This window comes from Anastrepha obliqua, chromosome 5 (genome assembly GCF_027943255.1).
Source record: "Anastrepha obliqua isolate idAnaObli1 chromosome 5, idAnaObli1_1.0, whole genome shotgun sequence".
Classification (NCBI taxonomy): Eukaryota; Metazoa; Arthropoda; class Insecta; order Diptera; family Tephritidae; genus Anastrepha; species Anastrepha obliqua.
Window position 1 is genome coordinate 15,539,860 of NC_072896.1, and position 123,973 is coordinate 15,663,832.

Sequence of the window (123,973 nt, forward strand, 5' to 3'; positions counted from 1 at the left end):
AAATCGGAAGTCGGAGCAGGGGTTTTTTCTATGTCAGCTAATTTGACTATTTCCATAGTTACCGAATACTGCTAGCGTTTATCAGGCAGAAGTCTTTGCGATCCTGCAGGCATGAAAAATGCTTTGGGAACGCAGGAGCGAGGGAGATATTAACATTTTTTTCCGATAAGCCGCGATCAAAGCTCTGACGACGCCATGGTACAGATCCAAACAAGTCCACTCCTGTAAGGAGGAGATCAAATATCTTAGGTGGGCAGATAACATTTCTCTGATCTGATGGTGCAGATCCAAACTAGTCGACTCCTGTGTAAGGAGGAGATCAAATCGCTTGGGTGTGCAGGTAACATCTCTCTGATCAGGGTTCCAGGACATAATTAGGAACAAAGAGAGAAATGAAATTGCTAATGAGCTTGCCAAGAAGGAGTCGACTGAATCCCAGACATCTCCTACCCGGTCATTGGCATCAACCTGACTGTTGCTTAAGGGGAATTCCACAACTTACTTCTGAGGAAAGCGCAGGAGAGATGGAACTCCATTTCTTCATGTGCTATTTCGAAAACCCTTTGGCCCCAGTGCATTGGACGGGGAACTTACAAAGTCTTGGGGACTCCATGTGCTATATCGAAAACCCTTTAGTACCAGTACAATAGACGGAGAACTCAGAAAATCCTGGGAACACCACGACGTTCAATTTCCAAACTTTCCGGTCTCTGGACGATCGGCACACACGCAGAAAAACAAAGTTTATCATATAACCCCCATTTCAAAAGCTGTGGGGACCTTTTCGAGAAGGGGACTGTTGAACACTTTCTTTGCAAAAGTGCGGGTTTGGTAGCTAAACGACTAAGGTCGCTGAGTGCTCCTTTCTTCGACAGCCTGGGGCTGTGTGCCAACCTAAATCCCATCAATCTGCTCTATTATATCAGCAGCCCTGCAAATGGGGATGGAGACGTCAATACATAGCCTCTCCCTCTTAAATGTCAACCTCTCCTTCACGTGGTACCTGTTTAAAACGAACGAGGCCCTGACGACCGAGTAAAGGCGGGATAACCTTTCTACAAGCGAGGGGGAAATCCCTACGCCATGCCAGCCTGAAGGCAGTCGGGCAGCCCCGCATCCAGGATCAGATGTAGAAGGCCAATCCTCTCCTCATCTTAAAATAACGGATTACAGAAACCAACATAAACAAAAAAACTAACAACAAGACCAAAAAACTGATGACAACCTTCAGCTTGAAAAAAGGATCACGAATAGGAACATAAAGCGGGCGCTCACTGCCAGAGCCAAGTAAACTGTCGCAATTATGTAAAGAGTTTCAGCGTTATCAACTCCTAGTGTTTGGATTGTGCGAAATCAGATGGTCAGACTCGGGTGAACTCATAACTACAACTGGACAAAAACGCCTGTTCTCAGGCAACCACACCAGCCAAAGAAGAGAGAGTGGGGTCGGATTTCTCCTCTCCAAGTCAGTAGCCGCGGCGCTTATAGAATGGAAAGCGCACTCTGACAGAAACATCTCGATCAGACTGCGGACAAGAGCAAGAAAGATGACTATTATACAGTGTTATGCTCCGACAAATATCACAGAACTGACAGCTAAAGTGGCGTTTTACAGTAGCCTTACGAGAGGACGATGGGACGGCATGGCTTGACTTCTTATACCCAGAATACCTCCAGCAGCAGGGCGGCAAAGATCATCACGATCGAGTCCTGATCGAGATACTGATTATTTTATACTGGAAAAATTACTCGGATTAAACAGTCTAAAGGCTGGTGAAAGTGGTATTCTATCATGTCAGTACAGAAAGCTGACACCTCACCGAAACGGTGATAGGTTAATGCTACAGTCGCCTCTGTCTCGTTGAAACCCTGGCAGGTCTTCAATTCTACGCCACCATTAAGTTGGTGGTACAGTTTCAGTTGAGACAACTCCTGACTGGTATCTGACTTTGACAAGCACGCATTAGGCATTTGAAATCCTCTCATCTGTAGCCAAAAAAAATTGCTTTCTTGTTTTGTTACCATTATAATTTTTCATTGTCATCATCTCAGTTTATTTGTACTTAATTGTAAACTGTCTAATTATTTATTTATTGATTTTCAAATTATTTAATCCATCCTCCTACTTCGTGTAAAAAAAACTTTCCGAATCCAACTCAGTCTATGAAAAAAAAAGTAAAATCCAACACTTTCCATTGAATGCTCTTTTTCATGGGGGACTATTAATTCTTTTCCACTTAAAAAAAATAGTTCACTTCGCGAAAATTGACATTTTACCCAGCCCATAACCCTCCATTCGTCAGCCATTCAATCGTTCACACAAATTTTGCTCGCGCAACCTTCCGTATTTTCACGCTCATTCAGCCTTCCACATCCGCTCATCATTCATAAATTTGAAACGCGAATTTTCTTTAACACCTTTTTGTCGAGTATTATGGCATAAAATAGTCAGTGTGACGGGTACTCCGTTAAGGGCATATACAATATTTTGAATTTAGTGAAGAGCTGTAGTGATGTGTGAACGCCGGGGGTAGGACATGGAGCAATCTTCTAACAAAAGGTTTAGTAGTTTTAAGCTAAAGCTTCGTCGATGACAACATCCGATGAGGCATCCTTTGGAGTAGGTTAGGTTGAAGCGGTTGTCCTGTGGGACACACTCAGGCTCATAGCCCATTGTGATGCCGCGTGGGGAGTTTGTCCCTATCTCTCCTAAAACCAGTGTGTGCTTTTCGAAAATTTTAAAATATCTCTGATTTCTGTAGAACTGAGATCACTGAGTTCACACAGAATAGTAATCCTGCGTCTGGATAGAGCAGGACAGTGACACAGTAGGTGCGAGATTGTCTCCTCCTCGTCCTCATCTAGACAACTTCTGCAGAAGTCATGTGTTTGCACACCCATCCTTTGGGTGTGTCTACCTATTAGGCAGTGTCCCGTTATGACTGAGATTAATGTGCTAAGACTGTGTTTATTTTGGCTTAGCAGAGATTCTGTACGTTTAGCATTTAGAGTAGGCCACAGTTGACGGGCAATTTTGCAGGTGGCGCCATCTTTCGTTTGCTTTCCTTACGATTTCTTCAAGGATGAGTAGCTTACATATTTGTAAGGGTATCCCTATGTCATTATCTATGTACTCATCGGTAAATTTGGTGCCTAGTCTCGCTAGTTCAACGGCTCTGCAGTTACCCTCAATGTCGCGATGGCCAGGAACCCATGTTACCTTTAGGTGAATAACTCAGCCATCTCGTTAAGAAATGTGCGGCATTTCATGGCTACCTTTGGAGTATTTGAAAGAAATATTCTGCGAAGATTTCTGGGCCTTTGCACGTTAGCAATGGCGAGTATCGTATGGGATGAAGCAATGAGCTGGGGGAAAAAGAAGTTTAACACATAATAAGTTTAAAAATCTCGCTGAGAAAAACGACAGCAATTTGCTAAAGTGCCAAAAGATCCAAAGTCACGAGTTTGTTATTTATGAGATTAGTTATTCTATAAAGAAAATAAAAATAGAAGCATCCAGACATTCCAATTAACAGCCCGTTTTTATTTTTGTTTTTCAATAAAAGACGCCCTTAATAGGACACCCTATATACAATTCATATGCACAGGGGCATATGCACTCACTACATTCACTTTCAAAAAATGATTCTGCTGAATGGTGATATTTTTAATTTTTTTTATACAGGGTGCCCGTCTAGCGTTCAATCATCGCTCTTGTTTTTGAATAACTTTCTTACTAAATAAAAACAAGTTGCGAAAATTATTTATAGATCTTCCGATAGGGTGATTAATTTTGCATCCCCTTGTATTGGTTGCTGAGCTCTTCTGCAAATATTCAGCGGCCTGTTTCGCTTCAAGGCTCAGAGTGAGCTCACAATAGAAGACTGTTACACATGAACCCGTTTACTGATGGACAGCGGACATGGCGGAATTGCGTAGCGAGTGCAACAGAGCAAGGCGAGTTTATCAGCGTTTTAGGGGCACGCACTGTTTCCAAGAGAACCAGCTTTAGTAAAAGCAAAACAGGAAGGCCCTGAAAAAGGCAGTTAAAGGGAATAAACGACAATGTTTCCTTGAACTATGTGACGAAGTCGATAGCAACCCTTGGGGAGTCGGGTATAGGCTAGTCATGAAAAAACCGAAAGTTTTCCAGCCACTCCCAACAACGTGCCCGGCGACACTGCGTAACGTAGTTGAAATATTGTTCCCCCTACAAGATGCTCTCCGAGCCTACGAATTGGAAAGGTGTTGCGAGGGGAACCAAAATATGCAGTTGACAGACAAAGACGAGCTCCTGTTGATCACTAAACGGATCAAAAACAATAAAGCTCCTGGCCCAGACGGAGTCCCCAACGAGGCACTAAAATTGGCAATTCGAAGTCATACCGACATTTTTGTAGATCTCTACAACACATGCCTAAATGAAGGCACATTTCCAATTCAGTGGAAGTTACAGAAACTGGTGCTGATTCTCGACACCGCAGGCAAAATTCTAGAACGGTTGATTGCTAATCGTCTTGAGGCCGTCATTGCTGATACAGGCGGTCTATCATCCTCGCAATTCGGGTTCCGCAAGGCTCGCTCAACCACAGATGCTGTAGCTGCGGTTAAAACCATTGCGCAGAAGGTAATCGAAGGACTCGGTGGTTACTCGTATACGGTAACAAGGAGTACTGCCTGCATGGTAAAAGAATGGCCGCGCAAGAACGGTCTAACTCTTGCGGATCATAAGACGGAAGCAGGGCTCATTAGCAGCAGAAAGAAGGTGGAGTCAGCAAATATAATGGTGGGCAAAAATACCATAGGATCGAAGCCGTTCATTAAATACCTGGGCGTAATAATCGACCATAGGTTGAACTTCAGAGATCACCTATTATACGCGACCAGCAAAGCGGCAGAGGCAGTAACAGCACTGACGCGCATAATGATGAACATTAGAGGCCCTAGGTAAAACCGCAGGAGACTACTTAAGACCGTAGTCTCATCGATTTTGCTGTATGCAGCTCCAGCATGGGCGGAAGCAACTAATTGCAGCTCATATGTGATCGACTGAGTGCCCTCAGAGTGTGCTGCGCGTTTCGAACGGTATCCGAAAACGCCACTGTGGTTATTGCAGGACCACTCCCAATAAATTTAATGGCAAAAGAGTACGCTGCAGTTTACCAAAACAAAGCTACTTCAGAATGGCACACAATACGCAAGGAAGCAAGAGAGCGTAGCTTACGTTCATGGCAGGGAAATTGGAGTTCGTCCCTGAACGGACGTTGGACGTGCCGTCTGATTCCCTTAATAGCCTAATGGGTTAACCGTAAGCATGGACAGTTAGACTATTATCTGACCCAAATACTGACGGGACATGGGAGTTTTAAATCCTATCTATATAGGTTTAAGCACGAAGACGACCCGTACTCTTCTCATTGTGCACCAGCTGTAGAAGCCGCCGAGCATGTTTAGTTTGTCTGTCCGCGATTTGTGTTCGAAAGAGAAGAGTTAAGCACTAGGATGGGGAAGCCAATTACGGCTGATAAGTGGATATTATGATAGAGTCCGAAGAACATTGGTCCGCTGTATGTAATATGGCAAAAATTTTAATCTCCAAACTGCGTCGCGCTAAACAACAGCGCAGATCTTCATGAATAGGCAATAGGCAGCTCCCCTTCCCGTCAAGTGATACTTGACGGTTGACGTCGCTGAACAACAGCACACATTTTCAAGACTTGGCATTAGGCCGCTCCCCCTCCCGCGAAGTCATGCCTAACGGTTGTCCCGCGGTGGGAGGGAAACGGAGCTGGGGTGGGTTTTTAGTGGGTGAGTCGAAAGGCAAGTCCCACACTTTTCGGTTTTCAATGATTTGTGCCACCTCAACAAAAAAAAAAAAAACAAGTGGACATTCAACCATCTTACACGCCTATACGCATATACTCAGTGATTGTGATTATCACCCTTCCATTCTCTGCTTCGAAAGGAATATCTCAATGAAAATCCCACTAGACTGGAATGGCTTGAAGAAGATCCATCACCCAGCAGTTGAGATCTGCACGGATGGATCTAAAATGGATACCTGTGTAGGATCAGGGTATATTGCGAAAGATTTTTATCAGTAAATCCTTCAAACTACCGCATCACTGTAGTGTTTTTCAATCAGAAATAAACGCTATTCATGACGCCTTAAGATGGTTAGGGATAAACAGAATATCATCAACGGATATCTGCATTCTATCAGACAGCCAAGCTGCCCTACGAGCCCTGGATGCATTCCAAACAACATCAAGGAGTGTCTTACGTTGTCGCCAATCTCTAAATGAGATGGCCAAACAATATCGTATAATCTTATGCTGGGTTGCAGGCCACAGAGATATACCAGGAAACTGTAGGGCTGATCAACTTGCAAGAGAAGGTACCTGCATGCTAAGCATAAATAAATTTATGGGGGCCCCTCTCGCAACTTGCCAGCTTCTTGTTATGGACATACTAGTCAATTCTGTAAATCAAAAATGAATTAGTGTCAATGCCTGTAAAATTGCTAGGCAAACGTGGCCAAGGCTAAATCTACGTCTGTCCAAGAATATTTTAAAATTGCCTAGACTTCAAATTAGGAACTTAGTAGGGGCTCTCACAGGACACTGTGTAATAGGAAATCAAGCAAGGAGATTTGGTGTTTACATACATGATTTCTGTCGTAGCTGTAGGAATGAGGAGGAGTTGAAAACAATTCAACACCTTTTTTGCGCATGCTCGGCTCTAACCAGAAGCAGGACCCGATATTTAAGAGCCTACTCCTTAATGAATATGGATGCTCTATACACTTTAGGTATCATCAACCTTTTACGCTTTGCCCAAAACTCAGGATGATTCAATCTGGAACAGAAAATGTAGCCCAGCCCCTGCGGCTCACCACGGCCCATTTCGTGGTCTAAGTGACGTCACTGTTGCCATGTGCTATGCAGCTGCCAAACTTACCTACCAGCTACTTTCATTTCATCGCTTCTCTTCTAGAGAATTCCACTACTCTACAAGCGAAAGATTTTTAAATGGAAGCAGCTTTTTTTTAGCCTCTTAGCTCACAAGCGACATGCTTGAACCGGTGCTTCCAACTATCGTAAAGAGTTTGTAGTCATTAAACTTGGCACAAAATTCCATTCAAACGACTTTCACGGCCTGCGTTACAGTAGCTCTTTCTATCAACCTAATTTTTCAGTACAATTCCGCGTGTCTTGGTACTCAGCTCTCCAATGGCAATATCGATTTCATGTTCCCACTGTCGCTATCAGCTGTGAATAGTTGGCGTAGTATTTATTCTTAACGACGACTTACAAAAAATAGCTTAATGAAGTCAAATCGTAGCTTTTAGGCGGAAAGTCTGCAATAGCATTTCGACTGATTATTCGAGGTTTGATTTTCGATATTCAATTTTCATATTTTCCAACTTTTTACCAGCGACAAGAGACTCTTATTGAAAATGTCTAACCATGAACTAAATTTCTGGCACATCAGTAAAGTAAACTTAGCTGTTAAAGTCAAAAAAATTAAAATTTTGCATTGCAAACACTAAATGTACCACCCTGTAGCTGCTTATGCCATACATAGTTTCGTCAACGGCAGCAAAGTGCGCGCCTCCAATGAAAGGACATCTCGTTTATTGCTGATTACTACGAGTAACTACAGCAGATTGTGGGCGCAAAGGGGAGCTAGTTTGCTGTGGGCGAGAGAATCAACTTAGCTGACGTCAACATCAGCGCCATTTTTGACTTGAAATGAAAAGTGTGTGTGTGTGTGTGTGTTTTTTTTCTTTATAAACACGTCGTCAGCCATAACGCCAACATTCATTACACACGGCTGAGGTTATCATTCACGATTTTCGCTTTTGATAAACGCAAGTGACATACGTTTTTATGAAATCATTTCGGGTTACTACTTACGAGTGGAAAAAACCGAATGAAAAAAAAAAATAAAAATCAGTTGCACCTTTAGGTGGGCACTCGTGCGTGCAAGGGCGTATGTGGTGGGTGTTTAATGGGAAATTTAGTGGAATAAAAAATTCTTAGCCCGTTTATTGCTTACGTACAATTTTCTTCCTGTTTTTTCATGAGGAAAAACCCAAAATTAATCAATGTGTGTTTGCTTCTATTTTTGCATGTCACATACCACTCAAAACTGGTGTAGCTCAATGATCTCGGAAGTTGCCATGACGGTTTTCATTTAGCTTTCATTGTAAGCAAACATTTCAAAATAACCTTTTTTCACAGGAAAACGAAGATTACATAACGAAAGATAACTTTTATCTGAAGATATCTATCGAATCTCGAATATCCTTTCGCCTTTACTCCACCCAGGTATGCCCGATTGAAACAGTGAACGACCTAAACTCCACTAGAAAATCAAAAAAGGGTAGGGATAACACCGAGCAAAGTTCTGTGATATATATATATATATATATATTTACTGGTCAAAGGCAAAACAAGAATACTTTTGAGGTGAATGTGCAAACCATAGAACTAAGCTTGGACCAGTATGCAGGCATTGAAGGACACATCTTCAGCATAAGAAATTATAGAAGTTGGTGTACGACTATTAAAAGATATCGAATCCATGGGGAGAGGACGACATGTGTATCTCATATAAGGAGCAAATCACGTCTTTGTTGAAATAATTTTGTGGAGATGCTCTACTTCACAGGAGCATAAACTGTGCAAAAAAGGGGGAGGAAGTATGCAATGGCTGCCGAAACACGGGTGTTCAAAAGATTGATTTTCTTGCGGAAGTCTTTTCCGTGAATTGTGAGTCAAATAGTTGTTAGTCTGAGAGATAGAAAAAAAATTTGCATAAGATTTGTTACGATGAAAAATTGAAAACGAAATTGGAAGCATTTTTTACGGTAAGCAATTTATTTTTTAATTTAAAAAAAGAAAGCTAAAAAAAAATAAATAAAATAAATAAAAACAAAATAAAATAAATAAAAAAATAAATAATACATAAAAAATTTTTTTTTAATATTACATTTTTTTTCCCTTTAATGTTTTGTCAAAGATTTGTTATGATGAAAAATTAAAAAAGAAATTGTATACATTTTTGGGATAAACAATTGGTTTTTTAATTTAAAAAAAGAATATTAAAACAAAAAATTGAAAAAATACAAAAACAAATAAAAACATTAATAAAAAATTTGTATAAAAAAAAATTAAAAATTTGTTCATTTAAATATTTTTTGTAATTAATTTTTTTAATTTTAAATTTTTTTAATATTAAAAGTTAAAGTTAAAAAAATTATAATCTTTTAATATAAAAAAAATTAAAAAATAAAAAAAGTTTAATAACATTTTTTTTATATAATTATTTTAATTTTGATTTTTTTAAATTTATATTAAAAAACCTTAAAATTAAAAAAAAAATTTTAGATGAAATAAAAAATACATTTCGATCTTGAATGCACTTTTCCGCCCTGACGGGGTGCAATTCCGTTCCCCAGACAGTGGTCCTACGTTACCGCAACGAACCGCATTTATACCCGCCGAAGGATTCTCACTTTAGCAGCCTTCCACAAATAAATATATTTACAACACACAACTTGGTTTTTTGCAGCAACTATATAATAATAAACTATAACCCGCCATTCAAGGTAAAAGGACCTGCATAAAAAGTCTCTATCACTAAATATTTGCTCACCACTGTATTCTTCTGTATATCAGATATCTTAACCAAATTCCCATGAAGTTTTTAGGTTGGTACACTTGAGGGGTTTTGCCTCAAAGATAGCTGATCACAATGAATACATAGACTATGAAGTAGTGGCAGGTATTCCAGTCGAAAAATGGAAGAGCCCCGGTACTTGAAAGGCTATGAACCTTCAAGGTGCTACCAAGGAGCTTCGGCGAAACTATTATAGCTAACTATATACAAACTGGGACCCTTGTTATAGGAATATCAGCAAGGAGTTGCAGGTGCTTCTTAAACTCCCCAGAACGAACGACTTTCTTGCCGATCATTCCAGACCACTAAAACACATATCGAATTTAAGCGTAACACATTTCATCCAATCTAGGAAGCATGGAATAGCAGAGCAATTGCTTTTAATGTGTCGCTGTGAAGCTCTTAGTAGGCCAAGATTTCGGTTTCGCCTTTTGGGATCACTGTGAGGGATGTCTCCCACTTAAATGGCTTATCAATAGCGCATGCAATGAAGAATGATGTGTGATGATGAATATCTATTATGTCAGAAAAGCACTATGAGATGCAGGGAATAATATTTGTTTCCCTTTGTTGCACTGTGATGGGCAAACGGGGGTCCAGTACAATCTCGAAAAAGGCAAACAGAATAACTCCACAGCGATGAGTACTCTCCCTTCTTCTATGGAACCTAGTGATAAATCAGATTCAAACTCAAACTCATCAAACTCGGGAATAGCGGACCGAAACTGATGGCATATGCTGACGACTTGGCTGTTATCATCCCAGGTAAGTGTTCACAAATGATGAGTGAAATACTCATAAGGACGCTTAGAGAGATCGGAAGAGGTCGGACTGGAAGTAAATCCAGGTACGACAGACGTAGTACTATTCACAGGGAAATACAAGATTCCTAAGTGCTCACCGAGACTTGAAGGAGTAGAGTTAACACCAAAGACATCGACTAGATACCTAGGCTTTGTTTCGGATAGCAAACTCTCATGGAGTTTAGATGTGGAAGAAAGAGTAAAGAAAGCCTCTAATGCCTTATACTCATGCAGAGGAAAGCTCGGTAAGACTTGGGGCTTATCTCCTCGACTCACATATTGGATATACATGGCGGTCATTTGACGAATAATGCTCTATGGTTCATTAGTATGGTGGACGGTGTGCGATAAAGTGACTCGCGTCGAAGGATTGGAAAGCGCGCAAAGGATAATATGTAAACGACGCTATTACACAACTCCAACAGCGGCAATAGAAAAAATTCTCAACTGGCATCCAATCAAAGTAGTAATAAGAAACTCAGGCAAAAGATCTGCACTAAGACTAAAGATGTCAGCACAATTCTCAAAGAGGCTTTCTGGTCACAGCAACATTCTCTGAGTTCAAACGGATGGTCAGACTACGTAATTAAAAAAAAATAAATAAATAAATAATTGGCGCGTACACTTCTGTTAGGTGTTTGGCCGCGTAATTTGGCAGACTACGTAATTCCACAAGTTAAATTTAGCAAAAAGGCAAGCAGAAAGGCTTAGAATCTACTTACCATTCATACAATTTCCTTACAGATGCGTCCAAAATGGCAGAGGGAGTAGAAGCGTTTCAAGTTTCAAGCCGACTCCGAACGGCAGATATTTTTATGAGGAGCTTTTTCATGGCAGAAACACACTCGGAGGTTTGCCATTGCCTGCCGAGGGGCGACCGCTATTAGAAAAATGTTTTTTTTTATTAATTTTGGTTTCACCGAGATTCGAACCAACGTTCTCTCTGTGAATTCCGAATGGTAATCACCCACCAACCCATTCGGCTACGGCGGCCGCCTGATTACTGTAGTATATTTCAAGCTAAAATCTATGCCGCAACAAAAGCAGCTGAAAGGGCTCTGGAGCTAGCAGCTACTAGATCAATTATGGCTCCTTGAACTAACTCGAAATGTGTTCAACAATACAGATCCAAAATAGGTGAACTCTGCGAAAACGGCTGGTCACTATTTACTGGATACCAGGACAAACAAGAATAGAAGAAAATGAGAGAGCATGTATTTGCTTGCCGAAAGTGAGCACGGCGGGATATATATAGGTATATCACTCTTCTTTCTGAAAACGGAACTAAATGAGGAAATAGCTCTGGATACGCAGACGATATGAGAACACTCAACCTTGTACAAAACTGCTAGAATTATGTTAAGAACTTGGAGTACGATAACTACAAACTTTATTTTATGACTCTCTAGAAAAGACTGCAAAATATTGACGGGACACTATCTAACCCCACATCACGCAAGCAAAATGGAATAAGTCCAGATTGATGCGTCTAACACACACAACGAGGCGAATGCTAGGGGTGCATCTACTTTGGCGCTGTCCTGCTCTTTATAGATCTCGACAAATGTGCCTAACATCAACATATTTTTCATCCTTGAAGGATATTGCTGAGAAAAGCCTGAACGACTTGCTAAAACTCGCGAAGACGTACATTAAAAATTTTGTAAAATAATAATTCGACTCCAAATACATAGCATTGGTAACACAATGGACCCCAGAGGTCTAAGTGAGATCTTTTTACAGATCAGCCAGAACTACCTAATCTAACCTGCAATGTGTTGTTCGAAACAAAAGTGTGTGCATGTCAGTTATTTGTTAATGAAACTGCTAAATATTTAAAATAATTCAAAATATAAATGAATTATTTTATCTCTTATTACTTTCATAATTAATCTACATGGTTGCTAGGTCCCTAACTAAAGGGGAGCTGTCTAATTTTTTTTCTTGCGAAAGACCCAAATATTTTTTTATTTAAGCCACCTTAATCCACACATCCAACATCCTTATAAACTTAAGTTTCAAAGCTTTGACCGAAAACAAAATGAGACTCGTCTCGATCTCAATGACCACAACTGTATGCTTCCCTCTATCCCTTCTCTGTTTACCCAACATTAGTGAAGCATGTCGCATGCAGTAAAGTCTTGGTCACCAAACAAAAAGGAAACATAATGGAAGCAAAGTTCGGCACATTAAGTTAACCTGCGGCAGACAATATCCACAGGGAGTGGTACTAAACAATTTAATCAGCATTAAAGTTGACGCACGAACGGCAGAAGGCGCAAATGAAACATATTTGGGCGCCTGCATTTAAGGAGAAATTCGCCTTAATTTAATAAAGTTTATGCACATGCAAGGAAAAGTTGGAAATGGGGTGTGTGGGAGTCAGTTTGTAGGGGCAACTCCAAGTGAAAGTAAATATTGAATAAATTCAATGATGTACAAACATTCCTACGATGATTTAGTGCACCCTCCTCATACAAAAAAAACAGTACTAAACACCCTTATTGCCCAACGATTACTTAACAAATTTACCTCTACAATTTGAATGATTTGACGAGACATTTCATAAGAAATACTCCACAAATTTTTTCCAGAAATATACTACTCATATAAATGCAAGATGAGCACTGAGGGAGTGGCCAGGTTAATAGACATGAAACGCCTTTAAAGGTAAGGAAATACAGCAATTAAATTTTTGTAGTCCATTAGAAAGTAATTTGATGGTCTCTGAAGGGAGCAATTTTAATTACAAGTCACTCCCAGTGGTCTGCAAATTGTCACGAATGTGCCTAACAGATATGGTAAGTCCACTCAATATTTAATTTTAAATATAAAAATTGTTCCTCCTACATTCAAATACTCAAATTGCGATCAGAGTCGAGGCAAATAATTTAAATGAAGAGTTCGAGATACAGCTATGAATGTGAAAAACTCTTTGTGCGAATGATCATTTTTTACAGGCGGCTAATACTCAAGGCGGCCGCCGTAGCCGAATGGGTTGCTGCGTGACTACCATTCGGAATTCACAGAGAGAACGTAGGTTCAAATCTCGTGAAAGGCCAAAATGAAGAAAAACATTTTGAGCGGTCGCCCCTCGGTAGGCAATAGCAAGCCTCCGAGTGTATTTCTGCCTTGAAAAAGCTTTTCATGAAAATAATAAAAAATATCTGCCGTTCGGAGTCGGCTGGAAACTGTAGATCCCTCCATTTGTGGAACAACTTCAAGACGCATGCCACAAATAGGAGGAGCTCCTCGGTCAAACACCCAAAAAGGGTGTACGCGCGAATTATATTAATATATCAAGTCTAATAACTCCTCAGGTATAGTTAAGAAGTGAGCGCTAAGCTGCCTGAAATGTAGCTTCATTAAAGCAGGAACCTGAAGAGTTGGAGCTAAGATGATTCTACCTTCTCTTCCTTCTCATACAGTTGCCGAAAAGGGAACTTGAAGTAGTGTTGGCTATCTATGTATGAATACCCAAAAATTAATATCAAATTAGGACTCCCACCACTCTCAAGGGATATGGCTTTACTTTAAATTAAGTTGCTCAGCAAGCAATTCCTGCTGAGTTGCTACCAGAGGAATCCATACAGCCACTTACTGAAGGTTGAGCCACCTCAAAGGCGAGTCAGAAGATATCTTTTCAACTATACCTATGAGTTCCATGATCAAACACAAATACATATTTGAATCAATAAGGAGATCCAAAATTACGGGATAAATACAGAAAGTAATATGCAAACTGGGACCCTTATTATAGGAATATCAGCAAGGAGTTCTAGGAATTTCTTTAACTCTCCAGACACACATACAACTACTTGATCAGACATTTTACAGGCAGACATTAGCATTTATCGTAAGTCTCTTATCACCTTCCTAAACTCCAGACCCTCGAATGTCTTCATCACAGTCCCACCAATACCCATCGCAAGTGAAGAGCTTCCTATCTCGTGAGACCTACATTACTTTGGCACAATTACATTCTGGATATTTTAACAGGTTAAACTCCTTTCGGTCCAAAATCGACCCCGACATACTCAATATACGAGTATATCTAGCATATGTGTACCAACCACATTTTCACATGCGTCCTTAAACCTACTCACCTAACAACCTTCTTTTTTTGGACCCAACTGGTCGAAACAGCATGGCGACCGTACTGGCAGGACTTTGCTCACTTAAAAATTCCCCTCAAACGTTTCTAACCGAGACGAGGCCAGTAGGATCTCGCGACCTTACAAGTTAGTGTTCTAGTCCAGAACTCACTGAACTGAATAGAGGCTCATCTACACAAGAGCAGACTAGGGGTATTCTAGGTTGCTTCTAACCTCTCTGCACTTAAAGAAAATGTAAGAAAAGAAACTGCACGAGGTTCCGGCTGGTTTTAATTCATCGAATGGCAGTCACTGGGTGGGGTAAGGTCATTAGCTTTACAACTAGGCTATAGTGCAAATAATAATTTTTTATTTTCTTTACTAAAAGTATTTCAATAAAAAAGGGATGATACATTTTTACGCTCTAAAAACAAATGAAATGTAAATTTATTTAATTTGCATTCTTAATTTCTAACAGTTACATTCTTCCTGTTCCTATCTCCAAATAAACTAAAGAAAGACAGACCAAATGTAATGCAGAGGTGGCGATTGTCCCCTTGCATGTATTTTGTTAGCTCAATTGTAATGCTACGATGATAATGATCCACTCCCTAGGGCATGCAAATATTGAATATTTGTATCGAAAGCATTGAGATTAGATGGAGGTCGGACTACTGGTGTATACCAAGTGATTGACGGTTCATTAGTCCAAGACCGGTCCCTAGTAGTAGTGGGTAGTTATTGTATAATTTGCAAAGTATGAAGCACCTTAATTATGTATATAATATTATATGGAGAAAAAGAGAAAGACACCTGCACGCAAAAATATTTAATCTGTGGCCACTTAAAATCAAGATTCATATTTTTTTTAAAACTTTTAATTAAAATTAATTAAAAATTTACTAAAATTAAATAGCATAAATTTTGTGTTTTTATGAATTTAACCTTTCGAAATTAAAAAAACAACCAAACGTGCATGCATATGTTATATACCTACATACATACATTTCCCTTTCTAATTAGCTTAGTAAAAAAATTGTCGGATTTTTTTTTTTATCTATGGTCGGATTGAAACAAATCTTTCCATTAAAATTTCGGTTGAGGTTCCCATGAAATTCAATTATTTTTATTAACATAAATAATTCTATATCCTCTGTCATCAGTATCACAACTTCCGCTAGAAGCTACAAAAAAAATATCTACAGTGGCGATCAAAATAATAGCAGTGTAACATATTGCCAAGTTTTGACTATTTATTTAAAATTTTTGTTTTTATAAAAACATAAATAGTTCATACTACAACAAAAACCAACCATACTATAATAAAAAAAAAAATTAGCAAATTTGTATGAGCAATTTTATTGCCGCCGTCGACTGCCGTAGCCGAATGAGTTGGTGCGTGACTACCTTTCGGAATTCGGAGTACATTGATTCGAGTCTCGGTGATACACCAAAGTGAAGAAAAAAAATTTTTTTTATTAAAGAAGTCGTCCCTCAGTTGAAAATGACAAGCTGCAAAGTGCATTTCTGCCATGAAAAAGCTCCTCATTAAAAAAATAACAAAAAAAATCTGTCTGCCATTCAGAGTCGGCTTGAAGCTGCAGGTCCCTCCATTTGTAGAACAACATCAACCTGACTTTTGGTCGTCAATAAGCAAAATTGCCATATTTGAGCTGAAGAGCAAACCGAAGGTATTCCAGAACAGCCATTGCATCCTTTAAAAATAACCGTTTGTTGCATTCTGTCACTATCGCGCCATGATAAACGACTTTTTGACGCTGGAAATTGAAGCCCTGGATCTCCACAATATTTAGTTCATTGGTTCCAACAAGACGGCGGACGGTGCTACTTGCCATACAGTCCGTGAAACAATGGATTTACTACGGCATCGTTTTGGTAAGCAATTTATCTCTCATCTCGAACCAGTGGATTAGCCGCCAAGATCGTGCGATGTCAAACCTTTGGACTTTTATTTGTGGGGGTATGCAAAGTCTAAATGCTTTGTGGATAAACCAGCTTCGACTGAGGAATTGGAAGCCAACATTACTAAAGTTATTCGCGAGATACCCAAAATGGGTATTTACGGATGACCAAATTATGGCGCAGTTGCGGCCAACATTTGAAAATGATTATTTAAATTGATCGGGTAGGAAAAGCAGAAATTCCTTCATATGCCTGTAAACATTACAAGAATGAACGGTACGAGGGCGCAGAAGAAAATCGTAGAAGCCAGAGTGTTCAACACTAGAGCAAGAGGAAGGCCGAGAACAAGATGGACCGACGAACTAGAGGACGACATCAAGAAACTTAGGATAACGAACTGGAAAAAAGTCGCAAGCTTTCGAGACGTATGGAGGTCAAACGTGCAGCAGGCCAAAGCTCACAAAGAGCTGTAGAGCCAAAAGATGATGATGATGATGAAACCTATGCTTGGAAGAAGATGGGATCCCCAACCTAAGCCGGTTATACGACTCATTTTAACGTGTGGCTCGGTAGTTTAGTGGAAAGCTCTAGAGAGAGATTACAATACCAAATTATTCGGTAGAATACAAAGACCAGCCTGTGCAATAACGGTCGGTGCAATAAGATCATGTCCTAGAGAGGCTCTCGAAGCACTGACACACGTTATTCCAATAGACCTACATATTAAGAAGACGGCAACCATGAGTGCATTTAGGTTAACGGGTTAGGGGTAGTCAGAGGCCCGAAAAACATAGCATAAAAACATCATAAAAGCACAGCATAAAAACATAGCATAAAAACATCATGTTTTAACTTGACTTCACCAAAATTTCAAAAAAAAAATTAATAATTGCAAAAGTTATCGCTGTTTGTGTGAAGCCCGTTTCTCTAGAAGTCCCTTGCGGTGAACATCACAAGTCCTTGCAGATTCATCTAAAACCAATCGGACAAGAAAAATTAGTTTTATTAATAGATAATCTTGTGCCTGATCGAAGCTTTTTTTTCAAAATGAACAAAATGGCGGCCTCAGAAAATTTTTTCCAGATTTTAGAGAAAAAAACCAACAGTTAATTGTTAAAAAAAATCGAAATTTTTGAAAAAAAAAATCCTTCGATCAGGCACAAGTTTTTTATGTTTTTCAAAAGCTGTATAAATTTTATTGAAATCTACGTAGCGGTTTTTAAGTTACAGTGTTCACCAGTTTGAAAAAAATAGTTTTGAGAAAAACGCATTTAAAGTTTTGCTATCGGCTCCGGAGCGGCCGAGCGCCCTTTGTTAATTGTTGAATAACTTGAAAAGTATTTGTCGGATTCACTTCAAATTTTTACACAATATTTTTAAATCATTATACTTTAAGAAAATGCAAAAAAAAAATCAATTTTTTGAAAATTCTGACTACCCCTAACCCCTTAAAGGAAGCGGGTCGCTGGAAAGAAAAAAACTTATGGTCACGCAAGTCTATTATTGCGACAAATTCAGTTAACCTCGAAGAGGACTGATTTAATCGTTCCAACGTTAACTTTTAACTGCAGTTTTGCCACTCTCTTTCCATCTAAGGAGGAATAGAATAAGGGATTTTCACTAAACAACTTCCACACTACAGTCTATACAGAGGGTTCTAAAATGGATTGTGGTCTTCGAGCAGGTATATAATCTCATAGACTTGGAATTGAAAAATCTGTGCGTTTCCCTAATACCAGCAGTGTCTTCCAGGCGGATATACTGGCAATTGGGGAATCATAGATTTGTCTTTTAAGGACAATATCTCTATTCTTTCGGATAGGTAAGCTGCAATCCAGGCACTGGGTTCGGCTACTACAACCTCTAAAGTAGTGGAACAAAGTGGGAATAGCCTCACCACTTTGAGTGAAAACCATAAAGTTACCTTAATCTGGGTCCCGGGACATCGGAACATTGAAAGTATCGAAAAAGTAGATGAACCTGCAAGAGGGGGATCTGCCATGACTAACGTTCTTGCAGAATCGGTATTCACACCATTAGGTGCAGTCAAGAGTACAATTTTCCTAAAAAAGCTCCGAAGCGTGGTTTGTAGATGGAAAGACAAGACGAAATGCAAAATTAGCAGAACTTTATGGCCTACCTACAATCTGTAGCAATCGTCGACATTTAGAAACATGAAACGATAGGACGCCTGTAGACTAACGGCTTTTGGTCTATCGGAGAACAAAGCGACATTTAGAAACATGAAACGACGGGACGCCTGTAGACTAAAAGCTTTTGATGTATCGGAGAACAAGGCGCCAAAATGCGCATCCCTCACAACACATACTGCCACAGTTGTAAACAACCTGAAAAAAAGAAAACAATCTTCCATTTCCTCTGCGAATCCCCTGCCCTATGGAAGGAAAGCATGTTAACCATGGGCAAACCGCTGTTCAAAAATCTCGACCAACTGTCTGGCTTACACGTCAACAACCTATTAAGGGTTTAAGAACCACAGACTGGATATAGTCTTGCTGTAAATAACCGTTAAACAAGTTGGTAACGAGGATGTGGCAACAAATTGCTGCGGAAGCGCTAGTTGTTAACTGGATGAATCGCCACTTTAACTAACCAATCTAAATTGATCACCCTTTGCATGTGCACTGCTCGCAACGAAAAGATTAAACTTGCACAGAATTATACCAGACTTGAATTGACTATAAAACTGTATATCAAGAATATTTTAAGAATTCTGACCAAAAAATTTAAAATTTTCAGAAACGTTTTTCGATTTTTCTTTTTTTTTGATTTTGTTCAAAGTTTGAAACTTTTTAAAATAATTTCTGTTATGGTCTATAAGATATTTTTATGAAAAGAAATTAATAAACAGTCGAACCTTCGTAATGTGTCACGCTGCTATTATTTTGACTGCCACTATAGGTACAAGTATATGCATACAACTCATTTAAATTGATAACTGTTTGATAAGCTTACACTCTAATGCCACTTTGATAGATATGTAAATGGCGAGGTGTCAAACAAGCCAAATGCACCTATCACTTTTCAAACACCAAAGAAATGTAGCTAGTCTCTGCTAAGTAATCGCGGCTCTGAACCACAAAGTTAGCGCTGAGCACTCCCTGCTATCACCACCACATACATACACACACGCATTCGCCGCCGGTACACGCAGTCACTAATAACTTCCGTTCTAAAAGAAGAAATTTCATTCGAAAATCGTTCCATGCGCCCCCGGTATGATCAGACGCTCCATTGCATTGCATGCTAAGCTTAAAATTATGCAAATGACTTTGAAAAGAAAAATTTCCCGCTTGTCTGCGTGTGTACAGTTTAGGTAACGCAATGTTCATTGAAAGTTATGCGCCGAAGAGTATTTAATATTCTTTCATTCTGTTATTAATCACTGCTGCTGCTTGTTTTGAAGCCACGAGCCGACCTTCACCATGAATGCCAACCATTCCCGTCAAGGTTCCTGTACTTGGTAAGGTTTTCCAACTGTGAAAGCTGCCTTTTTCAATTTTCAATTTCTTGTTTTTTTTTCTCTTTTTTCCTTTTTATATTAACTTTGCTTTTAGAAATGCATTTTTCATTGACTGCATAGTGATTGGCATTCGTGGCATATCAACCGTTTTTTTTTGTGTGTTTGGGCAAGAAGCCCCGTAACAACGGACAAAAATAGTTTGGGCGCGCGATGCACCCAAATGCAAGAACCAAGCAATGGGCAGCAAAGTGCCGGTGCGTCTGTTGGACTGACAAGTGAGTTAGTGCATAAATAGGTGTTTGATTGTCTGCATAGCAAACGACGCGAACGGGCGTACATATATATTGTGTAGGAGGGAATGAATGGTGTGCATACAGAGTGTGTCAAAAGAGAGTTTATATTTAAAGATGATAGAAATTACTTTATAAAAACTTTATAAAATAATAATTAAAATGCAAAGAATAAAATTATTTAATTAGTTGAGAAAAAAATATATATTTTTTAGAATACTAGCTGTACCCGGCTCCCGTTGCCACGCCAACAACTAAAATAAATTCAAGAAAAAAACTTTAAAGATAAATCAGTACACAAATCAAACAATCAAAAAGACAAAGTACCTTTTTCAGACAAAAAAATTGTTCAGTATTGTGTGGCTGTCACAGTTGTAAACAACCGGAGAAAAAGGAAACAATCTTCCATTTCCTCTGTGAATGCCCTTCCATATGGAAGGACAGAATGTTAACCCTGGACAAACCGCTATTCGAGAGTCTCGAACAACTGTCTGGCTTAGACGTCGACAACCTAATAAGGTTTTTAAACCGCACAGACGGGATATAGTCATACTGTAAATAACTGTTGAACAAGTTGGTAATGAGGATGTGGCAACAAAATGGTGGAGAGGCGCTAGTTGCATTTTGGAAGAATCACCACTTGAACCAACCAACCAACCAACCATTGTGTGGCTTGTTATGACTTAATTTCAGTAATAGATTTCAGACTTAAAGCTCCATGGGATGATGATATAAATTTTCCTTTTACCACCCCGTTTCCTGCGCGCATACAGCGATTCGATTTGTTTGCTGCCATTTTGAAACTTAAATATTAATTAAGACATGAGCAAACGGGTCAAAGGGAAGACAGAAATTTGTCAGATTTTTAAAAATACTTTCGGTAGAAGTGTAGAGGGGTGAGGCTTGGTGGAAAATGGTTTATAAATAAATCTTGGCATTTAGTAGCATCGATTGCGTTTTATGAATTCATCCGGTTTCAATTTCGTACCACTTTTTTCAGAATAAATGGCCTTTTCTCGCTAAAAACGTGCCCATTGATGTCTTTCAAGTCGTGAATCGTAAGTGGCTTAACAATAGAGATTAGTTGATTGATATATTGCCACAAAATGTAGTGCAAAGGCGCAAGTCACATCCATTTCCACGACAGTTGGTTTTACGTAAACGAAATAACCCAAATTTATATCCGACCAAAGACTGTCACTTCAGCAGGACTGAATAAAAATTTATAGTGAGTTTTTTTATGGAGCCACACCAACAACAATGTGACCTAGGTGGTCAATTAATGTATTCAACTCTTGAGATATTTCGTGCACCAAAAATGCGTGAAGGTGACACATTGCACTCCTTTGTCTCTTTTAGTCCTATTCAGTCTCTTTTCAATCTTTATAGATGAGAGAACTCAAAATTAGTTTAACTCAAATAAAAGCGAGAATTTCCTCCACGATAATCGGGGGGAAATCAGCAGCAATCTAAAAAAATGTATGAGAAATAGTTATGCTGTTACAATATCTGACAACTAATTTACATTAATCAACTTATAAAGTCACCTCTTTTCCATTAAGCACCTTTTTTCGAAATGTGTCAATTTTTCAACGTTTGCGATTACAAGTCTCTGCCAAGGTTGATAGATCACCAGGTTTGACTTTCAGCTATGGTGAGAAAAAAAATTGAGCAAGTCACTTCGGCTTCCTAGGTGTTCAGTGGGATTGCGTAAATTAGCCACCGTTGATCGTCATCTTCTAATTCCAAAGCCCTTTATTCCTTTCCTTCTCCTTTCCCCTGTATGGTATCCCAACAGAATAATTTTAAATATTTGTCGAAGTGGACCCCTCGCATGGGCAGCCATTTATCCTAACCTAACCCAACTTCGGTGCCCACGTCACGTCGGGAGCTGAATTATGCCCGCTCATTTCACACGTATTCACACACTCGTGCAATTAGTCGTTGTTCAGAAGGCAACGAAGCAATATGAACGAAGGCTGTGTTGATTTTTTTCGTATATCACCAACACACGCTCAGTTTTCTCGCTGTCATGACCTCGGTTACGTCCGTGGTGAAAAGATTTTAAAGGTGAGCTCTTTAGCAGACCGTTATTCGGATCTGAAAGAAATTTGACAGAATCAACTAATGGGCTGACGCCACTTCGGATTGTGTTAGTTATACACGAAAAAAATCAACCAATGACATTTCGTTACCGTCTGAACAACGACTAAACGGACGAGCGTGTGAAATGAGCGGGCAGAATTCGGCTGCCGTCTCTAAGCGACATTGCAGCCAACTCATAATTTTTTTTTTCACCAAAGTTAAAGTGCAAACCTGGTAAATCTATCATCCTTGGGTTACGCCAATACGCCAATCAGCTGATTCTTTCAAATTCGCTGAAAGCCGGTGAACGGTCTGATATTGGCCCCACCTTCTACATTTTTTTCACCATGAATCTCTGCATTCTAATTAGACCAAGCTTCGTCAAAGTAATGTATTTACCAGAGCAACTGGTTTACAGGCATTCTTATGGAAAGCTCCATAAACCTAAAAAACACACCCCTTATATTGTAGAACGAGCTGAAATGAGTCTGGTAGCCGTTTAGCTTGTATTTTTCTAATTTTTATTTTCTCAAAGTGAAGCAGCTTATGTTGTTGAAAGTGAGTAGCGTATATAGGGTGGGCCATGTAAAATTTGCTTTTTGAATCGGCTATAAAAAAAAAAAACTATATTAATTAAAATTTTTTCAAACTTTTTTTTAATTTTGAAGATTGAACATTGTCATTAATGAATAAAAAATAATATCGTTCAAATGACTGCCACGACTGGCTTTACAGTAAGCCATTCGACCAACCCTATTTTTAAGCACATTTTCGATTCTTTGGGCTCCAATTTCATGAATGGCAACTTCGATTTCGTGTTTTAAAGCATCAATCGGCCCTGGATGGTTCACATAGCATTTGTTCTTAACGGCTCTCCACAGAAAATAGTCCAACGGGCTTAAATCACAGCTCGAAGCGGCCAATTGATATCGGAATTTCGGCTGATTATTCGGTTTTCAAAAACGGTAGCCAAAAGTTCGAGTGTAACTTTGGCAGTGTGACAAGTTGCACCGTCCTGTTGAAACCAAATGTCGTCCTCTTCAATTTTTGGAAACAAAAACTCGTTGAGCATGTCACGGTAACGCTCGCCATTTACTGTATCCGCGGCTCCTCGCTCATTTTCGAAAAAAATTGGCCCGATGATGCCGCCAGACCAAAATCCGCACCAAACAGTGACTCGTTGTGGATGCATTTGCTTCTCTACAGTAACGTGTGGATTTTCTGAGCCCCAAATCCGACAATTTTGCTTATTGACGTAGCCACCGATTTTCACGTCAGAGCTTCATCAGAAAAGAAGAAGACGACTCACCACGTTGGAAATAGGTTTTCAATATTTCCCTATTTTGTTCAAGCGTAAAGCGTCCCATTTCGTAAATGTCAAACCTTTAAGTAAATTATGAACATATTTGACATGTCATTTGTGTTACCATTCTCAAAAAATAGGTGGTTCAAAAAGCAAACGCTATATGTCCCACCCGTTCGAAGAAGTAGTGGTATATCGTAATGGGATATCCTCGAAAGAAGCCCACTAGGTTATCTTCCCTTAAGATCACAACCTGGTAGATCTGTGTAAAGTTTAATGATAAGGCAGTCGAGAAGTTGTTGAAGAAATCAGAACTTTGTGGGGGAAAATTTTAAAGTTGATCGGTCGTTCATTAATTTACTTTTGAATTTTATTTTACCCAACCAAACAGACATTACTCCTTGAACTGTGCATCATGCGTTAGAAATTATCGATAGCCTAAAATTTTAGGTTGGGGAATAAGTTCGTAGCGTTTTTACTGAAGACTTTTTTTTAACAAAAAACTATAATTATGTCAATACGTAAATAAATTTTAAATTCGCCGTCGCTGTTTACAGCCTCTTCCCACCACTCGACCAATTTGTTGATATCGTTCAACCAAAAATCGCCTGGTCTGGGGTCAAAGAAGTTGTTAAGCCAGCTTTTAAGGGCCTCTTTGTTATCAAAGATAACACCCTTCATATGGTTTGACAGTGAGCAGAAAAGATGGTAATCGGTCGGTGCAAAGTCGGCAGAATACGTCGTATGCCGAAGGTCCTCCTATTCGAGCTCTTGGAGCCCGTCTTTGACGACTTGTCTAACATGGGGCATAGCGTTGTCGTGAAGGAATATGGTGGCCATGTCGATCATGTCATTTCAGTCGAATATCCTCATTCACGCGATGCAACTGGGCAATGTAGAGCTCCTTGTTGACCGTGACATTATTTTCGAGCATTTTCTAGTGCGCCATGCCCTCTCAGTCCCACCATACACATATCATCTGCTTTGGATGAAGATCGGGCTTGACTCTCAGCTGTGGCGTATCTCCTGGACCCGACCACGTTTTTCTTTGCTTCATATTAATAAAGAGGCAGCATTTTTTTATCACACGTGACGACTCGGTACAAAAAGCACTGTATATGATCGCGTGTTGCTCGATGGCGGGCGAGATGCTGAGAAGCAATTTGAGGGCGACTTTCTTTGTTTTTTTTTTTTTTGTTGAGCTCGTGAGGCGCACAATCTCCCAATTTTTCAGTTAATTCCATTGAATGAAGGTGATTGAGAACCGTTTTATGATCGCAGTTAATTTTTTCCGCCAATTCACGACTCGTTTGGGGACCGTTCCTCTTCCAAAGTGATTTGAGACGTTCTTCATCGAATTTAGAAGACCTTCCGCTGCGGGACGTGTCCTCGCCCCAGAGTCGCCATTTTTTGAGCTTTACAAACCATTTCGGTGCTGCAGACTCGCCTATGACACCTTCTCCATATACGTCGCAAATATCTTTCGTTGAACTCGTGAAGCGCCCAGGCTCTTAATTGTTCTGTAAATCCCATTGAATGAAGGTGATTGAGAATAGTTTTAGGATCGCCGTTCATTTTTACCGTCAATTCATGACTGGTTTCGCGACCGTGCTCCTTCAAAAGAGATTTAAAACTTTCTTCATCGAATTCAAAAGGCATTCCGCTGCGGGACTTGCCATCGATGACAAAGTCGCATTTTCTGAACAGGTCGCAAATGTCCCGGGCTGCTTCGATAGCTTTTTGACCTCCATGAAAAGCAAAGAAGAGTAGGTGTCGAAAATGTTGAGCTTTTTCTCCTGGGTGTTCCATTTCTAAGCCTCAAAACTAATAAAAAATTAACTAACTCAAAAATACAATTAAAATAGTTTTGTGGAGCAGAAAGAGTTCTACCGCATGAATACTAAGCCTTTGCCAAACAACAAACAAATTTTTGAAAAATAAAAGAAAATATAAAAACGCTATGAACTTATTCCCCAAATATTTCTACTGGCTTCACTTTTTTATTAGTTGTTGACGACGAGTTGGTCGCCAAAACCTTAATTTATCACTAGTCGGTGCGAACTCATATTAGTTATAGGCAAATCTCGCCCATATTAAGTACTCCCTCCAATGTCCCCTGAATTTGTTAAGCTTATGAATTGAGCCAATCAAATAAGAGCTTACTTTTGGAACACCCTGTATTCTCATACATACTATAAGTAGACATCATCATTGTAGTAGTTATAATAGTTAAATTTCGTCAATTGGGCGCCAATGATGATGTAAAGCTTGCAGATGAGTGAAGTTTAGCAGCGACGGATCATCACTCATAACAATTTTTGACAAGTGCGGAGGTGTCATACATATAAACGTCTTTTTTATAATTTTTATTACCACATACTACTGCTTTTTATTACTTTTTATGATTATTACTTTTTTTAATATACAAATGTACTTGATAATGTTTACATATCAACGCTGGCTTTTGTGTTCTGAGATTTGCATAATAAACCATCTACGTTTGATTGGTGGACATCAAAAAAGGCATGAAATGTATGCATTTATTTATTTAATTTTTTATTACTATTTGTCTTTTTTTAATGTTCAATAAAATGTGTGAATAAAATACTTCTGTTTACATTTTTTTCGCTTCTTTTTTTTGGTTTTTAATGAATTTGGAATTCATTACAAAAGTTTACCGTTTGCTTATTTGCCGCGAATTCGAGCATTTCCGCTTGAAATCAACGCCATACAAATACGATATTTATTTTTATTATCATTCAATGCCTCAATGCGGCTATTGATATCTGCTATTTTGGGTAAATTGACTGTTGACAGTTTTATTTTGCAATTTGCGGAGTTAAAAAATGAGACATACGGCATTTCAATAATTTGTTGTCGTAACTTGATTTCAATATCCGCAAATAGCAGCAAAAAAAGCAAAAATAGGCAGATACAAATGTATATTTTATTTATAGTGGGTTTGGGAAGAAGTTCATAGTGTTCTTATATTTTCTTTTATTTTCCAACGATTTGTTTGCTGTTTGGCAAAGGGGAAGTATTCATTCGGTAGAACTCTTTCTGCTCTACAAAACTATGTTAATTGTATTTTTGAGTTATTTATTTTTTTATTAGTTTTGAGGCTTAGAAATGGAATACCCAGGAGAAAAAGCTCAACATTTTCGACACCTGCTCTTCTTTGCTTTTCATCGAGGTCAAAAAGCTGCCGAAGCAGCCCGGGACGTTTGCGACCTGTTCAGAGATTGCGACTTTGACATCGATGGCACGTCCCGCAGCGGAAGGCCTTCTGAGTTCGATGAAAAAAGTCTTAAATTACTTTTGTACGCCAAACCAGTCATGAATTGGCGGTAAAAGCAATCAGCTTCATTCAATAGGACTTACACAAAAACTGTGAGCCTGGCCGCTTCACGAGCTCAACGAAAGATATTTGTGCAGTATATGGAGAAGCTGTCACAGGCGAGTCTGCAGCACGGAATTGGTTTACAAAGTTCAAAAATGGTGACTCCGACGTCGATGACACGTCCCACAGCGGATGGCCTTCTGCATTCGAATTTTACATCCAAAAAGATCATGATATGTGTTTGGTGGGCCTGGGAGGGCATGGCGCACTCGGAAATGCTCGAAAAGAACGCCACAGTCAACAAGAAGTTCTACAGTGCCCAGCTATATCGCGTGAATGAGGCTATTCGACTGAAAAAACTTGAACGACTAGGTCAAACCCTACTCCTTTACGACAACGCCAGGCCCCTTGATGGGCAAGGCCACAAAGCCGCACTCCAAGAGCTCGAATGCGAGGTCTTTCAGCATCCGCCGTATTCTCCAGACCTTGCACCGACCGATTACCATCTTTTTGCGCTCCATATCAAACCATATGAAGGGCATTACCCTCGATAACAAAGAGGCCCTTAAAAGCTGGCTTAACAACTTCTTTGACCCCAGACCAGGCGATTTTTGGTTGAACGGCATCTACAAATTGGCCTAGGGTGGAAAAAGGTTGTAAACAGCAATCGCGAATGTATAATTGATTAATTGATTGATATAATTATTGTTTGTGGTTTAAATAAAAGCCTTCGTTAAAAACGCTGCGAACTTATTCCCCAACCCAATATTATCAGTAGCCAGATGGTGAGTCATCTAAATACATTATTTATTTTTTTTAGGTTCCTTTCACTACTATTTGGCGTATAAGGCATCAAACGAGGCAATGTAGTTGACGATTCGTTAGCAAGTCAAATATCCGTCAAGTAGGTTGCTAGCCTACTAGCCTACTGCCTAGTGATAGAATTCTAACAGCACCTCCAAGCAGGTATTTTGCTTGTTTTGGTCCGCTAGTGGTAATTATTTCCCACCTACTCTGCATATCTGCCTAGCATTCCCCTATCAGCTACCTGGGGACGTGTCCGATGGGAGGCAAGCAACTCCGCACGGTTAAGTCGCCTCTCGTAAGCATCGATATTCACTCCAGGTCGAAGCTTTTCCTTTTTTAACTTCTTTCAGTGGAAACATACCTGCATTGTTGAAAGGGTAGAGTGCAGCGTAGTCTACTTTATTTTGCATCGAAAGCGTCAGCGATTTCCAGGTCTGTATGCCACAACTTAGTCTGAAGACACCTTGAAGAAGTTCTTTACAGCTGTTGACTTAAAATCTAATTCAATATTTAACTCTTCTTTGAAATCAATTTATTTTTATTTTGCAGCTTCATACTTCGCAACTCATTCACATTTTTTTTTTGTCACTTCGTCACTAAAATCACACACACATCCTTTTGTCTGCGTTTCAGCTGTTACTGTCAATTTAAAAAATCATTTAATTTTATCTGATTTTCATTATTATGTGCATATCTTTTTTCGCTACTTGAAACGCCAACTAAGCGCACCAGCTTCCCCATGTGGACATATGTTGCGCACCGACTGCCTCAAGGATGTGAAGCGATTTCTGATACGCACATAAAACACTCTGGTCAGCTGTTTTATCCCCACATTTGTGTTCCACCTGTTTGTGCAGCTTTCGTTCGCAAGCAAACGACTCATAAAATCTTCATTCAGCCGCCTGCAGGCAACACGCGCTGCTTTCATATCCTGTTTACGTCGTCGCATTGGTATTAATATCCTTTAACCCAGCCGCTAGGGGCAAATTCGTTTAGGCTTGCTTGACTCTTTTGTATAGCATCTGTCAAGCACACACACACACACATACATGCTTACATGCACACACAAGGACATTCATTTCGTCTTTATCACCATAAATGAATGAGTTTTGGGTTACGCAGGATAACAGGTTGCCAGTAACACCGGTGCACCGCTACAATGTGCAAAATCTTTGACGTACGCTAAATTACACAAAGGCAAAGCCGATGTTGAAGTGTAAAAAAAAGACTTAAGCGCCAGCAAAAATAGTGCACACCTGTGTTCAAGTGCGGAAAGCGACAGGGTGTAGTCAATTTATTGGAGTTAATTTTGACAGTCAACGAAATACAGCAAAGCAAAGAGTAAAGAATTAAAAAATGTGTACATGGAGTGAGAATTCATAATTCAGTTACTTAACATGGCTGAGCCGCCTAAGCAGAAGAGCTTCCCATATGGAGGTGTGTGAAATGTTTTTTGGTTGTGGTCTGAAAAGTATTAATTTGTGGCCTGTTTATATTGGCGCCGGTTGCTGCATACAGGTGCATGCATGTAGCCAGCAGCGGACGGAAGGATATGAAGCGCAATCGGTTTTGGTAGACTTACGAGGTGGATCTATTACGAAGGTGGATTGATAAGTCTTTAGAATGAAAAACTAGACATTGGTTTTTTAACAAAAAATTGATTTATTTTTCAACATAATCTCTTTTAAGTCAAAAAATTTGTTCCAACGCTTTTCTAACATATTTATTCCTTCTCTAAAATAAGTTTTTTCAAAACCTTCAAAATAAGCATTTGTTTCAACTATAACTTCACTATTTGACATTTTTTCATATTTGGAAAAAGGAAAAAGTCACTGGGAGCTAAATCTGGCGAATATGGCGGATGAGGGAGCAATTCATAGCCTAACTCATTTATTTTTTCCTGCGTTTTCCAAGATGAATGTGAAGGAGCGTTATCATGATGAAAGAGAATTTTCTTCTTCTTTAAATGTGGCCGCTTTTGCTTAATATTTTGGTCCAATGTATCCAACAAAGATGAATAATATTCAGCTGTGATGGTTTTACCCTTTTCAAGATAATCTATGAAAATTATACCTTGTGCATCCCAAAAAATAGATGCTATAACTTTACCAGCTGATGCTACGACATTTGCCTTCTTCGGAGCTCTTGAGCGACGTTCTACCCATTGTTTGGACTGTTCTTTAGACTCTTTTGTATAGTGGTGAATCCACGTTTCATCCATCGTTATGAAACGACGCAAAAATTCCGATGGATTTATGTTAAACATGTCTAAACTAACTTTTGAAGTCGACATTCGGTTCATTTTTTGCAGAGGAGTTAGCAAACGCGGCACCCATCTTGCTGAAAGCTTTTTCATACCCAATTCATCATGTATTATGTTATGCATACGTTCATAACTAATGTTCACAATGTCAGCAATCTCTCTCAATTTAATTCTTCGATCTTGTGTGACAATTTTGTACACTTTTTCCACCGTTTCTGGAGTCGTTACCTCTTTTGGCCTCCCAGAGCGTGGCTCATCTTTAGTGCTTATCCGACCACGTTTAAACTCGTTTACCCAGTTGTAAACTGTTGCATTTGAGGGTGCACGTTCCTCTAATACTGTCTGCAACTCCTCAATAATTTGTTTCTGGTTTAAACTTTTCAAATGAAAGTACTTTATAACTTCACGAAGTTCACTTTTTTCCATTTTTAATAAAAATGCAATAGTGTTTTGCAAAAATAATTCTCAAAAAAGTACCGTTTGACCATATGTTATGAAATTTTGACAGCTCGCTTTTGACAGTTCACTTTTAACGATCACAATAATTAAGTAAATTAATGACCTATAGATGTCGCTGGGACTTATCAATCCACCCTCGTAATTAACGAAACTGATACTGCTCGAAAGGAGGCACACTTGCGCCAACTATTTAGCGGGAAACCTTCTCTATCGAATGCGGTACCCGTTTCTCATATTTGAGATAATTATCAATCCCGAAATTTCGGGATCGCGATACCGGGATTCAAATATCTTAAACTGAGTAGAAATGTGATAAAGAAACATTTTAGGCTAGCCGTATGGTATTCTTAACCCTTGAAACCCAAAAAATTATCCACAAACGTCTAGCAGGAAAATCCCAAGGCTGCAATCCAAGAATCTTGAGATGGATGTGCATCATGACAATTAGACCAATGGTGATATATGGAGCGGTTGCTTGGGCATCTAGAGTCACTCTCCCGATGGTGCAGGTAGCGCTAACTAAGCTTCAGCGGTCAGCATGCATGTGCGTCACGAGGGCGATGCGGACCTGCCCTACAGCTTCGATGGTGGTGATACTTGAGCTGACGCCGCTTCCTATATTTATTCAGCAATCAGCCAAGCGTATCCTGCAGAATATAACCAGGAAAGGCTTCAAGAGAGGAAAAATAATGTCATCTAAAAACAAGGAAGTGCTGAAGCTGCAGTTCCCACTTACCCAGCTACACAGAGATGATATCACTAAAGTCATCCAATTTGAAGAGGGTCAGAATTGAACTGAACGATAAGTTAAGCTGGAGTGGACATGCACTTGAAAAGAAACTCCAGAAGTGCACCCTGCACTGGCGCACAGCTGGCTCGAAGACCCCAGAAGGCATATGCGCTGGAATCTACGACCCCAGAACCAAGCGCTCTGTGTACCGATGGGTAGTTTTCCAAGCATCTTTCAAACGCAGATGTATGCCATCTGTCTATGTGCCGAGCTAAACTTAAATAGAAATTTCCGAATTGAGTGAATTGCCATTCTGAGCGATAGTCAGGCGACACTCATAGCCGAATCGTCTTGTGAGATCAAATCCTTACTGGTCCCTTAGTGTATCGTGAAACTTAATGTACTAGGAACGCGCAATCACATTCGACTAATTTGGGTCACAGGACTCCTTGTGGGTATAACTGAGAACGAAATAGCGGATGCATTGGCGAGAGAGGCTGTGGTCCCGCCTTTAATAGGGCCCAAGCCCTTCCTTGCTATGGGACAACACACCAGGAAGGAGAAGCTTAGAAGTGAAGAGCTCAAGCTAAGGGAGGTTTGCTAGCACTAAACTATGGGGCTACGTCAGGCGAAATTTTACAGGGAGGGTTCAACCAAAAGGAGTTTAAAAAACTCGTAGCCCTTCACAAGGATAGTCTGAGAATGTTCACGGGCATTCACACAGGCCACTGCAGACTGCAGTGTCATCTGCACATGATCGGGATTTGGTCTACGGACTCCTGTCGTTTCTGCAACCAATCCCAAGAGACTCCAATGCAAGTTCGCATGGAATGCAGCGCTATAGCGCGGAAAAGATTGAGACATCTTGGCCAACTACAGCCAGAAGAAAGGCACTTACGCTCAATTCAACCCAGCTCTATCCTGAGTTTAATGAGGGAGCTGGAATTGGATGAGATACTGTAATGAGTAGAGGGCACAAAAGGCCATGAGATCGAAGTGCAAGCCTCATAAAGTATCTATCTATCTCTCTAACCCTTGAAAAACCACTTGATGATAAAAGGAAGACGTCATGGAGCGTTTTATAAAAAGTTTGGCCTTTTTTTTATAAGAGAGGTTGCTTGAATGCATTCATTTTGGCATAGAAGTCATAGGCATTCATTTGTATTTCATATTCTTGTACGTACATTAGTGTGTCTTCTTTTGTATCTGAACAAGTATTTATATATTCACATAGGTATTATTAGGTTTATCAGCATTATAGCATAGTAATTTAATCACTCATACATACAATGTAAATGTGTGCACCTTTGTATATCTACATGCATATATGTATGTATGTGCACATGTATTACGTCTTAATTAATTAGTTCGAGCTTGTTAGTTACCCAATTAAGCTTGTGCTTCCTTTGACCTCCTGGCAAGCCACAAAATATTCATTTGAGTCTTCACACATTTCATCTCTACATTCGCAACCCTGCTTAATTGCTTCGTTATTTGGTTTCAGGAACAAAAATGCCGAAAGATAATTAATATCAGTAGCTAAAATGCTTGCAAGGAATGGATGTGAAGGTGAGAATGTATTAATCCAGGGCTTACGTGGTTTGTAATAGCTTTAGTAATAAAATAATAATACAATAATAGGGTGAAAGTGTATGTATATACAGACATGTATGTATGTGTGTAATAGGTATGCTAATATTAGTGGTAACTGCTGCTCACGGTATTACGGGTAGTGTGCCTTTGTATATGGATACTTTGGCAAATAACTGAGATTAGATTTTGGAGTAAACTTCCTTAGGCAGAGACTTGTATCGAATTATGAATGAATGAATGAAAATGAGATTTGCACTTCGACCTCATGGCCTTTTGTGCCCTCTAGTCATCACGGTAACTCTTCCAAACCCAGTTCTCTTAGTAAACCTATGATAAAGCTGGGTTGGGCTGAGCGTATGTGTCTTTCCTTCGGGCGCATCCTGCCGAGATATCTCATCCTTTTTGCGCTATAACATCACATTCGAGAAAAACGTGTGCTGAAGTCTCCGTGGACTGGTCGCTGAAAAAAGTCGAGCGTGAACATTTTCACTTTGCCCTTAGGAAGAGTTATGAGTTGCCTAAACCTCCTTTCATTAAGCCCCCCTAGTAAGAACATCGCCATAATTTGATGCCAGCTCACGTCTCTGAGCCTTAGCTCTTCGCTTTTAAGCTTCTCTTTGATGGTGTGTTGCTCCATAGCAGGACACGATTCGGGCCCTTTTCAATAACGAGGTCGCAGCGGCACTAGCCAATGAATCCGCTACTTCACTCCCAGCTATACCCCTATGTCCTGAGACCCATATGCTCGGCATGCAATTGTTGCTTTCCTAGCAAATTCAATTTCTTGATACTCTCAAAGACTAATGAGAACTTAACGTTAAAGCATGACAACACCTTGAGTGCCGTCTGACTGTAGCTCAGAATGACAATCGATTCAGAATCGTATTATTATCCTTCCTTCGGTATACGAGTAGGTATACACCCGCTATTTAAATATACATATATCATTCCTATGTTTATCCGGATGAGCAAGGAAACAAAATAAGATGCTTCCATTGGTGTCTGCCATGTATCAACCTCTCAATTTGCTAACTTGTACGCTCCGGGCGATAGCTTATGATTCTTGTCTCATGATGTAGTCGTGCTAGCCTCATTTTATTTAAGGATTATTTATAGTAAAAAGTCACTAGGAGTCAGGCCCAGATTGTAGAAAGGATGATAGATTTTTGTGCATTTCGTAGCTTTCCGCAGCAACACAAGCGATGTGAAAAGGGGAGTCACCTCGCACAACACTCCAGCTAATTAGCTCAGTACTAATCCTTCATTTTAGTCTCTTTAGGTAAATAATCAATTAATAAAATTCCTTCGCTATCCCGGAAAATTCTGTATATTAAGGGGTTATATACAGTTAGAAGGCCGAAAAAAGCAAATTTCACAGAATATTTTCTGAGAAAACTTTTAAATTTATTGATCGAAACATTTGTACACATATTATGCCATCTTTTAGCTGTATTTTAAGACTTGGTATTAGTAGAAATATTTATTTGGAAAGGAGCTACAGCTGATCTCCGGGAGCTCCTCTCAAAAAAATGATGAACTCGATCCTCTAATTAATCAAAGAAATAAGCAAAATAAATTTTTTTGACCAAATGGCGGTTTATCAAAAAAAAATTTACTTTTGACCAAAATTTCGGCTTAAAATTGTTCTTAAAAAAAAATATTTATCGGTGAGAAAAAATCTTCGATACGGTCCAGAAACGAATTGCAAGCTATCCGAATATGACTTGCAGGTACTTTGGCCCACTCACGGACAATGGCGTTTTTCAGCGCCTCAAGACTGGTGCATCTGTGCCCAAAGAGAATAATCCATCAGATACGCGTTTGGTGAATTTGAGACCCATTTTTTGGACGTTATGAAGTTCGGAACGTTGCTTTTTAACCATTCTTGTTTCATTCGAGCTTTGTGAGACGGTGCCAAGTCCTGTTGAAACGTCTATGGCTTCAAAGCAAGCTCCAGAATACTTTCTCGATAATATTTCGCATTTACCTTGACGCCAGGCTCGATGAAAATGATTGGCGAGCGCCCATCTGCCTGTAACCGCAGCTAAAACCATTACCGGGTGCTGCCTACTGGTGGCCAATCTATGAATCGAATTCTCGTATGAACGGTCGGTCAAAAAAACCCTGTCTTTTTGAGTTTACAAATTGCTGAATTTGAAAAATTTTCTCGTCAGAAAACACAATGTTCGGAAATTGACCGCTTTCGGCCAAGCAAAGCAAATCCTTCGCTCTCACAAGTCTGACTTGTTGCTACTTTAGTGTGAGATCATGCGCCTTTTTGGTAAGGATTGACTTTGAGATCATATTTCAGTATGCGGCAGATGATACGGTCAGATATTTTCAGTTCTTTCGCCATTTGATTGGCACTTCGTCGGGGAGTTCACTCAAGTCGCTTCTTCACTTTTTGAACCATTTCACGTGACGTTGCAGTCTTTTGAGGACCACCTCCATGACGTTTCACGATGCTACCAGTATCATTGTAACGAGTAGTGGTGCGATAAACAAAAAATTTCTTTACTTTAAAGTACTCGAGCTCACGAACAATCGCTGGTTGTGATTTTCCTACCAAATATAATGCAATCACAGTACTAGAGCCCGCGCATCAGCGCAGCGGTCTGATGTTGGATACACTTCGAGTACCGCAGGCGGTAGTTCTTCTGCTATAAATCACAACTTAATAATGTTTTGACTTTTTGAATATTTTCTTCAGTCACTATCGCCGCTGTGCGGGATCTCTTTCCAACTGCGACAGGAGACATTCATTTCCAATAAATAAGCCAACGAATAGGCTCAGATCAAAGCGTAGAATAATACTACGTATTCTTCAACTACAACCAGCCCGATTATTGTAGAGAGAGAGGCCACCTGCTAACAAAATGAGAGCGCTGCCGAATAGTTGATTATTTCCTTATAAAACTTTAATCGAGCAAGCGATGTTTTGTGTGCCCTAGTACATTTATCACGGACAGTTAATAGAGCCCACATTTTTTTCTAATTATGTATTTATCTTCACTTAGCTCGTCTATTATTGGATATGCGCCAAATCGGGCTGTAAACATGATTTTTTGAAACCTCTTGCCTGCAACGCCATCTAGCGGGTCTATAGAAACTTACAAACCTTCACGGGCATGCTCACAACAGCTCATGAATAAATGGCTTAAGAGCGCATACCAGTAATATATAAGTACACAAGTACGCTAATGTATGTACATATATATCAAAAACTGCACATTTTCGAACACTCATCTATGCATACCTATTTATGTACTACATAGTATGTATGTAAGTATGCCGCTTTGCGCACATTCCTTATATAAATTCATTTACTAACACTGCACAACTTCTTTCCTTGCCAGCAGCATCAGCCAGATAAGGTTTGTATGATATATAAATACATGTATATGTACGCAAGGCGTGTTAGGTGTTTGGTAAAGCTACGTGGATACATAAATACATAGGTATGTATGTAAGTACTTACATGTTTATGTGTTAATCGGACGTCAAGGTCACCACAGCAACTTTGGCGTATTTTTGTAAGATACAGATACAGATACACTTACAGATTGTTGTTGTTGTATACATTCATATTTCGTCTGCAATTTATATGCTCGTATATGTAAGCACCTATGTACTTAGATGTACACTTTTATGCGGCGCCATTTGTCACATAAAGCTGTTGGCCCCACGTGGCGCATCAAGGCACTGTTGCTCACCGTTGTCTAGAAAAGCCGACACGATTTTTCTTGCTCTTATTGCATTTTTGGGCAATTTCGCGCTATTGTGTGTGACCCCCACGGGGATGACATATTGTTTTTTTCTGAGTAGACGCCCGTGAAGAGGAAACTCTCTTGTGTACCGACATAGCAGTATGCATGGCTTGCACCTCACAGCTTACTATTTAAACACTTCTCCACTATTTACCACTCGTCCCGCAGAACTGCCAAAGAGGTATTATCATATTTCACGGGGTTGGTAGGCTGAAGGCTCCTTATTATTGTTGACACCTGCGAAACTCTGCGCCTCATAGGTCGTTATGAATCTGTGTTACATGCCCGCAGAATCTCTTCCAGATAATAACTGATTTCAGTATTGGCCTCTGGTGACGGTCAAGCATTGTTTGACAAGAACTTTATATGTGTGCGTGTCGGGTGCTTGACGCTAATATCTAAAATTTTTGATTTTTACCGACAACAAGTATGTGTGACACGGCCACCCGACTGCACTAACACATACAAAGCGCAGTCAAGCATGCTGTATCGTCACCAGAGGCCATATGAAATCCACGATATTTTCTCCGCTTAAAGTTTTATGCTGAAAACAGTGAACGACGTAAACGCAGTCCCCAGTCAGCTGTTACGATCAAACTAATGAGAACTCCATGTAAATGAAAAATTCCTCTCTTCCGTATCGTAGTATCGTAGATTTTTTTTCACGATATTTGAAAATTCCCGTAAAACCGTGTCAGCTGATTGCTCTCTCACCACACATTGTTGCTAAACAGCACATTTCGAAATCATTTACAAAATGAACTTAGAAAAATTATAATTTTTATTAAAATAACTTAAAAACACTGTTGAATAATGTTAATTATAGATAAATGAACTATTTGCATTTGTTGGTTTTTGGCTTTGGTTTATTAAACAATGAAAAATTGAAACTGATAGCGCGGATATGTGAAAAAGTGTGTAAGCAAAAATATCAATGGCAACATTGTGTGCATACAACCAAACACATACACACACAAACCGATGTATTGTGTAAATATGTAATTAAAAGAACGCAGTTGTTCTCACGCGTTGAGTTTTTGTACTCGTTAAGGGCTGCGGTAAGGGACTGCGTACGTCGTTCACTGTTCTCAGCATTAGAAGTATCGGTAGCGATTCCTTTACGCATCGTTCCGTCGTCGAGTTCGGATAGCCTAATAAATAAATAGCCTAATAAATAATAACCTCTGCTTTTCTTTAGCCAGAATATCAACTGGAATTAGTCCTGCATTAAAGAACGGTGAGTCGTTAGAAATTGTGAGGAAACCGGAGAGGATCCGCGTAGCGCTTAGACGATAGATGGCTATTAGTTTTTTGCGTAGCAATTCATCATCAGCCCAGATCGGTGCCGCGTACAAAAGGACTGAGCTGACAATCCTGCTATATATCAGGTCAGTCCATAAGTTCGTGCGTATTTTACCCATAATTTCACTTTTGTACGATTTTTGCATAAAAAAAATTATTCGCGGAATATAACGGAACTATTTATATTTTCTATAATATATTGTGCATTCAACAAGTGATTTTAGTCGCGGACAGAAGCACGAGTTGTTAAAAAATAAAGTGGAATCTTAGAATCTGCAGAAATAAACACTGTTCACGGAGAGAATACCGTGAGTGTAAGAACTACGCAAAAGTGGTTTTCAAAATTCCGAAGTGGCAACTGCGACGTGGAGGACGCCCTCCTGGTCCTCCTGAAATGTTTAACCCCGACGCCTTGCTCGAACTCGTGGAAGCTGACATTCGATATGATAGCTCAGAGGTTAAATTCATTGCATAGTTCACAGTTCACAGCCATCTGGTTCAGTTGGGAAAGATTTCAAAGCTGGGAAAATGGGTTCCGCACAGACTTTCCGTTGCCAACCTTCAGCAGAGAGTGAATGTGTGTTCTCAGCTGCTGCAACGGCTTGGAAATGAAAGTTTTTTGAACTATATCGTTACTGGTGATGAAAAATGGGTCTTTTATAATAATCCTGTTCGCAAACGCCAATGGTTAGATAAAGATGAAACACCAGAACCGACCCCTAGAGATGGCCTTCACACCAAGAAGACTCTCCTGTCTATTTGGTGGGATATGGCCGGTATTGTTTATTATGAACTTCTAGAACCAAACTAGACGATAACTGCTGATTATTATTTCCATCAGCTACAAACCTGAATGAGGCCCTTAAAAAAAAATCGACCGTCTTTAGTGAATAGACGCAAAGTTTTGTTTCACCACGACAACGCCAGACCTCATATCGCAAGGCAAACATTAGGCAAGCTGAACGAGCTCGGATGGGAGCTAATGCCGCATTCACCATACTCTACGGATATTGCACCTTGTGATTATCACCTTTTACGTGGACTTCAATCCCATATGAGTAACAAGAACTACTCCTCAAAAGAAGCTATAAAAAGGGATATCGAAGCGTATTTTGGCTCCAAGAATAAAAAATTTTTAGAGCAGGGAATTAAAAATTTGCCTAAACGTTGGGAAGACATTGTCAATAATGAAGGAAAATATATCATTGATTAATAAATACTTTAAAGATATTTTTTAATAATTTTAAAAGCACTTTTAAAAAACGCACGAACCTATGGATTGACCTGATAGTATTCTTTTGCTATGTTAAGGGCTACCGTTTGGCATTATACATACGCGCCAGAAAAGACTGCACAAACGATGCCTTCTTCACAGCGTATTCTAGTTGCGTTTTAAAGTTAAGACGACTATCAATCATCAGCCCTTGAATTGATAGTTACAGCCCCAACTTTTACCTTCATGGATTCTAATAGCCTCCTGCTGCTTATTAAAACCACATCAGTTTTGCGCTCAGCTAATTCCAGGCTCATGGACGTCAACAAAGCCTTGAACCTACTTAATGATCTGGTGATCCTCTCAATTTCCTGGATGTGCTTTGCCACTATTACCACCGTTTTGTCGTTTCTTAATCCTAGTTTACGGTTCGAAAAATAACTTCCAATTCTAGTAATATAACTAGGAGTCCCTACTTTAATGATGGATTTTAGTAAATGCTGCAAGGTCCCTGTGTTAAAAATTTGTTCAACGTCCATAGGTACCACAGCGTAGTATTCTTTTTTCCCCGACACGCCATCACTTACCCTCAATAAAGTTGTTAGCCCCACATGGTGTATCAAGGCACCGTTGCTTGGAAAAGTCGGCACAATTTTTCTTGCTTTTATTGAATTTTCTGGGCAATTTCGCACTACTGCATGTGGCCCCCACGGTTATCACTTATTTGTCACAAACTAGAGAGTTCAGTAGCTTCACTACACATTAAACTTCTTACTTATTCACAACATTTGAATTTAATACTTAATTTAACGAAAAATTACGTGTTTTCCGTTGGCAAATCACATGACGCTTAAATTTTCAATGCACAGTAAATTAACTGTCAAACGCGTCAACTACTACGAACAGTTTGAGTGGCGCTGTGAAATACAATGTGCACATAACGCAAACGTCGCAAAGCAGACGAAAAATCTCACCAAAGACACAAACCTTAAATGATGTTTATTTGTTTTTTATTGCGGAAAAGTGTGGCGAAGCAAGCAAAATACTTAGGCATATTTGTCTGCGTTTCAGTACTATTCTTGGCGATAATAATTTTGGCGTTAACGTAGTACTATCCGAGCATTCATCAGCAAGGTAGAAGCAGTAGAGCAGCTAATTCGATTTTTTTTTTGTCATTTAAACTGTTCCCTATTCTGTTCTCAGATTTTGTTTACCTTATTCTTTATTGTTGGCTAAAGCGGCGTACCTTGAGAGTGCGTACGCATACAAAGACCTTGCCTCTACACAACGAGCACTAAATGAGCTATACCTGCCCCTTCCTGGTTTAGAAATTACAACAAAATACACGCTACTAGTAAATTTGACATTTCAAGTTTGGCGTTCTAGAGGTTTTAAGCAACGACAAAATACACGCCTGCTACCTGCTAGATGCACCTTGGCACACTACCTTAATTTTTTTGTACTTTCTAAATTTCTACCTAGGATTACGCCACTTCTTTGTGCTCAAAACGAAAAATGGAAAACGAAAATTGAAGAAGAATATTTTTAACATTTTCACCACACTTTTAGGAAAGTCTAGAGGTGTTGGAAGCATCTACATCTAGAACTCGCTTTTACTAAAATTTGATTGGTCACTAGAACAATTGTAAATAAATAGGGTTTGGCGCGGTCGCAAGTGTAATCGCTAAGACTACTGTTCTAGGCTTGATGATGGAAAGGCAGAAGCTAGTAGGTGAGCAAGGTAGGGGAAATATTTTCTTAGTAGGGATTATTCTAGTATTTTAGTGCAACCCAGGTCATCATTAAAATAACGTATGTCTGAAATATTATTTTAATGTTTCATGAATTTCATAACAAATAATTCAAATTTATTTTTTTTTCCTTGCACACTCCTCTCGGGAGTATAGGGCCTCGACAAGAGTCAGTCTTATGTTGGTTTCGTTAATCTATTGTGATTTCTTACAGGGTAGGTGATTAGTCTGCCGCTACCAGTCCTAAAGTCCCACGTAGTGGTAGTGCCCACCTGTCGTTGCTTAGGAACAACGCTCCTAACATAACTGTTTAGAGCGCCATCTGTGTTTGACATTTTTCTGGCAGAAGGATCGCACAGAGAGTTGAGGACTTTGCTAATGTGGTGTGTCAGCGCTATTACCGCGATTGCCCGCTTCCTATTGCTGGCGCCACTGATGCAACGTGTAACTATGTTTTTTTTTTTTTTTGTTCTTACTTGTTTTTTAGCAGCCACAGCGGGAGTAAGAATGGAAAGCATAAGGTTTTCGAATTAAATTTTTTGAAGTGAAAACTTCTTTAGAATCGTTGGGAGTGATTTGAGACTCGATGAAACGAAAAAGCGACACTCTTGGCTACGAAGCGTTATATTTTGATATACATATATGTATGTGTGTGGCTGCGTACTGCTGAGCCACGCTAGTATAGTGAGTATTGTAGTATGTATACTACACTGCCTATTACTTGCTTTGGTGTTTAGTTCAAGCGTCATACGTATGTATGTTTGTATGTATGCTAGTACGTATGTGATCGCGCCTGCGTATTACGGAGCCACGGTGAGCGAGAAGGCATTATGTATATATACCTATACTACACTACCTAATACTTGCTTAGACCAAGCGTCCTACGAATGTTTGTGTGTATGTTAGTACGTCTGTGTAATATACGCGTCACGACGCTCATAATAGCAACCGTGTGTGCTGTATTGCGTCCGTATTTTTATATTCGTAAATATTTTCATTTTTAAATATTTACCGCAATTGCAGGCGGTGTTGCAATATACCACAATCAAAATGACGGTGCTCGTATTGTAACTCCACAGATAGATCTGAATGCACAGCAACTAGAATCACTGTCTGTTCAGCTCTCTAAAGTGGGAGAAATACAGTTTTAATTGTGGCAATTTATATTTCACCGAATCAATCAATAAATAGCATCACGGAATTCATTCACGAAAATTTAATAAAGTATACACCGCCGTAGCCGAATGGGTTGGTGCGTGATCACCATTCGGAATTCACTGAGAGGTCGTTGGTTCGAATCTCGGTGAAAGCAAAATTAATAAAAAAAATTTTCTAATAGCGGTCGCCCCTCGGCAGGCAATGGCAAACCTCCGAGTGTATTTCTGCAATGAAAAAGCTCCTTATAAAAATATCTGCCGTTCGGAGTCGGCTTGAAACTGTAGGTCCCTCCATTTGTGGAACAACACCAAGACGCACACCACAAATAGGAGGAGGAGCTCGGCCAAACACCTAACAGAAGTGTACGCGCCAATTATTTATTTATTTATTTATACACCAGAAGTATCGCGGATACTTAGAAAAGATTACAATAAAGTTCCAATGATTTTAAGTAGCGATTTTAACGTAAATTTTGCATTGGACACAGCGGTTCCTTTAATTGACGTTCTCAATACAACATTCAATTTAAAAATGTGTAACAATCGCACTGAATCGACAACACGATCAAAAACAACAATTGACGCGGTATTTCAAAGACATGTTGACAACATCGAAACCAAAGCATTTGTATCATATTTTAGCTATCATAAGCCACTCGTATCATTTGTTGAAATTGAAAACATTGAGGATGAATAATAATAAAATGAAGAAAATAAAATATGAACTTTATAGAAATATTATAATGAACCTATAATTATCCCGCTCCTAATGCTGCTTTCGTCTCATTCTCTCTCAATTTGTTTTACGGAAGGTTTCACTTCTATCGTGTCTAACCGTTAGACTGGTTTTTTTTTCCTTCTTCACTCCTCTCGGGAGCATAGGACCTCGACAAGGCTCAGTTTTGCGTTGTTTTCGTTAATCCATTGTGATTTCTGCCATGGTAGGGGATTAGCCTGCCGCTACCAGTCCTAAAGTCCCAAGTAGTGCTAGTGCCCACCTGTCGTTGCTTAGGAACAACGCCTTCTAATATAACTGTTTAGAGCGCCATCTGTGTTTCACATTTTTCTGGCAGAAGAATCGCACAGATGGTTGAGGACTTCGCTAAATTTGGTGTGTCTGCGCTATTACCGCGATTGCCCGTTTCCTATTGCTGGCGCCACTGATGTAATGTGTAACTGTGTTTTTCTTTGTTTTTTTTAGCAGCGACAATGCAAATAATGCGCTAATGGAAAGGATACGTTTTTGGGGTTGAGAAATAAGATTTTTGGTTTATTTTGTTTTAGAAGCAGGGAATGTAGGTACATTTGGGAAACTACGAGGACGTACTTTATATTCGAAATTTAATATTTCAACTCAAATTCGTTGTGGGACTAAACATTTTTTATTAATTATATTTTCCTATTGGTTTACATTTTTTCGGCCACCGTAGCCGAATGCATCGGTGCGTGACTAACATTCTGGAGTATGTAGATTCAAATCTCCGCGCATGAACATCAAATAATAGAAAAATGCTTCTCTAATAGCGGTCACCCCTCGGCAAGTAATGGAAAACCTCCGAGTGTATTTCTGCCATAAAGAACATTCTGTAACCTTGTATTTCTTTTATTATTTAAAATTATAACGTTGTGTTTCTTTTTTCGTAAAATATATCTCTCGTATTTTTAATTGTTATAAAAATTCCGGAAAACAAAACCGTTTAGTAAGCTAAGCTACACGAGCAAGAGCAACACCTGTTTTGCAGCGGCCAGCCAACGCTGTCCCCACTACAAAGGCTTTTTATAGGCAAAATCAATCCTATTAGAAAATTCAAATTTAGAGTTTGAAAAAGTGGTCATTACAATTTTAGGGCATTGCCATATAAGAAAACTTTAAATTAAATCTTAACAATTTGAAGGTATTGCCATATAGAAATAAATACGTTAATAAATTATAAAATGTAAGTATGCTACAATTCCTAATAAAAAAGCAATTTGTCGCTTGGAGTTGGAGTTCACTCTATGTGTGGAACAACATCAAGACTCACATCACCAGTAGGAGTTCGGCCAAACACCTAACAAAAGTGCACGCGCCAATTGTTTATTTATTTTTTTATAATTTCTTCATTACTTGTTTTTTTTTATTTATTTATTTATCATTTATAATTAATTTATTATTTATTTATTTTTAAAAGCAAGAATAACCAAATTCATAACTGAGTTTGTGCAAACTCAACACATAAATATATATGCGAATAACTTCCACCACTAACTGCAGCAATAGATACATTTTTCACAGCTGGCAACATTAATTTTATCAGCCAATTCTGGTATTTTGCTCATCAAACGTAAACAGAGAAGCAAACAATAAAAGCGAGTGCATGATAAAGTAGCACCACAAAAGCTGTGAAACAATAAGAAAACAACGCAAGTGGAAAACGTCATAACAGCACTGACAGTTCAACCAACGAACGTCAAACGAAATACACCAGTGAACAATTCATTATTCGCAATATTTTTGACGCATACTGATGTTCGGTCTGCGTCGTCGCGCTAGTTTATACATAAGTTGAAGAAAAAATGTGAAAGAAATTTGCTAAAGTAAAAAATTTAACACAATGTAATTACAGAAAAATAAAAAAAGTATTGAAACGTGTGCAATTTTAACGTGCGAAGAAGTACAGTGGCTAAACTTGGAATTAGAAGTGAGTTGAGCTGGCGTTTAAAATGGGGGCGTTGTGATTATGTGCATGAAAATTTTCACCTCCTTTGGTGGAGCATCCAATGGCATACCAAATTGTGTGTATTTCTTATAATATTGAGTGGCTACGGCCACTAACGCGTTGAACGCCTGTTCACCACATCAACTGCAATTTTTTCGAAGTGGTTTTTCAGGCAAAACGCTTAAAAAGTCTCGCTGGTAATTGATTTGTAAGTAAGTCGGTCGTGAAGTAGTGAAATCAGAATGCCTAGGGCTTTGCTAATACAGTAAAGGGAAGCAAGCAGTCGTCGTCGTCCTCATACCAAGTGGCGAAAGAAAAATCGATAAGCGGCTCTAAAAAAAACAAAACAAAGAAAACGCTCGTGAAAAATACGTACACCAAAGAAAATACGACGATAATCGTGCGAACGTGCGTGCAATGACAAAGTAAGACGGGAAGGTGACGCGCGCGTGTAAATGTAGATAAAAAAGGAAATACAAAATAGGAGTACATCTACATACATATTGAAAGAGTTGTAAATAAAAATAAAAATGTGGGCAAGTGCAAAGCAAAATGTGGCACAGGATGTAACGAGTTGGGATGCTGATTGTTGATTTGCACGCGGCCACAAGGGCCACCAAGTAAGGGAGGAGTATTCGCATTGACAGCATCCACCCACCAAGCGTGCAAATAGCCAAGTTTCCTGTGTCAGGATATTAGAAATGTTGTAAATAATGTAAAGAGAAAAGTTACAAGTGAAAGAAGGATAAATAAAGTGAAAACGTCAAGGCATGGAGGGATTGTGAGACGCACAAGGACAATTTGAATGATGCTCTGTGCCGTGTGTATCTATTGAATATAATGCGAATGTGATGTTTTTTGTATTTTAATTTTATATAAAATTGTTGCTGCCGCTTAGCAAGTTGTTACATGTACAAAATACACACAAATAGATCTACGTTTTCGTATTTTTATATATATGTATATACCTATAAGCATATGTATGTATGTATGTGCGTGCACCCTTTTACATTGTAATTTTACACCATTTGATTTATACATGTGCGTTCATGATTATATTAGCCATTCGAAACTGTGGGAAGTGATAAGCTGCGCAGCTGGGCCAGTGCTTTGTATACTTACTTGATTCGATACATTTTTCTCAAGTGGGGAAAACTGTTGAATTGGGGAACATCAAGTGACAGTGAACAAAGTATACATACATACATACATCCATACATGCATACATACATATGTACATATGCATGCACGCATTGGCTGTGGGTAGCATAATTTTAATTTTAAAAATGTCTGAAACTTTTAATTTTGTTCTTACAGTTCAAAGTGACTGACACCAAAAGCGCTCAGATTTTCATAGTCGCAGGCCAAATTAGGCCTATTTTTATAAAGATGCCTGTGACGTGTTGGATGTTTTCAGAGATACCCAAGATACAAACTGTGCAGGCGGTAGAAGGTATATTCTTAAAAGGTCTTGCATTTTGGTTAAGAAGACTTCCTCGTGCATGAAAAATTAAGCTAATGACATAGGCAGAAAATCAAAACTGAAATATTTAATATCTCTAAGTGCTTCGGCCGCCGTAGCCAAATGGGTTGGTGCGTGACTACCATTCGGAATTCACAGAGAGAACGTTGGTTCGAATCTCGGTGAAACACCAAAATTAATATAAGTAAAACATTTTTCTAATAACGGTCACCCCTCGGTAGGCAATGGCAAACCTCCGAGTGTATTTCTGTCATGAAAAAGCTCTGCATAAAAATATCTGTCGTTCGGAGTCGGTTTGAAACTGTAGGTGCCTCCATTTGTGGAACAACATCAAGACGCACACCACAAATAGGAGGAGGAGCTCGGCCAAACACTTAAAAAGGGTGTACGCGCCAATTATATATATATATATCAGTGCTAAGTTAGCATACAAATCGCGTGATTCTGATTTAACAGCAGAGTCCAGAAAAGTCGGAAATTAATTTTTTAATAAAGAAACATTGAAGCCTCTCAACTGAGTCGTATTCGTAATGTAAATGTATCTTCTAAGTATTGGGTTGGGGAAAAAGAAATGTCATATTTGTGATCGAAATTTGACGCTTTGTTTAACGTACTTAGAATTATCCCATTCAAGTCAAATATGCCCTGTTTTGTTCGCAAACTTGTTGCCATTTAGAAGGCAACTTCATTATGCCCCCTTTATAAAACCCCCTCCTTATTTGCAAAAAACTCAGACAACCCGTTTTCGCAAGCCTCTTTTGAGGCCAACTTGGTATCAGCAAGGGCGTTTTGCATGGACCGGAAGAGATGATATTCACTTGGTGATAGGTCCGGACTATGTGGTGGGTGCGATAGGACATCCCATCCGAGCTCCCGTAGCTTCTGGCGGGTCATCAAAGATGTGTGAGGACGAGCGTTGTTCTGGTGGAACACAACACCATTCCTATTGACCAATTCTGGCCGTTTCTGGTTATTCGCCTGCTTTAAGCGGTCAAGTTTCTCACAGTAGAGAACCGAATTAAGGGTCTAGCCATAGTTGAGCAGCTCATAGTTGATAATTCCCTTTCAATCCCACCAAACACACAGCAAAACCTTTCTGGCGGTCAATTCGGGCTTGGTCATGGTTTGGGCCGGCTCGCCGCTTCTCGACCACGATCTTTTTCGCTTCGCGTACGTGTCGTACGTGATTCACTTTTCACCGCCAGTCACCATCCGCTTCAAAAATGGGTCAAGTTCGTTCCGTTTTAGCAGAAAATCGAAAGCGTTGATTCGGTCCAAAAGATTTTTTTGCGTCAACACGTGTGGCACCCAAACATCCAGCTTTTTTTGGAATCCAATCTTCTGCAAATGGTTCAAAACGCTTTTGTGGTCTGCACCTAGTTCCTGACTAATCAAGCGAATGCTCACATGCCGGTCTCTTTGGATAATTTCAACGATTTTATCAGTCTCTACGACGATTGGCCTACCAGTACGGGCTGCATCTTCGACATCTACTACACCAGAACGAAATCGATTGAACCAACGCTGTGCTGTGCGAATCGTTACAGTATCAGGCCCATAAACTTCACAAATTTTTGCCGACGCCTTCGTTGCGTTTTTACCTCTAAGGTAGTAAAAACGTAAAGTATGACGAATTTCTTGTTTGGTGGACTCCATATTTGACGTGCTATAATTTAAGACTGAAACGTACGATCACAACACTGTTTAAGAGACACTTGTAGTACAGATTGTCGTCTTCACCGCCGTTTAGTGTGACCCGATGCAATAAGTACAACGCAAGATATGTTTAAATGTCGCGCTCAATTGACAAAATACGACATTACTTTTTCCCCAACCCAATATGTCGATATCTTATAATTAAAATCAGCGATTTAAACTGTAATCTATTCGCAGTAGAAATTACCCTTACTTCGCCTTCAATCTATGTATTTCGCTTGTCGGAATACTAATTTTAGCTATGTTTTTTATTGTTATAGCCGCATTAAATATTTCCTGTGGTATCATTCATTTACCGGACACGAATCCGGTAGTGTAAACTCGCATGCGTGTGAACTAAAAAAAGTTTCTTTTTTCGATATTTTTGTGTCTCCTAAATATCCTGCTCCCTAGTATACGGACTTCTTCTACAGTCATCACAATGAATTTCCTTAGTTAAATCACTAGCAATTAATCGCTAATAATACAGAAACACACAATTAAAGCATTAAAAGCAATTTTCTTCCGCCTCTAATGGCCACAACTAATAACATTTGACCTTGAAATAGATTTGGTTTCTTGGTTTTTGAATATCAGCAATTACTCGTTGCATGCACATACATACATACATATGTAAGTACATATATTCCTATACTATATGCCGTGTTTTATCTCTCTGGCATCAAATGGAGGTTGACTGGGCTGCAGTCAAGCGAATGATGTTAAGCCGTAAATCTAATGCAGCTATTCGCATATTAAAGAAAAGTACGTAATTAGGGAGATGGAAAATATAGATAACCACTTTTTTGCTTTCTTTGTAGACATTGTAAGCTTAAAAAAGTTGTGAATGTAATATCTACATACACAGATATGCTGCATATGAATGATACATTCCGTGGCGTGCTTCATGCAAATGTCAGCCCTCAGTATCTATAAGCTACTCACTTTCAACAACATACACATAAGCTGCTTCACTTTGAGAAAATAAAAATTAGAAAAATACAAGCTAAACCGCTAGCAGCCTCTTTTCAACTCATTCTACTATATAACGGGTGTGTTTTTTAGGTTTATGAAGCCTTAAATAAGAATGTCTGCCAAAGTACAAACCTTGCCTTGGCACAAACTGGGTCTAATTAGAATACAGAAACTCATGGTGAAAAAAATGCAGAAGGTGTGACCAATATCATACCGTTAACCGGCTCTCAGCGAATTTGAAAGAATCAGCTGATTGGCTGACGTAACCCAAGGATGATGAATTTACCAGATTTGCACTTTAACTATGGTGGAAAAAAAAGTTATGAGGGGAATGTTGACTGCAACGTCGGTTGGGGATTCGGCAGCCGAATTCTGCCCGCTCTATTCACACGCTCGTCCGATTAGTCGTTGTTCAGACGGTAACGAAATTTCATTGGTTGATTTTTTACGTGTATAACTAACAGAGCCGAATGACGGCCAGCTAAAGAGCTCACCTTTAAAATCTTTTCACCATGGACGTAACCGAGGTCATACAGGCGAAAAACTGCGCTTGTGTTGGTGATATACGAAAAAAATCAACACAGCTTTCGTTCATATTGATTCGTGGCCTTCTGAGCAACGACTAATTGCACGAGTGTGTTAATACAGTGAAATGAGCGGGCATAATTCTGCTCCCGACTTCCTGGTGACGTGGGCACCGAAGTTGGGTTAGGTTAGGATAAATGGCATCCCATGCGAGAGGCCCACTTGGACAAATATTCAAAATTTGTGAAATGTAGAAGCGGCCTTGGAATTACATGTTGACGACGAACGGTGGCTAGTTGACAGACTCTGCAGAAAGGACTTGACACAATCCTAAGTCCCACTGTATGAACACCTAGGAAGCAGAAGTTACTTGCTCAATTTCATTTATCACCATTGCTGAAAGTCCAACCTGGTGATCTATCATCCATGGCAGAGACTTGTAATCGCACAACATTGAAAAATTAATACATTTCGAATAAAAGATGCTTAATGGAAAATGGGTGACTTCATTAATGTAAAGTAGTTGTCCGATATTGTAACAACATAAACATTTCTCCTTCATTTTTTTGGAGTGCTGCTGCAGTGAAAGCCCTTGGCCGGGTCATTCCGGCAGCGTAGAACCGATTATCGTGGGGAAATTCTCGCTTTTATTTGAGTTAAACTAATTTTGAGTTCTCTCATCTATAAAGATTTGAAAGAGACTGAATAGGACTAAAAGAGACAAGAAGCAAAGCAGTGCAATGTGTCACTTTCACGCATTTTTGGTGACCGAAAGTTAAATATTATATATTTTTTGGCCATCTAGGTCATATTGTTGTTGGTGTGGCACCATAAAAAATTTCCAATACATTTTTGTTGGAGTCCTGCTGAAGTGGCAGTCCTTATATATTTATATAATTGGCATGTACACAGTTTTTGGGTGTTTGGCCGAGCTCATCCCCCTATTTGTGGTGTGCGTCTTGATGTTGTTCCACAAAATGGAGGGACCTACAGTTTTAAATATTTTTATGAGGAGCTTTTTCATGGCAGAAATACACTCGGAGGTTTGCCATTGCCTGCCGAGGGGCGACCGCTATTAGAAAAATGTTTTTCTTAATTTGGTATTTCACCGAGATTCGAACCTACGTTCCCTCTGTGAATTCCGAATGGTAGTCACGCACCAATCCATTCGGCTACGGCGGCCGCCACAGTGGCAGTCCTTGGTCGGATATAAATTTGGGTTGTTCCATTTACCTAAAACCAACTCTCGTGGAAATGGTTATGAGATTTGCGCTTTTGTACTACATTTTTTGGGAATATCTCAAGCAACTAATCTCTACTGCTAAGCCACTTACGACTCACGATTTGAAAGACATTAATTGGCACGTTTTTAGCGAGAAAAGACCATTTGTTCTGAAAAAAGTGGTACGAAATTGAAACCGGTGGACTTCATAAAACGCAATCGATGCTAGTAAATGCCAAGATTTGTTTATAAACCAATTTCCACCAAGCCTTCCCACATCTACACTTCTACCGAAAGTATTTTTAAATATCTGACAAATTTCTGTCTTCCCTTTGACTCGTTTGCTCATGTCTTAATTAATATTTAAGTTTCAAAATGTCAGCAAGCAAATGGAATCGCTGAATGCGCGCATGGAAACGGCGCGGTAATATGAAAATTGAGTTGTCACACTATGAGATGACAGCTGATTTTAAGACAGTGACGGCAGGAAATACGGTAAGAAATTTGTGAATCAGTGAAATTCATGGTTTCCACTTGACATTTCTGTTTTAACATGGCTCTTTTAACGTAATCTATAGAAGGTGTAGATGTGGGGTTTACTGGAATTTATGTTTAACTGGATTTCAGCCATTGGTTGTATCAAGGCTCTTAAACTCGCTTCCGAAATTGATTTCACTCAAAACCAACGGAGTGATTTTGATATTGATAGCGACTGTTAAAGCGAACATTTTTTGCAATCCGTAATAAATTTATTTATTAAGTTTAACTTTATACGAAAGGATTAAAAAATGTGTTCTTATCACTCTGCCCTCTATTCACGTTAAGCCTCTTTGCGCTCACGGTCCCGCTTTGCTAAACTTCTCCCGTTTTTTTATCGCTTATTTTTTCGACCAATCAGCGATCGACTCGTATTGCAGTATTGCAATTGAGCAATAGTGGAATTTACTCTGACTGCGCTGCCAGACTGTTCGCAGCAGCGACATTAAAAATTTAAATTTTCTTACATTATTTTGTTCAGGCGCACACAGATATAATTTTCATACAAAACATTTATTTTTCACTCATTTTTAGGATAGGTATGCATTTTCTACAATAAACGAAGCAAATACTCCCGCTATTTGGAAATAACTTTTAGGCTTGGCAAAAGAAAAGTACGAAATTTAAATATTTACTTCCCTACTTACAAATACAGATCTGTTACCAGGCCATCTGTTGTGAAGAAAGCCTGACAAATCAGTTATTTGAATTAAGTATATTGCAGTTGAAACACTCGACATGGAAAATCGCTATAAATTGCATAAAAGTTGAGCGCTTATAGAGCTAAGAAATAGCCCATTTTATGATTTTTTTCTGCATTTTATTAAAAAAAAATTATACACTTCTATGATAAAAAAAAACACCCATTACAAATATACATATTCACTTATGTATGAAATATGTATAGTCACTCGGAAGACATATTACACCTTTCTTTCTTCGCATACCAAGCGCACAGTCGCTTCCACTTGCCGGTCATTAGTTTGACCTAAATTTGAGTAGCAGCAAGCAGACAGCAGCCATGCGGCTTTGTTGAAGCTGCTCGTATCAGCCAGCACCGGTGATAGGCAAAGCGCGCTGGTGTTCAACAAATCATTGAAGCGATGCTGCTTAAAAAGTTATACACACACATGAATATGCATGTCCATACAGTGGCCCAAACAATTATCCGTACATTGAAGAAAAAACTTTGCATTAAAGACACACAAATTAGTTTAAGTTGATGTATGTAAATGAAGAAGATAACAGAAAAAGAAAGAAAAAAAAAATTCTAAAAAACAAAAAATATAAGCAAAGCTTCTCAGATACGTCAGCTCAACAGCTGATTCTGTCAAATTCACTGCGAGCCAAGTATTGCCATATGGCACGCGTAATCACAGGCGCATTCATTAAAGGTGGTGCCGCTAGACCAACAACAACGTTTTGTACGTAGAAATACCAAGACAAAGGAAAGTATAAATGAAAAAGTAAAAGACGAACTAGGTTCCTCAGCTGACATAAAGTTGGAGCTAGAAGCATACGACGATAGTGCGAATGGAACGGCTTTTCGTCTTTTCATTATTTGCTGACATCTGAATGTACACGGCAAAAGAAAAAAGCAAATCAGCTGGTCTACCGATTCGTCCGTTAGTAGATTCGCCTCATGATTCAATTATTAAGGGTTTGCTCACTTGTGACGTTGGATTTTTGACACTCCCTTACAAAAAGTTGTATTTAAGAAGCTGAATAAAGTGGAACAAATTAAATCTCTATTGGTAAAAATGGTAGCAAAAAAGTATATTTTTACTTAATGGAAACAAACTACGAAGGTTTAAAAAATAAATTTTAATTAATATTTGAATGTAGTAGAAGTTATTATGGGAAATTGCCTAGTCTAATATTAAAACAAGAAATTATTTCACTTAATCCAAGATTTTATTTTGTGAATTAATTATCAAATTTAAGTCCGATCGCGAAATTGCGAAGCTTTGTCAATATGAAAATATTTTGTTAAAAATAAATAAATAATTGGCATGTACAATTTTGTTAGGTGTTTGGCCGTGATCCTCGTCCTATTTGTAGCACGCGTCTTGATGTTGTTCCACAAATGGAAGGACCTACAGTTTTAAGCTTATTCCAGTAGAGGGTTTTTTATGAAGGCGCCTCATCCATCCAGGGGAAGGAAACCTTGGAAGCAAGTTCCGTCAATCCCAACTTTTTTATAATGAAGTATGCAATGTTACCGATCGCGTCGGAACTATCCAATTATTCTCCCTGTTGTAACTCTTTGGGAAATGCTAGCTCTTCGCAAAACATGAATTCCGTCTAAAACACCACATCATAAGAAATAAAGCTTTGTAAATCCTCCTTTTATCGATCTCGGATTGCGTCAATCTATCATTTCCTGACTTTAGCGGTATGCATTTCATGTCGTAGTACCATAGTCCTTTACATACCGATGAAGACTCTTTAACGAGTTGTTGCTCGTAAGCAGACCATTTTGACAATGAAATGTTTTTCTGCAAATTTTACTTTTCCTCCACTTTTACTCAAAATTTCTAGAGCTAGCAACCCAGTGTCTTGCTAAGGGAGCCGATTTGTCAAGAGAGACCGAGAAAGCTGCTTACTGACCTTTTATCATTGAATCATGGATTCGCCTTGCGTAATTTTCTATATTCTTTGAACTGTGAAGTGTGTCGAAAATTATTTTTCTTCCTAATACGAAATATTTGCACTGAAAGACTTGTGACACTGGTCAACAAAATTAAATTTTTCATTTCATGCAAGACAATCTTCTTCCATGTCTGATAGTATATGGTATGAGCGCTAGCAATTACTATCAATCTTTTATAATTAAATTTTTTACCGTAAGTAATTTCTTACTAGAAATACCAAAAATCGATATTGAATAGATCAGTTGTTTAATTTTACTTAAATATCGTCAGTGCAAAAATGAGTACTTTTATTCTCATACGAATAATTTTAATATTTATTGGACGAATTTTTTTTTCTCATACAAATAATTTTAATATTTATTGGAAGATTTTTTTTATTTAGCTTTTAAATTTTTTCTTGATATGTGGTCTTTAAGGAATGAGTAAGAAACATTTTCCGAAAATCGTTTTCTTATTACATTTTTTACAATATAAATCAGGTATTTGCATATTTTGGCAAAAAAAATTACCTATTTTTTGAAACTTTATTACATTTATACCTTCATTATAAATAAATATCTCGAAAACGTGTAAATTTATTGAATAATGAGAGTATAAAATAAAAGATAAAAATTAAACTTCCTTGAATTTCATTTATAACATTTTCTAAGAAAATACCAATTTTTTTGTAAATATTATATTATAAATATTTTGAAATATTGTAAATCTTTTATTAAAAAGTAGAGCATTAAAAATTTAATTTCTTTGAATTTGATTTATAACTCGTTTTGATCGGTTAACGGATTTACCAGATACCAGACATTTTTTTATATTTTTTTGTCATACTTTAATCAGAAACTGTTATTCGCCGATGTTTCGAAACTACTTGACAGAAAAAAAAATTATGTGGGTTTTCGAACCCGGCGACCGTTTTTACATAGGAAATTGATGGTTCTACAAAAATTAATTATTAGTTAGTTCTTAACCTGTTACAAAGATTTTTACTTTCGAACTTTAAAGTTCATGGTTCAAGCTTTTATTTAAGCTGCCTTTTAGATTTTTATAAAAACACATTTTTTTCGATGCTGGTTCAAGTAGAGCTAAAATTGCGTTTTTTAAGATTTTATTACTATTTATAGAAAAATTGCGACATGAAAATCAGTTTTTACTCTCAGTTAATCTGTGGAAAAAATTCTATCAGAAACATCTGATGCTTTTCTTGTAACAAAATCGGTGTTGAACAGTGTAATTTTACTGACAAGACTTGCCTAAAAATAAAATCTGGGCTATCTACTTGTATTCCTTTGCTGATCAGTTGTTTGAGTCACTGTGCAGACGCATAATTTCACACTTACACACATCCGACGCTTACCATAATCAAAATATTTTCAAAATAGCGGCTATGGCCGATGGTACAGAACACTTCAGACGCTTGTAAGTACTTGTTCTAAGTAGTTAAATGGTTTTTTTTTTTTTTTTTTTTTTTTACTTAAATGAGTTCTCTACTGAAATTGGCAAATTTCAACTCCAAGCAATCATTCATGCGCCGCGCCGTTGATTCTTTCGTTCATTCAAAAGTTTGTGGTTGCTGCTGCTGTTTGTGAAGAGATAAGAAAGACATTTATTTACTTTCAAATTAGTAGCTGCTTAAATTCCTCGTAAGTGTTTAAGTGCATTAGTCATACAAACAAATATATTAATTTAGTATATGCAGGCATATGTCTCAATACAAGCCCCACGTTTTACCCCTCTTTTGCCCTCTTCTTAGTTCCAGCGCTTTTATGATTCTCCGCGCAGCACAGTGACCTTTTTTGTGTTCACTTTTTGTTTCTCTCACTTGGCTGTACTTCACGTGGCATGGTATTGTTGTTGTCACAGCTTTTATCACTTTGGTTGTGTTTTTTCCCCCCTAACTTTCGCAACTTTATTGCCTCTGCTGTTTTTGCGCAATATTCTTGTGAATTGTTTACCCCACAGTTATACTGTCAGCTTCAAAGGAAAGTGTACACCAGATTTTAACAAGTTTCGATATTTTTTATAAAAAATATAGTTCATAAAACAACGAAAGTTAGAATGCAAAGATTCAACTTTATACAAAATTTAAAAAAGTTGGGTACATTTTCATCAAACTTTTAAACTTTTTAGTCTACTTAATAACGCAGCTTTATAGCCCAGTCAATTTTAGCGCAAAGTGCAAGTTTCAAGTGGAAAAATTCGCGCTCATTTTTGACAATTTATTTTTTGGTCAAGGTTATTGTGTGTTTTCTAGTCACCGATACTTTTTTTTCGATTAAACAATTGGTAGTTTTGTTGGAAATTCCCTGAATTTTTATAAATCTCGTACAAAGTTTGAAATTTTGCGTTATATGGTTTCTGTTGTAGTGTTAAGTTATATACCTATTTATAAAAAAATTAAATAAAAATAAATTTAAAATTTAATTTAAAAATAAACAAATTTCTTTTGACGCTGAGAGTAGTAAATGGAATTTGTATTAAATACAAATAAACAGACGGTGCGTGTGGCCGTGAAATTTTGTGCAAGAACACACGTTCGAAATAAATATTATATTATTGCAGGTTTCAAGTACGAAAACATAATTATTTTCAATTGTTGTTGATATAAAATAATAAATACTGCAAATATGGCTAATATGACAAAGAAGTAAATTGCGCAAAATTGGAGGTTGTAGGCGCAAAATTGGAGCCGCTATTTACTTAATATTTCATTCGTGTCTCCCATCCTTGTCTGCAATTCTCAACGGGCCTAGGAAACGAATAATTGTTTGCATTTTATAAAAATGTTTTCAGCAATCGCACTGAGAGCTCCGCAACCAGGCAAATACCTGTCCAGAGAAGCTCCATGTGTGCTAAAATCGAGCCACGACACTCTAAATGATAGAAACAATTTTCTCTCTCTCTCCAAGATGCACCAAAGGGAATTACTCTGCGAACAACACAATAGTATAGTGTTCACTTAATAATTAGACGATAACATCTCATTAGCCTTCAACTCTTTAATTTGGATCAAGTGCACCGACATTTAACCTACCCAACTTATCACTCATTATCAATTATTAGGTTTCACTCCTCTGCACTCTTCCCTACAACTTTCATCAGCTTTATGAAATGAGTAACTGATCTCTGCGCTGCTTGCTAGTCCGCGGAGGATGGGATTCTAAGATATTACCTATTGCCTTTAATAGCCGCATAGGCAGCAGACTAGCACTATCAGCAAAATGCCCTCAGCCATTAAACTCCGGTATTTTGAAGCTTCAATATTTTTTATATTAACTCTTCACTTCTCTTTACTCACAAGCCACGCTCTTAAACCTAAAGCCAATCCCCTAAACTAAAGAATAAAAAACTTAGATTCTAAATTGTTCTTATCCTTATTTCAATTTATGAGAACGAACGAACGAAAACGACAGCAATAGCATTCTTAACCCGGTAGCTTACCTCAGCTTAGCCCCATTGGAGGTGTATCAGTTATGAACCTTAAGTTGATTTCTGCGATATCATTTTCAGATATCTTTCTTCGTCAAAGTGAAGATAATGTTCAGGAACCTTTAGACTTTCTTCTCTGGTAGCCTCTTATGTTAAGTTCTGACAGTCTTATAGGTACTTTCGCCGCATCATCACAATCTTTGTCAATTGCTAATAATGTTCATTATCTTTTCCTCTAGAAAATTTTGTGAAGAATTTTATGATGACTACCATTTGGAAATTCCCGCGTTGGGAATCCATATCACCCTATGGACCTCAAAAATTATCTATAGGACAAGCTTTTTCTCGAGGCAGGTAGACAATGCTGTAATAAATTTGTGATTTCCTGCTTTGAAAGAGGCAGAAAATTAAGAGAACTCGTTGATGGATGCAGTTTAAGGGGTCAGTCTACTTTGGAGACTCGAAAAAAAGGCTATATTCGTGATTTTTTTTTTGAGAAAACTATAAATGATAGTAATATAAAATTTGTTTGATTTATTAAATAAAGTCTTAAAATTCAGAAATAAATTTTTTTTTATTCAATTTTATAGTATTTTTAGTAAAAAAATAGCAGTGAAGCGTAACGTCTCAAACATGGGTTGGTGAGGCAGCTCCATCAGAACTCAAGAACGGCTTGTCTGAAACAAAAAAATCAAAATGTTTCAGATTCAGTAAGATACTGGCTACAAAATGACCCTCGGATATTAGGTTTTAATGAAGACAAAAAAAATGGCTGATAAAAATGGAAAATTTTTGATAGAACGGTTTTTTTTTTCGCATATTTAAAAAAAATATATAGTAAAAATTTAAAATTTCAAAACCCCCGAGCGTCAATTTGGTGCAAATTATGTCTAGAATAGGTGATCCAAATTTTATGAAAATCGGTTGATTAGTTTTTGAGATACAGTGGAGCTAGATTTTGAAAACGTTGTTTTGAGAAAAACGCGTTTAAAGTTTTTAATGCACGCTATACGCGCAGGTAGACGAAATGATGTTCAGGTAAAAAAAAAATAGTTAGAGTGCTCGGATTTTCTTAAAATTTTTACACAATATTTCTGGATATATGTATATACTTTCAAATTATGCAAAAAAAAAAATTGAAAAATTTTAAAGTGACAAAGTAGACTAACCCCTTAAAATATATTATCTCATTCTTTTTTATTTATTTATTTTATTTTATTTAATTAATTTTATACATTTTTATTTTATTTTATTGTATTTTATTAATTTTATTTTTATCTTTTTTATTTCCTTTGTTTTGTCCTATTTTATTTTAGTATTTTTATTTACGTTTTTTTCTATTTATCTTTTTATACTTTATTTTATTTTTTTGTTATTTTCATTTAAGTAAATTTAATTTAATATATTTTACTTTATTTCATTTTATTTAATTCTGATTTATGTTGTTTTGTTTTATTTTTTTCTATATTATTTTGGTTGGCTTATTTAATTTTTAACAATATTTAATCTTATTTATTTTAATTTTATTTTATTTCGTCTAAATTATATTTCTTTTCATATCATTTAACTAAATTTTATTGTATCTTACTTTACTTTATTTTATGTATTTTATTTTATTTTAATTTTTGTTTTCTTTCATTCTATGTTTTCTTAGTATTTTTATTTATATTTATTTCTTATAGCTCTTTAACATTTTATGTTAATCATTTCGATTTATTTTGTTATTTCAATTTAGTTTGATTTTGTTTAATATGTTTTACTTTATTTTATTTAATTTTGGTTTATTTTCTTACTTTGGTGTTTTTATTTTAATTTTTTTATTAATTTACCACTTTTTTATTTCCCTTTATTTTATTATTTTAATATAATTTGATTTATAATAGTTTTGTTTGAGTTTAATCCATCTCGGCTATTGCCGGAGACTGCACAACCCGCATAAAATTTTCAAGGGATTGTGCTCTGGTGGAGCGTAGTCCAAGTTCTACGCCTATGCGGTTGCTATTGCTTAAATATTTAAAAATCTCCGAACTATTGCACATGTGTCCAGTATGGCCGACTTCTGCATGTCTTGTAAAAGGTGTTGGCAGCCATATTTCTTCAAATTTTTGATTAGATGCTTAGGCACTAACCCAGTGGAAGATATAATTACTGGTATTATGTTCACTTCCCTCTCTTTATACACCCTTTTTAATTCTATGGCCAAAGCTGCATACTTTGATATTTTAGTGGAGTATGAGCTTTGGATGTTGCGATTAAGGGGCACCGCTATATCGATTACTTCGATTGTTTTATTTATCTTGTCGAACAAAATAATGTCAGGTTTGTTGGCAGCTGCGGTTTGATCTGTGGAAATAAATCTGTCCCAGTACAGTTTAAAATTTGCATTTTCCAATATTGCCTTTGGTTTGTATTCAAAATACAAGACTTCTTCTTGTAAGAGACCGTGTTGTATCGCAAGTTGTTGGTGGAGGATCTTTGCTATATTGTTATATCTCATGACATATTCACGGGGGGCAAGTACGCTGCATGAAGCAATTACATGATCGATTGTTTCATAATAAATGTCGCACCTTCGGCACTTATTTTCTATTACCTCGCCATGTATCGACCTTCGGAAATTTCTGGTAGGAATAACTCGGTCCTGGAATGCGATTGCGAAACCTTCTGTCTTAGAAAATAATTTTCCTCTTTTCAACCATAAATTGGATGATTGTAGGGCTATTCATTCCATTTCAAGATAATGGGAATTAACACCGTTTATTGTTTTTGCTTTCCATGCTGCGATCATTTCTGCTGCGGACTTAACCCCCTCAGGTACTGGGAAGTTTTGCTCCATCAAACTGAGCGGGGTAAAGCCACTATCTGCCATAGTGATAACCTTAAATCGATGAGACTCGCTGATTTAGTTTATTTTCTTCTCCTTCTTAAATGGCGTGATAATCGCTTATGCGATTTTGGCCTAGTTTAACAAAGCTTAGCTTTCTCGTGCTAACCGGTGCCAGTTGGACACACCAAGTGAAGCCAAGTCCTTCTCCACTCGAAAGAGGCCTTCCTCTTCCTCTACTACCACCGCATCGAATACTTTCAGAGCCGGAGAGTTTGTATCCATTCGGACGACATGATCCAGCCAACGTAGCCGCTGGATCTTCATTCGCTGCGCTATGTCTATGTCGTGTATTTGTTTATTTTATTTTACATTATTTACTTTTGATTTATTTTATTTTATTTTGGTTGGTTTATTTAGTTTTTTATTTAATTTTTTTTACTTACATTTTTTTTAGCTCGTTTTTAATAAATTTTTTTTTAATTTTTTTAAATGATTTTTTATTTAATTTTTTTATATATATTATATTTTTTTATATATTTATTTTTTTATACATATATTTTTTTATTTTTTTTTTTATTTTTTTTTTTATTTTTTTTTTTTATTTTTATAAATTAATTTTTTTTTAATTCTTTATATTTTTTTATATATTTTATATGTTTTTTTTTAATATGTTTATTTTTCATACATTCATTAATATAGATTTCCTCTAATTTTCCTTACAAGTTCATTTACTTCCCACATCGTTCACCACTGCATTACCTTGTTTGAGTAAATGCGCTCCCTTCTCTGCCGCCCACCTACATTAGCTCACGCCGATTTCGCCACACCTGACAGCCGAAAATAAATTTATAGCTACAGTCAACGTATCGCTTTGTTATTTATTGTTATTGTGCCGTTTTGTTGTTTCTATTTGTGTGCATACATTTACAAGTGAAACTTTCGATGTTTACAATTTCCGATATTGGCTTTGTTGTTGCTGTTATACTTAAATATTTTGTGCTCAGCTATACGATTGTAGATTCTATTGTTTATTTCGATTTTGATTGTTTGCAGTGATTTTTATTATTTAATTTTCACTCTGCGGTTTCTATTATAATTTTCATAATTAGTCATAAGCGAGCCACAGAATTGGCTTTTCTGTGGTCTGAATGTTTCCCATAAATACGAGTTTGGAATGTGAGATGGGGTTTCTCTTAAAAAAGCCCAGTTAGATGTATCATTTAGTTTTATACCTAGACAGTGCCATTATGAAAATTTATCTATTTATGGTTTGTGAGATGTGTGAGATTCTCAGAAGTATGATAAGTGAAAATGCTTGTGAGGGTTAGGCTTTTCACACCCACTGAGATAGTAATATTTTAATAAAAAAATTAAATTAGTAAAGGAAAAACCATAGTGACCATATCTGAGTCATGGAAGAACCACATTTTTGCCGATTATTGTAGAAAATTGATTGATTCGTTGTCAGACGTGATTAAAGTTGTACCGAAGGCTGACTATTAAAATATAAAAAAAAATTATGCTGAGTTTCAGATACGTAAAGACAAAATCCGTATATCTTTATCTTTATAGCTATAGTTATAATAGCCACATTTAATTGGTATAATATCCATTATAAAATTATCTAAAATTGATAGCAAAACAATGCGCCAAATAAGCTTTAAAGAGCCGATGAAGCAACCTTCTACAATTCGTGTGACATCACTAGCGCAATTAATTATTTTATGGGCGCGAAATACCTACACATTTGCAATATTTTATTTACTTCAGTTGCAATTGGTCATTTGGCGGACGAGACGTGCTTAAGAAGTGAAAATATTTTTTTGCTTTATTAAATTTTTGTTATTCTATTTATTTCATGGTATACATAGGTATTTCATGCTGACTTTCCTCAAAAACACACACCAATTGGCTTGGCTTCAAATTATTTGCGAAATAATAATCTAATTCAGGGTTTTTAATCAATTTGAATAACAACCAGTTTGTTGTCTTTTGACCCAGTGGAACGAAGATTCAGTTTCACTAATATACAACGCAGTATAATAAGGCATACATACCCTGTAGGGAGAACCTAAGCTAGTGAAATAAATTTCTGATTTGGAACTAGTGCGATTTCATCAATTGCGAGCAACTTCTAGTAGTAGTATTAGGTGTTTGCGACAGCGACATCTACCCTCATAGTGTGATAGTGTCAGAATTGAGGGGTAAAGACGCAAAATCGTAACCTTTTCACATTTTTGAGTATCTGATAAAATGTAAAATGAGGATACAGGGAACGTACGGTATTTGAGAACAACTTGATAGTAAAACTAATAAGCTTTTATTTTGAACAAAATTTAATAAAACTTCACGACTTTTTGCACAACATTAACTTATTAAATATCTATAAAATCATTCAATAAAATTTCCATTTACTGCAATAATCTCTTCCATCCGAGTCCGGAAACTGTTATATGCCCGAATCAAATGCTCTTTATTCATATCGACCATAAAGATATTAATGCCTGCCTTCAGAGAAGAAATGGTGTTATGAGAATGCTTATTGATTTCACGTTCAACTATGCCCCATGCGTAGTAATTCAGAAGATTAAGGTCCCGGGAGTTAAGCGGCCGTTAGCTCTGTATTTTTAGGCGCTTTAGATTGTTTAGTTTTGTTTAGAAGGCGTTTTGATTGGATAACTCGCTGTTCCCGTGCTTGCTTCGACACAATCTGTCTTCTGCGCATCCGGAGATGTTTTTTGCGTTGCAACAGATTCTGCATCGCCGTCTGGTGCTTCGAATTCACGACGAAGCTTATGAACGAACAAGAACGGACGTTCCCACGACAGCCGTTCCATTATGCATTTCCTCAAATACCTGTGCAAAAATGAAAAAATATTTGGATACTTTCTTAGTTTAAATTTATTTTTTGCTTATAAATTAAAGTGCACTATCCTATGATCAAAAAGTACCGGGAATGTTTAACTCAAAGAAATCTCGTACGTGGGAACCGGTCCATATTTTTCTCTTATGTTGCTAGGATTGTAAGACACACTTCTGTCACTTTTTAGCGCCATCGGATCATTAGTGTCTGCCTGGCATTTGTTTACATCAGTCACCTTTTTTCAATTTGTCGCATTTTATCATGGATAATTTTGTTGAACAAAGAGTTTGTTTGAAATTTTGTGTTGTGAACGAAATTTCGTGTTCCGATGCACTGCAAATGTTGCAAAAAGCATTTGATGAATCTGCTCTATCAAGAACAAGAGCATACGAATGGTATACAGACTTTAAAAGTCGTCGTATAGTAGTGGAAGATTTGCCTCGTTCCGGACGCCCATCGACGTTAAGAAAGTGCAAGAAATCGTACTTGAAAATCGTCATACCAGCTTAAGAGAGATTTCTAGTGAACTTGGCATTTCATATGGAACGGCACAACACATTGTGGTTGGTGTTTTGGGTATAAGACGCGTTACAGCCAGGCTCGTTTCGAAGGACCTGAATTTCGTGCAAAAACGCCACCGAAAGACAGTTGCTGAGAAGATGATTTCTGAAGCCCAAAGTAATCCAACCTTCATGAAACGGATAACCACTGACGACGAGACTTGGGTCTATGAATTTGACATCGAAACCTAGCAACAGTCGTCTGAGTGGCGCTTCGAAGACGAGTCGAAACCGAAAAAATCGCTCAAAAGTGAAGGTGATGTTGATTGTTTTCTTCGATTGCCAGGGTGTAGTGCACCATGAGTACCTTCCATCGGGCCAGACAGTCAATGAACAATATTATTTATCCGTTTTGAAGCGTTCGAGAGATGCTGTACGTCGCAAACGGCCGGAAATGTGGGCAAACAATTCTTTGAGCCCAAATTGTGCTGGATTATTTGACCAAACACCAAACAAATAAGTACCGTATTCACCTGATATGGCCCCGTGTGACTTCTTTTTGTTTCCCAAGTTAAAGTTACCACTTCGTGGAAGGAGATTTCAGTCGATAGAGGAGATCAAAGAGAATGTGACGAAGGAGCTGAAGGCCATCCCTTCGTGCAGTGCTGCATGGAGGACTGGGTTAAACGTTGACACATGTGTGTTGCTTCAGACGGGTCATATTTTGAAGGAGATAAGATATATTTGCCTGAAATTTAATTCTGTTTTGTTTTATTTAAACATTTCCGGTACTTTCTGATCATAGGGTAGTTCATTGTTACTGTGTTTTTCAAGGGTGGAGTAATGCCTTCTTGTTGTTGTCTTTATTTGCTGTTCAACAGTGAGACCATGAGATCTTGGTGAATGTCGTTATTAGTGATGTACCAAGGTTCATTTACTATTAGCCGCAGTATTTTAATTTGTTGCCTTTGAATAATATTATATTTAGATTTGTATGTTTTGCTGTACCCCACTGTTGTAGTCCATTTCTCCATATTGGTTTTATTATTGTATTACATATAATAACTTTGTTGTTTATTGATAATTTCGACTTTTTGTTTAACAACCAATATAGTTGTTTCAACTTCAAGTTCATTCGTGTTTTTGTTTCTTTTTTATGTATTGCTCATTTATCTTGAAATGAAATTGAAATTTGAAAAGGTCGAACCAAGGAGCACCAGGAGATTTGGTGGCTCCTAAAACACTCAGGCATTGTATTTAAAGCTCTGGGAAGGGGGTAGATAGTCAAGGAGGGAAGGAGAAAAGTATCCGAGAAAGAGATAGGAAAGAATAGAGACAGAGATAGAGATAGTTAGTCCTGTGAGCATTTTCCAGATTCTTTGGCAAATCTGTAAATATCCTCCAGTTTCATAGAACGAATATTACTCATTCTCACGACATCGGAACCTAATACTCGTAGCCGTGCTCTAGCAAAGGCAGGACACTCACAGAGAAAGTGCTCAGTGCTATCCGCCTCCTCCAAGCATGACAGGCATACCGGGTCCTCGATGATTCCAATGGAGGTCATATGCGGACCCCATGGGTTGTGTCCTGTAATGATGCCGACCATCAACCGAATGTCTTTCCTTCTAAGTTTTAGTAGAAAGTTTGACAGTTTTCTGTTCGGACTTGTCACAAAACACTTTGCAGTTCTGCAGCGTTCTCAATCGCTCTTTATGTAGATTGCCTACATAATCGCTGATCCAATTCTTGATTCCTGCGGGACTGATTCCGATTATTGGCTCTGGCCCCTGTGGGGGCACCGCTGATCCACGGTTGGCCAATTTGTCAGCAATTTCGTTTCCTTGAACACTGGAGTGTCCCGGAATCCATATAAGTACAAGCCTGTTTTGTCTTGCGACAGAATTAAGCTTCTTCTTACATTCTTGAACAATCTTTGAACTTTGCTTCGCGTTCTCCAGGGCCTTCAATGCAGCCTGACTGTCACTGAAGACTCCAATCTGTTTCCCGCTTCATCTCCTCTCGATTATCCATTCGGCTACTTTCAGGATGGCAATTTATCTTACTTTCGTCCCCTTAAAATTGGTCTCAAGGTATCGAAAAAGGAATATAGCGGGGGCAATAGGCACTTCTTATGGCTTTGCCGTAAACAAATTCTTCACTTGCTTAGTCATGCTTAACTGCAGTCACTAGAAGCGAGCCTGTTCAGCACCAGTAGATTTCCCAGCAGGGTACGCGAGACTCTTCACTTGCACATGCATATGTGATGGCGAGTTTGTTTATGTATATTTCAGTAAATAGATACATGTGAGTTTTTATATTCATATTGTGAAATTAGCGCGATCGCTTGAAAAGCTCAACTCGACAGGCCGTTCTAGTCAGCTAAGCTCCGAATTGCTCATATCAGCAAACGTTCTGCTGCTTGCGTAAGTATGAATGTACATCTGTGTTCACAATAATAGCAGCGCGACGTATTGCAAGATTTTCACTATTTATTTATTTGCTTTAATTTGTTTGATTACTTTTTTTTCAATAGCTGAATTGTATGCTTTTGTTGCTGTATAAAAGGCACACAACTCAAAATTTCAAGCTTTGCACCAAATTTTCATAAAAACTTCTTTAATCAGAATTTTTAGACATATTTCGAGTATGCAGTTTTATAGCCCATGAAATTCTGGTATAATAAAGTGCAAGTTTGAGCTCGCTTAAAATCGCGTTGATTTTTGGAATTTTTTTTGCTGGTGGTCTTGCGCATTTGCTCCATATAAAAAAATGTCGAACATTCAAAATGCCATAACACCGTGAACAAAACAAATTATCAAAAATCATTACCCCACTTTTAACTCGCACTTTATTATAACAAATTTAAATGGGTTATAAAACTTCATAGTTAGAATTTTTCGACAAAAAGTTTGCAATTTTCATGAAAATTTGTTGAAGTTTTTAAGGGGGGATTCCCATTTCAAACGCCAAAAAATACGGGTTTTTACGAATTATTATTAGGAAAACTATCAGTTGAATCTTTTGGAAAATTTACAGCCATATTTGTTATGCATTATATAAAATCAGTTTCAATTTTTGGTCGATTTACTGGAAAATTGTGGCTTTGACAACGCTCGAGGTGAAACTTCTATGAAAATTCCTGGTCCCTGGCCGCCACGATACCTCAGTTCCAGGTTGTCTGAAAGGAAAAATTCAAATGGGATTTTACTCCTTATGAATATAGTTTCAGTATGAGCTATTGAAAAAAAAATTTTTCGAAAATTAATAGGTCTATCGATAAGTTCGTGCGGTTTTACAACAGATGGCGTAACTTGATTATTATTCCATCGATCCACATTTCCAAACATTCATTGGAGAGCTACTGTCGTAAGGCACAAACGTCAGTATAAGTTTTTTATTTGAAGCGTAAACAACAATATTTTTACCACACTTGAAAATGTCGAATTTCGTGCCAAATAATGTGTTTTTGCGGGGAATTTTTTAATATGAAGAAAAAAGCAGCCGAAAGTCATCGTATCTTGGTGGAAGTTTATGGTGAGCATGCTCTAGCTGAGCGAACGTGCCAGAAGTGGTTTGCACGCTTTAAAAGTGGTGATTTTGGCTTGGAAGACGAAGAACGCGAGGTTGCAAAAACTTTGGGAGTTGATCAATCAACCATTTCCAAACGTTTAAAAGCCATGGGAATGATCCGAAAGGTAGGCCATTGGGTGCCGTATGAATTGAAGCCAAGAGACGTTGAACGCCGTTTTATGGCATGCGAACAACTGCTTCAACGGCACAAAAGAAAGGGTTTTTTGCATCGAATTGTGACTGGCGATGAAAAGTGGGTCCATTACGACAATCCAAAACGTCGGGCAACGTATGGATACCCTGGCCATGCTTCAACATCGACGTCGGCGCAGAATATTCATGGCCTGAAGGTTATGCTGTGTATCTGGTGGGACCAGCTGGGTGTTGTGTATTATGAGCTACTGAAACCGAATGAAACGATTACGGGGGATGTCTACCGACGACAATTGATGCGTTTGAGCCGAGCACTGCGAGAAAAACGGCCGCAATACGCCGATAGACACGACAAAGTTATTTTGCAACATGACAATGCTCGGCCACATGTTGCACAAGTGGTCAAAACATACTTAGAAACGCTCAAATGGGATGTCCTACCCCACCCGCTGTATAGTCCAGACGGTTTACGCGCCATCCGATTACTATCTCTTCCGATCGATGCAACATGGCCTGGCTGACCAGCACTTCCGTAATTACGATGAAGTCAAAAAATGGATCGATTCGTGGATTGCGGCAAAACCGACCGAATTTTTCACAAAGGGAATCCGTGAATTGCCAGAAAGATGGGAAAAAGTTTATGATAGAGACAGATATTATTTCGAGATTCGTGTCAAATTTGACAGCAATCGACCGAATAATTCTCGAGATATCATGGCGGCCGTATAGAAAAATGCTGTTTTGAGAAATTGATTTAAGACTCACAGCATTTTCGTGTTAATCCGCTATTCCAGGGCCGTATAGTACTTCCTTCCTCTTCAAAAAAATGATTTCGTACCATTTGCTGACCCCGACGTAAAATTCGAGCTTCTTTCGTTCCATTAAGGCTCGGCTATCGCTCGCGCGCTTTCTCAGTATTATGGAGCGCGCCGAGTTCATTGATCACGCAAAACTTCGTCAATTTAACAAATTTTGTCACAAAATTTTGCACAGAGTTCTTTGAAAGTATAATAAACAAGAATTGGTAAAAAAAATCGATTTTTTTAAGCCGGGAATGGGAATCCCCCCTTCAAATTTTGTACGAATTTCGAAACTTGGACTTAAAACTTAGAACTCTTTTTTTGTTGTTTTTGTTGCAGTGTCAACTATATATTTAATAGAAAAAAAAAATCAAAAACAAAATAAATAAATTGTCGAATATTCGCAATATGTCGTACTGCTATTATTGTTAACATAGATATGAATAGACAAAAATTTACGATAGAATAGGCTGCAGGAAAAGCTATCGGAAAATATTACAATTTTTAACTACAGCTCCTGGAATCGATACCCCCTAAGTTGTTTCAAGCATCGATCACCCTCCGCCTGGCAATCTCACACCCTCTCTGTCTGCGAAACATGATGGAAAGAATAATGAGATGGCGCCTATCGTGGTACCGTTACTCTGCGCTCAGCGAATTTGACAATGAGTGACGTCGTATTAGCACCAGATTACCATTTTCGTAACTTTATTTGGCTTTTTTTTCTGTTATTTAGTCTCGGAGTTTTAGTTCTTTCTTCATGAAACTTTTTTAGCCTGTCCTAATTAAAAGTAATGTTTATAATTTTGTAAAATATAAATTTTTTAAAAATTATTTCAGTAATTCACTCAGTTTTATTTAGCTTTACTTTGTTTTAACATCTGGGAGCATTGCCCGCGATTGCACTTGTTTTTGGTGTTCTTCTGCTTTCGGCAGTCAAATCTCTCTCTCGCTACTGCAGTGTTGCCTAGCTTTGGATATAAAAACGCACTAAAATGCCCATTTAAAGAAAATAAAACACCAACTTTTTATTGAATCACTTAATGAACTTTGTATGCGTGACAAATTGTCTTTAAAATGTGCGCTTTTTATATAAATGTGTTATGGCACAATTGTACATATCGTCCCCTTAGTATAACAATAGCCTATGTGCTCATAGGCTATTATTTTTTTATTGAATTTTTGGATTCTCCATCGTCGATTTTATATGTGGTCAAAATTTTATCAAATTCTAGTTCCACAAAGTGGGTCAAAACGTCAGTCAAAAAATAATAAATATTTACAGACATAATGAGATTTGAGTGAGAGCTACTTTCGACAAAAAGTTTGAAATTCATTTTCTCAAAACATCAAAAAATGTATAGGCTATTTTAATACTAAGGGGACGATATGTACAATTTAATTTATGAGTTTTTTTTGGTTAAGCGAGACTCTTTTGTTAAGGGAACGACTTTTTTGCTATATTTGAGGTTATGTAACAAGACAAGGTACTCTTTTTGTAAAAATGTTATTATGGTTTCTTTAGTATTTTGGTATTTTAACTATGAATACACCTTTTGATGCCCTATGTCCCACTAAGGATTGAGGAGCGAAAGAAACGATTACACCTCTCTGGTTTTAATTCGCATTCAGTAAATTCAAACGCTCTTCAAAATGTGTAAAAAGGTTTTCAATGTTACGAAGAGTTCAGAGAAGAAGATTTAATATTCTAGCGTAACCTTAAAAGGAGCAAAAAATTAAATTTGCACTTTCAAAATATCAAATTTTATAAGAATCAACAAATTTTCATTTGCACTAAAATCTTCTCATAGTGAACTTTTTTAACCTTCTTTTGTTTAATAATACAGTTTTTTTTTTAACTTTAACAGTTTCGGTAGCTTTGAATTAAAAAAAAGAAACAAACTCCAAACCCAAAAATTTGTTTGCATTTTGGGTATAAAAGAGCACTAAATTTATTGCGAAGAGCAAATGGTTGGCAACACTGCGCAAACGGCAAACGTGACGTCACGCACTCTCTGATGGGTGCAATCTTGTTTCTATCATACTTGTCTGCGAAAGGCATCTCATAAAAAACTCGCTCTCTTTGTGGGGAAACAAGAAAATATGTATAATATCTCGAAACTTGGCCTACATAACTGTCAGGTTACTATTATAAGAAGCATTATTAATTCCTTATGGACTACCAAAACAGCCACCTTTTTTATGACTAATCGGTAAGCTGCACAAAGGGACTTACTTCAATCAGTGCAGTATTAGAGTTGCCATAGTAACCTATTTTTCTTTCAACTTGGACGGTTGGTATGTGTAAATTACTCTATAACGGTTAGTCTATGCTGCATATAGCGCAACTAGAATAGATTGTTGTGTTGCCTTGAGTTAATTTCTGATTTTGTTATATATCAGCTGGTCATGAGTATCCGAGATTCGGTCCATAAGTCCGTGAAAATTTAAGTATGGAATACTATAATATATTTACCAAAAAAAAATTTTATTTCAACATAGTCAGCCTTTAGTTCGCAATTTTGCGATGCCTTCCCATAATAAAAATTTTTGAGGTTCTCAGAATAGGCGTTTGACTTCATCATCCATCATCCACCACCCAAAATCATTGCCTCCAAGTCATATTTTTCTTTAGGTTTGCAACAGAAAATCGTCGCAGGGCGATGCAAATGGAGGGAACAACTGGATGAGGACACAATTCATTACTGAATACACGCAATTTTGCCAATGCAACTGTGAACTTGTGTGCCTGTGGTTTGGTAATCGATGCGAATCATGGTGAAAAGATTTTTAGAGGTGTGGCCAAGGCCAGACAGTTAAGCGGTTCTCAGCGAATTTGAAGGAATCAGCTGATTGTCTCACGTAATCGGGGTCATGAGGGTGGTTTGCTTATGAAAAAAATGAGATTGGTTAGTCGCTTCGTTGCCGTCTGAACATCGACTGATTCGACTGTGAATCTGTGAATACGTGTGAAATGAGCAAACAGAATTCTGCTGTCGAGTACCTGATGATGTGGTACCAAACTTTAAACTCTTAAAACTAAACGGCGTCAGTCTCAGGCTAACCCAACAGGCAAAATACCTAGGTGTTATCCTAGACCCCAAACTCAGCTGGAAGTTCAACGTAGAGTACAGGGTAAAGAAAGCGAATATAGCACTTTACACGTGTAAGATGATGTTGTTGGGTAAAAAATGGGGTCTCCAACCAAAACTATCAAATTGGTCCTATACAGCCATTGTAAGACCAATACTAACATATGCGGCACTAGTTTGGTGGCCTGCAACAGAAAAGAAATACAACAAAACTACGCTGAACAAGATAAAAAGAACAGCGCGTAGCTTAACTACAGGAGCGCTTAGCACCAGTCCTACTGAAGCGCTCAATGTACTAACTCATCTGCTACCATTAGATTTACACATTAAAACAATAGCTACTTGCAGCGCGGTAAGGCTCAGAGACATAGGAAGCTGGAGAACAAGGTCGTACGGTTACAGTAAGATCCTCCTACAGGGACCCTCGCTGCTCAAAAACAGATCACTCTACACAGTCCCCGTCCTTAACTTCAAGAAAGACTTTACGGTACGTTTTCCAGCGAGAGCCGAATGGGGCAAAGGGAAGGCGATTGGAAGATACGATATCGAAATCTATACCGATGGTTCTAAGATGAACTGTGGTGCGGGAGCTGGCTCCCATTCGGAGCTACTCAACCTATCTCAGTCAATTCGTCTTCCTGATTATGCCAGCGTGTTCCAGGCAGAACTTTTTGCGACCAGAGAAGCATACAAATCTCTAAAACTCTATAAGAAAGTTGGTGCAATAGTAGCTATCTTCTTAGACAGTCAAGCAGCTACAAAGGCTTTAGATTCCAACTACATTTCATCCAAACTGGTCTTACAGTGTAGAGAGGAGCTGGAATTGCTTAGTCATTGGCTGGAAATCACTCTGATATGGGTTCCCGGTCATAGGATAATAGATAGCGGTTGAGCTAGTAAGAAAAGGTTGGACACTAGACTTAGCGGAGGCGGTGGCAGTCTCCACCCCATTGAACACACTAAAAGCATCCATTGCTTTACACTATCTTGCTTTAGCCGAAAGAAGATGGAAGCAAATAACTACATGCATTACAACACAAAACACAATCCAAGGACGAATCACCTGTTAGGATATTCTCGGCCAAACACCTCACGCATCACTGCAACCCTTACAGCTCATTGGCACGTAGGGAAGCATGCAGCTAGACTCAACCTCCCCTTCAATCCCATCTGCAGAAGCTGTCAAGCGGAAGGGGCGAAGGAAAGTTTTTTCCACTACTTATGTGAATGTCCAGGGCTAGCTAGGGCACGACTCTGCTCCTTTGGTAAGCCTTTCCTGCAGCAAATTAATGAGATCTCAGACAACAAAAAAAAGACATCATCACACGAGACAGTGGTAGTAAAACGGTTAGCTGGTCGCTAATTAGGAGTATTTCAGTGGAAATATTCAACCACTTCAACAACAACAACAACAACCTGATGATGTGCCAGCCGAAGTTACTCTCTTAATTTTGCTATAATCTATCATCCTTGGATACTAATGATATCTATTCTATACCAGAAAACCTTAGTTAGCCGATAGAGGCGCCTTTAACCTTCTTATGCTCACCGTGCCCTCATCGTGGAAGGGATGAGCACAACGGCAAAGAAAAATTTACATTAGAAAATCCATTACTGGATTGTACGGGAGCTTAAGTGGTAGTAGTTTCTGTCATGAGTTCTAACCGGTGACTTAAATTCTGGTACCAAATAGAACAAGATCACTTAGTGTGCGACCTGATCTGTTCACCGAGACGTCCTCCTCTTGGATTGTCAAGGTCGCAAAGGTTTAACAGAACAAGAGCACTTGGTGTTCGACTCGATCTGTTCACCGAGACGTCCTCCTCTTGGATTGTCAAGGTCGCAAAGGTTCAACACCCAAGCGGCGATACAGTTTGGACTATGTCAACTCGATATGAAGTTAATTGCAATCGGTTGCTGTCCGCCAAACAAGACAGATGATTTAATTAGACCTCGAACCCTGCCAAGGCTGTTAATTTCTCGCTTCCAATTGCTACCGAAAATACTTGCATTTGTGGCACTGATCAACGCATTGCCTGAAATTTAAACTGTTGAGCTCTTGAGTGCCGAGAGTAGGACTGACGTTGGCAGGTACCCACCTAAGACACCGAATAATGTATCAAGATGTGTGCACAAACTATTTTTTTGAATGCATACTTAGATTTTGGTTTTATTTTGTAGTTCAACTGGCTTTCCAGTCGGTTTTTGCCGAAAACGTGCTCGAAGAGTCAGCAATTGCCATGTAGTATCAAATTAGCTGCATTTCCTACAGGGTTACTCTGTATGCTATCGACTTACTTACGTTACATATAAATTAATTTTACGCGCTTTATTATTATTCTAGTCAGGCTGGTTTCCTCCTCGTCGGCAGCAAAATGTGAGCAATACTTTTCCATAAATAAGCTTTTTTCCTCCAATTAATTTGTTTAGATTAGTTTAGCAAATATATCAGTATTTATATACTGGCTTGTTATTATAGTGTTGTGTTGTGTTATTTTGTGGGTGTTTTGGCGCTTCCAAAAGCGTTGGCGTGCATTTATATGTGAATAGATATTTTTGTTTATCTGTTTTACAATTTGTGTTGTTTAAAAATTTCGCGCGTGCTTTGCGGTTTTTGGTAGCTGCGTTCCTTACAATAGAAAATTACAAGTGGTTTTAAACACATTTACATACACACATACAAATGTATATATTTACAACCACATGCGGGTACTATAAATAAAAATCGCAGTAACTGCAATGCGTGAGTCATTCAAAAGTGTTAGCGATAAGTGTTTTGCCCGCAATTCGTTCGCTTGTGGAAGTCAATTAAAGCTAACAGGTTATTTCGCCGGCAAAATGAAACAGCTTTTACCAATACTGCAAATTGTATACTAAAGAATTGTGTATTATGCAGTTTCTGCATTATTACTCATACTCATTTTTGAGGAGAGTAAAACATTGAACGCGAGGCTCGAAGGCCCAAGTTGACATTCACAAAACACAATCCAAGAGATTGGCCACAACTGCGCTGTAAGTGTGGAGTCCGTGAAGACTCTTATAAAGACTACAGGGCTAATGAAAGGTTCTATTAAAATTTGAGACCTTGCATACATATGTGTACATACATATATGTATATGTACATTAGGGCGGGTTGATATAAAAATCGCTCATTGCTCTGTGAAAATCGTATTCTAGGGATCAAAGTAAGAAACTTTGCCGAAGGAGCCATACCTCTAAAACGAATTCTGATGTCCCCCAATTTGGGTTAAAATCCGATCCGAAATTATGAGCGAACTTTGAGAGCCTTGATGCTCATTAATTTACATAGCTGTAAGGTATTGTTGGTGGTAAGGTTGTTGTTTCCGATCGATCGTGAATATCTTTTAGAACTCGGAATTCGTAAAAAAACTGTTCAGTTAGGGAATCATCGTCAATCATTTTTCGAGTAGTCTATTTACGCATAAAGATAGTTTTCTACATAGTAACTTTGCATAAAGAGTAAATTTTACGGTAAATAGTCCTTATGTGAAATCGGGTATCTGAACTGTAGATATGCGAAGTAACCAACTACAGTCTGCATAGCTCGATGTGCCAAAGAAAATTTTTGAGACGTTTCGGAATGCACTGAGGTAGATTACCAAAAAAAGCACGAAATCGTCCTCAAGTGTTATTGTGCGATATGAATGAAATAAAAGCCCATAATCTTGAATCTGGACACTCTGCTGATACCATTTTGTTTTAGTAATTTGACTCGCAGTTCTTAGATTTAGTGAATCGTAGGCATGCAAGCGAAAACACGAATAGACTGGCACGAAAACGTGGCTAAAACAAATCAGTTTGTTGCTTTATTCAGTGAGTGTTAAATATGCCGCTAGTAAATACACCGCTACCTTTGGCTTCCCTAAGTCCATTTAAGCCCCTATGAATTATATGCATATGCATATGCATGTGTGTCTGTATGTACCTAATATGCATATATACAAATCAACATAACTGTGATGGGTTCCCACTCCGCTTACATCACTTCCGCTTATTGTATTATGCCGCGCCAAAAACTATCAGGGTACAGCCATGCATATGTATGTGTGTGTGTAAATAAGTATGCACGTGAATTTCATAATTCAATTTTTGTGCTGCCAGTAAGGTAAGCAACTCGCGAGGGTGCTTAGTGAAATTATGAAAAAATTCGTTTGCCTTTGGGTAGAGTTTTTAATCATACACTTCATATTCCATTATTTTATTGAAATTTGCAGTCATTCACACCGTGTCACGAACGTCTGATATGCGGTGGAGGATTTTGATTAAGTTTTAATGGGATATTTATGCAACAGTACACATATTTTTGTATGTAAATACAGACTTATGTGTGTTTATTTAAATGACATGAAACGCTTTAAATAAAAATATACACTTTTTGCACATAATTTTTAAGAATATTTGTCTGTTGGGATTTTCTTAAGGGTGCCATATGAGCAAATATAAATAAATAAATAAATACATACTTACTTAGGTGGCCATAACAACCCGTTACTGAGTTACGGACGCTCTCACTAGCTCTCTCCAGGCGCCCCTGCTCCGCGCGCGGCTTCTCCAATTCTGTGCACCAAGCGAGCATAGGGTTTCCTCCACTTGGTCTTTCCACCGGAGCAATGGTCTTCCTCTGCGTCGGCTCCCTTGGACTTCGCCCTCGAACACCTTCTTTGCTGGAGCTTCTTCATTCATACGCACGACATGCCCTAGCCAACGCAGGCGTTGGATGGCTATGCGTTGAACTACGTCAATGTCGGCGTAGAGCTCATACAGCTCGTGGTTCATTCTTGAACCGTAGTCTTCGCCAACGCGCACAGGACCGAAGATCTTACGAAGAAATTTTCTCTCGCACACCCCAAGAGCGGCTGCATCGCTTTGTGACACTACCCATGCCTCTGCGCCATAAAGCAACCCGGGTATGATGAGCGTCTTGTAAAGTGTCAGTTTGGTCATTCGAGAGAGGGCTTGACTATTCAATTGCTTACTTAGCCCATAGTAACACCTATTAGCAAGAGTGATTCTCCGTTTGATCTCGTTGTTGCTGTTAACGGCGGTGCCAAGATAAATACATTCTGGCACAACTTCGAAAGTATAGTTGTCCGCAATGACATGCGTTCCTACACGTCGTGTGTTCCGCGTTGTAGACAGCATATACTTCGTTTTACCCTCGTTCACCGCCAGACCCACTCGTGATGATTCCTTTTCGATAGCAGAAAACGCAGCGGTGACATCTCGCTTACAGCGGCCGATAATGTCAATGTCATCTGCGTACGCAAGGAGCTGGACACATTTGTAGAAAATAGTTCCATTACGATGAACACCTGCTTTTCGGAGCACCCCTTCCATCACGAAGTTGAAGAGGTTGCATGACAGTGGATCGCCTTGTCTGAAACCTCGAACGGTACTGAATGGCTCGGAGAGGTTATTTCCTACTTTGACGGAGCTGGTTGTGTTGCTCAACGTCATTCTGCAAAGCCGTATGAGCTTCGCTGGTATACCGAACACAGACATGGTGGCGTACAGGCAATCCCTTATCGGGCTATCGAACGCAGCTTTATAGTCGACAAAGAGATGATGGGTGCCGACTTGCTTTTCATGGGATTGGGCGTAATGTGAAAATCTGGTCGATGGTGGACTTACCACGTCTGAAACCGCACTGATAAGGCCCGATCAGTGTGTTGGCAAACGGCTTAAGTCTTCCACATAGGACGCTAGACAGGACCTTGTAAGCGATGGTTAGAAGACTAATGCCCCGGTAGTTGGTGCAGATCATCGGGTCACCCTTCTTCAGTACAGGACAAAGAACACTGAGATTCCAATCGTTGGGCATGCTTTCTGCTAGCCATATTTTGCAGATGAGCTGATGCATGCTCCCTAGCCGCCAGTCTTGAACAATTCAGCGGGCAAGCCGTCGGCGCCAGCCGCTTTGTTATTCTTGAGCCGCTAAGTGGCAACTCTGACTTCGTCATGACTAGATGGTGGAACGTCCAAATTATCGTCGATTGGCGGTATCGGGTCATCTTCTACTGGGGCGGAATTGTGTGCGTCATCGCCAGCAAGTAAATTGCAGAAGTGTTCCCTCCATATGCCTAGTATGGACTGTGTATCCATACCCACATGCCCGTTTTTATCTCTGCAGGCTGATGCTCCGGTCTTGAAACCTTGTGTCAGACGCTTGACTTGTTGATAGAATTTTCGAGCATCATTCTTGCCCTTCAACACCTCTAGCAGCTCACGCTCACGTTTCTCCTGTTCTCGTTTCTTGCGTCTGAAGAGGCGCCTCTCTTCCGTTCTCTTTTCCCTGTAGTTATCTCGCACGGCCCGCGTTGCAGCTGACTGCAGAGTTCTTTTGTAAGCTGCGTTCTTCGCTGTAGTAGCTTCGCGTCACTCTTCGTCGTACCATTGGTTTCGTTTAGGTGGGCGTTGGAACCCAATGGTTTTTTCAGCGGCAGCTCGCATAGAGCGGGATATATGTGCCCAAAGTAAAATAAAATAAATAAATAATAAATAGAAAAAAACATTAGGTTAGCCAGGTTGCTTGTCTAAGACAAGGCACATGGTGGCCCTAATACCTGATACCTGAATTTGATTTTTATCCCCCAACTAAGTTGCTTAAACCACTTAAATCTTTTTAAGAAGGTAACTAAGCCTCTCAGTGAGAAATTTGCCAGGTCTTCTAAGAAATAAACGCCTAGATATTTTGCACAGTTTCTTTGAAGTGCAGGAGATTCACAGAGAAGGTGCTGCGCCCACACAATTTCTTCTTAATCTCCACAACTCCTGCAGACGTCATTAAGAGATGTACGTACCCATTTTACTGGCTATGGTGCCATTAGCGCAGTGATCCGTTGTTACACCTGTGAGGACGCTGGCAGTTGATCTGTTGAATCCAAGCAGACATTGATTCGGTTTTGGTCAGAAAGCTTTGGATACTTTGCAGTTAGTAGTCAGATACCACCTTTTATTGGTTTCCGCGATTCCGTCCTCTACCACCATTAGCCTGAGCCGAATTCCCCGTTAAGAATCAGCATACCCTATTCGCTCATGCGTTTCTACTAATTCATAAATTGAAGGCAAGTGGCAACTCATTAAAACACCTTCTCTTTCAAGCCGACGTTTTTTTTTCGCATAACAATTTTCTAAAGTAGTAAAAAATCTCAATCCGCAAATTTCTTAATCAACCGCAATTTTTTAACTTCTTTGCCTCACCCAAAATGAAATAATAATAATTTTAAAGCCTGACTCAGTGTAGCTACAATCCAGCTTTTGTGGCATAATTAACGAACTGTGACACAACAACTGTTTTCTTTACTACCGTAGACTATAATCAGCGCGAAGATCGCCGCCACCCACTCGTGTGCAGGTGCAGCGGAACAATGGCTCTGGATTGAGTAACAGCTGTCGATCGGTGCGGCAGCAGAGGAACTTATGAATGTATGGCGTTATGTTGAGTAACCAAAGTCGTGTAGCGCTCTGGGTATGTACCGTTTCCCACATCTTTGTTGGATGGGTGTTGCTTGTGATTTTATTGCTTATTGCAAGCAGGAATCTGTTGATCAGTGAAGCGCAATAAGTGTGAATTTTTATTCTTCTGAATGCTTCACTGCATTTATTTTGCACATATTTTTGTGAATTCTTTGCAAGCAGTATTTTTTCGATGTGGGTATTGGAGCATTTAAAAGTAAATAATACAGAGTTAGTCTCGAACTCTTAACTCAAACTTCGTACTTTGTACTTTGAGTGTGAAAACGGATCGGTTTATGCCGTAGCAGCAACTTCAGTACCAACAAGAAAAACACTAACACTGGTTGTGAGGCAAAAAAGAAAAATAAATATGTAAACCTCGTATGCCAACATGTGTATGTATGGGTGTAAGCACATTCACGCAATGTAATTACTTTAGACTTTATTACATTACACTTGCCACAACTTTTTCTTTACAAGAACATATTTATAAACTCTTATGCATGCACATACATACATACAGGCATATATTTTAAGGGCAACTTATCATAGTAAAGCCGCGGTGGCATAAATCAATTTTCTGGCTCACGTCACAGGCACGCAGACACGTCACAGAGTAATTAAGTTGTTGTTTTTTAAGGGGAATTATTTTATGTAGTCTGCAAAATTAACATATCGAAACTGTTAAAGGAAAAAACATATTTTTGTGTAGCCATATTTTGTGGCGCAAAATTAATCATCCAATTTTGTATGTGAATAATATTTTTACTAAATAAAATATGATTTTTAGTGATGGAAATCTTAATTTTTCAATTTTCGCCTCCTTTACTTGGTTGGTTGCATACTGGAGCTGTCTAGTTCACAAGAGTCAAATATGCACGGCGCTATTCGCAAAAATTATAATTCTTCCTATAGTGATTAATTTTAATTTCAAACAATTCTTTGATAATATCCTCCGAGACAAAATACAAGAAGCGCTCTCCAACTTGGGTATCAGCGACAAACTTATTCAGTTGGTCATGGCAACACTAACTAACACCACTGGAAAAGTAGTTGTACAACAAGCAGTGTCAAAGCCTTTCGAAATCTCAATGGGCTAAAACAAGGCGACGCCATTTCCACATCTTTATTTAATCTCCTTCTTCAATATGCGATAAAAAACGAAGTGAAGTTTGGAAACCTTTTTTAGGCGCTCAGGAATAACAATCGCGTATCCGGATGATATCGCAATAGTGGCAAGGAACAAAAGATATTTCATTGAAACCTTCTGTAACATTGAATTTCGTGCAAAATCAGTAGGCCTTAGAATAAATGAAGGCAAAACTAAATATCTGAAGGTCTCCCGCAGCGAAGAAAGACGAAGTCCTGAAAACATCCAAATCGGGACATTAACCTTTGAAGGTGTTCAAAACTTCAAATATTTGGGAGTGTTAATAAAAAATGACAACAGTAGTTACGACACAGTACAAAACAGAATAATGGCAAACAAACAAAGCATATTACGCCCACAAAAAATTGCTGAAGTCCAAACTGCTCACACGTGAATGTAAATTGCGCCTCTGCCAGTCAATAATACTACCGGTGCTTTCCTACGGCTGCGAGTGCTGGACATTGACAAGCAAAGACGAAAGTAGCTTAAGAGTTTTCGAACGAAAAGTACTCCGAAGGCTGTTTGGCCTCATACGCTGCAACGATGGAACGTACCGAATACGCTACAACGATGAGTTGCTAAACTTATTCTAGGGAGACGAAGTCGTGAAATACATTAAATCCCAAAGGCTTCGATGGTTAGGGCACACTGTGGATACAAGGAACTATGCTCACACACATACACATTCTTGCAACGACGTCTTTCTCATAAAAATGCAAAAAAACATACGGCACATCGTTTTCATTAGTTTGATTACTCTAGTTTAAGTCTCACAAATCAGAGGTTGAGTTCGAATCGAACGAACTACACTCAAACATAGCATCTGCGTTTCACGAAAGTTGTCCGGTAAAAGTGAAAAAGCCGCAAAGAAATGTTCTTTGGTGGAATAGTAAACTTTCCGACCTGCGTAAAGAAACAAGAACTTTATGGAATAGAGCTAAAGTAACAGGGGATTGGTCCTCCTACTCAACAGCCCGAACCAACTACAACAAAGAATTGAGGAAATCTAAAAGGGCTACTTGGAGGGATCACTGTGAAAAGATTTGTAGTCTTCCGAATGCTATTCGTATCCAAAAAGCCCTACTAAAAGATCACTCAAACGGCATTAGTACCCGGAAAAAACCAGATGGAAGCTACACAAGGAATCCAGAGGAAACCAGTCAACTTCTGCTGGACACTCACGTCCCTGGATCACTTGTGCGAGACGAGATCTCTGTACCGGCAGAAACTACCACATCTGCGAGTGCTGAGAACTTAAAACTAGCAAACAAGCTATTCCATGAAAAGCGAGTACAATGGGCGATATCAACATTCAGTCCATACAAATCTCCTGGTCCTGATGGGATATTCCCCTGTCTTTTACAGCAGGGTGCACACCATATTATCCCTAATTTGACCAGACTATACAAAGCAAGCTTACTGCTAGGATATTTGCCTACAAAATGGGCTGAAGTTAAGGTTGTATTTATTCCAAAGGTAGGGAAAAAACCCGAACAATTGCCTAAATCATACAGACCAATTAGTCTCAGCTCATTTTTCCTTAAAACAATGGAAAAGATAGTTGATCAGTATATTAGGGAAAACAATCTAGCTAACTTCCCACTGCATCGACTTCAATTTGCCTATCAACAGGGAAAATCCACTGAGACTGCAATACACAGCCTGGTAACAGTTATTGAAAAGGCTATTGAGTCCAAACAGATAGCTCTATGTGCATTTATTGACATATCAGGAGCTTTTGATAACACCTCCTATGGAGCAATCTATAATGCCCTATATCTAAAGGAGGTACCTAAACCCATCACTAGATGGATAATATTCATGCTGAAATCTAGGACGATCAGCGCCGAACTAGGAGAAACAATCAAATATATTAAAGCCACAAGAGGTTGCCCTCAAGGTGGCGTACTTTCTCCTCTTTTGTGGACTCTAGTCATAGATGAACTTCTCCACAAACTGAATAACCTAGGATTTCACACTCAGGGTTACGCTGATGACCTAGTAGTTTATGTATTAGGCTGGCATGAGGAAACCATTTCGGATCGCATGCAGCAAGCCCTTACAATAATAAACAAATGGTGCACGGAAAAGGGCTCTCCATTAACCCATCCAAAACAACACTTGTACCGTTTACTAGGAGAAGGAACATAAATCTCAAATGTCCGATCCTTAATGGAAAAACACTTCAACTCGCGACAGAAGTGAACTATCTTGGCGTCAGTCTTGACAAAACGCTTACGTGGAATTCCCATATTGAGAGAGTTACTTCAAAAGCCACAAGGGCATTCTTTGCCTGCACAAGGCTTTTTGGTAAGACATGAGGACTAAGCCCTAGGATGACCTTCTGGACATTCACCACAGTTGAGAAACCCATAGTCATTTATGCATCCTCAGCATGGTGGCCCAAGGTCAAGCAAAGAAAAGCAGTAGATGAATTAAACAAACTGCATCGCCTGATGTGTGTTGGCATTACAGGGGCTATGAAAACATATCCTACATAGTCCCATTCTTCATAGGGATGATTTACTATCACCCAAACCAATACTCTTCAGGAACTTTCAAGTTATAATTAATGAACGCACAGATTGGAGAACTAACTCTATCACTTTCAAACCTGGCTCTCAGCTAAGGTTTACTGATGGGTCCAAATTGGAAAATGGTAGAACAGGGCCAGGAATCAATGGGCCTAAATTCAAAAAATCGATTCCGATGGGACTCTACCCAACAATATTCCAGGCAGAAATACATGCCATTGAAATATGTGTGAGAGAATGCCTTAGCAGGAAAATGAGAGGTACTCACACCGACATACTTTCAGGTAGCCAAGCGGCTCTAAAAGCCCTTCTATCAACAACTATCACCTCTAAATTGGTAATTGATTGCCTAAATCTTCTCAACACGTTAGGAAACCTTAACATATATTAGTAACACTAGGCTGGATTCCGGGACATGAAGTACATGAGGGACATGAAATGGCTGGTGACCTTGCAAAACAAGGAGCAAATATGCAACTTACTGATCCTGAGTCTTTCTGTGGACTCACAAAAAGCCACATTAATTAACTCCTGAGGAAATGGGAAGAAAGGAAATTTGCTGCACACTGGCTAAACTGTGCCGGTCAGCGTAAAGCCAAACTATTTCTGAATTCGCTCCGAACAAAAAATACAATGAGCCAGCTTAACAGTTGATTCTCTAACAATTGTATATCGAGAACTGAGTAGCGGTACCACGATATAAGCAATCTCTTATGTTCTCTTTATCGTAATCTTAACCAAAGTGTTTGATGACTATAGTCCCTGATGAATCCTACGCTTCGCAAAGAAGACCGTTGAAGATGCCGTAAGAGAATACAAACCAAGAAATTAATAAATAAAAAAATATGCAAAAGTCGTCAAGTTGGTCTGCAGCAGAATTTGGTTATTTAAAAATTGTTTCCAAAATTATGTTAAGCTCTCGAAAGCAATGTCCTCTTATATTCAGGAAAATTTCCACTTTCTGCATGTTATTTATTTACCTTCACATCCACATCCACATATTTGGCTCCATATGGTTTTTGATTATTGTTATGAAATAATATCATATTCCATGAACTTCAATTCAGTCGTTGGTATGTTTGTGGCTTTGTGGCATTGCGGTTTGCCTCAAGGGTATCAACTGTGCTGTATCCCTAACCCCCTTCCACTTTATTTCTGACAATAGAGTGGTGAAGGGCTGTGTGCGCCACCACAGCTACATTTCTCCCCAAACAATTTTGCTTTCATTATTATTTACTATTTTTTGTTATTTGCTCTTACATTTTGCCATAATCCTTTGGGTATTGTGTCCTGTAAATGCAGCGTTTTGAATGAAATGCTTATTTTCATGGAGGCATGTGGCTGTAAAACCTCAAAATTTGTATGCAAGTTTTAATCAATACTGGGTGAAGCATTGGGATTATTTTTAAAAATACTATAGAACTTTTTTTGCTATGATTTTTGCTTTATTAGTAAGCGTTCCGAAAAGAAAAAAACTTATAGTCATGCTAGTCTATTATTGCGACAAGCTCAGTTGACCTCGGTGAGGACTGACTACATCGTTCCGATTGTAACGTTCAATAGGAATTTTGCCACACTCTTTCCATCTAAGAAAGAATGGAATAAGGGATTCTCTCTAAACAACTTCGACACTACAGTCTATACGACTTAAGTCTCACAGACTTAAAATTGAGAAATCTGTGCGTCTCCCTAATAGATACCAGCAGTGTCTTCCAGGCGGAAGTACTGGGAATTGGGGAAGCCTGATTTCTCTTTTAAGGGCAATATCGCTATTCTTTCGGATAGCCAAGCTGCAATCCAGGCACTGGGTTCGGCTACTACAACCTCTAAAGTGGTGGAGCAAAGTAGGAATAGCCTCACCACCTTGAGTGAAAACCATAAAGTTACCTTAATCTGGGTCCCGGGACATAGGAACATTGAAAGTAACGAAAAAGCTGATGAACTGGCAAGAGTGGGATCTGCCATGAGTAACGTTCTTGCAGAATCGGTATTCACACCATTAGGTGCAGTCAAGAGTACAATTTCCCTATCTCCAATAGCTCCGTATCGTGGTTTGTAGATGGAGAGACAAGACGAAATGCAAAATTAGCAGAACGTTATGGCCTACCTACAACCTTAAGCAATCGTCGACATTTAGAAACATGAAACGACGGGACGCCTGGAGACTAACGGCAGTCATAACTGGCTTTTGGTCTGTGGGAGAACAATCAGCCAAAATGCGCATCCCTCACAACACATACTGTCACAGTTGTAAACAACCGGAGAAAAAGGAAACAATCTTCCATTTCCTCCGTGAATGCCCTGTCCTATGGAAGGACAGAATGTTAACCCTGGGCCAACCGCTGTTCGAGAATCTCGAAAAAACAGTCTGGCTTAGACGTCAACAACCTAATAAGGTTCTTAAACCGCGCAGACTGGATATAGTCTTGCTGTAAATAACTGTTGGTAACGAGGATGTGGGAACAAAATGGTGCGGAAGCGCTAGTTGGATTCTGGAAGAATCACCACTTTAACCAATCAACCAACCAAGCGTTCCGATTAAATTGCCGACTCAGTTGAGCCTACAACTCTTCCTTCCTGTGTCGCCAGTTGCGCTGTCTCTATCTTAAAAATTGCTTGGTCGATATTCGCTTTAAGGGTCCACAACGTAATTTCGAGACTCGCTGTATTTATTTGAGCTAATTACTCGTTGGCTCTGTTGGCCGGATTGCGGTATTCAGATATATTCGGTGACTAGAAGAGATTCAAGTAAGCAATCGTGATTAGCGATTTTGTACGGTTATAAATCCGCGAAGGGCACACCGTCTCCGTAGATTGTTCACTAGCCGCATGCTATACGACGAAGTTATTTGTTTGAACTCTAAGGTTCATAGGGAGACTTCTTGGTGCAATTGAAGTAGTATGGGAGTGCCTAGGGATACTGAAGTGTGAGGTTGCGTATAGGCAAGTTATGGACAAACTGGATAAAAAATCAGTGAATATTTACTGGAGAATATTTTGTAATCGTATAAATGTATCTCAACGTATGTTAATATAAGTGACTTCATAAAAGGGATGGGAGTGACTCGTGGTCATGTCATTTCAGCCACCAGTTTAAGCTTAGAGGCAATTAGTTCATCACAAGGGAGCCGTTACGTTCGAAAAAAGCATTCAATTGCTGAGTCTGCCCTCTCACTACTGACTCTAGTGACGCAACTAAGAACGCTCTCGCTTAGTCATGGCATGATTCAATGCTAGTCTCTGCGGTACATGTTCTGGGAATTTATTAGTTGAAAAATGTCTAATATTTGTAATAAACTAGCGAATATATCCCTGAAAGATGTTTAAACCAAGGTTCAAAACCAATTTGTATTGCGGCTCGTGAGGTTGTCAGACAAATGAAAGAATCTACTCGAATCGTTTTTTATGGAAAGCTTTTATTATGCCAGATATGGGTTCGAAGGTTGGGTTTAGGCTGGTAAGGGGCGAACACTATTGAAAAATCTAATTTTTGGAGTCTCACGTCTGTCGTGTCATCGAGCTGCTCCCTGCTTCTTACGCAGAAACACACTAGACCTCGGCGACCGTTGTGAAGAAAGAACTTTTTGTAATACTAGGGCGCTCAAACTTTGGTAATATAGAGATATGAACATCAAAATGAATGGAGGAAACTTTAATTTGAATACTTAAAATTTTTGGATATAAACTATAAGAGTTTTGAGTTGGACTTGAAAATGGCTAGCCATACAAGAACTAAATATGAATATTTTTGAACGATTTTAATATAATATAATTTATTTCAAATATAATTTCCAATTCAAAAAATTACATTCTAGTTTTAAACTCTAAAACGAATTCCTCCTACAGTAAACCACATTTTCTTACTCTCTTTCTCAGATTACATTTAGTGTCCAAAAAGCGTGCGTCAGTGTCCAATTAGCAACCACAAATAGCACCTAAGGTTTCATTCAACTTCCAAAGGGCCACACACAATCGCCCGCACAGGCGCTGTGGTGTTAGTGGTGGCTGCGGTTGCTCCGCATTCGGAGTGGAAGCCACAGTAAAACACCAAAAAATAACAAAAACAAAAACCGAAACGCTCTCGAAAGTGTACAACTCTGCTGAACCACAAACATGAATGTGATGCGTAAGTTGCGCGGTAACGCCAGCACCACTGGCTCACCCACCGCGGGAGCAGGTGCTACAGCTAATGGCAACATTACGGCGACTAGCGCGAGTGGAACACGTATGGGAGACGAGATAACCGCTGCCACCGATGCGCGCGTACAAATCAGCCTGCACACGCTGAAGCAACTCTTCAATGAGTACACACATCCCAAAGAGGCGCTCAGCGAGCACGAAAGAGATATGAAGTTATATCAAATGTTGCCGTTATTTTGCAAGGTACTTGTGGCGAGCTCTTTTGGTTTTTTTGATTTCACAATTGTTTTCTGTCATTTTCTATCTGTCTTTATACTTCTTTAGGTCTTTAGCACCTGTCCGGCAGCCGATATGAGTGAGAAGTTCTGGGATGTGGTGGCTTTTTGTCAGCAAGTCTCGCGCTTGATGGTCAGCGAAATACGAAAACGTGCCTCCAATCAAAGCACGGAGGCGGCATCGATAGCGATTGTGAAGTTTTTGGAAATCGAAACGACCGAGGATACCAGCAGCGGTTGGATGTTGTTGTCCACCTTGAATTTATTGGCCAACGGAGATGTGTCGTTGATACAGGTAATTTTTGAAGTGGGACCCAACTGCAAGATACCGCCTTACACTCGAAACATATAATGAAGGTTTATATAAGTAAATCTTTCTGTAGAGACTAATGTGAGTCAATTAAGTAATACTCTGTAAGTGTTTAGTTAAATCGCATCCCTTATAGGTCCCCAAATATGTAGTGACATTTTTATAAGTATCTGCCGTTCTTCAGAAAAAATCCATTTACGTGCTCAGGTGTTTGGCCGCCCTTCTCTTCCAATACGTTTTGTGCATTTTGAAAGGAGGAAATCGAGAAGTCTAAAATTTCATGCCGCCTCCGAACGTCAGCTAGTTTTTCCAGATAGAAATGCACTCAGAGTATTTTTAATGCTAACCGGTGGGCATTTCACGTACACAGTGTGCATTGAACCTGTTACTAATCGATTAGCTGGCAGGGAAATGCCTTACACAATATACAATTTTACACTCGTTGACTGGTAATGCCTTAGTTCATGGAGACTGTTGTCACTTCTGTGATTTCTTGGAACAGGAAGGTTATTGATGTTTTCATCTAAGGAGTGGCCTGGATATCCTGATACTAACATGGATCCCGGGATACGTGGGTATTACGGGTAACGCGACCTCTGAATCTTTAGCTACGATGGGCTCTGGGGCTAACTTCTTTGGCCCGGAGCCCGTTCTGTCACTCTCTTCTGCAGTCATCAAAACCATAGTTAGCAAACAGGTTACTCTAAACCACAAGCGAACTTGGCAGGCTGAAAGAGGCTGCAGATGAACAAAATTGATGTCCGACCGACTGTCGCAGATCCTTCTGTCATTAAGCAGGAGGGACTGTAGTCAGCTGGTTGGACTGATGACGGCCCACTTTCTATAGGCGAAGCACGTGGAAAAGGTGGGTATTTCAAATAGTGCATTCTGCCCAGCATGTGGAGAGGGGGATGAGGCGGCGGATGACTTTCTATGCGTCTACCCGGCCTTCGCTCGAATCAGTCTTGAGGTCTTTGACACTGATGTGTTAAGAAGCGACAACCTTGGGTCCTTGGCACCACAAGATCTACTCAGATTTCTTCGGAGGTCGAGTAGACTTAAAGCAAATTATAAAGGGAACCCGAGTGCAGTACAGTGGACTCAATGTGGTCTGAGTGCTGTCCAGACAAAAAACAAAAAGGTTCTTGCAACTGTTTTCTTATCAAACATCAGATGAACAATTTTAACCTATCAGATAGCCTTTTATTTTTTATAATTTTTGGCGAGCATTGAAATAGGATCTGAGAAAATGGCCGGACAGCTGTTCAGCACAAACATATAGCGCGGCGAAAGATTTAGTGTAGGAGGAAATGCGAATAGAGCTCAACTATGATTAGTCAAATCAAATCAAATGCAGAATGTGGCGATGGATAGGTCAGACGCTTAGAAAACCACCAGATAGCATCGCGAGAATGGCATTGAACTGGAACCCGCAAGGGAGCCGAGGTCGCGGTCGCCCAAAGATCACTTGGCGAAGGTCGAAATTGCGTGAACTAGCAGGTGACGACATCACATGGGACGGCCCAAAAACATCAGCCCGGAACCGTGTACGATGAAAGAGTCTGAAAACTCCAATTATGGTTCAGTTCAGGAATATACTCGGACTTTTTCGAAGTAGAGTACACATTCCATTTTTTACAATACAATACAATACTTCTGAAGTCCTTAGACGAGTATGAATTTGCGTCGTGGTAGTTCCGGTAACGTAAAACCGACGGCCGTGTGAAGTGGACAGTGTTTTTCGTCCAGTAGAAACAAAGTACATATATCTATTAAGATTGCTCGCAATTCAGCTTGACTCCTATGAAAACCTAAAATAGCTTCTTATGATTCAATGAAATATTTCGGTAATTTTCTATATCATCAGACGAAACTTCAAGGATACCAGAATCTCAAAACTATTTTCCATTTTATTCTGATCCTCATAAGATTCTATTTGATCTACATTAATAGATGCACTATTATAAAAGTTTTGAGTACAAATCATTTCCTTCCTCCCATTATGGTTTCACAGCCAACTTCTCGAACCATTTGAAGCGCATCAGTTTCGTGTGCACCAATTTCCCCATCACAAACATTTCAATCCGTCTTCGATGGCGCGGTACCCTTTCCATTTCCTCCTCCATTTCCTCATCAGCCATCCCCTCACGGGGCATCTTTGGCTCTACTCGTATGAGCATAGCATCAAAGGCGAATGTTGCATGCAACATATACATGCCGCCAGTAGCTAGTGCGGCTATGCTTTGTGCCTTGCAATAAAAGAAGAACGGATGCGTTGGCTCCTCAAAATCGGAGAGAAATATCAGATGAAAATCATTCTCCGCATGATACATCGACATCAGCGAGGCAATGAAGTGTGCAGTAGCGCCCAAAGTAGTGGTTATTGCCTCCATCATTTCGTTGCGGCCTCGTCCGCAGCAAATGTTAAAAATGCCGAAGAGTGAGTGAACTGCGAAGCAGGAAAAAGTGCCGCAATAGAAGAGATTGTGCGGGAGCGGTTCGGTTCGCACGAAGCCCAGCGCATGGAATGTGAGGCAGGCTATGCCCAGCAGCACTTCGAGCAGCTTGAAGAAGCACCAAATTTCTTGCATGTGTCGTGTTTCAAATCAATTTCTTGCAAATGCTGCTTTATTAAAAACTTTTTCGTTTTATAAACAAAAACAAATGTATTTATTTTTTTGATTTTTCTGCGCTACTTTACTTTTAGGTTATGACAGCAGCCGCAGTGCCCTCCACGCTCGTCAAATGCCTGTATTTGTTCTTCGACTTGCCAATAGTGGATGATGATCCGGCACCGGGTGTCGGCGAGTCGGCGAGCGACTTCAATGCCTTCGAGCGTCGCACACTACTGCAAAAAGTCTTCGTACAGCTGTTGGTTAAGCTTTGCTCATATCCGTATCCGGCTGAGGAGTTGGCGCGCATGGATGACTTGACGTTGCTCTTCTCGGCCATCACTTCGCCCTGCCCAACGCACAATATTGTGTGGCGTAAAAATGCAGCAGAAATATTGACGACCATCTCGCGGCACGGGCTAACCGATGCTGTCGTTAGTTATATACATTGTAAGTTATTTGAGCTGTTGTTGTTGGTGTTGTTTTTGTATGCTAATCTTATTTTTATTTTTTTTTCAGCCAAGGGATGCATGGCTTTGTGCGTGGATAATATGCAGCGTCTGAGCTTTGGCAATCCATTGGAGATTGTTGAAATGTTTGTTACCGTTTTTTGCTTCCTAAAGGATTCTAGTCAAGTGTCACAAATTTTGCTCGATGACTTCAAAGCATCACAAGGATACCTCTTCCTCAGCGACTTTTTGCTCAAGTGAGTTTGAATGATTGCATGTTAAAATCTGGCAATTTCGAAAGTGTACTTGTTGAGTAGGAGAAGTGGAATAGATTACTGTGGTGAAATTAGTTCTTAAAGCAAAACTGTAAAAAAATACAAATACCCCGCATGGACGGAGGTTAGAATGATAGATTACCAGGTGTGACCTTCAGCTGTGGTGAAAAACGAAATTGAGCGCGTAATTTCAGCTGCTATGTCACCGGGTACTCGACAGCCGAATTCTCCCCTCTCATTTCACACACTCGTTGAATTAGTCGGTGCTCAGACGGCAATGCAGTAACAGGGGTGGGAACTGCGCTGATTTCTTTCGTACATCGCGAATGCAGTCTCTGTTTTTTTCGCAAACAAACCGCCGTCATGACCTCGGTTACGTCAGTCAATCAGCTGATTCTTTCAAATTCGCTGAGAGCTGGTTAACGGTCTGATATTGGCCACAGCTTCTACATTTTTTTCACCATGGATGGAAGCACTTGCAGTAGTTTGGCAAAGTAAAACTCTTAAATATGACATAACATAACTTTTGAAGACCCCTATAAAAAAAGTTTAGGTGCATCAAATGGTTCGCTTCTGGAGTTAGTTCTATAATAAAATGCGATCGTTTTAAAGTTTTTACATGTTTTTATTGGTGTTTTGAAGTATATAAAAAAATTTTTTATAGTTAATTTTATTTTAATTTGTTTAAAATTTTTGACGTCAAAGTGGAGTCCTTAAAAAAAAGATGAGTTGGTTCGGGGAAACACACAGCCTTCCAAAGTCATCTAAAATAGAAAATTCAAAGAGAGTATTATTCTGTAGACTTTATTTTAGGTCCCGAACCTAAAATATATATAAAAATATAAAAAAAAACAAAATGGTGGACTTGTGAAAAAAGTTTTCAAAATCTAATTTTTTTTCTTGAAAAATTGTTTAAATTAAATAGTTTATTACTAAAAAATTAAATGTTTTAAAGGTCCGGGATCTAGATATGTGTGTCTAGAATAACGGGTTAAATTTTTAGCCTAATCGGTTGAATAGTTTTGAGTCAGTGATTCCCTGAAATTTCGAAAACATGGTTTCGAGAAAAACGCGTTTAAAGTTTTGACAACAGCTGCTGCTGGCGTGTCACACGCTTTCATACACACTACGGCGCGCTCCCTTATTTTAGCAATAACTTTAAAAATAATTAAAATTTCTATCTGAAATTTTTGTAGTATATTTTTAAAGATGTTTTTCTTCCGAAAAATGTAAAAAAAAATCCGATTTTTTGAACCCGTCACACCGGGCTACTACCTTAGGTCTTCACACGGAAAGCCACCACAAAGTGGACAAAAAAATGCCAAATTCCTGTGAACTGCGTGAAGTTGACTGATTTGATTCATTTTGAAGTGTAGCACTTACGGCTGCAGTATTCGATTTGAGTACTTCCACTGATGTGTATTTTCACTGATCTACGAAGAATGCTCAATATTGAATATGTAGATTTGAATTTACCTGGAAAAAATATTACGACCGTCTTAATCCTTTTAAAGCTGGAGCAATGGACTTAGAAATGTTGCTCAATCTTGTATCATACTTCTCGATAATAAAATTTAAAATTTGACTGACTATAAGAAATAAAACTATAAGAAATAAGATATTCAAAGAAAAATGCTATTTTTTAATATAGATAGTAAATGATCGGATGTTTATTTCATTATAAAGAGGAAGGTATGCCGTTAATAGCGGAAAATAACATCAGGCAAATGATCACCACGACCACGCCTACAGGACAATATCCTTTTCATGAAATTTTCCATAACCAATTCCATCTTTGAGGTCTTGAATCGACCCTGGGCTGTTGGCGTAGACCTTCTCTTTCACGTGGCCCCAAAGAAAATGTCACAAGGTGTTAAATCACAAGATCTCGGTGGCCAATTGTGATCATCTCTTAGAGAGATAACACGGTCCGGAAACTTTTCCCGTAAAAGATCAATGGCTTCAATGGTTTCGTTGCTTGTGTGGCACATAGCGCCGTCTTGTTGGAAATAAACGTTGTCCAGACCAATACCATCCAATTCCGGCCATACAAAATCGTTAATCATCTCTCGATAGCCTTTTATATATTTAATTAACACCTGTTATTGGAAAACCCTTTAGTTTGCACTGGCGAACGCAAAACCGACTGCTTGATTAATTAAAGCTTGACGTTCTTAAGCGTGCCTGTAGGCCTACCTAATGGTAATTTTAAATACACCGGTTCAAAAATATTTTTAACTCTCGGGCTTCAATATTGATCCCAAGGCAAAAAAATTTTTAAAATGTGAAACCAATTAATAGAGGCACAAATTTCGACTTAAATTGCTCACCGAACAAAAAAAAGTAATTCGGTACTCATCGAAATTTCGGGATTTATATCCCTATGAGAAAAAAAATAGTTTCTTCTTCTTCTTAATTGGCGCTATAACCGCTTACGCGATTTTGGCCGAGTTTAACAAAGCGCGCCAGTCGTTTCTTTCTCGTGCTAACCGGCGCCAGTTGGACACACCAAGTGAAGCCAAGTCCTTCACCACCTGATCTTTCCAACGCAGAGGAGGCCGCCCTCTTCCTCTGCTACCACCAGCTGGTACCGCATCGAATACTTTCAAAGCCGGAGCGTTTGTGTCCATTCGAGAAAAAAAATCGTTTGGTGTCTTCAAACCTTCAAATAGTTTTTTTTCTATAATATTTGTTTGCAACGTTTGCAATTTTGTTATAGGACTGAAAAGTAAACCGTTTCGTCAACTTTGGAGGTTTTCAAATATTTTTAGCTTTGCAAAAATGCAAAATTTGGGCACGACTAACTTTGATCCATCTATGAACAGATGAGAAGGCTGCGCTTTCAACTCTTGTGTTACACTTCGCCCGATCTCCTCTGTTGAATATCCTACTTGGAGCCGGGATAAACTCGAAGCTTCTAAGAAATTTTTAGTATCCGTGCTCGGTGCTATAACCCTGAGCTATAACCCACTCTTAACTCAATCGTGTCCCATGTCTCTAGGTAAAATTGTGAATAATACTTTCAAGGCATTCTAAGAGCTTCACTGGTTCGGCTAACAGCTCTCTTTGCGTCTTCTATAGATGGTGTAAAATTTTTGCGCAAATGGCTTAAAACTATTTTAAGGTCGCTCTTTAGCTCCTGGACGATGCTACGACTACTAAAATACCGATCAACTTTGATTATTTCTGTGATATTATCGAGATTTTCGACGACGGGTCTGTCTGTGCGAGGGGCATCTTTAACATCAAAAATGCCTGAACGGAATCGACGAAACCGAAATTGTACGTAATTCGCTCTTACAGTTTATGGTGCCTAAAACACCATTCACAATTTCAGCGGTCTGGAAAAAGCGGTTCAAAGAAAGAGAGGAAAATGTACCGAATTATCTCTTTGTTGACTGACCGAAAGATTTTCTAGTGTGAAATGTCACCTTGACAATGATCGTTAACTTTAAATAGTTTGATCAATCTTTTACGAGATATCGATCACTACAGCCATCTACCGAGAAAATAATGGATTTCTTTTTCACCAAACTAATATTTTGTTTTAAAAAGTTCTACTAGTTGGGGACATTAAATATCCCATCGGGTTAATATAAAAAAATATTCCACATATCATTAAAGTCGCCTAAAAAGAGGAAGAACAATCAATCCTATAAGAGAATCTGCCCCGACAGTCGGTTCTACGTTAACGGAACGACTCGGATTTATATCCGGCCAAGGGCTGTCACATCAGTAGCATTCCCCGTACACGCATGGGGAATGCTTATGCTGCTATAACAACAACAAAATATATTTGTCTACAGACCGTTAGTCAAAAATATTGCCTTAAACCAACAGATACAGCTACGGTCAACTAATTAGCAACGCGTCGGTACCGGTATTTGTTTTATTAATAACTAGAAACAGCCTTAATGAGTAATGAGTAATGTTAATTAAACCCAACTTGATTTTGAAGCATACTTCCAATATGTTCCGTTTTTTTGTTAGAAATAAAATCAAATTGTTCTAATCTATCGTTCACGTAATTAACAACGCTTCGGGTTTAATGTCCAAAAAGTATATTTTTATTAAGGAAGAGTTAATATTTGGTTGAAAATCCATTACTTCTAATAACTGCTTCACATCTACGCGGCATTGACTCAATTAGCTTTTTGCAGACATCATTTGGAATAGCTTCCCACTCCATCTTGACTTTTGTTACCAGATCTGCAAAATTTCCTATTTTATGTAAGCGAACTTTCCTCTTCAAGTGCTCCCAGAGATTCTCGATGGGGTTCAGGTCGGGACTACAATAAGGCCAGTCTAGCAATTTTATCATCTTTTCTTCCATCCACCGTTTTGTTGCTCGTGCGGTGTGCTTCGGATCGTTGTCCTGTTGAAAGATCCGTGTAACGGGCATGTTGTCATCACAAAATGGGAGCATTACTTCATTTAATATAGAAATATATTGATACTGGTCCATACGACCCTCAATTTTAGTAATAGGACCAACTCCACGCCATGACATAGCGCCCCATACCATTATGTTACCACCACCGTGCTTAAGCGTAGGGCGGGTGTATTTTGGGTTGTACGCTTCCGAACGGGGGCGCCGAACATAATATTTTCCATCGGATGAAAGTGTATTTATTTTCGTTTCATCAGAAAAAAACACCTTCTTCCACTCTTTTACAGACCAATAGCGGTATTCATAGCGAACTCTAACCTCTTTTTGCGATTTCGTTCCGATAGTAAAGGTTTCTTCCGAGAAATCCTTCCAAATAAACCATTTTCTCGTAAACGCCTCTTAATGGTTTCCACTGATGGAGAGCTGTTGTTTTCGCCAAAAACACTAACACGGATTTCATTTGCGGATTTTTGTGGGAATTTTTTGGATTCGCGCACTATAAGTTCATTTTCTCTAGCGGATGTTTTTCTAGGTCTTTGCTTTCGAGGAACTCTCTTCGTGGTTTTATTTTTCCTGAAATAGTGTATAGCGTTGAAAACCATCCTTTTTGATACGTTTAGGGTTTTCGCGATTTCGCCATACGATTTTCCGTCGCTGTGAAACTTGACTATGATGGCTCTCATAGTTTCGTCGCAGGATTTATTTTTACCCATGATGTTCAGAAACTAAAACGCCCTAGTGTATAAAAAATTGATTGTGTTTTTCTATTAAGTGCAGAATCTTACCGAAAAAGCGCAGTATATGATATTAAATGCGAGCAAAATCTCCCGTTGTTAATTACGTGGCCGACTATTTTTCGAAATAACTCTTACAAATGCATAAATCTAAAGAAATAACGGGAGTGAATGAAAAATTTTGACGTTAAATTCAATGCACATTTTTAATAAACAGTTAACTAAGAAAAAGTAGACGTATTAACTGTAAACATTAATCTAGCGTAGTTGAGGATAATATCTGGATATCGTTAATTAGTTGACCGGAGCTGTACATGCAACTTGCAGAAATCAGCTTGATTAGTTCAATGTGCCAGAAAAGTATGCAAAATAAGAACGATGACAAAATGAATCAGATGAAAGGTCATGTGATGGGCACTGCTGACTATTTAACCTTCTCACCCGTGTCTGGCAAGACTTCTTCGATTTGGATTTGAATTTAACATATTTCTATTATAGCTAACGACTTGAGCTTCCAGGTAGCTTCCTAAAATTTAATTTTCTATCGATTTGTCGATATAACCTTTTAAAAAGGATCCTCGAATGGGACGAAAAAAGACCAGACCCGGGTACCCAACCGAAAGTCTTAAAAAGGTGTCCAACTGAGGGTAAAAAAACAGTTCAAGGCCACATATAAATCCACCATAGTAAACTGTTTCAATTGGCTAGTCTCATGGGCATAATCTTCATCACTTTATTTTACAAACTTTTGGTCACTCTCAATATGTCCACACAGTTTTATCGACTAAACACATTTCGGAAGCTTATTAGAAAAATTTTATTCAAATTACTTCTGTGTATGCCTGTAATATATTTTACCTCATCCATCTTTTCTCTCTTCCTCATTTAGATTCGACACCACACGTACCCATTCCCTTGAAGTGCAGGCTGCCATACGCAATCTCGTACTGATGATCTCCTCGCTTTGCATGTGCGGCTTCAATGAGTTGCGTCCACCTCAGGTACAGAACACCCTCTTCAAAATGCAAAACTTTCAAATGCCACAAGCCAGCTCACGCGAGACTTGCGTACGCAACATCTACGCATTCCAAGTACTGCAAACCGTCTTCCTGAAGTCTACTTCACCGGCGCTTTGCTGCACCATACTCGACGCCATATCGCGCGTATATCACTCGGAGAATGCCAACTATTTTATACTCGATTCGGAGAATACGCTGAGCCAGTTCACTGAGCGCATTCACCTCAAAGGTCCACAGATACAGGAGAAATTCTTCGATTTACTTGAGTTCATTGTATTCCAGCTGAATTTTGTGCCCTGCAAGGAGCTGATAAGTCTCTCATTACTGCTAAAGAACAATCATGCGACAAGTTGCAGCATACTTTGCTTGAAGACACTACTCAACATACTACGTCACAATGCAGTCTTCAAAGAAGTCTACCTCGAGGTGGGCATACTCGAGGTATTCGTCACCTGCTTGAATCGCTATGCGGATCACGTGCGCAAAATAACCAAATGCGATGAGAGTGTGGTGATTGTGCCGGAGGAGGATGATCTTGAGGATCTCACCGACACGTTGGGCAAGCATGTGCTCGAAGCGCTTACCATCCTCCTCAGCGGCAATAACAACAATGCGAATGTGTTTCGCGAATGCGGCGGCGCCAAGCGCATACACGATTTGGTGAAATTCAAACACTGCCGGCCACAAGCGCTGGGCATCATACGTGAACTGATACTGTCTGCGGGCGGCGATGACGATGTGCTTTTCATACTGTCCGTGATGCATTCGGTGCCGCCGTATCAGGTGGAATTCAAAATACAAATACTCAATATGCTGTTGGGCTGTTTGAAGGACTCACATCGCACGCGCACCGTGTTTCGCAAAGTAGGCGGCTTTGTTTATCTGACTAGCGTCTTCGTCTCGCTCGATGGCAAGCTGTGCGATGAGCCGCTGGCGCACATAGAGCCGGACTCACAGGCGATCACACAGGATGATCTGATTTTGCTGCTGCAGATTGTATGCCAAACGCTAGCGACTGCGATGCGGTTCGAGCCCGCGAATGCGAAATTTTTTCACCAGGAAATTTGCACAACTTCGCTGTGCGATACGTTCCGGCTATTGGGCTGCTTCGGCAGCGCAACCGAACTGTGCGACTTTAAGGGCGAGTTTGAAAATGACAATGCAAAGCAGAAGTATTTCCACGAGGTATTCTCGGGTGACATATTGAATTTTGGGTGAGTCTTTGTGCGGAATCTTAATAGTAAACTTAGATATTCAATGCGAAATGTTCTCTCTCTCCCCACAGCTTCAGTGCGGACATACCGCGCTCGTTGTCCTACGCCTGTGTCGTTTATCGCCTGCTGTACAGCATTGCCTTGGACAACTTTGAAACGCCCAACTTGTCGGGCGTTATAACGCTTTTCAGCGATACGCATTCGCGCTCGCCCAGCAAAGAGTTGCCACCGGCGCATCCCAATCAGTTGAATCTTTCGCAGCCCACGCCAGAGCCGCGCATTGTGCACCCAGGCGTTGTGCTTTGCATGCTGCAGCTATTGCCAAGCATCACACACGAATCCAGCGCCATGCTGGCGCTCAATCTGCAAGTTTACCTTAGCGAGATCATCAAGTCTTTGGTGCGCAGCGAACGCAATCAGCAAATCATGTGCGACTACGGACTGGCCGAACAGCTGTTGAAAATTGCGCGCAACGCGCTGTCGGAGGAGTCGAATCCGTTGCATGTTTCCATGCAGTATGTGCTGGAGCGCTTGGCTGCGCAAGCTTTGCAGCCCACGGAATTGCGTGAATTTCTGCGCCTTGGCGAGCCACTCTCGTGCGCCGATATCGATTTGCGCAAACCCTATAGTATGGGCGGGCCTGTGCCGCTAACCCGCATCAAGACGCTCGTTTCGATGACAACACCGCGTGACTTTCGCGCGCATGGTTCGAGCACTTTGCCGCCATTCGTGGAGATGGATATGTCGGCCGAAGGTTTTGGTTGCTTGTACTTGCCGTCGCTGGCGCCACAGGCCACCGCCACCACAGGCGGCACAATCGATGCGAACACAATTGGGGGTATTGGCGCGGGCGATCGCATTTTTCCACCACAAACGGGTCTCTCATACTCAACTTGGTTTTGTGTGGAGAAGTTTTCGGATCCCAAGACGGATCCGCATTGTGTACGGCTGCTGACGCTAGTGCGCACAATACACAATCCACGCGAAGAAAATTTGGTTTGCTTATCCATACTGTTGTCGGCGCGCGACAAGGCGATTGTGGTGTCCACGCAGGAAACGCTGGTGACGCCGAGCAAAAGTGAGTGATTTTTTTGTTTAATGAAAAATGCTTTCAAATAGATAATTGTGAGGTAAGGAAGGCGCTGAAAACTTAGAACTCCAACTGCTTATCTTAAATATATTTGATTTTTTAATGCTTTAAAAAAATTTTAATGACGCACAGTTGATGGGAGAAATGTGAGGTTAAGGTCACACGAAGTTTATAAGCGTGAAGTAGTTTTCCGGGCACCCACTTACATAGAGATTCTTTAGTGAATATCTCCCAAGTTTTAATATTTCATTTCATTTAAGGCCTCGGCGACTGGGAGCCAGAAGGCTCAGATGATGGCAGCGCACGCATTTGGTGTCCCGACCTGTTGCACGAGGGCCAATGGCATAACCTGGTGGTGGTGCTTAACCGCGCGGTGTTGAAGAACTCCAGCCTCTCGCTCTACTTGGATGGCACTGTATGTGTTTTCGCGTTCATTGCTTAAATTTCTTCATTAACTTTTATTAACCCCATTTTTTCTACGCTCCACTACAGCCCATGCACACACAGAAGCTCCATTATATTTCACAAAATCCCGGCGCTGGCTCTGTCAATCTGGCAGTCGCCAGTCAAGTCTACGGCTACATCGGCACACCGCCAATTTGGCGTCGCTACTCGCGTCTGTGCTGGAAGCAGGGTGTTTGCCATTTGCTGGAGGACGTCATCGCGCAACAGACTGTGCAGACCATCTACAACTTGGGACCGCACTATATGGGCTCGCTGCAGGCGCCACAACTGGGCAAGCAAAGTGAACCGTTGTCACCTTTGGTGCCGGAAGATCGCGTGCTGTTGGGACTGAACGCAAAGGCAGTTTCTCAGTTGACTTTGGTGAAAATTCGCAAGGTTTATAGTCGCGTCGATAACAAATCCATAGCTAAAGTGTTGGGCATGAATTCACATGAGAACGCCACACCCATAAGGTAGGCTAAAATTAATTAAAGTATTATATAATATATCTTGTAGCAGGTGGTCACTCACTTCCTTTTCTGCCACAGAATTCTGCATAACTCCGCCGGCCATTTGGCGGGCGCCGGTCGCTCTCTTGGCGGCGTAGTCGTTGGCTACTTGGGCGTGCGCGTATTCAGTCCTCATCCAGTCTCCGCCATGATCGACACTGTGGGCGGCTGTAACGTGCTGCTGGGTATCATCGCCATGGCGCAGGATGTCGAATCACTTTACGCCGGCGTGAAAGCGCTGACTTGCGTGGTGCGCAGTAATCGCGCTGCACAAAGCGAAATGGATCGCAAACGTTGCTATCAAACACTGGGCATGTTTTTCAAGAAGAAAAAGAATCTGCTCAACTCGCATATACTGCATTTGACTTTTGGGCTGGTCGGCACCGTGAGCAGTGGCCAAGACATGTCGGCTATACCGAATGTGACTGCATTCCAGGATTTACTCTGCGATTTGGAAATTTGGCATAATGCGCCAAATGGTTTGCTGCGCTCACTGCTCGAACATCTGCTCGAGTTGGCTATTGAATCGAACGAGAAGAAACAGAATGTTAAGATTATGGGCAACCTGCAGCTACTCAACAAATTGTTGCACATTATTATCGATATACAGGATCACTCGACGCGTGAAATACTCTTCAATCTGATTGAAACTCTGCTTGGTGGCCAGCCGCGCCACAGTGACTTGCTGCTCTTTGGCCAATACATTGCCGCTAAGTTGCCCAAGTCCGATCAGGTTGAGAAAGCGGTCATATTGCCAAGCATGCGCACAACTGGCGGCACTAACGGTGTAGGCCTTAGCGATCAAGAGGTAATTGCGCAAAATATTTATCTACGCAACCGCTGCCTCTCGTTGCTGCATGGCTTGCTTTTCACGCCGCGCAACACCGTTAACTACATCATTTGCGATGACATCTCCAAGACGTTGGGCATGGATTGGCTACTACTCTTCATGCAACCGCATGTACACTTCACTACCGTTATAATTGCAGTGCGCATTCTGGTGGTCGTGTGCGCCAATGAGAATTTCATGGTGCGCTTCAGAGACTCGACGCACAATGGCGGCTATTTGCGTTTCACGGAAATGGTATCACAGAAGAAAATGATGGCATTGGGCGCGCCACAGCTGAATACGGGCGCGCATAGCGGTGCAGGCTCGGTGATTGTGACCACCGCCAATGTCGTGCAGCACTTGCCCACGCAGATTGCGGGCGAAGTGCGCACCACTGCGCTGAGCATACCAGGTGAGGCGCGTGTATAAGTATTTGTTGTTGTTATTTGTTTGACTTTAGAATCTGCTAAGTAAATATTTAATAAAACTACTTTCACTTTCCACAGGCTTTCAAATGCTCGAATGGCTGCTCACCCATCATCTCGATGTGCCCGAGCTATATTTCCTCATCACCGCCTTGATTATGGGCCAACCGGTGAAATTGCTCGCTACTGAGCACACAAAATTCGATTTGGATCGTGTGCGTCTCTTCCTGTGGGGCACACCGCCCACTTCGAATGCGCCACTACCAAAAATGAACGTTTGCCCCGAAGCCGTCTGCGTGCTGCTGGGCATGGTGCGCGCCATTGTGCACTCAACCGAATGCGCCAACTGGCTGAATAGCCACCCGGAGACAATAATTCAGCTGCTCTTCAATTTGTATCAGAATGTAACCGATTTCATGCCCGTCATGATGTCCGGCGATGTCGTCAGCTCGTTGGTGGCCGTGCTCTTCCCCAATGCGAAGGAGCCCAATAATGATTCCGAACCCAATAGCGGCAATTCCACACCCACCGATAATGGAACGAGCAGCTTTTTGTTGCATGCCGCGCATAGCGCCGCAAATACGCCAGCGCACAAGTTGACACAGCATCCGGTGCGCAAGTGTATAATTGATTTTCTGCGCGTGATTGTCGTCGATTCACTGAGTCTAAATATGCATGGCAAGACGACACCCGTTATTGATCTAGTGTTGGATGCTTCGCCCGAGTCGGCGGAAATGCCGTTGCAAATTGAGTATCAGACAGAAATTATCACCGCTTTGATGGAGCATCTGCTGGCCGCCGACGTTTTGGTAGGCGAGCAGGCCGCGCTCTCCATTGTGCCGTTGCTGCAGAGTCACACACAGCACATAGCGCCGAATGTGTTCTACTTCACAGCGCGCGTGGTGGACAAAATGTGGCAGGGTTGCTTGACGCGCAATCCGCATGATATTTTCGACTTCGTCATAAAGTTAATTGCGCAGGCGAAGCGGCGTTCCTCGTCGCTGACTATCGAGCAGCTGCATCACTCGCTGAATCGCACAATTCTGTATTTGTTGTCGCGTCCCACAGAGTCTATAACGGAGCAAATGAGTGTGCTGGAGGCTTTGCACAACATCATCACCCATCGTTTGCTCATTTTTGGCGCTGGCAACCATGAGTTGGAGTTCATTGGCTGTCTGACTTATTGTCTGCTGCAATTGACTTCGGATATGAAAATCATTTTGGAACCGGCGAATAGGAATACCACTTGGCATGTAAATCCGCAAACGGACACTGCCGAGCCAAAGGACGAGGATCTCAATCAGTTGCAGGTACTTTAAGAAGTTAGCAGTTAAAAAATATTTTTAATCATTCATTCTTCTGCATTTCACTCGCTTGCTGCGCAGGGTCGCAATCTTATTGTCGGTGCTGCCTTTCGCGTGTGGGAAGAGTTGTACGTTTGCAAGAAGCCCGCCATCGAGGAGGTATTCAAAGTATCGCTCACGCCACCGCCACCCAATTCCAAAGCGCCAGATTTGCAGAGCACGCGCGAACAAGTAATGGAGTTAGCCTCTAAACTCTGGTTTAACTATGTGGACGCTGAGCGTAAGGCCTCCTATCGTGTGCCCTGGGAGATACACAATCAAATACAATCGAAAATACAGAAAGTGACAGGCGGCTTGTCGCGTCTGGCGAGTCGCACGAAAGTAAAGAAAGACGAGCTCGTGCGCACCAAATCGACCATGAGCAAGGAGAGCGCCTTCGATTGTACGGGCATACACGTGCAATTGATCAAGTGAGTAGGAAAAGTGTTGCAGTGGAACAGGAACAATTTGCTCACACCGACATGGCTCTAAAACCGTTGGTTTTATGTAGCCAAAATGAAGAATTTGTTATAGAAATTTAAAAAAAAAAGAAGATTTTGGAATTTGTAATAATTAATTTTTTCATTGAAATTTTTGTTTTCCACTTCAAGGGACCTCTGGGAGCTGCGCTGCAAGCAATACATACAAATGCAGCAACACACGCAGCGCTATGTTTATCAGGACTGGATACAGTCGGAGACTGAGTTGACGCGCGAACGTGGCTTGTGGGGTCCCGAGGGCAGTTCTTCATTGGATAAATGGATATTGGATACCACAGAAGGACCACATCGCATGCGAAAGAAGACCATGCGGAATGAGTTGTTCTATTTGCACTATCCTTATAGACCGGAAATCGATTTGCCTGACAATGTAAGTGCATTGGAAATGGGGAGGTACTCCCCATGGGTTGTTAAGAAATGGTTCTAAGTAAACCAAAGTTTCAAAAACCTAGTCTAAGTGTGAGGTGTTTTCTAAAAGGTTCCATTTGATTTAAAAAATAATAATCGGCGCATGCACTTCTGTTAGGTCTTTGGCCGAGCTCCTCCTTCTGTTTGCGGCGAGCGACTTGAAGTTTTTCCGCAAATGGAGGGACCTACTGTTTAAGGGGTTACATGGGTTTCGTCGGGTAAAAAAAGGCATATTTTTAATATTTTTTTTCTATGAAAAAAATTATTTATTTAATTGAAACTTTTTTTTGTCTTATAGATACATATTTAACCCTTTCGCTCCGACTTTTAGAGGGGATTTGCTCAAACTTTATTTTTGAGTTTTTAGATACCCATTGGTACTTTATGTGCGTAGAAACAAGATGAAGCTTGTAACTTATGTAGATAACGGTATTTTGAGGTGGGACATATGTGTCCCAACAGTATTTAAAAATGGGATATATTTGTCCCAACAGGGTACAAACTACACCTAGAAAGTAGAAACATTTTTTTGGTAATAACATATGATTTGTACTTTTATTTATTATATGAATGTGATGAAGCGAAACATTGTATACAGAATGACAAATTACAAGCCCGGCAAATAATTTTTGTTCTTTTCTCGACTTTTTGATTGGCGCATGCTACGCACCGACGTCTTTTAGACTGCTCTATGGGTAAATGATCCCCCACATTTGTCATTGATTGGTACCTATTCGATGATCTTCCAGACCGACGGGATTGTTTATATGCGGTAGATTCCTTTCCTTTTTCAATTAGCGACTCAGCAATCTCGACCAGCACTGGTAAGAAGGCAGGTTTCTTCCTATTCAGCTCCGAATATATAACCCAAGTCTTTACAGCAGCCATCATCATGCCACGATAAAATACTTTTTTCCACCATTTATTTGATTTTCTGTTTATATCATACAATCCCGACATTTGATCTGCCAAGTCCACACCGCCCATTATTGCGCGGTACGTCTTTACGATGTCAGAAAATGGAGACTCTGCCTCAGTTCCATCTTTCATTTTGCGTCTAACAGTGCTCATTTCAGAGTGTGGTAGTTACTGAGCAGCATTACTTCTTTGACGTCCTGCCACTTTACCGCTATGGTACCTGCTATCAAGAAAGTTACTTAAAAAATTAATTAAAGGGTTTTAGTTTGACTTCGTACCCGCCGAATTAACTTTGAAAATAGCTTCGTCTCGCTGTAATTTTTCTGGTATTTTCGGAACATTCTTCCGGTTGGACATGAATGTTCCTAAAGCTGGATATTGTATGTTGTTAATAAGATTAACAGTGGTGAAAAAACGATCAAAGTTAAGTGTCACGTCAGGGTTAGAAATCGTTGCTGCAAGATCATTCACAACTCGTTCGCCGAGTGTCCTTTCAAGGACAGATTCTTCTTTTCCACAATAGATACTCGTGTCGTAGGTGTCTCCAGTCAAAGAATCGCAGCGAAGCCACATTTTGATACCCCGTTTCACTGGCTTGAGTGGCATATATTGCTTGGGCAATGTACAAAGATATGCTTCTTGGAAACAATTTGCGAAAAATTTCGTAGGGGGTTGAGTGGCGCCCAATATTTACTGCAATTTTGTATTCGCGGTGGTTACTAACCGATTTTCTTGAAACAAACAACTCATTCGGTGTGCTCCAAATAACCGTGCCTGAGGCTTCCTCACCTCGTGCAGGTTGATCGTCTATGCCACCATCCTCGTCACTCAATCCGGTCTCCTCTAAATCGCTGGAAGAATCGTCATTGCCAGTGGTTTTATCTAACTCAGGACTATAAATATCATCACTTTCGTCACTAAAATCAGTTCCTGATTCCATGGATTCATCATCATCTTCTTGAAGTAATGCACTAATTTGATCGCGATTTAATTTCGACAATTTTGCTGTCTTCGAAGTTGCAAAAATAAAAAAATTAGCTGTGTGATACATTATGTACAACGTACTGCTGGGACATATATGTCCCCATATAAAGCCCTGCTGGGACACATGCATCCCAAAATTAATTTTCGCTGAATATTTTTCACAAACTCTTATTAAAATATATATTTGTACTTACCAGTAAAAGGGCAATATTTTTCTTTAGAAAAATCAACACTTCTTATAAAAATACGCATTATTTCACCAAAATTACGCGTAAATTTGATGCAATATTAGTGACTGCTCACAAACAACTGATCAAAACTAAACGCGATTGAAACAGTGTGGAATGCGGATAACGGTAAATTGTAAGTATTGTTCGCAGCTATTGATTAGGACATTTTGGTTGAGTTTCCATGAAAATTGCAAGTTTCAGGGTGAAGTGAAAATGCTGTGGGATATCAGTGTCCCAGCAGTAGCGAAAGGGTTAAAGAATAATTTCTGAAATTTTCAAAAAAAAAAAAAAAAATTAAAACTCCTCCATTGTTACGTCATTTCCGGTGACCCCTCGAAAAAAAAGTGCGTCCGCGTTGTCAGCATAACTCCTGACAGGCTCATCAAAAATGAAAAAAACAAAAATAAGTGTTTTAGTTAAGACCAGATCTCGTGCTTGAACGAAGGAAAGAAAAAAAAGCAGACATTTTTACAAAAAAACGGAAAATTTCGGTCAAATTTGCTTGATAGGGGCTTGGAGCGCGCACATTCCAAAGGCTGTATCTCCGAATTTATTATTCGGATCGACTTGAAAATTTAGGATAATATTCCTGAGAAGTTGTAGAAATTAATAAGCCAAAAAGAAATAAATCGATTTTTTGAACCATCGAAACCCATGTAACCCCTTAAAGCCGACTTCGCACAGCAAATGGTTTTTTATGATCAGCTTCTTCATGGCAGAAATACACTCGGAGGTTTGCCATTGCCTGTCGAGGAGCGGCCGCTATTAGAAAAAACGTTTTCTGTCATTTTGCTGTTTCATGCATGAACCTGTGCACTTACGAATGTTAGTCACACACCATCCCATGCGGCTACGGCGGCCGCCATTTGACTTTACTTTCTATTTTTCCCCACTATTTTCAATAACTCCTTTCCTCTCTCTTCCTTTCGTTAGCGTCAATTAAAATACAAAGTGGCCACAAGTTTCGATAGCAAAATCTACTATACCCACTGTCAGCAGCCACCGCGCATACTCTGCGAAACTGATTCGCTACAACAACAACTCTCCATACAGCAACAAAACTCACTCGACGCAAATAATGCAAAGCATCCACACCTCATCCAACACCAACAGTCTGATTCGCAAACCAGCAGAAGCGAGCATTCGGGTGGTGGTAGCAGCAGTACGCCACCACCACCACTGCCACATTCACCCCTCGATGCAGCAACTCGCCTGCATAATCCACAAGAGTCCATTGATGCGAGTGTACAGGAAGAAGACGAGGAAGAAGAGGACACCTCCATGATGTCCGACAATGAAACATTCCTCCGTTTGTTGGAAGAGCAAGAGAAGATCTCTTTCATGTTTCGCTGTGCGCGCATACAGGGTTTGGACACGTTCGAGGGTTTGCTGCTATTCGGCAAGGAGCACTGCTACATAGTTGATGGTTTCACGCTGTTAAAGAATCGCGAAATACGCGACATTGATACTTTGCCACCGGGCGCATACGAGCCGATCATACCGAATTCGGGTGGTCCTACGCGCACTCAAAAGGCGCGTCAGTGCTCGAAATTTGCCTATGAGGAAATTAGGGAGGTGCACAAGCGTCGCTATTTGCTGCAGCCGATTGCCTTGGAGGTGTTCTCGGAGGATGGCCGAAATTATTTGTTGAGTTTTCCACGGAAAGTGAGGAATAAGGTAAGTACCCGAAGGTGGTGGCGGCTAATGTTAAATAAATTCATTGATAACCTCTTTTTTTTGTTTTTGATAGGTCTATCAACGTTTCATGGCACAGGCCACTGCAATCAACGACAATGCTCAGCAGTCGGTGGCGGGTCAGAAGCGCACAGCGAGCGTAGAACAGACGTCGGGCATATTTAGCAGTCTCATTGGCGAAACATCGGTCACGCAACGTTGGGTGGTAAGTTTAGCGATGAGGTATTGGCACTTATTTCGGGGAGACAAAAGTTAGGTTATCATTATTTTATAACATTTTTCCATCTTTACTTTATCGATTTCTACAGCGCGGCGAAATCTCCAACTTCCAATACTTAATGCATTTGAATACGCTGGCTGGCCGTTCATACAATGATCTCATGCAGTATCCGGTCTTCCCCTGGATAGTCGCCGACTATGAGTCGGAAGAGCTGGATTTGTCAAATCCGAAGACATTCCGTGATTTCTCCAAGCCAATGGGCGCACAGTCGGAGGAGCGTTTAGAGCAATTTCAGAAGCGTTTCAAGGTGATGAAGTGCACCACTTTTTTTATTTTTTTTCTTTACCTATTTTGTGCTAATATACCCGCTATACTCAATTCGCATGCAATAGGAGTGGGACGACCCGCACGGTGAGACGCCACCTTATCACTACGGCACACATTACAGCTCTGCCATGATTGTGTGCTCTTATCTGGTGCGTTTGGAGCCATTCACACAGCACTTTTTGCGCCTGCAAGGCGGTCATTTCGATTTGGCGGATCGCATGTTTCATAGCATCAAGGAGGCCTGGCTGTCCGCATCCAAGTTCAATATGGCCGATGTCAAAGAATTAATACCAGAATTTTTCTATCTTCCTGAATTTTTGAACAATGGCAATAACTTTGATTTGGGTAAGCGTATTCGAGCAGAGGCAAAGCGGCGAATGATTAAATTATTTGAATTTATTTCGTAAAAAATAGGCACGAAACAGAATGGCGAGACGCTGAATCATGTCATATTACCACCTTGGGCCAAACAGGATCCCCGTGAATTTATACGCGTGCATCGGAGTGCCTTAGAGTGTGATTATGTTAGTCAAAATCTGCATTTGGTGAGTGACAAAAAAGAGAAAAGTTAAAAAAATGCAGTAAATTTATTTACGATTTTGCTTACAGTGGATTGATTTGATATTTGGCTGCAAGCAACAAGGTCCCGCCGCCATTGAGGCTGTGAATGTTTTCCATCATCTCTTTTACGAAGGCAATGTGGATATTTACAAGTGAGTTGATTTGAGTTCTTACCAAAGCTTAACATTACTGAAATATTCACCACGCACAGCATCGATGACCCGCTGAAGAAGAATGCCACCATTGGTTTTATCAATAATTTTGGGCAGATTCCCAAACAGCTTTTCAAGAAAGCGCATCCTGCTAAGAAAATGTCCAATTCACGTCATTCCACTTTAATTGACCCGGGCGCTTTAATACAAGGCAATACCACCGTTTTACAATCGGAACGTTTATTCTTCCATAATTTAAATAATCTCAAACCGAGCCTGCAGCCAATTAAGGAACTGAAAGGACCAGTTGGTCAGATATTGCAACCAGACAAGACTGTGTTTGCCGTCGAACAGAATAAGGTGAGCGCGAAATTTGATGGAGAAATACAAATTTGATCCTTTAGAACATTTTTAAAGGTTATTAAAGGTTCTAACCTATTATTTAAAGGTTATGCTGTACAGCCAAATTGTCGTTTACTTTAAATACTTCCACTTCTTCTTTCCAATAGGTCATGATGCCACCCTCCTATACGAAATATATTGCCTGGGGCTTTGCCGATCACTCGTTGCGCATCGGTCTGTACGACTCCGATCGCGCTTCTTTCGTTTCCGAGGCAGCCGCACAAAACTCGGGTGAAATACTCTGTTGCGCTTGTCCCAATGGCAAGATGATTGTCACCGCCGGCACCAGTTCGGTTGTGACGCTATGGAAATTCGATGCGAATCGCAAGAGCCTCACCGTGCGCAACTCGCTGCACGGGCACACAGATGCCGTTACATGTTTGGCAGCAAGCGCCGCTTACAATGTCATCATCTCGGGCTCGCGCGATGGCACGGCGATCGTGTGGGATATGTCACGTTTCACATTTGTGCGACAGTTGCGCGGTCATGCGGGCGTTGTGGCCGCTGTAGCGATCAACGATCTCACCGGTGACATCGCAACTTGTTCGGCCACTTGGCTGCATGTTTGGTCGATCAATGGCGATCCGCTGGCGATGGTGAACACGTGTGTGGGTAGTGCCGATCGTATGCAACAGATCTTGTGTGTTGCTTTCTCGCAGATACGCGAATGGGATCAGGAGAATGTGGTGATTACCGGATCGACGGATGGTGTAGTGCGGGTGCGTACACAAATTGTGCATATGAAATTTTGAATGAATTTAAGCGTCACTATTCAAATTTACAGATGTGGTCTTTGGAGTACACACAGGTGCCCATCGAACGTAAACTCAAACGCGCCACAGAGGTTAGTTCACAGGATCGACCGGCTAGCACAGAGCGTGAAAACTCGTGTGACTCCAAGGATGGTGACAAATTGCATATACTCAAACAAATGAAGAGTCTATCGTTGCAAGATGAAAATGGTGGGTATCGTGCAGAATTTCTTTCGGAAACAGGAAGATTCCTAATTTTATCTTTCTAATTTCTTTCAAAAAGCAATTGTCAAGTCTGGCTCGGAAAGCAGCATATCAGAAGCTTCAGCGCACTCACAGCACTCAACACATTCTGAGAAGGCCGCGTTAGAGTCCAAAGACCCTGCGGATAAGGATAATAATGAGGAAAGTGAAAGGCGTAAAAGTTCGCTGTCTGGCGCTAAATCCTTGCACGAAATGAAAGCAGCAACAGTGGACGGTGAAAGCATAGCCAATAAAGGTGTTGAAGGTAAGAAAGAGTGCTTTTGGAAAAAATGTGTAATTCCATAAAACAAATTTGCCTAATTTGCAGAGGAAGAACGTACTATACGCCCCAGCAAATCGGATACAAGTCTCACCGACGGTTTCGTTATGGTTGACAGTGAGAAACACAAAAGTGATCAGTCGCTGAGAAAAGGTAAGAAAAAGTGAGATAAGTTGAGTTGAAGAAAAGAATGTTAAGATATATGTATGGCGCATACACCCATTCTGGGTGTTTGGTCGAACTCCTCCTCTTATTTGTGGTGTGCGTCTTGATGTTGTTCCACAAATGGAGGGACCAACAGCTTTAACAGCAAATAAAAGTAAAATGTACAAAATTTGATAGTTACTTATTCTAGTATTAAGAAAAAAAAAAAAATATTTACAATAATTTTATGACAATGGCATGAGCCATCTATGACACATTAGAATATCGATTCACATAAACACATTGAAAAGGACAAATGATATCACATGAAAAAATCTGGATCATATCACATCATTGTATCATATCACATCACATCACATCACCTTAAATCGTATCAGCTTAACCCAAATCTAATCAAGCATTCCATGCTATGAAATATTAGGCCATTCTATTCGCCATTTCTTTGCTCGCTATCTTTAAGCTGGATTAACTTGATAAAAAATATACATGCGAAAGCAACAACAAAGTTATCGAGTAAGATTCGCCGCTACCGACTATGGCTATAGCTCATTAGACTGGTATAGGACACTGCCGTGTCGGCAGGCAGCTCTCTTCCTGCGTTGCCTACATATGTTAATTTGTACCAGTTGCTTCATCAATTCGCCACTTGCTTACTCTTAGCGAAAAGAAGAGACAAAATTCCCTATATCAGATCACGCAATATCACATGAAAAGTTATCTCACATCACATCAATTCTATTGAAATGAAATCATGATACAATGATGGAAAAAGTACATTGACGATAAATGAAAAAATATTACATCTGATTTCATAATAAATCTAATCAAGTTAAGTCATTCACCCCTCATAACATTTCCTGACTAATTGACAATTGTTAAATACTATCACATCTCATCACATCGTATAAGATCATGTGACATCACATCTTGTATATTCTAATTATGTAAAGTAACCGTATCTAATTAAATCTCATGGCATTTTATCGTGTCAATAGAGGCACAATAGATCTTTCAAGTCGCGGTGCTAAGTTTCCTCATAATATACAGTAACATATCATCACATGATATTACCTGACCATGACATCGCATCACATCATAGTATATGATATCACATCATACTCGTATCACTTCATCGCATAATATTGAAGTGAATCATCAACTCCATCGAAGCATATTCAGTTCGAATCCAATTTTATGGAATCACATCAACATTTAACCTCACATTACTTAGACCTGTGTTCAAAATAAAAGCAAGGTGATATATTGGGAAGTTCTAATAATAATAATTATTACTTTTTTCCAATTTTAACTAATTTTTTTATAAAAACACAGTTCACTTCACAAGATATAAATCAAAGTTTGAAACATTGTGCAAAATAAAAAAAAAAATCTGCAAATTTTTAAAAAAATTTCCAAGTTTTTACTCAGCGTTTAGCCTTTTGACGCTCGGGTTGTTTTCGCAGAAATGTAACCAAAAACATCCGATTTTTTTTGTATTTAAAAAGTTTACACCGCTTAAAAATACAAAAATTACAAGTACGGATTGGCAATCGTATTCGTTTATGTGTCGGATGTAATATACAGGGTTTTCCAATAAGAGGTGTTATATTGATATTCAAAGAAAATTGCTATTTTTTAATATAAATGATCGGATGTTTATTTCATTATAAAGAGGAAGGTATGCCGTTAATAGTGGAAAATAACATCATCCAAATGACCATCGCGACCACACTTACAGGACAATATCCTTTTCATGAAATTTTCCATAACCGAATTACAAAGTGGATGCCCTATGTCCTCGATAGCCTCACGAATTCCATCTTTGAGGTTTTAAATAGACCCTGGGCTGTTGGCGTACACCTTCTCTTACTCGTGACCCCAAAGAAGAAAGAAATGTTGGTTATGCAGTTTTATAATCCATTTAATTCTAGTATAGTAAAGTGGAAGTCTCAAGAGGATACACACTTTCATTGATTTTTGAGAATTTTAGTTTTTTTCTGCATGCGGAATTGGGTATTTTCGTCTGGGATCCCTACAAAATGCTGTATATCAAAATTCTTTTCGTACGAAATACTGTAAATTAACGTAACAAAATTCTGCAGCGACAAAATTCTGTATTTACAGACGAAATTCTGTATTAACAAAATTCTATATTGAAAAAATTTTGTGTTGACAAAAGTCAACGAAAAAAGGAGTTCTACCCAAAAATACGGTGGATTGCGTAGCCGGAGTTGGATTGATGAGGGTTATTTTTTTGAAGCGCGGCCAAAGGCCGCCCACGCGAAAAGGAGTTCTGCGCAAAAATACGGTGGATTCTATCGAAACTGAAGAAAAAAAGTGCGCACTTTTTTTTATAAAATTTGTTGAATTTCTTATCATTTACTTACAGCATTTCGTCAATGCAGAATTTTGTCAATAAAAAATTTCGTCAATACAGAATTTCGTCAATACAGCATTTCGGCAATACAGAATATTTTTTACAGAATTTTGAAATACAGAATTTTGTATACAGCATTTTGTAAACAGAATATTGTATCATACAGCATTACGTACCCAACCCTTTTCGTCTATATAACGAATGCTCGAAATATAATATTTTTTATATGGAAGAAAATGCCGAGCTCTGTCTGCAAAAAAAAAAAACAAAATTGTCAGAAATCAATTAAAATTTTTAGCCTCTTCAAGCTTGAATTTTTTATACTTCAAATTATACGAGTATGTGAAATCGAAAAAAAAAAATAAAAGAAGTAAGTCATGTGATACCGTATTTACCACACCATATCATTTTATGTTACAATACATCATGAAATTATTTCTTGTGATACCGCCTAAGTCATATCGAATCTCATTTTATTATAACTAAATAAAATAAAATTTCAATTAAAATTAAATTTCAAATAAAAATCTAAAAATGGTTCCAATGCTTTTTTGTAACAGTTTTCTCTACTTGCATCGAATATTTACCCACAAATTTCTTTTCCTCTACAGGCTTCAAATGGCAACGTCAATTAATGTTCCGCTCCAAACTCACCATGCATACGGCATACGATCGTAAAGACAATGCGGAACCGGCTAGCATAACCGCGCTAACCGTTTCGAAAGATCACAAAATTTTGTATGTTGGTAAGTAGCACGAACGAAAGTTCGTTCTTTTCACAGAAAGTTACAAATTAATCTAAAAATAAAAATCTAATTCACCACAGGCGATGCGCGTGGGCGAATATTTTCGTGGAGTGTAACCGAGCAACCGGGACGAGGTGTAGCCGATCATTGGCTAAAAGATGAGGTCACCGATCAGTGCGTGAAGTGTCATGTGAAGTGAGTATGATTGCTTGTATTTTCAGGGCAATGAATATTGCAAAAATATACACAACTGTTCTGGTTTTTGTTGTAGTATGAACTATATTTTTATAAAAAAATAATTTAAATTAATAAATAAATAAATAGTCAAAATTAATCAGCATGCGGTGTACTCTTGATGTGCACTGTATTTTATAAATTACTTTTTTAATTTACCTTGATAATTAATATTTTAAAATTAATTGATATTTATAAAATTGCAATTATTGTATTAATAATTAATATCTGCGCATATTACATCATTTTTCCAATAACACAAAAAAATAGTATATGTATGGTATAAAAAAATATATATAAAAAACTATTTTTCGAAAGCTACACTTATGATGTATGATGTTTTGATCCCAGATAGAGATCAATGGTTAAGTCCAGAGAACCTATTAACGGGATATCAGCACACTTTCTACACCGACGTATCCAAAACCAGTGATGGAAGCGGATCTGGATGGTACTTAGACGAAGACATTAAGTACTCCTATGCCACAGGACAGATGGCCACGGTATTCCTTACGGAAGTCTATGCCATCTTGAATGTGGCGTACTGGCTAATTGAGAAAAAGTGGCGGGCAACAGCATTGGAATTTGTAGTGACAGTGAAGTTGAACTGAAAGCCCTTGCTAACCCAAGCTGCTCTTCGAAGTTGGTCGGTGAATGTAAGACAAAACTGAAAAGTGTTGCAAAACACAACAGAGTTAGACTTATCTAGGTGCCTGGACATTGTGGTATTGCAGGGAACGAGTTAGCTGTTAAATTGAAAGCAAGTACCTATGCCACTAGGCCCTGAACCCTTTCTAGGTGGCAATTCCGCATCGATTCAACTAAGGATTGAGGACTTCATGAGGTCTATCCACAGAGGTCGTTGGCCTGAGTTGAACTCGTGCAGAGTAGCCAAGTGCTTTGGGAAAGGACCAAACAGGAAAAAAGCGACCTTTCTCCTAAAACTCAGCAGGAAGGACCTGAGAGTACTGGTGTGTGTAATCACAGGGCACAACGTCTGTGGTCAGCATATGGTTGCCATGGGGATCGTCGACAGCCCTATATACCTATCCTGTCTTGAGAATGACGACACTGCAGAGCATTTTCTCTGTAGATGTCCGGCGTTCTTCAGAATCAGACTTAAGATATTGGGTTGCGATATACTGAGTTTGGATAAAGTTCATACTCTTCCTCTTCCGGATCTATTAAAATTCATCAATGAATCCAAGAGATTTGTGGAAGAGTGACCTCAAACTAATTTATCCATTTTTACCATCCACCTTTTATCTTTACTATCTTTATTCTTTCTACTGATATCTATCCGGGTGTAGTACAATGGTCTACTGACTGACCGGCCTGACTGAGTGCTTAGACTTGTCCAGCCCCCACAAATCTAATCGAATCTAATCTACCTGTATACTTATGATGACTCATTTATTGGGTAGTCGAAAAAGTCTTTTCGTATTTTGTCAATAGATGTCGTTGGAGTCATCTATCTCCAGTGCTACCAATCACATTGTGTCATATCATATGGTGTTAGAAAGGTGACATTTTAAGCTTCATTTAACCAAAAAAAAATGAAATTCGGAGAAGTTGAAAAAAAGTTATAGCTGTTCAAAACTGAGTGAAAACTACTTGTCGCAGTTTTTCGCCGAGAAACCACAAAAGTTTTACTCTGATGGAATAATGTCTCTAGAAGAAAAATGACAAAAGGTGGTCGACCAAAATGGTACATATTTGGTTTAATAAAGTTCATTATAAATATAAAAAAATGAGTTGAAGTTTGATTAGAAATACGAAAATACTTTTTCGACTACCCAATATTGGGAAAATTATGTTTTTTTTTTTATTTTATTTTTTTTAATTATTTTTTTTTAATTATTTTTTTTTTTATTATTTATTTAAATATCTAATTATATAAACAATTATATGTGCTTATAAAAACTATGTTTTTGAAAAACTAAATTTAATTAATTAAAATTTGTATAACAATTTGAACTTTGAACAAACATTAAAATATTCCCGTTTTTTCTCACCGCACCAGATTCAATCTCTACGAACGCAAGCATCACTGCCGCAACTGCGGCCAGGTATTCTGCAACAAATGCAGCCGTTTCGAATCGGAAATCTCGCGCTTACGCATACTCAAACCAGTGCGCGTGTGCCAGGCCTGCTATAGTCAATTACGCGCCAACTCAGTGGACAATTAAGCTGTGAAATGCGAGGCGCGCAAGTGGACGGACCAAAACACAAAAAAAAAAAAAAAAAATAATGCAATTTTTTAGCAAAAACTAAGCAAACGAAAACAATACTTTTACTCCTTTTATAATTTATTATGTACCGAAGCGTTTTCGACGCCCATTTGTATATTTCCGATTATTCGCTAATTACTGCTGTCTTATTTTATTACGCATGAACATATTTTTTAAGCTTTTTTCTATTAGTATGTTAAATTTTCATACGATGACGATATTATTGTGTGTCACCATCAAACAAGAAGGCTGTTTTATATTTGTATATTATTTTTTATTATATTTTATTCGATCTTTTCTACCTTCAGAGCTATTCAAATGCCAACTTAAATCACTTAGAAGGTAAAGCAAAGAAAAAAAGTAAAAACAAAAAAAATAATTCATTCTCCCTACTATTTCTATTGTAAAACAAACTTTTTATACTTTCTACTTATTTATTACAAAAAACAAAAAAAAACTGGTAAAATATATTTAAAAAATGACTATCAATTCTTGTTTAGAGGTAAAAAGATAAAAAGGGGAAATTAAAAAAAAAAAGAAATAAATAGCAAAGCTTTACTGCGGCTTAAGCAAATAGCAAACCAAATGTGTCTAACAATAACAAAAATAATAATAAGAAAAAAATGCGCTTGCTTGAATCTAAACAAGGAAATAAGTGCAACGTACAGCTGCGTGTATGAGAAGCTATTTTAAAAATGATATGAGGTTGCAGCTAAAAATACAAAATACGCAAAATAAAGAATATTAAAAAATATTAAAAAATAATAAAAAATAATAAAAATATTAAAAAATAGTAAAAATATTAAAAAATAATAAAAAATAATAAAAATATTAAAAAACAGTAAAAATATTAAAAATATTAAAAAATAATAAAAATATTAAAAAATATTAAAAAATAATATAAATTAATAAAAAATATTAAAAAATAATAAAAAATAATAAAAAATATTAAAAAATATTAAAAAATAATAAAAATGTTAACCCTAAATAAATATCGTAATTTATTGCATGCACTTGTAAATTAATTTCAGTAGCGCATAGGACACGCTTGCCTGTCATTTCATTTGTGGTTGCATGGCCTATATAAATATTTGCATAAATGTTTACTCAGAAAATAAAAAAAAAAAATTTAAAAAATACACACAAAATTGCGCATTTTGAGAGACAAATAACACAAAAACAGCACCTATTGAGGGAAATATTTGCGTATGCGTTACATATTATTGTTATTCTATGATATTTATGCATATTTCATGGCATCTGCAATAATACAAGAAAAAAAGTTACAAAAACAAAAACTTAAAACCTATAAAAGACATCATCAAATCTAAAAATTCATGTAAAATGCAAGCTGAGAATTTGTGTTTATGTATTAACAACAACAAAAATGTGCAAAAAATTATGCAAAAAATGCAAAAAGTAATTAAAAAAAATTAGTTGCGCGCATAAGCAAAATTATACAAGAAATTTCATGTTTTGTGGTGAAAATAAAGTCAAAAGTATTAAGAAATTTGAAGGCAACCAAAATTTATTGTATTAGAAAATTTAGACAAAAAAGTGGCGAAATGTTTATGCTTCTATCATAAAATCGCAAAATATATTAGAAAAATTAGTTGAAAACATAATCCTACTGCGTTTATATTGCTGAGGAAGAACTGTTTTGTTGTCAAAAGTTAAGAGGAAATTAAGTTTATAGGCGGGAGTATTGCAGATTTCGTGGTGTCTCATTTTGCTTATGAATCCTTACAGAGCACGAGGTAGCACACAGAGTTTTGAAAACAATTTTCCAATTTTCGCTTGTTTTTGAGTTATATAGTCTCAAAAATATACACCAATTTTTAATATCAATCAAAATTTTAAGGCAGTTTTTTTCCGGCTGCGGTGAGACAAATTTAATAGGCAAAAATGCAATTTTTCGATACTCGCTACAGTTTCGAGGTACGGAAATTCCAGCGAATTCTTATGCAATTTGATGTATGCAAATATTGGTTTGAGGAAAAAGAAATCCATTTGCTGTTTTTTGTTTGTTCCATTCAGTTGTGAGTTACAGGGTGTTAACAATGGAAGTCAACAAAAAAAAAAATTCGGTACATATTACAGTTTTTCTTTGAGAAAGGCGAAAATGCAAGCCAAGCCGCTGAAATTGTGAATAGTGTTTAAGGTGCCCATACTGTAAGAACTAATTACGTGTAATTTTGGTTTCGTCGATTCGGTTCAGGCATTTTTGATGTTAAAGAATATGTCGATAATTACGAATGTGCCAACAAAATCACAGGAATAATCGAAGTTGACCGGCATTTTAGTAGTCGCAGCACCGCCCAGGAGCTAAAGATCGAGCATACAACAGTTTCAAACTAATTGCTCAAAATAAAAAATAAAAATAATGGATTTCTTTTCCACCAAACTAATATTAGGTCACTTCGATTCATCAAGCGTTCGTAAGTGGCGTATAGATGAATCAACTGGTAAATATAAACATAAGTTGGTAGCGTTGGAAAAGAGCTGCCAAAAATTACATTTGTCGGGGAGGACTTAATGAGTATTAGTAAGACCGCGTTCATACAGGGAAACACTTACTTGAGATGCTCGCGCTCTGTCAATACCCTTTGTGTTCTAGTTCTTTTCAATGATGACTAAAAACTAACAATTGTAAGGTGTGGGAAAACGACGAGCGAGAGAACTCGCAAAGTTGAAGCAACAAAATTTGCTCTGTATGAACGATTACGATTTTTCATTGCAAATCTATGAGAAGATGTACTGTACTGCATCTTTTGTTGTAGGACATTATCGCATTCTATGCGATCCAGGTTCTATTTAAATTCATTAGAAAGAGAACGCTTGATTTCGCTGTACCTACACTGTTGCCAACCTTCACTAATATATAATGCAGCCAATCAGCAGACCTTGTCACACAAAAGAAAACATTTTTGAACTTTTTCATAGGTAAATCAATTTCTGCAAGTTTTCTTCTTTTTTGTTCATCTGCCTTGCCGCCTGCAAAATAGTTTATAAAAGTATAGACGTAAGTACACATTGCAAATAATTACATTACCTGCCATGAAGTCAAGTCAAGTAGTTAAGCTGAGTCAAGTCATTAAGCTGAGTCAAGTAGTATTCAGCTCAATGCTTAATTTTTACGAAGAATACATACCATATTATCTTTTTTCATTTTTCTGCCCTTTATTATTATAAAATATTTTTTTTTTTTTTTTCGAACAGATGATTAAGAGTTGGTATATTTAAATAAAATTCTGAATGACAATCTACAATCTACAATTGTCAATTTTTACTGTTTTACTGTATATAAGTCATACTTTCTGAGACTCGTAAATACCCTAAATATAAAAACACTAGCGGACCCTCTGCCTGCTTCGCTAGGCATATCAAAATTAAGAATGAATAATGAACACTCGATTTAAATTCACTCTATGTGTATTTATTCTTTTTTTAGAATATAAAATTAATGTTAATTTTAAACTTAAACTAACGCAAAGCCTTTTCGTAAACTACATTTTTTGTTTTGCCCTGAGTTGTGGTATAAATAAACAGAACTGATGGTTTTCCTACACGTGAACATGATACATATAATTGTCCGTGGGAGAAGCATGGATATTCTAAGTCAATTCCGCATAATTCTAGCGATTGTCCTTGTGCTTTGTTTATTGTGTTTATTTTAATCTATCTTGCTCATTACGTTGTATACGTTCTTCAGGTGAATGGCCTGAACGTGATCTGGCTATACGTTCCCTTTGATTTTGGTTTTGAATTTCTCGCTCTTCTTGTGATTGATTTTGCCTTTCATTTGATCTATTTTGCGTTCTACGCGACCGACGACCGATATCATTTATTCGCATTTAAATTTAATCAAAAAAACATGAAAAACTCACAATGTGCATTACAATCGCTAACAACAACAACGAAACCACCGTTTTTTTTATTTTCACTGATTATTAAAATTTTACGCACAATATATTTTATTTTTATACATTTTTTCCCAAAAAAAAAACAACAATGAAAAACGCACTTTAAAATTGTTGACCACTCATCAAATGGTTTTGATTCAGTATATCCAGTAAACAAACTGTGGTGAAAGTCCTTTATAAGGACCAAGTTTATAGTGGTGAAGTTGTAGGTACAACACAATTTTCTGTACGCAAGGTTGCTCTTGGGCAAAAATAAAGTAATCTTTAGAAATCATAAAAAAAAGTTGCAAATTTTAGATTAATTTCTTAAAGAAAAACTAATACATGCATTTACTTGAATAAGTAAACACCAAAAGTATACTAAAATGACTATTTAATGCGTTGTTTGATACAAATTTATATTATTGCTCAAAACCCTCTGCGCGCTGTCGCTGTCTTTTTGTTTCTGTATCGCATCGCGGTGAATTCACGTTTTTCAGAAAGTTGGCAACAGAAGAAAATTGAAGAAAGTACATATTTTGCTCATATTGGTTATTTTAGTTGTTAAATGAAAATGTGTTTCAGCAATTTTTTAATGTTGCAACTATTCTTTGGCTTTGAAACCGCTTACACTCACAAAATAATCCAACTCTTTTAAACACACATACAAATATTATATAATTATTTATTTTGGTTTTTCCACTCGTCAAAGCAGAACATAAGGTTGCATTATTTAATTATTACCTAATACAAACTTGTTCTCTTTTAACAATGATAATATTACTATGTGAAATATGCATTTTTGTACTATATCCTGAGCATTTGTCTTCAGTGCTATACCTTTATCTCGTAAACGTACGTTTGCCCATATAAAATTGACTACCTAAATGCATGAAAAAAGTGTTAGCATAACTTTTTCGAGTATATATACATACATACAGGAGGATTTATTTTTTACATTTTGCTCGTCGGCTTTGAACTTCGAAAAATACAGTCTTATGGTTATTAATGGAATCAAATATATTTAACGAATTTTTATTTTATCTAAATCATAAAACGTTCAAATGAAGCTCAAAATATTTTTCCAGTTTAAAAAAAAGCAATGTGCTTTGATGCCGTGTCACGCATGCATAAAAGGGAAACAAAAGAGAGGACAACTATTGCGTTACGAATAATACAGTCCCATACGTCACTCGACATCGAAGCAATGTTATTCATGTCTGTGTATATTCTATTCATTCGCGTGTATTTTCATTCCGTATACCTAATGTCCGTATAAGGGAAACACGTAAATATTGCATTTTTCACACTTACACAACGCACGCATACTTTTACCGATTTCTTTAAAACTTCACATAAACCATCTATGGACCAATACCAATGATCTGTGAAAGTTTGATTGAAATCGGTGAATGCGTTTAGGCGTGAATCGGCGACTAACGAACACAAAAAAACGTCTCCATTTTTATATATAAGACTAGCGGACCCTCTGCCTGCTTCGCTAGGCATATCAAAATTAGAAATGAATAATGAACACTCGATTTAAATTCACTCTATGTGTATTTATTCTTTTTTTACAATATAAAATTAATGTTAATTTTAAACTTAAACTAACGCAAAGCGTTTTCGTAAACTACATTTTTTGTTTTGCCCTGAGTTGTGGTATAAATAAACAGAACTGATGGCTTTCCTACACGTGAATATGATACATATAATTGTCCGTGGGAGAAGCATGGATATTCTAAGTCAATTCCTCATAATTACAGCGATTGTCCTTGTGCTTTGTTTATTGTCATTGCAAATGCAAGACGTATTGGAAATTGCAATCTTTTGAAGTCAAAAGCTAAATCTGGTGGAATCAGCGGAATACGCGGAATCAATACGTCTTCACCTTTGAATTTTCCTTTTAAAATTGTTGCTTCAATAAGATTATTAATGACCTTTTTGACTGCTAATCTTGTTCCGTTATACAATCGTGGCTGATTTAAATTTCTAAGTAAAATAATTGGTTGGCAGTCCAGGTAAATCCAAGGAATTTACAAATTCTGTTGGATAATTTACAGCGTCATCTTGATTTATAACTGTATCAATTGATTTAAATGTTACAATCTCACCAGGCACATCATTTAAAATACTCGCATTCAATTGACCAACATCCTTATTTTTCGCAGCCAGTATTGCTCTTTCAGCTAACCAATTGTGATTTTGATAATTTTGCGCAATATTTGGACAAACACTTGAAACTAATTCTTGTTTTGTGTGCGCGAAATTACAAAAATTATCTGGCAAAGCGATTAAGCCAGTAGCAGCATCAATAGAAATTGTCCATTTCCTATCTAAACAAACTGTGGTGAAAGTCCTTTATAAGAACCAAGTTTATAGTGGTGAAGTTTTAAGTACAACACAATTTTCTGTACGCAAGGTTGCTCTTTGGCAAAAATAAAGTAATCTTTAGAAATCATAAAAAAAAAGTTGCAAATTTTAGAGAAATTTCTTAAAGAAAAACTAATACATGCATTTACTTGAATAAGTAAACACCAAAAGTATACTAAAATGGCTATTTAATGCGTTGTTTGATACGAATTTATATTATTGCTCAAAACCCTCTGCGCGCTCTCGCTGTCTTTTTGTTTCTGTATCGCATCGCGGTGAATTCACGTTTTTCAGAAAGTTGGCAACAGAAGAAAATTGAAGAAAGTACATATTTTGCTCATATTTGCTATTTTAGTTGTTAAATGAAAATGTGTTTCAGGTACTTTTTAATGTAGCAACTACTCTTTGGTTTTGAAACTGCTTACACTCAAAAAATAATCCAACTCTTTTAAACACACATACTCGTACAAATATAATTATTTATTTTGGTTTTTCCACTCGTCAAAGCAGAACATAAGGTTGCATTATTTAATTATTACCTAATACAAACTTGTTCTCTTTTAACAATGATAATATTACTATGTGAAATCAAGTAAATATGCATTTTTGTATTATATCCTGAGCATTTGTCTTCAGCGCTATACCAATGCTCGAACACTTGGAGCATGAAATTGACAGAAGTATTGTAACAGAAATCCCTGAGAGCGCTATTTTAGTTACACCTGCTTTTAGGCATTTATCTCGTAAACGTACGTTTGCCCATCTAAAATTGTCTACCTAAATGCATGAAAAAAGTGTTAGCATAACTCTTTCGAGTATATATACATACGGGAGGATTTATTTTTTACATTTTGCTCGTCGGCTTTCGCGTTTTCTTTTCTTGGTTTTAGACTTTCACCACAAAAAAAAAGTTTTTTAAAAGAACATTTATGGCGACTGTCGATCCATATTGATGGATTTCAAAAAATGTATGGATTCAACCGCTGAATAATTTCGTATATTTTAAATCCATCTAATCTTTTACATTTGTGCATTTATATATTGTATATGTATTTAATATTTAATTTAAGTAAACGTTTCAATATTTGTCCAAAAACTTTGAACTTCGAAAAATACAGGCTTATGGCTATTAATGGAATCAAATATATTGTATTTAACGAATTTTTATTTTATCTAAATCATAAAACGTTCAAATGAAGCTCAAAATATTTTTCCAGTTTAAAAAAAAGCAATGTGCTTTGATGCCGTGTCACGCATGCATAAAAAGGAAAGAAAAGAGAGGACAACTATTGCGTTACGAATAATACAGTCGCATACGTCACTCGACATCGAAGCAATGTTATTCATGTCTGTGTATATTCTATTCATTTGCGTGTATTCTCATTCCGTATACGTAATGTCCGTATAAGTGAAACACGCAAATATTGTATTTTTCACACTTACACAACGCACGCATACTTTTACCGATTTCTTTAAAACTTCACATAAACCATCTATGGACCAATACCAATGATCTGTGAAAGTTTGATTGAAATCGGTGAATGCGTTTAGGCGTGAATCGGCGACTAACGAACACAAAAAAACGTCTCCATTTTTATATATAAGATTAACTACAGTCTAACTTCCCCTAACGGAGGTTGAACGGATGTATCGGAAGAAGTTACCCTCTTTTGAGTGGATACCTCTTTTCGACGGGCAAAAGCTGACTGACGGTGAGTGTCCGCGCAAGAGAGCTTTCAGTGGTTTCCTTTTTACAGGGCCCGGCGCTCGAAGTGCAACCAATTAAAAAGGCAAAAAATTAGTTTTGAAAATTACCTTTATTCAGTTCAAAGTAAAAAATGTGTGAAAATAATACAAAATTAAGAATCAATTTACATTTACTCGATATCACCACCTTTTGCCATGACTATGGCCTTGAGAAGGTCCGGAAACGAATCGCAAGCTGCCCGAATGTGACTTGCAAGCATTTTGACCCATTCACG

General features: G+C 38.8%; 3 protein-coding genes across 5 annotated transcripts; 1 reads left to right on the forward strand and 2 right to left on the reverse strand.

The window, feature by feature from the left end:
- Positions 1-29,596: 29,596 nt before the first annotated feature.
- LOC129247474 (histone-lysine N-methyltransferase SETMAR-like) lies at positions 29,597-30,505 on the reverse strand. The gene has a single exon (XM_054886608.1). It carries the CDS (start codon positions 30,503-30,505, stop codon positions 29,597-29,599), a length of 909 nt encoding a protein of 302 aa, XP_054742583.1.
- Positions 30,506-44,557: 14,052 nt separating this feature from the next.
- On the forward strand, positions 44,558-116,205 carry LOC129249465 (WD repeat and FYVE domain-containing protein 3). 3 transcript variants are annotated; one of them, XM_054889296.1, is made up of 27 exons: positions 44,558-44,732; positions 86,110-86,616; positions 86,698-86,943; positions 89,666-90,020; positions 90,090-90,276; positions 96,308-97,651; positions 97,723-98,729; positions 99,002-99,156; positions 99,234-99,658; positions 99,734-100,935; positions 101,030-102,258; positions 102,334-102,722; positions 102,903-103,161; positions 106,265-107,008; positions 107,082-107,231; positions 107,335-107,553; positions 107,639-107,918; positions 107,988-108,118; positions 108,183-108,286; positions 108,346-108,646; positions 108,796-109,407; positions 109,473-109,650; positions 109,724-109,948; positions 110,012-110,116; positions 113,117-113,251; positions 113,332-113,446; positions 115,509-116,205. In XM_054889296.1, the coding sequence occupies exons 2-27, from the start codon at positions 86,347-86,349 to the stop codon at positions 115,672-115,674; spliced, it is 10,533 nt and encodes a 3,510-aa protein (XP_054745271.1). In that variant the 5' UTR covers positions 44,558-44,732; positions 86,110-86,346; the 3' UTR covers positions 115,675-116,205. The 3 variants fall into 3 exon arrangements, with proteins under 3 accessions (XP_054745271.1, XP_054745272.1, XP_054745273.1); XM_054889297.1 differs by lacking the exon at positions 44,558-44,732 and adding an exon at positions 45,211-45,370; XM_054889298.1 differs by lacking the exon at positions 44,558-44,732 and adding an exon at positions 73,580-73,614.
- On the reverse strand, positions 88,945-89,614 carry LOC129249466 (uncharacterized). The gene has a single exon (XM_054889299.1). The coding sequence runs from the start codon at positions 89,547-89,549 to the stop codon at positions 88,959-88,961; it is 591 nt and encodes a 196-aa protein (XP_054745274.1). The 5' UTR covers positions 89,550-89,614; the 3' UTR covers positions 88,945-88,958.
- Positions 116,206-123,973: the final 7,768 nt, after the last annotated feature.

Bases quoted from the DNA above. Each gene is read 5' to 3' on its own strand.
- LOC129247474 (XM_054886608.1), bottom strand. From the start codon at position 30,505: ATGGAAAAAAGTGAACTTCGTGAAGTTATAAAGTACTTTCATTTGAAA.
- LOC129249465 (XM_054889296.1), top strand. From the start codon at position 86,347: ATGAATGTGATGCGTAAGTTGCGCGGTAACGCCAGCACCACTGGCTCA. The intron at 90,021-90,089 runs GTAAGTTATTTG...TTTTTTTTTCAG, and splicing joins TGTCGTTAGTTATATACATT to CCAAGGGATGCATGGCTTTG. The intron at 98,730-99,001 runs GTGAGTGATTTT...ATTTCATTTAAG, and splicing joins GCTGGTGACGCCGAGCAAAA to GCCTCGGCGACTGGGAGCCA.
- LOC129249466 (XM_054889299.1), bottom strand. From the start codon at position 89,549: ATGCAAGAAATTTGGTGCTTCTTCAAGCTGCTCGAAGTGCTGCTGGGC.